At 41.2% G+C, this 144,179-nt stretch overlaps 5 protein-coding genes and 1 long non-coding RNA gene across 6 annotated transcripts in view; 2 read left to right on the top strand and 4 right to left on the bottom strand.

The window, feature by feature from the left end:
* The window catches only part of LOC119793696 (immunoglobulin lambda-1 light chain-like), a 21,000-nt gene extending 16,266 nt beyond the window's left edge, over positions 1-4,734 (bottom strand). Inside the window, exons 1-2 of the mRNA XM_038300925.1 lie at positions 4,677-4,734; positions 4,276-4,584 (exon numbers count right to left, since the gene is read on the bottom strand). Coding sequence (XP_038156853.1) covers positions 4,276-4,584; positions 4,677-4,719 — 352 coding nt within the window. The 5' untranslated portion in view covers positions 4,720-4,734. The remainder of the gene's footprint in view (positions 1-4,275; positions 4,585-4,676) is intronic.
* A 23,349-nt stretch (positions 4,735-28,083) lies between these two features.
* LOC119793601 lies at positions 28,084-28,583 on the bottom strand. Its single transcript, XR_005282115.1, has 3 exons — positions 28,560-28,583; positions 28,216-28,468; positions 28,084-28,146 (listed from the first exon to the last, which is right to left on the bottom strand). It is a non-coding gene; the product is annotated as an uncharacterized LOC119793601 (long non-coding RNA).
* A 16,858-nt stretch (positions 28,584-45,441) lies between these two features.
* LOC119793605 (putative protein FAM47C) lies at positions 45,442-66,247 on the top strand. The gene is made up of 2 exons (XM_038300805.1): positions 45,442-45,676; positions 62,883-66,247. Exons 1-2 carry the CDS (start codon positions 45,517-45,519, stop codon positions 65,879-65,881), a joined length of 3,159 nt encoding a protein of 1,052 aa, XP_038156733.1. The 5' UTR covers positions 45,442-45,516; the 3' UTR covers positions 65,882-66,247.
* A 6,329-nt stretch (positions 66,248-72,576) lies between these two features.
* LOC119793690 (immunoglobulin lambda-1 light chain-like) lies at positions 72,577-79,948 on the top strand. The gene is made up of 5 exons (XM_038300910.1): positions 72,577-72,767; positions 72,860-73,171; positions 76,985-77,029; positions 79,232-79,540; positions 79,673-79,948. Exons 1-5 carry the CDS (start codon positions 72,725-72,727, stop codon positions 79,816-79,818), a joined length of 855 nt encoding a protein of 284 aa, XP_038156838.1. The 5' UTR covers positions 72,577-72,724; the 3' UTR covers positions 79,819-79,948.
* Positions 79,949-89,178: 9,230 nt separating this feature from the next.
* Positions 89,179-118,682, bottom strand: LOC119793552 (immunoglobulin lambda-1 light chain-like). The gene is made up of 5 exons (XM_038300759.1): positions 118,640-118,682; positions 110,948-111,265; positions 93,509-93,565; positions 89,993-90,304; positions 89,179-89,892 (listed from the first exon to the last, which is right to left on the bottom strand). The coding sequence occupies exons 1-5, from the start codon at positions 118,680-118,682 to the stop codon at positions 89,669-89,671; spliced, it is 954 nt and encodes a 317-aa protein (XP_038156687.1). The 3' UTR covers positions 89,179-89,668.
* A 19,262-nt stretch (positions 118,683-137,944) lies between these two features.
* LOC119793604 (zinc finger protein 501-like) lies at positions 137,945-140,098 on the bottom strand. The gene is made up of 2 exons (XM_038300790.1): positions 140,044-140,098; positions 137,945-139,457 (listed from the first exon to the last, which is right to left on the bottom strand). Exons 1-2 carry the CDS (start codon positions 140,096-140,098, stop codon positions 138,421-138,423), a joined length of 1,092 nt encoding a protein of 363 aa, XP_038156718.1. The 3' UTR covers positions 137,945-138,420.
* Between the last annotated feature and the right edge of the window lie 4,081 nt (positions 140,099-144,179).

The following is a 144,179-nucleotide window of genomic DNA, read 5'->3' as shown; positions in this document are numbered from 1 at the left end:
CTGCTGCGTCCGGTGTGAACGTCGTATAAAACTGCTGCTGCAGAAGAAGAACGCTGCTCCTTTCTGGTTTTGTAGCTCTATGATATCAGCAGAGCTGTCAAGTAACAAAGTACAAATACTTTGTTACTGTACTTAAGTACACTTTTTAGGTATCTATATGTAACCCACCAGTTAGGGTTCAAGTACTATTTTTGTTGTTTTCTACATACTTTTATTGATACTGGGTTTTATTTTGAAAACCGGAAGTTTTATTTTGATAATACAGGAAGTGCGATGCTTAGAAAAGTGCAACTAGCTTAACTTCGTTAATTGACTCACGGAGCCCTGCTCTTTCATTCACTCATTTTCGGTGCTCAAACTTTTGGTTGTGTCAGTTAATGGTGTTAACTTTGTAAAAATCCTGTCTAGAGCGTGGATGAGCACAGAGGGAGCGAAGTTAGTGGGTAAACACAACACCATCCCTTGGTAAGCTAGCTCTCACTTGTGTTAATTACTGTATGATCACATGTCATGTTGTTTCGATGATAGTGATTGAAAAACGTTATTTTGCACACTTTAAGTTAATTTACAGAGGATTTTGTTACAGTGGACATTTTATTTAATTATTGAACCAAATATCTGCAGTAAACCAGGTTTACTACAGTAAATTCATAGAAATTATAGATTTCATAGAAATTCATAATTATAGATTACATGAAAGGTATTTGATTGTAAATTGTTAATTTCATTGGTTAAAGACAGTAAAAATGTAATTTATCTTAATTCATGGAGCTGAAAGCAATGTATTTTGGTTTAAATATAAAAATATTTTTAAAAAGAGAGTTAAATAGAGATGTTGCATAAATGTTAAACAAAGTTTATGCATTTTACTTGAAGCATAATGTGCATTTCATTAATAAGGTAATTTATTGGTAAAAGTGTGACCAAATAATCACATTTCAATTTATGTTTTGTCTCTAATGGGTTAGAATGGAATTATTCTGACACGGTAATAATAAGCGAAAGTCACCAAAGTAATTGTTATCTGCTTGTTATAACTTTATACAGTTTAATATTCGGAAAATGTATTTATAGTTGTACAACACTTTGATTATAATGAACGAGATGGTCTTTTTGAGCTCAGGTCTTTTTTGATGAGTCCAAGAAAATTGAAGATTCCAGCCCTCATGTCCAGGAAGGCTGATTCTACGACCCATTGATGGCGAGCCTCCCCGCTTGAATCCAGTCTCCACACCACCATACGGCGGACCACCAATCTGTCTCTGGTATGATCGTGCCAGTCAACTGCCATTGATTGAACTAAGAGCAACCGCTCTCAGGAAGGAACAAAGGAAAATCATACTCTCTAAGAGACACTTTACTTTCTTAGTTAAAGGGCCCAAAGGTTACGTTATTATTATTGTGTGTTGTATTTTATGTTGCAGTGTTCTTTTTGGCAACTAAAATCTACAATAACTGCAACCACCTGTGTGTTTGGTTATTGCATCTCTCAGCTCCTCGTCTGTGACATGTACCAGGGTTCCCGGGGTCCTTAAAAAGTCTTAAAAGGCATTGAATTCTTCAAAATAAAACTAAGGCCTTAATTGGTATTAAAATGTCTTAAACCTTTCTCGGGTCTTAATTTTTAAAACATCATAAATAGGATTATTTTTATTACGATTTATTTTTGTAATCTAAATAAAACGTTAAAATTGACAATTTAAAAAAAAATAACGGCTCGCCATTATTGGTTCCTACCCGATAGCGGAACCAATAAAGCGTTGTTGCGGCCGGGACGTTTGGGAGATGTACCATTAACTTTTTGTCTGGAAAATATGAGCAAGTGTAAATGTAACGATAATTGTCTCCAGCCAAGAGTTTTCTCCATGGCTAAAACCAGGGAACAGACATGAGGCTCAGTGGATTTAGTGCAAGAAGTCATTCAAGCTCAGAACGATGGGAATTAAGGCAGTGGAGTCGCACATGCGAAGCACGAAACACAAAGCGTCAAAATGGAGTTACCGAGAAACAGCCGGTATTTCTCAGTTTAGTTCCACCCTTGTCTCTGCAACGCCTCCACTTATCACCAAAAAAAACATACTAAGAAAACCATACAAAGAAAAATAGCTGCAAAAAAGACTTAGCACTGGTTATGATGTGGCTTTAAAACTGATTTGTTTTGTTCCCTGCTAAAACAAAGTTTGAATTCAGTAAAATAATTGTTCAAATATATCTGTCATTTGTGTGTTTTTAGCTTTCTTCCTGTATGGGAAGCTTTTCAACATTTGAACCATTAGTGCAGTGGTTTATGTTAAAATAAACCTTTAGGGTTAAGTTGCCGCAAGCAGGTTTTTCTTGTTTCTTGTGAATTTGGTCTTAAATTTTTATTTCAAGTGGCATTAAAGTCTTGAATTTAACTTGCCTTATGCTGTAGGAACCCTGGTGTACATACCTTGAAGTGGGTTACATATACTTTACTCCATTACTTATTGTTCTTCCTACTTCTGACTTGTACTCATTACATTTTCACACCAGTATCTGTACTTTCTATTCCTTACATTTTTAAAACAAACGTTACTCGTTACTCTTGGCTTCGGTTTAATGCAGAGGTCACGGATTAGCGGACCGCGGTCCGGTGTTATGCTGAAAGAGTGCATGCCTGCTGAGATATGCATGCCGACGTTAGTTTTGAAACTGCAAAGCTTTGTCTTAAGCAGAAAATCAAACGTGCATCTACACAGCACAGCGTTCACAGACCAGTGTGATGCTTTCATTAGATTCACTAGTTTTCACTAGATGTGGATGGAGCCAATGATCTGCATAGGTTGGCGCACATGATGTGAAATAAATATTTATAACAATCAGCGGGGGCTGAATAAAGAAAATCATCAACCAGTAAAGGTCCAGAGACATTTTAATGATCTGTTACTTTAAGCAGAATTTAACACTGAAATAAAATGAGGTGTTTATGCATTAATGTTATACAATGATTTTTTAAATTTAAAAATAAAAAAATAGAAATTGCCAAACATAGCATGCCGTGCTATCTCAGAGGAGTTGAACCTTGTATGACTGTATTCCTGTATATCCATCAGTAGTTAAAGGTCAAAGGTCAGCAAATGCTCATTCTGCCTGTAAAACAATGACAGCGTAATTGTTGCTGTATGATCTGAAGCCTCATTTGGAGCTTTTAAACAGGCTTTGAAAAACTTTGATCATTTGATTCTGTAATATTATGGATTTTTTAGAATAAAAAGCTAGCAGATGTGCATAATAAAAAATAACAGAAATACAATTATAGAGCATTTAGTATTGTAAGAAAGACCACACTGTTTCTGAATAAATACATTATTGTCTGAGTTAAGTTCTGTTCAAATTATGTCTCTTTCCTTGTAAGTGTGAAATGTCCCATGCTCCTGAATGCACCATGGCTATCTGACGCTCATGAATGCATCACACTGGTCTGTGAACGCTGTGCTGTGTAGATGCACGTTTGATTTTCCGCTGCAGACAAAGCTTTGCAGTTTCCAAACTCCCGTCAGCATCACTGTTTATTGTTGTGTGTGAATAACAAGAGACTACAACAAATAAATCAGCCGTACCTCGGACAAAATCTTTGGATTTAATGTTGTTCATAACACCCGTACTTTTCTAAATGAATCTGCCAAATAAACACAAATTTCCCCCACGAGAGGAATATTTAAACGTTTTTATATCACTAATATAACAAGTAGCTCCATTGGTCATATTTTAATCCTCAGCGAAGCGCGCTCCCGTGATTGAGGATGCATATCTCAGCAGGCATGCACTTTTCAGCATAACACCGGACCGCGGTCCGCTAATCTGTGACCTCTGCATTAAACCGAAGCCAAGAGTAACGAGTAACGTTTGTTTTAAAAATGTAAGGAATAGAAAGTACAGATACTGGTGTGAAAATGTAATGAGTAGAAGTCAGAAGTAGGAAGAACAATAAGTAATGGAGTAAAGTATAGATACCTAAAAAGTTTACTTAAGTACAGTAACAAAGTATTTGTACTTCGTTACTTGACACCTCTGCTTATCCTGTAACTGTTACAATACAAATAAAATCATTAATTATGAAATAAATACAATAAAATAATGAAAGATTAGAAGACTAAAGGATTTCCCTGATCTCAGTGAGTCTCTGAGATGGAGGTGAAACCAGTGAACCTGGGCTGTGGTTTACTGCTCTCTTCTCGTCACAAACACTGTTTGACATCTGTTCATCTGGAGGTTTTTGTTCAGGCTGCAGGGATCATTTCTCACTGTGGGAACCAGACTTCCAACAGCCGCAGTAGTAGGAGGCTATATGTTCGATTTTAACAGGATTTAACTTCAGTGTACAGCTTTTCTGATTTCTCTCAGCTGAGAAATCATTTTGCTGAGGATGATTGAAAGGTTTATCTGTGCTACCATCACTGTAGATATAAAGAATTGGTCTGAATGTTTCATTTTCTTTCCTCTGGTACCAGTATATATAATCATCACACTGATCAGTTCCTCCACAGCTGAGGGAGACTCTGTCACCGACTCTCCTGGTCAGAGTTAAATCCTGACTCAGCTGTGTTGCCATGGCAGCCAGCGCTGTAGAGACACAGACAGACAGATGAAGGTTAGTGGGACAGTGTTTGTTCCAGGTGGACTTTGTTGGCTCCTGATTGGCTGGAAACACTCACCTGAACACAGACAGCACAGAGCAGCAGCTGGGAGGAAAAGCATTTTGTGCAGTGGTGTTTCCTCTGGTGAACCTGGGGAGAAGTGGTGCTCTGATGCAGCTGAGGCCAAACAAGGACGAGCTGCTAGATCAGACGAGGGCCACGTGGTTTCTAACAGCTCCTCAAAGCTCCCATCAGCCCCTGCAGCCCACAGATCAGACTGCTGCTGCTGATTGACAGCTCAGCTCCAGCTGCTGGATGGTTTCATCGTCTGGATTTGAATCTGACAGCAGATGGAAAAAATCTGCCTCACATGATGCAGAAACACTAAAAAACATTCATGTTCCCACAAACACATTCAGCTTGGAGCTGAATTTAGGAACACAGACTGTTATCTGTTATTGGACTGGAAATGATGGAAACAACCTGAAGATGGCGCTGCTGTGCTGCTTTAGAGACACAATAAAGAAGCTGAAATGGACTCAGACATGTTTCCTCCTGTGGTCCAGATCTCCTGGAAAAGACAGGAGAAGAACAGCCAACAGGAGCAGCGGCCCCCTGCTGAGGAGAGACAGGTGGAGGTCAGCGGGTCACAAAGTTCTGCCATGGTCCGGATGGTTAATGATGAGACTCTCTACAATTATGAAGACATCTGTGAAGTTAAGCATGAGGGCGGCAACGTGAGGAACCAAACATGGATCCAAGGTATGAAAAGCAGAAGATAAGTTGAGCAGAGATTCAGCTTCAGATGAAGACTGGAACATTTCACACTATGATTGAGCTGTTGGACTTCTTTGTCTTCCAGATCCTTCCACTCCTCCACCAGCAGAGAAACTCAGGAGTCAAGAGAAAAAGTTCACTTTTATTTCACAGATCACTGAATTGTTGAGCTCAGGTCCAGGAGGTGAGGTCTGAGAACAGGAGGTCAGGAACAAAACTGAAGAGAGGAAGATGATGGTGAGTCAAAGGAAGGATTGATGTGGAGTTAATCTTGTCAGAGGAAGTGAGCTTAGTGGAGAAAATGGCACCAAGGAAGAATGGTTGGATCCAGGGGGTTTGTCCTCTGATGGCTTCTTTCTTTGGATCTAATGGTTGAGGAGCAGTTGGGGCAGATGTCTGAGGGCAGACAGGTTCAGGTGAGCAACAGAAGCAGGAAGAGCTAAAGGTCCTGCCAGTCATGGTACCTTGTGGGGAACAAAGAGAAGGAAGTTAAGCTTTAGCTTAGAGCAACATGAAATGCAAAGAACAGAAACACAGAGAGCCAGAGGAACCACAGAGGATAACACTGCAGCATCTAATGATTGGCAGGCTGCTCTTCTTCCAAAGCTCCTGATGAGACTAACAAGGAGCAGGTGTGTGCAGAGGCAGCAGAGCTCAATCCAATAGCGCCCTCTAGTGGCCACCAACTGCTAGAAGAAAGAAAAAACAACCAAACACAAACTAACCTGGATCTTAACAAGGAGGTTCTGTTTTTGTCAGCGTTTGTTTGTCCGTCTGTCTGTTAGCAATAGAACTCAGATAGTTCTGGATGGATTTGGATCAAATGTTCAGACCAGGTGTGAATTAGGACAAAGAACAGAAGATTAGATTCTGGTGCTGATGTGAACCATCCTCTGGATTTGGTGGAGGTCTGAGCTCTCTGTCTGCTTTTATAGCTGCAATTCATTTCTTCTTGTTTTTCTATAGTTAATAAACTTTAAATAATGAGTGTTGCAGGTTTTCATTATTCACTCAGTAATATTTCACTCAACAATATCCTTCTTGTGTAAATATAAATAATGTAAATATAATGAAATAGAAATAAACATATTCTCCAACATCCAGATGTTTCTTATTAATAGAAAGTAAAAAGCCTCAGTCCCCCTGTGAACATCCAGGGGCAGGACATAGAGACTGTGGAGAGTTTCAGACACCTGGGTGTTCACCTCAACAATAAACTGAACTGGACCCATAACACCGACGCCCTGCAGAAGAAGGGCCAGAGCCGCCTCCACCTCCTGAGGAGACTGAGGTCCTTTGGAGTGAGCCAGCCTCTGCTTCAGACTTCCTATGACTCTGTGGTAGCCTCAGCTCTCCTCTACACTGTCGTCTGCTGGGCCCCTGGCAGCACAGAGCGGGACGGGAAGAAACTGAACAAGCTGGTCAGGAGGGCCACTTCTGTCCTGGGCTGCGCTCTGGACTCTGTGGAGGAGGTGGCTGAGAGGAGGGTGCTGGTGAAGCTCCCATCCATCATGGACACCACCTTCCACCCTCTGCAGCAGACTGTACCTCAATGTACATAAAATCACTTTGTTGTAAATAGGACGCCTTAAATCTCTCTTTTTAATTTTTACCTATTCATTGTTTATATTTGCTTAGTTTGTTTAGCCTGACTTTGTATAATTACTTCGTTGATTCACCTTTTCCTTCTTTTTCACCTCCTGTTGTTTATTAGAGCTGATTTAACAAGTGAATTTCTCCTTTGTGAGATCAATAAAGTCCTATCTTATCTCTCTTCCCTTCAAATGTATTTAAACCAGCTGAACATGGCTTCCTGCTATGCCTTCTATGGCCACCAGGTGGCAGGAGATCATTGAAAATGTAGCTCTTCATATGGATAAAAAAAAAAACATTTAATTTAAGTCCTGTTTGGTTCATGTTTTTTGTGGGAAGTAAAGAAGACAAGTTAGTTCTCTCTGTTAATCATTTTATTTATATACATATTAGACAAAATCTGCTGAGTCACACTTCAAATCATTGATTAATAGTAATTAATTGAATAAAGGTTATTAAATATGAGACATGTGGCCTAAGTTATAGTAAGTACGCTTTATTTCTATAGCACCTTTCAAAGACCAAAGCCACAAAGTGCTTCACTGCACAGTTTAAAGACATCAGAAAATAAACAATATAAAAGGCCAAGACAATAGGAAATCATAGGAGCCCAAAAGGTAGTTAATTAAAAGCCTGTACAAATAAATGGGTCTTAATTAAGCTCCTGAAGGTGACAAAGAGTCAATAGAGCTCAATGTGGGCAGAAGATCATTCCAAAGCCTGGGAGCAACAGCCTGAAAGGACCGGTCACCTCTGGTATGAAAACGAGTGAGTGGAACCTTCAACAGATACTTTTTACAGTGTCCTGTCTCACAACTGGAGCAGTTCGGCTATCGCCATATTGTTCTGCTTGATTTATGCATATACATTGCTTTATTATAATTATGCAGGGAGTTTTACAGATTATATGGACACTGCAATGTAAATAGGACAGAGAGAAAAAAAAACAACTCAGTCTCAGACCCAACTCAGAGCCCTCCCACCCCCTCTAATTCACCTAGCCACTACATACTCCTCCCTCCATCCTCCTTTGGGGAGAGCAGAAGTGACAGCCCCGCCACTGGCAGGCCACCCTGGCCCCGCAGCCGCCCCCCGCCAAGACCACAGACCAGGCGGCTCGCTCTTCCTCCAGGCCCCAGACTAGAGGCGGCAGCCGAAGAACACACTGTTAAAAAAGTAAATGGCAATTGTTGTTCTAACACACAATTGTATTGTAATTCGACTCAGAAATATAAATTTGACATCTAACAAATAAATACATGTTTGCCCGACTCAAATTCCCAGAAGTTGGTTTAACAAGGAGTTTTAAATCGCCTATACAAGATTTTTTAAGTTCCCTCAACTGTGAACTCATGGCCATGCGCACTGCTCATGTTCATGGACACGCCTACTACGGTACGGGGTTTCCTATCCCTTTCTTCAAGTGCACAGCCTTTTTCCCTCCATTTGAGAAGATTGGCGAACTTGAGATTTTCAGGTAGGCTAAGTTATTCATAGAACTTTTTTGTTCAAAGAAAGGAAGATTTGGTCGGTGAATTAACCAGAGTCGTATATTTAGTGTATTCCCGCGGGATGGGAGTCAACATAAATATCATGTGATTGGGACGGTACAGGACTAAATATCAACGGGAGCAGATGGGAGCGGGAGTAAACCAATAGCAGGTACAATAAACTAGGATCGATGCTTAAAAATAAAATAAAATAGAGAAAAAGAAATTGTAGGGTCGCCGCCGCTATTAAATCACAGAGCTGACTGGAAAGTTGCAAATATTAACAAACTTGGCGAGAGTTGAATGTAACGGTGTTAACATTCAGTACCTGCTTGTAAAACGTGTTTCCTGGAATCATTATCCAATGTGCAACAGTGTAATAATACGCCCAATAACTTAAAACTACTTTATTATTTTATTCAGTATTATTTGAACAGTTGTGTTATTTTTTCTGTTTTAACTCACTAACTGAACAACATCTTAACACTTCTCTTTCACTTTTTCGGATAAATATGAGACAGAGCTGACTGGACCAGCTCTTTCCAGTTTCCGAAATTAACATAATCTCACTCAGAATTTTAGATAAAAGCTGAGAGGTCTGTCCAAGAATGTGTTTAATGTTTGATGGAAGTATATTGGTTCTGAGAGTAAACCCTAATTAGTTTGTGGATATTTCTTGCAAAAGTACAAATACTAATATGCTTGTACAATATTGAACGTTTTCTTTTACAAAACTGGGTTTTTGAACTAATGAAGTGCATTATCTAAATTGTGAAAGTATTGCCTTTATGCACTTTATTAATTAAGTAGTTTCAAAAATTTGAAACATAAAAGTAACTTTATTGTTCATGTGAAACAATGACTTAATAAATTAGTAAAAGGCAACATTGTACATTTTGTTTATTATTCGACTAAGCTAGGCATGGTCTGTTTCCTTGTTTTTTTTACTTTTATTATTATTTATCATTATTCCACTTACTTTAACTGGCCTTTACTACAGCCAAAAAACAGGAACTTAAATAAGAAAATCCGGTTCAGTGTATTGCTAGAAATCTTAATAAAGGAATGGGAGTGGTGCAGGAGCGGGAGTCATTGTGAATGGGAGCGGGATGGGAGTGGAAGTAATTATACCAGGAGTGGGAAGGGACAGGACTTTATTTTCTACTCTGGCCCGGGATTGGGACAGCACACATTTTTTTTCTGTGGGAGTGGGACGGGACAGGAGTGAAAATCCACTCCAGTGTCAGTCTCTAGTCTGAACTGATGTGGAGGGAGTGGTAGGTCTAGATTTAGACTACACTTTAGGTTGTTGATACATGCTGGCCATTCAGTATTTAATTTCTTGCTTCACTTAATTTGATTGTTTTGTCATTTGTGAAATACATATCTAAATATAACCTGCACTTAAATAATTACTGCAGTTATACAAAGTCCTTAAAGACGGTGATCTTCATGCAAAAAGCTCATTCATTTACTTGGGTGTAGGCCTATGTCGTTGCTACGGAAGAGGATTAGGGCCACTGAAAAAAAAATAAGTTAACTGATTTTTTAATTTTATTTCAGTTTAGTATGGGAAAAAAGTCAGAATTCTGACTTTTTTCTCAGAATTCTGACTTTAATCTCTGACTGAATTCTGACAATAGAAAAAGTCAGAATTCTGATATTAAAGTCAGAATTCTGAGAAAAAAAGTCAGAATTCTGACTTTTTTCCCATGTTAAACTGAAATAAAATTTAAAAATCCCTTAACTTTTTTTTTTCAGTGGCCCTAATCCTCTTCCGTACGTTGCTCAATTCTGGCTGGAGAATGTTTAATTACTTCAAAACCTTGTCACTCACTAACAAGAAATTGACCTAGGAAATGAAGGAATATTAATGGAAACATTGCCTAAGCTTTAGGCAAGATGTATTCTAATGATTTGTGTGTGATTCTGTTTCAGGAAGGGACTTCATGCAGTGCAAGTCCAGCAAGTTTTCAAGCTCCTCCCAGGACGTTCTTCTTAAGCATTGTAGGCTTCACCACGGTCACGGTACACATTGGCCTTGCATTTACACAGATTGTATATGTGTATTTAAAACATCTGGTGCATTGCGGTCACACCTCTCAAGATCATACACATCCACTGTAAATTCACCCAAATCAACATTTCAATGTGAATTGTGCGACTTTAAAGAGATTTGCAGCGAACAGACTTTTTGGAACCATCTAGCAAACCATTTAAGGAATCGAGAGACCGTACAATGCCCCATTCTAAGATACAATTTCAAAACCAACATTCGCCCAACCTTTACTTCTCATAGAAGCCGTATTCACAGACATTGTACTCTTAAAGATTTTCGAACTGTATGGAGAGGCAACACTGAAATTGAAGCAAGTGATGGGGAACTGGATGATTGTGAAGCAGGGGTGTCATTGGAGAGTGGTGTAGATGGGGTTGATGAGATTGTGGATGGTGAAACACTTGAGCACAAATTAGCTAGTCTCTTTTTGTGTATGATAACAGAGCTGCATATTAGTAGGCACGCTACACAAAAAGTTGTAGAGGAATTGCATAACATTCTGTCTTTTGCTAGCAATCAGACTTTGAGAAGTGTGAAAGAGATACCTTTGAGGCATACAATTGAAGTAGATGATTCAGTTCTGCATGAAATATCTGATGCCATTGTCAAGACTAATCCACTCTTATTAACAACAGCTGCAAAAGGCTGCCTCTCTACAGATTATCGCAGGACTTTATATTTGCAGGAGAAATTTTCTGTAATAGAACCAACAGAGTATCTTTTTAACCCAGTTCTCAAGAATTCATTTGTGTATATATCAGTCCCAAAGGTACTTAGAAGTCTACTTAATAGAGAAGATTTTTCAGAACAGGTTGTATTTGGTCAAGTTTCTTTCCCTGGATCCTACAAGTCTTTCCAAGATGGAAATCACTTTAATGACAATAAGCTTTTGGGACAGCAGAACAAATGCATCAGTCTGGCATTATACACAGGTGATTTTGAAATCTGTAATCCTTTGGGCACCTCTAACAAGATTTATAAGATAACTGCAGTCTATTGGGTTCTTCTAAATTTACCTGCCAATTTCCGATCTAGCCTTACATCAATTCAGCTTGCTCTTCTTGGTAGAAGTGATGATGTTAAGGCGTATGTTTATGAAAAGTTTCTTGAACCCTTGATTAAAGATATACGGCGTATAGAGGAAGAGCTTGATCAGAAGTGCTTGATCAGTTTGTCAAAGGTACTGTGTTTTGTGTGTGCGCAGATAACCTTGCAGCACATAGTCTTGCGGGCTTTTCTGAAAGTTTTATTGTTGAGAAGTTCTGTCGGTTTTGTTTGATAAGCAAGCACCAAATTGCTACGACTCATGTTGAGGATTTCCAGTTAAGGGCTGTTGATGGACACAGTGCAGTTTTGGAAGAGCTCGGGCAGAACGAAGCACTCAAAAGCATTGATGGTGTCAAAAATAACTGCGTTCTTAAGAAGCACTTACAATTCTTTCATACAGTGAATGGCTTTCCTCCAGATATACTGCATGATTTTTTCGAAGCGGTCATCCCTTATGAATTGTGTTTGTGTTTGAAAAATTTGATTGCTAAAGGTTTTTTTTTACGTTGGATGTGCTTAATAAGAGCATAAAGTCATTTCCATACAAAAACACAGACAAAGTAAACAAACCAAAACACATTTCGAAAGGAAGCTTCAAGAAGGGTACAGTTGCAGGCAATGGACATGAGAATTGGGCTTTGTTGCGCTTACTTCCTTTTTTAATTGGATGCAAGATACCCCAACATGAACCTGCTTGGATGATTTTAATGGACCTCAAGGACATTGTTGAAATAGTTGTATCACACAAGCTCTCAGAGGCAGCTCTGTGCCGTCTGTCTTCCAAACTGCAGGACCACCGTCAATTGCTTACTGATACATTTCCAGAGTACAAACTTAAACCAGAGAACCATTTCATTGAGCATTACCCACATCTAATGCGTTGTTATGGCCCTTTGGTGGAATTATGGACAATGCGATATGAGGCAAAGCACAGCTTTTTTTTAAAAGAGGTTCACGACACCAACAACTGGAAAAATGTGCTGCTTACTCTCTCCATGAAACACCAGCAATTGTTGGCCTACCACCTGGATAGCCCTACTTTTCAAGGAAAAGCTCATTGTTGAAAGAGTGAAAGTGGTCACGGTCTCAGAATTGGATACCACACTGAGGTGTGTAATTGAGAGGAAGTCTCCACATCTTGATAGTATGAGTCTTTCTAAATCTGTTCAGCTACATGGCACACAGTATGCAGAGGGCATGGTTTTATCTTCCGGCCAGTGCAATGACCTTCCAAAATTTCACAAGATTGCAATCATTCTGATAAATGCACAGGAAGTGACGTTTATTTGCTGAACACTTGTTTCAAGGTACATTGAACATTTACGATCTTATGTTGAAAGCCACCTCTCTGAAACTGTTGCCTTGGATCCAGAGCTGTTGATAAACTATCACCCTCTAGAACAATACAAAGTTGGTGGGAAACTGATGGTGACCACAAGGACATTCATCCTCAACTAAGCCATCAAAAATGGTATGTTGATGAGTCACTATTATTTCAATTTAAATGTGTTTCTGTGTTTAAATTTAACATTACCATTGCAGTTGTGTTATTAACTTCAACATTTACCCCCCCCCCCCCCCCCCTTTACAGACTTTGTTACTTCGAGTAGTTATCACTCCAAAAGAAGTCCGTCGAATCCTGCTGACACAGCCAGCTTACACTCTGAGGACTGTAATGAGGCGCAGAGGAGCCCTACTCGTTCCTTCCAGGGGAGCTTGTTCGAGTCCCTCCCTTCTACCTCCTCAAGTTCTGTCCAGGGGAGCTTGTTCGAGTCCCTCCCTTCTCCCTCCTCAAGTTCTGTCCAGAGCAATACAGATTCTCCCCAGACCCCTTTAAGGCGTACAACTCGGTGGCCAAATCCATTCACAATCCCTAAATTTGCATATGATGTTGAGCTGAGATTGCGAAAGGGAAATGAGCTATATGAAAGAAAACAAAAGTGCCTCATTCTTACAGGAGATATGAGATCTGACATTGTGAATAAACTTTGGCAGAGTATTTTTGATATCAGAGGCGCAGTAAGGATGAATTAGTGTCTGTTGCGTCTGGTCTTCTGGTTAAGTATCCTTGTCTAAAGGAGACAGATAGTGTAACTGGCTATGATGGATGGCTGAAGAGTCTTCATTATAAGATGGACAACTTCAGGGCAAAGTTGCGTCGTGCAGGCTGCAATGAGGTGATGGTGAATACAAAAAGAAAGGGAGAGGATGGAGTGGCTGCTCCGTTCATACTGAAAAGGGCCAAACGTGGAGAGGTCAACTATGTTCCAGAATATCCAGACAACCATGATGGTACCACTCTTGAGGAGGAAAGGCTTGCACTGATTGAAGAAATGAAGAAAAGGAAAAGGAACATGGGTCTGATTAGGCAGAAGATGGAACTGACTTTCTCCCATCGTCGGATAGAAATCATAGAAGTGCAGCCTATGGTGTCAGAAGTCCAAGAACGATGGCCTGCACTGTTTTCTCATGAGGAGGTAAGGATTTCCTTGTGTATTTGTGTACTAACACTCATTCCTGTTGCTTTAGGCTGGCATGACTACCACATTAAGCCCTGAAATGGATATTATAATTAAAGACTGTTTTGTTGCTTGTGTCCAGATATCTGAAGAATTTTATCAAATCACCAGCAGAGACCTCTGGGCAACTTGGAATGCATCCCTCAACAACTATGTACCTCGCCGGATAAAACTGTACCGAGCCAGAAAAGCAGCTTTTGGTCCAGATATGGAGATGTCGCTGAATAAACTTGATGAAGAGGTGGGTAAATTGCCCCAAACTAAACTACATGCAAATACAAAAATTACTTTAAATCATCAAAATCAAACATTGACATTTGCTCTTTACAGATATTCTTGATTTGAGTCATCTTGCTGCGTTACCATTTGTTTGTTTGTGTGTGTCAATGTTTGTTTGCACATGTTCACAGACAACAGACATTGTGCATCATCGAAGGACAGCAGCACTGAAAGGCCTTCCCATTTTTGTTCGTGACACAGGCTTGATGATTTTCCAACCATACCAGACACGTCCTCAGGCTCTGAATCTGTGGTGCTCAGCACAGAAATAGGCTTGGGCTCAGAGAGGACATCTTTTCTGTCAAAATATGGCTTCAGAAGGTTGACATGGCACAAACGTGTTTTCCTTTTCCTGTCTGGGGTCTTAACCAAATAGTCAGTCTCACTGACCTGACTTTCGTCCACAAAAGGCCCACTATACTGAGCCTGCAAAGTAGACCCAGGAAGCGGCAGGAGAACATGCACCCTCTCCCCCGGAGAAAACACTCTATGCTTAGCTTTTCTGTCAAACGTTTGTTTCATTTTGTCTTGGACTTTGCATAAGTTTGACTTAGCAAGTTCACAAGCCCTCTGGAGTTTGGACCTGAAACTACACACAACCTGCAAGATTGACAAGGTGACTCTTCTAACCATCTCTCCTTGAGAAGTTTCAGTGGTCCCCTTACCATATGGCCTAACTCAGCTGGACTGAACCCTAGTGACTCCTGAGTCACTTCTCTGACTGCAAAGAGTAACAGGGGAACTCCCTCATCCCACTCTTTTTCCAACTCTTTACAGTAGACTCTCAACATGTTTTTAATGTCTGATGAAACCTCTCCAGGGCTCCCTGTGACTCTGGATGATAAGCAGAGGAAGTACAGTGTTTTATAGACAACTGCTGAAGCACCTGAGAGAACACCTTATACATGAAGTTTGTTCCTTGGTCAGTCTGAACAACCTTTGGAAGACCAAACAGTGTGAAAAACTTAATAATGGCCTTAGAAACAGTGGTTAGAGTGATTTTTCTGAGGGGAACAGCCTCTGGGAAACGTGTTGCCATACACATAATTGTCAGTAGATACTGATTTCCAGACTTGGTCCGTGGGAGTGGACCCACACAATCAACCACAATGTGCTCAAATGGCTCCCCAATGACAGGAATGGGATGTAAAGGGGCCTTGGGAATGTCTGATTAGGTTTACCCACAATTTGACAGACATGACAAGTTTTACAGTACTGGGCAACATCAGATGTTAAACCAGGCCAATAGAAGTGTCTCCTTACTCTATCTACAGTCTTCTTTACACCCATATGTCCTGCTAGGCTATGGTCATGAGCAAGGCCAAGTATTTCAGAGCGATAAACCTCTGGGACAACAATTTGATAAACACTACTCCAGTCATCCTTACAGGTTAACTCTTGGGGAGTCCATTTTCTCATAAGAACACCATTGCTAACGAAATAAGCACATGAGAGATCTTCAACTTCACTTTGAGACACAGCATCCTCAAACATAGCAGACAAACTATCATCCTGTCTCTGGGCAGCTTTAGGCTCTTCGTGAGAGGGAAAATAGTCACCAAAACCAAAAGTTTCACACTTGGAAAGAAATGTATCTGAAAGATTAACCTCGGTGTCATTATGCTTAAGGGCAGATGCTTTGACCATGGACCGAGTGACCGCACACACTGGAAATGTGTCTGGGTACTCCTGCTCTAGCTCATCCGGATGCTCTGATGCAACAGGAGAGGAGACAAGTACAGGAGCAGCTAGAACTTTGTCACCAAATCATTTCCCAAAATGAGAGACACACCTTGAATGGGAATAGAGGGACACACAGCTACAGGGACATGTCCAGACACTAAAGCAGTCTGTAGGTTAACCGTGTGCAAAGGCAGAGTTAAATAACCACCAAAACCCTGTACAACAGCACTACACTTTAACGCAGACTGATCACAAAAGGGCGACAGTGGCGTTGGATGTAGGAGTTTGCCCTGAAATCGAAGGGTTGACGGTTCAAGCCCCGACTCCGACTTTCAGTGTCGTTGTGTCCTTGGGCAAGACACTTCACCTGCATTGTCTACTGATGGTGGTTAGAGGGCCCGGTGGCGCCAGTGTACGGCAGCCTCGCTTCTGTCAGTGAGCCCCAGGGCAGCTGTGGCTACAATGTGGCTTGCCACTATCAGTGTGTGAGTGAGTGTGTGTGTGAATGGGTGAATGAATGTAGTGTAAAGCGCCTTGGTCAAGTCTCCTAACTTGAATAAAGGCGCTATATAAGTACATGCCATTTACCATTTACAAAACGGGAGAACATTCTGTAAAATGACAGACTGAAATGCTCCACTGTCTCTCCAGATTTTAATATGACATTTAGTAGTTGGGTCTGAACCAAGTGAAACAAATCCATCCATTATATATATATATATATATATATATATATATATATATATATATATATATATATATTGTTTGTAAGGTTTCACTTTTGTCTCACCCTGCCCTCTGTAAAAGCTGGATTTGTGTGTTAACAGAAATTCATCTGCAAGGACAGCAGCTTTATCAAGAGTGGTAACTTTTTGTTCGTTTAGATAAGTACAAATGGCATCCGGCAGACAATTTTTAAACTCTTCAATGAGCATTAACTGTTTAAGATCATCTACTGTCTCCACTGCCTGAGATAAGCAACATCGATTGAACAGAGTTTCTTTTTGTTTAGCAAACTCAACATAGGACTGATGATCAGGTTTAGATAAGCCTCTAAAGCATGGGTGGGCAATTCCAGTTCCTGAGGGCCTGTATCCTGCAACTTTTATATGTGCCTTTGGTTGGACACACCTGAATAAAGTAATTAGATGATTGAGAGGACTCTGGAGGAACTAACTGCATGCTGAGGAGGTAACGCAGCCATTTTATTCAGGTGTGTTGGACCAGTGATGGATTTAAAAGTTGCAGGATACCGGCCCTCAGGAACTGGAATTGCCCACCCCTGATCTACAGCAACGACATTGGAATGGCATTCGGAATGGACAAGTGCGGTCGCATGGTCTCAAAGAGAGGGAAGATGATCAGAACCGAGCACTGCATGAAAAGTGAGATTTTTGTCCCCGTAAACTCACGCAGATCTCCCTGATTTTCGTCAGTTTCTGACAATTTGCAACCCGCGCTTGTCGCAGTTTGTCAGTGCCACAAATTGTCGGAAACTGACTCTGACGTATGTGGAGAGCGATCAGCTGTACTAATGGCTCTAATTAGCATATAAATGCAGTGAACCCGGCCAGACCTGGCCAGGTCTGGCTTGAATAACCTACTCAGTATTGGCTGAAACCACTATTCTCAAACAAGTAAAATCACTCATGATTGGCAGCAAAACCACACGTGGCCAGGCCAGGCTTGAATTTTCTTACTGAGTATTGGACGGAACCACTTCTTTTTAAACAAGTAAAATCGCTCGTGATTGGTTGGCATATATATATATATATTTACATATATATTTACATAAATATATATGTAAATATATATGTAAATATATTATTTATTCATATATTTATTCATTCATATATTTATTTATTCATATGCTGTGTATTTATGTTATTCTACACTACTACACAATTATTAGGCTACCATCAAGGACATGAATGAATTTATACAGGAAATGAACATTTGCCAGGAAGCTGTTTATGCAAAGAAAGAGCTTTATTAAAACAAACACAACTATATACAACACGAGGATCTGCCCCCACATGCGTATCCAAAAATTACAACTCCGTGAACTGTCCGTTTGCCTCCTCGGGGTTGGAGGTAACTGGGAGCATTCCCTCCGAGGCAGGTCCGATGTGCAGACGCCTACTGTGCGTGGCCCTGTACTTCGGCGTCGCCTCTAACCGGGACTGCAGCTTAACACAGAGTTCAGAGAGATCCGGTGTTGTGCGAAAAAGTGAATGTCTGCGAGAATCTGATTGCGCTCGCCGGAGCGCGCACCGCAGCGCGCTGAGCGATAGCGTAAACCTGCTTTTCTCTGGATTAAACAGTCATGACATGCAGATACACACAGTTGCAATATAATATAGGCCTAATTAAATTATAATATAGGCCTAATTAAAGATTCGAAAGCTTAACGTTTGTCACATAACGGCAGTTACGTGATAGACATGTTTCTATACTCGGTCTGATGACTTTGTGTAGCCCTGACATTGGAGACTACACTACAATAAATATGATTTACTGGAGGGTTTTCAATAAAGATATGATACCTTTTGCAACGATCCTCGTGACTCTGCATTGTTTTTATCTGATCTGGCCGTATATAGCACGAGTTTCCCATGTTTCTATGTGTTTTGCAGTTTTCAATCGGTTTTCACCTGTCAAAAATTGATTGAAGGCACAGTATAGTCACTCAAAGGTTATTTCTACCTAAATATGACTAGATTTCCTTCAGGAGATGCATGATTTAAAGATCTGAGCTCAAAAAACAGCTTGAAACTCTTTTAAAGGACCATTACAACACAAAATAGCCATTTTGACTTGCAAAAAATGTATTAAAGCCCAAATACTGTCATTCAAAGGGGATATCTGCCCAAATATGACTTGATTTCATTCAGAAGCATCTTATTTTAAATAGAACAAGTCCTTTTTAGGCAAAAATCACCTTTCTTCAACCACATTTGGCCTTTAATCAATTTCTAGCAGGGCGTTTTGACCTCAGCCGACTTGCTAGAAACTGATTAAAGCCCAAATACTCTCAAAGGGGATATCTGCCCAAATATGTCTTGATTTCATTCAGAAGCATCTTATTTTAAATAGAACAAGTTCTTTTTAGGCAAAAATCACCTTTCTTCAACCACATTTGGCCTTTAATCAATTTCTAGCAGGGCGTTTTGAGCAGCCAACTTGCTAGAAACTGATTAAAGCCCAAATACTCTCATTCAAAGGGGATATCTGCAGAGTCGCCATCGCGTCCAAGAGGAGTTGAAGGCGAGTTGAACGCGAGTCCAGCCATTGATCACGTACCAGCAAAATCCAAACAAAGGAACTGGAGATAAAGTTCTTCTGAGTATAGCTCCTCCAATCACATACGAGGTCATTGTTATATGGAAGGACTCGCGAGAACAGCTGCGTCTATCATGTTTTTTTTGTTTAGTTTTTTTTTGCTTTATTGGCAATTCTGTGTAACAATACAGAGTAATTCAAACATCAAACACAGATACACAGCAGTTGGTGACATAACTTAAAAAAAATGAGACATAGAATGTAAAAAAATAAAAATAAAACAAGGGAAACAAACATATAAATAAATAAACAAATAAATAAAATAAGCATAAAATAATAGCTAGGGGTTTACATTGAGTTTATGGCTTTTTAAATTTTTATAGCTTCCTGTCCTAAACAGTCTTTAAGGAAACATATTAGAAGATGCAATATTGTATATGTGAGAGAGGAGTTGCTGTAAAACAATGGTTTACCACAGATTTAAAACTAGTAATAGCATAAAGAAATATTGAAATTCTAAAACAGTCTTTAGACTTTTTATCAGCAATTACTGTGGGTAGCACAACTTGTGTTACAGAAAATAGCAGGCTTTGTAGATATGTTCTGGAGAATCTTGATTTATACCATACTACAGAACATTTCAAAAGGCTGCTGACTTTTTCTATGTTTATAGGTGAAAATAATAAAAACTACAAAAGAGCAACTTTGCTGTTCTCCATAAATGTTGGGAAAATTGTTTAAAAGTTTGTTGCATAAGGGCGTGCTTTGGTTGCCCAGTGTTTAGCGCACAAAACCCATGTACAGAAAGATTCCTTAGTCCTTGACATGGATGACCCGGGTTCGAATCCTTGGCCGCATGTCTCTCCCTCTCTCTTACCCCCTTTCCTGCCAGCCTACTGCCAAAAAAACGAGACACTAGTGCCGTAAAAACTCCAAAATGTGCTGTAAAAACTCCCAAAAAAAAGGCTCTTGCATAAAAGCTTCTACAACACAATGCTGTTGATGGTAGATTGTTTTGAAGGGTCAGACAGGAAAGCTTGGTAAACAAATCTAACATATCTGAGATGCCGATACCATTTACTGTGAAAGAAAGGACAACGGAGAGAAAATGTAGAGAATAATGCAGGAGTGCTGCTAGAATTCCAGTTCCCAGATCTGTGTTTTCTATTACTTCTACAACCACTAAAACTTATGTTATAAATGTACGTTATTGGCAAGTGAAACCCTGTCAGAGCTATCCTTAGATATCAGCCCAGTTACAGTTTGCCCTGCAAAAATAATCTGCTCTCTTGAAAATCTCAAACTCTTGCCACATTTCAGGCATCGAAAATAAAAATTTTTTAGTGAAGAATCAACAACTAGTTTTACCCAATCATGAAGTGTAATTAAATGTATTGGATATTTTTAACTTTTTTAACAAATAAAAAACTGAAGAGTGGGGTGTGCAAAATGAATTGGCCCCTTTTAATTTCAGTGCAGCAAACTCTCCCCAGAAGTTCAGTGAGGATCTCTGAATGATCCAATGTCGACCTAAATGATACTAAATAGAATCCACCTGTGTGTAATCAAGTCTCCCGATAAATGCACCTGCTCTGTGATCGCCTCAGAGGTCTGTTTAAAGTGCAGAGAGCATCATGAAGAACAAGGAACACATCAGACAGGTCCGAGACACTGTTGTGGAGAAGTTTAAAGCTGGATTTGGAAACAAAAAGATTTTCCAAGCTTTAAAAATCCCAAGGAGCACTGTGCAAGGAATGCACATTTTACCTTGCTGATTCTGATTCACATTTTACCAACTGATTCTGATTAAAACTAATTTTTGAAATAAATTATTTTGTGTATTTTTTTACATAACATTTGCCATTGCTAATGGCATACACAGTAATCTAGCGTACTTTAATTAAATAAATCAATTCAAGCTAAAATGTAAGAGTCTATAATTAGGTCATACTGAGCCTGATCTATTTGTACCATCTATTTGGGGGATATTTATTGCCACACTTTGGGTCACTTAATACCAATTTAGCATCAAATAAATGAGGCAGCCTACCTCAGCATTGTTGCTGACCTTATGTCCTTATGACCACAGTGTACCAATCTTCTGATGGCTACTTCCAGCAGGATAATGCGCCATGTTATAAAGTGAATCATCTCAGACTCATTTCTTGAACTTTTCCACTTAAAGCTACAGTGTGTAATTTTCAGCGACATCTAACGTCCAGACTGCAGACCGCAGCAACATGAACATCTCCCCCCCACCGCCTCTCCCCCCCCAACAGTACGGCGAGCGTTACGGGACAAAATGTCTTCCACGACGTCCGCATCACCTACCTTCTCAAGTGATTAGGTTTGTTTACATAGATAATTTTACAGATAGTATTTCATTAGTCTGTGTAGGGTATAGATTTCATGTAGACTTAAGATAATAAATATACCCGTTATTTTTTTTACATCGTTGTGACGTTTTGGCAATCTCGCAATCGCTAGTTTGTTGGCTCTGCGCTGCTGTAGCACAAAGATGTCTGCCTCCATGGCTGCGAGACCCGCTCCTATGTAATTATAAATAACGAATTCTAAGGCAACGCAAATATTAAGGTTAAGAGGCTGAGCTCGTAGATGATGATAAATAACATAGTTATGTATAATATATTACATTTCTGACTGTATATCCCTGTAATTATTACACACTGTAGCTTTAAGTAATTGTGAATTGAGCATATTGACAGACAACATTTTATTTTTTATCTTAAATGCAATTTTTTTAAAATAATTACTGCTCTAAATGTATTGCTCTGTCAGCTAAAGATCTGTTTTGGTCTCTATACTTTAATGAAATAAATCAATTCAAGCTAAAATGTAAGAGTCTATACTGAGCCTGATCTCTTTGTATCAGAGATTTTCTTACCTTTTAGAAAAATGTCACTTGGGGTAAAACTCCCCCTGCAACCCTGATTTGCATTTGTATAGCTAACAGCATTTTCATTTACATGTTAAAGCCTCCCCTAGAATTCCATGGGGGGGGAGGCATGGGGGGAACACTGCCTAAGAAAGCCCACGTCAATTTCTAACAATTTATGGGAGTTTTCGCCGATGCCTGCAAATTACCATAAACTGCCGTTAACCTGAACTTCCATGACAATCTACAGTGCCCCATATTGACGCAAATCCCACTTTTCATGCAGTGCGATTAGCCTGTTGATGACGCAGCACTAAGAGACTAGTGTTGATTGTTAAATTATAAACAATAAAATACTGTAAAGTGTTTTAACAATAAAAAACTTAGCACCTTTGGAGAATAAATAACCAATATACAGCTATGGACATTTTCACAGTAATCGATATTTGAAAATAGCAGCAACATCAGAGATGTGGAAAATGACAGCAGCATGCTATTTAACTGACTAAGGATTTCTATCACTACATTTACTTTTATTTGTTCATGCTCCCGGTGGTTGGAACCTTTATTCCACTCTGGATTCTAATGAGTGTAGTCTTTGTTCACTTTGCAATAAAAAAAAGAAAAGAAAAATGAAAAAGATTCAGTTTTGAGAAGTTCTTTACTCATTTTTTTCCTGCTTTGGGTGTCAACTGTCACAGCTGTTAAGCGAAAGAGCATAAGGCGTTAATAGCCCTCTAAGTGTAGACCTGTTTGAATCCACAGCCAAAACTCTTCCGATCTCCTTAATTTCACTGACTTTGAAGGATCCAGTCTAGGTAGACCGGGTCCTTGGAAGATGCAGCCCATGAATTCAAACAGAGCCATTGTTTCTAGGCAGGTTTAGAACGGTAATCTGTGGCCGGTCCTAAGTTCAAGGTTGGAGGGTCGGCCCTCCTTAAATCATACCGGCCCCAACAGCTGAAGCCCCTACCTGTGACAGTAAATAACTCAATGAGCTCAAGAAGTAATAGAATGTTAACTACCTGTCATGATCGGTTTAATGGACTAAACCCACAGACAGAGGAAAGTTTAACAATGTTTATTTATGAATACACAGAATGATTCAAGATCTGGTTCTGGTACAGGTCCAGACTTCAGTCGGGTTTCTGTGAGCAAAGAAGACAAAGGCAAGTTAGAAGGCTAGTTTCTCTCTAGAGGCAACTAGTATTCTCTAGGATTTCAGAGGCTCAGGTTCGCTATCCAAACTAGGTCAACACTCCGACGTCGAAGGAAGGTCTGACTGCTGCTTATGTAGGGAGGTCTTCTGATGAGCTGATGATCCCCAGGTGTGCTGAGGACTCCAGCCCAGGAAGCCCACAGCGCTCTCTGCTGGAGACAGGCGGCAGATCTCCAGATCCCAACAGTACCCCCCTCTCAACGACCGCCTCTTGGCGGTCCAGAAGACGTGGACGGGAGGGACCTCTCGTAGTCCTCGATGAGGGATGGATCGAGAATGTAGGAACCAGGGACCCAGGTGCGGTCCTCCGGACCGTAGCCCTCCCAGTCGACGAGGTACTGCCAACCGCGACCTCGCCGATGGGAGTCCACGATCCGGCGGACTGTGTAGGCCGGATGGCCGTCAATGTCCAGGGTGGGTGGAGGGGAGTCGGATGTTGGGCAAAGTGGACTGGTGATGACTGGTTTGATCTGTGAGACGTGGAAAGTGGGGTGTATACGCAGGGTAGATGGTAGTTGCAGGCGGACAGCGGAGGGGTTGATGATCCTGGTGATCTTGAATGGGCCTATGAATTTAGGAGACAGTTTGCGAGACATGGATTTCAGAGGTATATCCCTGGTCGACAGCCATACCTCTTGCCCATGGGCATACTCGGGAGCAGGACGTCTTCTGTTGTCCGCGAATCTTTTATTCATGGCAGAGGTGCGGTTAAGGGCGGCGATGGTATCATTCCAAGTGCGGTGACAGCGGCGGATGTGGTGGTTGACAGACCTGACTGCTATCTCTCTCTCGTCTGCTGGGAAAAGTGGAGGCTGGTACCCTAGAGACACCTGAAAGGGAGATAGACCGGTTGCAGCAGATTTGTGGGAGTTGAGCGCGTATTCTGTCCAGGAAAGGTACCTACACCAGTCAGTCGGGTTATTAGAGGAGAGGCAGCGGAGAGTGGATTCAAGCTGTTGGTTCATTCTCTCCGTCTGCCCATTGGTCTGCGGATGGTAACCAGAGGTGAGAGAAATCTTACAGTTGAGTGCGGAACAAAAGGCTTTCCAGACCTGTGAGATAAACTGAGGACCACGATCCGAGAGAATTTCTTGGGGTATACCGTGGAGACGGAAGACATGTTTCACCAGGAGCTGGGCTGTCTGGAATGCAGTGGGTAACTTCCTAAGGGGAATCAGATGGCAGGCCTTGGAAAAACGGTCAACAATGGTGAGAATGGTGGACATACCTCTGGAAATCGGAAGGCCGGTGACAAAATCCACAGCTATGTGGGACCATGGACGGGTTGGAACAGGTAGAGGACGTAGCAGTCCAGAGGGTGGTTGATGGGTGGATTTGTTTCTGGCACAGATGGGACAGGCCAACACGTACTCCTTCACGTCCTTGTGAAGGGACGGCCACAAAAAACGACGTGTGACGAGAGCAATCATTCTACTCACACCAGGATGAGCAGAGAATTTTGACGTGTGCATCCACTGGATGAGGCGGGATCTGACTGAGGAAGGAACATATGTTTTGTTTGGAGGACCGTTACCTGGGTCAGGTTCAGAGGCCATGGCTAAATTGATGAGATCGGTGATCTCCCAGGAAACGGCTCCAACCGTACACGAGGAAGGAAGAACAGGCTCGGGTGTTTCAGGTCGATCAGGGGAGTACAGACGAGAGAGAGAATCAGGTTTGACATTCTTGGAACCGGGTCTGTAAGAGATGATGAGATTGAATCTGGAGAAAAACAGAGACCATCTGGAGTGGCGTGGATTGGATCTCTTTGCTGATTGGAGGTATGCCAGGTTCTTATGATCAGTCCAAACTAATACTGGATGCTCGGCACCTTCGAGCCAATGTCTCCATTCTTCTAATGCGAGTTTAATGGCAAGTAGTTCTCTGTCTCCGACATCATAGTTTTGCTCTGCAGGTGAGAGTCTGCATGAAAAAAAAGCACAGGGGTGAGTTTTCTGGTCAGAATCAGACTGTTGTGACAAAACCGCTCCTACACCGGAGTCAGATGCATCCACCTCTAATATAAACTGCTTTGAGGGATCAGGCTGCACCAGGATGGGTGCACTGGAAAAAAGAGTCTTAAGTCTTTTAAATGCTGTTTCAGCCTCAGGTGTCCACTGGAAAGTTTTCTTCACTGAAGTCAGGGCTGTGAGAGGTAGAGCAGTTTGGCTATAATTTCTAATGAATCGTCGGTAGAAATTAGCAAATCCCAGGAACCTTTGAAGCTGCTTATGGTTTTCAGGAGTTGGCCAATCCAGAACTGCCTTTATTTTCTCTTCTGATGGCTTCACCTGCCCGCCTTCGAGCACAAACCCAAGAAATGTAACAGATGGTTGGTGAAATTCACATTTCTCAGCCTTAACGAAGAGCTTGTTTTCGAGCAGCCTATGAAGGACCAGACGAACGTGTCTTTTGTGATCAGAGAGGTTCCTAGAATAGATCAGAATGTCATCGATGTACACGAAAACAAATACATTAAGAAAATCTCTGAGGACGTCATTGACAAGGGCTTGGAAAAAAGCAGGAGCGTTAGTAAGACCGAAAGGCATGACCAAATACTCAAATTGGCCGATGGGGGTCTTAAAGGCTGTTTTCCATTCATCCCCTTCTCTTATCCTAAGGAGATTGATCGGCGTTTCTTAAATCGAGCTTGGTGAACACAGTAGCTCCTTGAACTGGTTCTAAAGCTGATGCCCTGGATACTTATTTTTAATGGTTATCTGATTCAATCCTCTGTAGTCAATACAGGGTCAAAGGGAACCATCCTTTTTTCCCACGAAAAAAAAACCTGCACCAAGAGGAGATGAAGATGGTCTGATAATACCAGCAGCTAGAGACTCATTTATGTATTTCTCCATCGATTCACGTTCAGGTTTGGAGATATTAAATAATCTAGTGCTGGGAAGAGGAGCTCCTGGTAGTAAGTCTATGGCACAGTCATATGGTCTGTGGGGTGGAAGAGACGTCGCACTGACCTTACTGAAGACTGGTGCCAGGTCATGATACTCGGAAGGAACAGAAGAAAGGTCAGGAGAGTCCATCTCCCCCCCCCACCTCTAGGGGACTGAGTAACAGGAGCTGTGGAATGAAGACATGACTCGTGACAGGAAGTAGACCAAGACTCAATATGGCGTTCAACCCAGTTGATATGGGGGTTTGTGATGTTCCAACCACTCAAATCCAAGCACCAGGGGAGAACATGCAGAGGGAAAAACAAAAAAAGTTAGTGTCTCACTATGGTTTCCAGAGATGAGAAGCTCTAATGGTTGTGTCTGATGAGTGACTTGGTGTAGTCTCTTTCCATCAATAGCAGCAACTCTGAGGGGCCTTTGTAAAGGAACTATCTCAATCCTCAGTTGCTGAACCAGATCAGAATCTATGAGGTTCTTCTCGCACCCAGAATCAATGAAGGCTGATAACGTTAGAGTCTGGTTAGAAACAAACAGGGTTGCAGGTAACAGTAAGTGAGGAGATTTATCAGATCTTGTCAGACTCCTCACATCCTTTGACGGACGCCGGCTTTTGACTTGACATGAAGCAATTAAGTGTCCAGGCTCACCACAATACAGACAAAGATTCCCCTTGAATGTCCGTTGTCTTTCTTCAGGTGACAGCCTTGTATGCCCAATCTGCATGGGTTCACACCCCGCTCCTTCTGTGGATGAGGAGGAAAAATTAGTGAATTGAGCAGGAGCTGGAGGTGATTGATTCTTAATCCTTGGTTTGGTACTGGACTCTGGGGATCTAACAAAAACAGAAGAGTGGTTAGCTGCAGGAGTGGAAGCAGACATTCCTGGGCTTGTTTGTCTAGATTTATTTCTAATCCGAAGTCTGTTATCCAATCTTATGGTTAATCGGATTAAATCCTCCAAACTAGCTGGCTCATCAATTGTAACAAGTTCGTCCTTGATGTTATCGTTTAAAGCCAGGAAATAAGCACTTTTAAGTGTGCACTCGTTCCAGCCTGAAGCAGCGGCTTTGACCCGGAAGTCAATGGAGAACTCTGCCATCGTCAGGTTCCCTTGCTTCAAACTAAGCAAGGCCCGGGAATCAATTGTTTGATCTAAATCCTGGTTAAATACTTGAGAAAATTCATTCAAAAATTCAGAATAAGTGCATGAAAAACTGGTTTCAGATGAAAACCTGGCCTCCGCCCATTCTAGAGCTCGACCAGAGAGTTGAGAAAGAATGAATGAAATTTTCTTTTTGTCATTAGAAAAACTGGCAGGAGAATTTTCAAAAAGTAAACGACACTGGAATAAAAATCCTTTACATTTTGACTGAATACCTGAAAATCTTTCAGGTAGACTCGGACGTAGTTCAGGAAATGACGTCACTACCTCTGACCTTTGAGGCGGACGTGGTTCAGGAACAGGAAGTACAACTGGTGCGGTGTTAGCAGTTCTCACGTAGCCAGCGTATCTCTGTAAAATCTGGTTCTGATGTTCAACATAAGCATTTAACTCACGAAGGGTTTGAGCCTGTCCTTGGATTTGGGCTTCTTGTTCCTCAAGCCTCCTCCGGAGGTGCTCCGCTGGGTCTTGGGATTGGCCGGAGTGTTCTGTCATGATCGGTTTAATTGACTAAACCCATATGCAGAACACTAATGGAGACAGAGGAAAGTTTAACAATGTTTATTTATGAATACACAGAATGATTCAAGATCTGGTTCTGGTACAGGTCCGGGACTGGTTTCAATATTATCTGGAGAGATGAGAGTTTAATTAGCCAGGCAGATGATGGTTTGACGAGTGAGTAGAATCTTGATAATACCTTGAGGAGGTTTTAACAGATCCGTGAGAGGAGGAACCGGTTGGGTCCAGAGTCTGTGGAGGTAGCAGAGAGCTCAGCAGCAACAGCGTCTAGCTTAGAGCTAGAGAGTTTCAGACTTGGGATCTTGTTTCCTAGCTCTTTCCCAAGAGCTGATGGAGGAATCCAGACTGAGATCTTCAGGTTTGGCTTACGTGGGCAGGCAGGCAGATTTCCAGGTTATGCTCATCCAGAGCTTCAGACTTCAGTCGGGTTTCTGTGAGCAAAGAAGACAAAGGCAAGTTAGAGGGCTAGTTTCTCTCTAGAGGCAACTCTCTCTAGGATTTCAGAGGCTCAGGTTCGCTAACCAAACTAGGTCAACACTCCGGCGTCAAAGGAAGGTCTGACTACTGCTTATGTAGGGAGGTCTTCTGATGAGCCGATGATCCCCAGGTGTGCTGAGGACTCCAGCCCAGGAAGCCCACAGCGCTCTCTGCTGGAGACAGGCGGCAGATCTCCAGATCCCAACACTACCTAAATGATGCATGCTGTATATACAGGCCTTCATTGTCATGCACATCCTTGTGACGGTTGGCATATGTTTCAATTTTCCATTTCTTCAAACTGTAAAATCCTTGCAACAAACTAAATTATAATAAAACTAAAATGCAGCTGATGGCCTCGTGCAAGTGTGGACGTTACACAGCAGCAGTCACTGTCTTGTCTGTTTTAATAACCAAAGCCAGTAAAACAGCAATATATCAAGGTGATGGTTGTGCTGTGATGCCACAATGTGTATTGGTATTGTGTGTCACATTTGGGGTGCGTTTGACTGTGCCCCCTTTTTTGTTTTGGGGGTGGGGGGGTCCAAACCTATCTCCAGGAATGATCTGGAACTTTATGATAAAGAACTTTAATTAACTCATGCTTCTGTGTCTTTACGTTTAGACTATTGTAATAGTTTGTTTTCACGTCTGAACAAGAAGAAAGTTTCTCAACTGCAATTAGTGCAAAACTCTGCAGCGAGAATTCTGACCCAACGAATAGGAGGACTCTCATATTCCTGATTCTAAAAGAAATTTTTGAATTGAGAAAGCCTCTTGGATGGGAAGTGAAACATCTTCAAACTGGGAAACAGTCCAGTAGATTGTTTTTAGTTTTATTTTTTTGGAATGGCTATGACCTGGACGAATGAGAATCTGCACCAGCGATTCTAAAAGAACTTAATTGGCTGCCAGTGTTTTATAGGATCGTATTTAAAATTCTAGTTTTGTCTTTCAGAGCCTTCCATGGTCAGGCTCTTTCTTCCATCAGTGATCTGTTCCAGCTTACAGCCCTGCACGGGCTCTGAGGTCTGTGGATCAGAATCCGTTAAAGGTTCTACTGACTCGTTTTCATACCATTTAAGTACACTCCACATCTCGCCCGCCCTGTTGGGGAGGTGGAGCATGAGCGTGTGTGATAGGACCCGAAAGATGGTTAACTATGTCTGGACAGGGCGAAGCCAGGGTAAAACTCTGGTTGAGGCCCGTAGCGGTCCTGACGTGCAAAACGGTCATCCGACCTGGGTATAGGGGCGAAAGACTAAAAGAACTATCTAGTAGCTGGTTAAGTCCGAAGTTTCCCTTAGGATAGCTGCCGCTGTGACTCGCAGTTTTATCTGGTAAAGCAAATGATTAGAGGTCTTCGGGCTGAAACGATCTCAACCTATTCTCAAACTTTAAATGGGTAAGAAGCTGGCTTGGAGCCGTGCGTGGAATGTGAGCCGCCCAGTGGGATTACTTTTGGTAAGCAGAACTGGCGCTGCAGGATGAACCAAACGCTGGGTTAAGGCGCCCGATGCCGACGCTCCTCAGACCCCAGAAAAAGGTGTTGGTTGATATAGAAAGCAGGATGGTGGCCATGGAAGTCGGAATCCGCTAACAAGTGTGTAACAACTCACCTGCCGAATCAACTAGCCCTGAAAATGGATGGTGCTGGAGTGTCGGGCCCATACCCGGCCGCCACCGGCAAAAAGAGCCACGAAGGCTAGGCCATGGTGAGTAGGACTGGCGCTGCGGTAAGCACGGAAGCCCAGGGCGTGTGCTTTGGTGGAACCACCACGGATGCAGATCTTGGTGGTAGTAGCAAATATTCAAATGAGAACTTTGAAGGACGAAGTGGAGAAGTGTTCCATGTGAACAGCAGTTGAACATGGGTCAGTCCTAAGCGTGGGGCGAAGGGCTACGTCACCCCTGGCTTATCAAAAGGGGGTCGATAAGCGCCGCGAGGCATCCAGTGCGGTAACGCAAATGGACCCGGAGAAGCTCGCAGGAGCGTTCTCTTTTCTTTGTGAAGGGCAGGGCGCCCTGGTATGGGTTCGCCCCGAGAGAGGGGCCCGTGCCCTGGAAAGAATTGTGTTTCCGGCAGCGCCTGGTGAAAATCAGAGGGAGAAGGTGTAAATATCGCGCCAGGCTGTATCCATATCCGCAGCAGGTCTCCAAGGTGACAGCCTTTGTCATGTTGGAACAAGGGGGATAAGAGAAGTCAGCAAGTCAGATCTGCGTAGGGCTGGGCGATAATTCAATAACGATATATCGATCGATAGACGTGTGGCGCAATAGAAAAAAAGAGGGTCGATAAAAGTTCGATAAAGAAGCGCAGTTTTCCTTCCTTCTCATTGTAGCCTATTATGTAGGTTGATGCCAGTCACTACTTCCTCCCAACCAATCGCAATCGCGGACCCAGGCACGCCATAGCAAAGCGCGGCCCTCTCAAACCACAACACAGAGCACATGAAGATGTCACAGCAAGGAGAGGCTGAGGAAATTGTTCCATAGAAGGGTTTTTGTAGTTCAGTTTGGCAGTATTGGCAGTAATGCGGTTATGGCAAGTCGGACAAAAAACAAAACCACAGTCATCTGTTAAATTTGTAGGGAACCAGTGAAAACGAAATCTGGTAACACAACCAACTCAGTGGGGCTCGTAATTATTACAATAACTCATACGTATCATTCCGATGGCCATGTGACGTACACTATGATACGGAAAGCGGGTCTTGACCTGCCTAAGTAGCCAATTGCCTCGTCATCTAATTAGTGAGGCTCATGAATGGAAGAACAAGATTCCCACTATCCCTAACCCCCATCCAGTGAAAACATAGCCAAGGGAATTGGCTTGGCAGAATCAGCGGGGAAAGCAGACCCTGTTAAGCTTGACTCTAGTCTGGCACCGTGAAGAGACATGAGAGGTGTAGAATAAGCAGGAGGCTCCGGCCGCCGGTGAAATACCACTATTCCTATCATGTTTTCACTTACCCGATGAGGCAGGAAGGCAAAACCCGAGCGGGCTCTTGGTTCTAGTGTCAAGCACCCCTCGCCTGAGGTCCACTGTCTGTTCCGGGGACAATGGCAGATGGGGAGTTTGACTGGCTCGGTACACCTATCAAACGGTAACTCAGGTATCCTAAGGCGAGCTCAGGGAGGACAGAAACCTCCCATAGAGCAGAAGGGCAAAAGCTCGCCTGATCTTGATTTTCAGTATGAATACAGACCGTGAAAGCGGGGCCTCACAATCCTTCTGACTTTTTTGGGTTTTAAGCAGGAGGTGTCAGAAAAGTTACCACAGGGATAACTGGCTTGTGGCAGCCAAGTGTTCATTGCAACGTCGTATTTGATCCTTCGATGTCGGCTCTTCCTGTCATTGTGAAGCAGAATTCACCAAATGTTGGATTGTTCTTCCACTAATAGGGAACGTGAGCTGGGTTTAGACCGTCGTGAGACAGGTTACTTTTACCCTACTGATAATGTGTTGTTGCAATAGTAATCCTGCTCAGTACGAGAGGACCTGCAGGTTCAGACATTTGGTGTATGTGCATGGCTGAGGAGCCAATGGGGCGAAGCTACCATCTGTGGGATTATCACAGAACGCCTGTAAGTCAGAATCACACCTAGACGTAATGATACACCGGCGCTGCATCGCTTTGGTTGGTCTCTGATATCCGGCCCTCGCGCCGGTGAGGAGAGCCGTTCGTGATTGGGCTGGGGTGTAGCCGGACGATGGTCACCCGTCCCCGATGTTGCATGGCTAATTTGTGGAGAACGTATTGCTAAATGAATTGCAGGCCACTTGATTCTGCGTCAGGGTTTCGTATGTAGCAGAGCAGCTCCAACCCTGCGATCTATTGAAAGTCAGCCAAGTTTTTGTCGGCCGACCTCCGGGGCCTCCCTCCCTCCCTGGTGGAAGTCTGCCATACCAGGGGTCCAAAAAGCCAGAAAAATTAAAAGGTCCAGAGCTCCGGGCCAACAGGGGGGTGGGACACAAAACACTGTGGAGTGTTTTAAGTCTCGTCTTAAGACCCACTTTTACTCTTTGGCTTTTAACAACGTGTAGTTTGTGTGCTACTCTGTGTCCTTTTTAGTTTATTTATTGTTGTATTGTGTTTATGTATTGTTCTGTTGTTGTTTATTATTTGTTATGTACAGCACATTGGACATTTTTTCTGTTGTTAAATGTGCTGTATAAATAAAATGGATTGGATTGGATACCAGAGGTGACTGGTCCTTTCTGTTGATCCCAGGCTTTGGAATGATCTTCTGCCCACATTGAGCTCTATTGACTCTAATGTCACCTTCAGGAGCTTAATTAAGACCCATTTATTTGTACAGGCTTTTAATTAACCTTTTGGGCTGCTATGATTTTTGTATTGTCTTGGCCTTTTATATTGTTTATTGTATGTTTTTTAACTGTACTGTGAAGCACTTTGTGGCTTTGGTCAGTGAAAGGTGCTATAGAAATAAAGCTTACCTACTTACTTGCTATAACCTAGGCCACATGTCCCACAATTAATAATCTTTATTCAAATAATTACTGTTAATAAATGATTTGCAGTGTTATTCAGTTAATTTGGCCTAATACGTTTCAATAAAATGATTAACAAAGAGAATGAACTTTTCTTCTCTATTTCCAACAATGAAAATATAAACCAAACATGACTTGAATGAAATGTTTTTTTTTTTCTAATATCCATTTGAAGTGCTATATTTTCAATGATCTCCTGCCACCTGGTGGCCATAGAAGGCATAGCAGGTAGGCATGTTCAGCCAGCTTAAATACATTTGAAGGTAAGATAGATAAGATAGGACTTTACTGATCTCACAAAGGAGAAATTCACTTGTTAAATCAGCTCTAATAAACAACAGGAGGTGCAAAAGAAGGAAAAGGTGAATCAAACAAGTAATTATACAAAGTCAGGCTAAAACAAACAAAACAAAAATGAACAATGAATAGGTAAAGAGAGAGATTAAAGGGCTTCTATTTACAATTAAGTGATTTTAGATATATTCAATTCAATTCAGTTTATTTATATAGCACCAATTCACAACACATGTCATCTCAAGGCACCTGGCAGTTAAACCAGATCCTACAATCAAATCGATTCAAAGTCCTCTACCTAAGGAAAACCAGTTGATTGCATCGACTCATTGACTCAAATACAATCCCTCACGCTAAGCATGCTTGTAGCGACGGTGGAGAGGAAAAACTCCCTTTCAACAGGAAGAAACCTCCAGCAGAACCAGGCTCAGTGTGAGCAGCCATCTGCTGAGGCCGACTGGGGTTCAAGGAGACAAGCAGAGATACAAAAAGCAGCTGTAAAAGGCGGCCCAGTCCAAGAAACACACAGCCAGGCAGACGAGCTCTGAGCCAGCTCCCATGTCAAAGGATGAAGAGAGCACATCCAGTTAGTCACAGTCAGAGAAACAGGACTAAACTGGAAAACAGGCCAATCTCGAACATCTATAAACAAGGGTGTTGATGGCAGCAGGATGGAGTCACAGCCAAACAGGAACAGACCAGATGAAGCTACTATGAGAAAAAGCAGAGAGAGCAGAACGTTAGAGATTGAACTAACAGATTCTGCAGAATAGGAGAATAGAGAGAGAATGAACCAGAATGATGAAATGGGGGTCCCTACGTCCTCCAGAAGTCCAAGCCTGTAGCAGCATAACTAGAGAGATAGCTCAGGATAACCTGAGCCACTCTAACTATAAGCTTTATCAAAAAGGAAAGTTTTCAGCCTAGCCTTAAAAGTAGACAGGCGGTCTGCCTCACGGACTAAAACTGGTAGTTGGTTCCACAGGAGAGGAGCCTGATAACTAAAAGATCTGCCTCCCATTCTGCTTTTAGAAATTCTAGGACCCACTAGTAAACCTGCAGATTGAGAGCGAAGTGCTCTGTTAGGAACATAAGGAACAATCAGATCTCTGATATCAGATGGAGCTTGGCCATTTAAGGCTTTATATGTGAGAAGGAGGATTTTAAATTCTATTCTGGATTTAACAGGAAGCCAATGAAGAGAAGCTAGAATAGGAGAGATGTGATCTCTCTTTTTGATTTTCATCAGAACTCTGGCTGCAGCATTTTGGATCAGCTGAAGGCTTTTAACTACAGTTTGTGGACTTCCTGATAGTAAAGAATTACAACAGTCCAGCCTTGAAGTAACAAATGCATGGACTAGTTTCTCAGCATCACCCCTGGACAGGAGATTTCTAATTTTTGCAATATTCCTCAGATGAAAGAAGGAAATTCTTGAAACCTCTTTGATATGGGATTTAAAAGACAGGTCCTGATCAAAAGCAACACCAATATTTTTTACTTTATTGTCTGAAATCAGTTTAATCCCATCCAAATGAAGTGACTGACTAATCAGCTTATTTTTCAAAGACTCTGGTCCAAAGACTATAACTTCTGTTTTGTCTGCATTCAGAAGGAGAAAGTTAAGAGTCATCCAGGTTTTTATGTCTTCAAGACATGCCTGTAATCTATGTAATGGGTTAGCTTCATCTGGATTTATAGACAGATATAGCTGGGTATCATCAGCATAACAGTGAAAATTAATCCCATGCTGTCTAATAACTCTATCGATTGGGAGCATATATAAAGTAAAGAGAATTGGTCCTAGCACTGATCCCTGTGGTACTCCACAGATAACCTTTGAGCATGAGGAAGATCTGTCATTAACGTGAACAAACTGAATTCGATCAGATAGATAAGATTTAAACCAGTCTAGTGCTGTTCCTTTAATTCCAACAAAATATTCAAGTCTTTCTAAAAGAATATTATGGTCAAGTGTATCAAATGCAGCACTGAGATCCAACAGGACGAGCACAGATACAAGTCCATTATCTGAGGCCATGAGAATATCATTAGTGACTTTCACCAGAGCTGTTTCAGTGCTATGATGAGCTCTAAATCCCCACCCTCCAGAGACAAAGCAATCGTGGATTGAGGGGTGCTAATGATCTTATTCTTAATAAGATCAATGTTATTTATAAAATCATCCACCAGTAAAGGTCCAGAGATATTTTTAGTTATCTGTTACTTTAAACAGAATTTAACACTGAAATAAAATATGGTATTTATGCATTCATGTTATACATTGATTAAAAAATATATAGAAATAGAAATTGCCAAAAAATTGCATCCCTTGCTATGTCAGAGGAGTTGAACCTTGTATGACTGTATTCCTGTATATCCATCAGTAGTTAAAGGTCAAGGGTCAGCAAATGCAAATTTTGCCTGTAAAACAATGAAACTTTAATTGTCGCTGTAAGACCTGAAGCCTCATTTGGAGCTTTTAAACAGGCTTTGAAAAACTTTGATAATTAGCACTGAGAGTTGATATGCAAGGAAGAAAAGGTTTTATTTTACTCTTTAGAGGAGAACAACATAAAACAACTGAATACAGCTCCCACTGTGGTTCTGGGGTGGTGGCAGCCCACCGCTGCATATAAAGAGACTCCACACACACGAACATTGTTTCTTCAGTTCATCAATGACATAAATTTAGTCAGATAAACACTTCAGACAGCTGTTTCCCATCCATACCAGAAACAGGATGTGAGAACCTTGAACACAGTGAAAACTTCTCCTTCTTATCTAAACTTGAGAGGAAACTTCTCAGGCTTCTAAATAATCACACCTATTCAGGCATAGAAAAAGCACACTTTCATTTAGTATTGTAGGAAAGACCACACTGTTTCTGAATAAATAAATTATTGTATGAGTTAAGTTCTGTTCCGTTTATGTCTCTTTCCTTGAAAATGTTAAATATCCCATGCTCCTAAATGCACCATAGCTATCTGACGCTCGTGAATGCGTCACACTGGTCTGTGAACGCTGCGCTGTGTAGATGCGTGTTTGATTTTCTGCTTTAGACAAAGCTTAGCAGTTTCCAAACTCCCGTCGGCATCACTGTTTATTGTTGTGTGTGAATAACAAGAGACTACAACAAATAAATCAGCCGTACCTCGGACAAAATCTTTGGGTTTAATGTTGTTCATAACACCCGTACTTTTGTAAATGAATCTGCCAAATACACACAATTTTTCCCACGAGAGGAATATTTAAACATTTTTATATCACTAATATAACAAGTAGCTCCATTGGTCATATTTTAATCCTCAGCGAGGCGCGCTCCCGTGACTGGGGATGCATATTTCAGCAGGCATGCACTTTTCAGCATAACACCGGACCGCAGTCCGCTAATCCGTGACCTCTGCATTAAACCAAAGCCAAGAGTAACAAGTAACGTTTGTTTTAAAAATGTAAGGAATAGAAAGTACAGATACTGGTGTGAAAATGTAATGAGTTGAAGTATAGATACCTAAAAAGTGTACTTAAGTACAGGCACGTGCAGAGGGGGGTGCTGAGGGGGCTTGAGCACCTGCCCCTTTTGCTCCATGATCCCAATGTGCCCTTTTGGTCCTTTTTTTTTTTTTTTTTTTTTTTTTTTTTTTTGACACATGTACTGAAATTATTACCGTATTTTCACGACTATAAGGCGCATATAAACGTCTTTTTTTCCCCCTCAAAATGTGCAGCGCGCCCTTTGGTGAGGTGCGCCCTATGTGTGTTGTTACTGCGGACTTTTGAGACCACCTCATGGAGGAGATGATGAAAGAGTGGCTGAATGTAAGGAGACCAGGTGGTTTTTTTTCCACTCATCACCATCGCTGTTAATCTGTGACTCCATGCGTGCCCATCTCACAGCTGATGTGAAAAACAGGGTGAAACAAATGAATGCTGTGCTCGCTGTTATTCAACCGCTGTACTCGCTGTTATTCAACCGCTTGACGTCGGTGTGAACCGGACGCAGCAGGCGCAGCAGAAGCAGCGAGTTTACATGCAAAGGCAATGGTTGACGCGCGTATAGGCGCAGCAAAAGGTCCCGCAGCGCGTTTTGAGCAGCAGGCGCAGCGCGTCGGGAGCGTTTAAGCATCTAACGCGCCGCCAACACGCTGCTGCTGCTCGAGATGGAAAAATGGAAGTTTTGATGCTGGAAGCGCCGCATCAACCAATCAGAGAAGCTGATCTGGGAGCTGACAGCGAGACAGACACATCGCTCTGATGACATATGATATTAAGGCAAATGAAAAGGGCTGGATGGATGAGGAGATGATGAAAGCGTGGCTGAGGCAGGTGTATGTGAGGAGACCAGGTGGTTTTTTCCACGCATCACCATCTCTTAATCTGTGACTCCATGCGTGCCCATCTCACAGCTGATGTGAAAAAAAAAAAGGTGAATCAAATGAACGATGTGCTCGCCGTTATCCCGGGGGGTCTGACAAAGGAACTTCAACCGCTCGACATCGGTGTGAACAGGTGTCGAGGAGCCGCCCGGCACGGAAAGTGACTGACAGCGGAGAACAGGGGAAGAAAGGAAAGAAGAGGGACAAGAGTCAGAAATAAAAGACACAGAAATGCAGTCAACTTCTCAAAACTGAAGCTGGTGAAAACAAAACTGCGCAGCTTATGCAAGGAGGATCGGATGTCAGACCTTCTTTTGTTGGCAATCGAGAAGGATGTGCCAATCATTCACAGTGAGGTTATTAACATTTTTAAAGACATGGCTAACAGAAAACTGCTGCTGTGAACAAAAGAGAACAAAAATAGCAAAAATGCTTAGAAGTTGGAAATTTGTTTTTAAATAGTTAAATCACCATGACGGAAAATAAGTTTTTGGATCATAATCTTGGATTTAGTTTGGGGGAAAAAGAAAGGCAAGAGACTGAAATAAATAAAACATTGACCTTCACTCAACACAGAAAAGATGAGACAATGAGGAAAAAAAGAAAAGAGAAACTGACAAGAAAAAACAAAGAGGAAAGATTGAAGAAAATGTATATAGGTACTTACAAAATACACTAAGACACAAACAGAGTAGGCTTTTCTCATGGTGACATCATGCATTAATAAAATGTTTGCTTTTGTTCTTTTTTTTCTGCAGTTCCAGGTTAAAGTTTGATGCAGCAGCTCTGCTTTTCTGAATCGACCGTCTCCATCTCCACTGTCAGTACAGCAAACCAGGCAGACATTCTTTTTTATAGATTACAGTACACTAAAAGGTTGCATTGTGCCCTTGTATGCATTTTTAACAGTTTAATTCTGTAAAGACAAAATATGTCTGGTGGTCCAGCTCTGATTTACATATTTGGCTAAATTGCAGGTTTGAATATTGTAATATTTTCCTATAACAAAATAGACCTGCAGAAAGAAATTACTAATACAATATTTTACATATGCATAGTTCTATGTTCTATGTAGAGATTTCCCTTAGCTTTGATTGTATGTCTCACAATTTTGTAAATTATCATTGTTCATTAAACTCTGAAAGCTATGTGACTTTGTTAATATTCTGTCCTAAAATGTGATAAGATGTGCCCTTTTTTTTTTTGAGCACCTGCCCCTTTAGTGGTCTCTGCACGGCCCTGCTTAAGTACAGTAACAAAGTATTTGTATTTGTTACTTGACACCTCTGTTGTCCGGTAACCAAAGACAGGAAAAATGTGCTGGCTGAAGTTCAGGATGAAGTGTAGTAAGGCATAAAGCCCATTAATTACTGAAACAATGTTGTTTTTTTCGGTTTGCCTAAAAGGTGCATCAGGCAGCTGCAGATGATCCAAAATGCTGCTGCCTGTAGTCTCACTACAATTAAGAAAGTAGAGCACATCAGCCTAGTTCTGAAATACTTAAACTGGCTCCCTGTAGCTCAGAGAATAGACTTTACATCCCTATGTTAGTCTTTAATCACTGAATGGATCAGCACCTGAATCCATAACAGATTTGCTGTCAGCAGTGTTGAGGACGTTACTTTGAAAAAGTAATTAGTTATAGTTACTAGTTACTTCTCCCAAAAAGTAACTGACTTACTAACTGAGTTACTCCACAATAAAAGTAACTAGTTACTAGTAAAAGTAACTATTGCGTTACTTTTGCGTTTCTCGCCCCCGTAACCCTCACCACCCAGCCCCCACCTTCTCGCGGTGTGTTTCCAAAGCCAGCTGAATAGAGTGGATGACAAAGACAAGAAACTGCAGAGAGTTTAGCATTTATTGCAACTCAACGTAAATTACATCAGGGGGAACGCGATGTGAAGTTTTTTAACAGGGCATTCAGATCTGGTGAAATTAATAACTGGGGATGTCTAATTCTGAAATCCTGTGTGTTTGGGTTGTTATAGATACTGCAACATCTATCTATCTATCTATCTATCTATCTATCTATCTATCTATCTATCTATCTATCTATCTATCTATCTATCTATCTATCTATCTATCTATCTATCTATCTATCTATCTATCTATCTATCTATCTATCTATCTATCTATCTATCTATCTATCTATCCATCTATCTCTCTAGATGTATACTCTGTGTGTGACATAAAATATGGATCTCCATCCCTGCCACAAAGGCCATCAAATAATGTTTAAAATAAAAAATACAGTAGGTTGAAAAGTCAGAGTATCCATCCATCCATCCATCCATCCATCCATCCATCCATCCATCCATCCATCCATCCATCCATCCATCCATCCATCCATCCATCCATCCATCCATCCATCCATCCATCCATCCATCCATCCATCCATCCATCCAGATTTCTCCCTTTCATTTGATCGTTCACGCTCTCCATAGTTCTCCTGTGGCGCGAGCACAGGGCGACTGTTGCGCGCCTTTAGCGAGCATGCGCGTTTCCTGTAGCTTGCGTGGTGAATCGTGCCGCCTGCGCTGTGCGGAGATGCAGAGGAAACCGTATGTGATGGGGAAACGCAGCTCGACGTAACACCGGTATTTCCATCAGGAAAACGCCGTTTTGCTGCTGGAGTCCTCCTCACTCTCCATCTCTCTGTGTGTGCTGTACGTTAACACCCGCCAGCGGAAACACCCAACTGACAGACGGAATCTCACTATACATCAGCCATTCTCTTCCTCCCCTCTCTCATGACAAGGCGCGCACCTCTGGATGACCTAAAAAATAATCTTTAATATCTCTTAAACAAAAGTAGCACAAACAATATTTTTTTCTGCACAAATCTGCACTAACGTTGCACTAACCATTCAGTCTATTTGCAGAGTTTTTTGACGTGGGTGGGGTGTCAGCTCCACGCAGCTGCGCACGAGTCCTACCATGAAAAAAGGTTCATTGTGCGACCTGAGTAACGCGCAGTAACGGGGTGTCTGCAATGGTAACTGCGTTATAGTTACAGTCAAAGTAATTAGTTAGATTACTCGTTACTAAAACAAGGTAACGGCGTTAGTAACGCCGTTACTTTCAACGGCGTTAGTCCCATCACTGGCTGTCAGTGTATCAACCTTCCAGACACCTCAGGTTTTCTTGTTCCTGTCTACTATCTCCACCCAGAACTAGAACCAAACATGGAGAAGCAGCATTTAAGTCAAAGTTAAAAACCCAGTTGTTTAGAGCTGCCTTTAACTGCTAAAGTTACACTGCTAAATGAAGTACTTGAAGTTTGTCATCCAGCTGTTTTATTGCTTTTACTGCCTGCTCTTATTATGTTCTTATCTTTACTTGCTTTGATATATTGCTTCTATTTTATTGTTTAATTCATATGAAGCACTTTGAGTTGTCTTTGTACTGAATTAATCTATATTAATGTGGCAAACTATGCAACAGAGGGCCTGGGCAGGATTGAATGTAAAAGTCATGCAAAGTCAGCCAAGGGGCCAAGAAGCCAGGGTGCATGATCAATAGAAGCGTAGTGACAGCGCCATACTTTCACATAAATAAACTTTTATGGGCATGCCTTGCATCTCAGGAGACCCAACAGCTGTTTTTCTGATAACACAGTGGATATTGGCCTCATCTGGAGTATTGATGGGTCAGCCTGCGGACTTTAGGTTGATCAGTTGAGTTTCTGGTGTGGAAAGAACAGCCAGAGGCTTAAAATGCTCAAAATCAGAGATGATTATGGACTTTAAGAGGACCACCTTCCCCACTGCTGCCCGTCACCATGCTCAACACTTTTGGGTTTGCAGAGGAAATCAGGTTTCTGGGATTCACTATATCCTAGGGATGCAAGAAAAAGAAAATTCTCTCATCCATCACAATATTTAATTAGATAAAATACAAGCATTTTGATGTTTGAATTAATAATATTAGTATTGATTCAAATTATAAAGCAGAATCAGATCTTAAATGTAAAAAGCACGTATATGCAAACATCCATGCATCTTACTGAATTGCTTTTATATAATTCTTCCTTTTTTATAGCTCTTAAACACCCAGGTGCTAGTTGGCAGCACACCATCCAAGGGCCTAATATTCAGCTGCTCTGTAGCAGCCACAGCAGAGGAACAAGAAAATCTCTTATGGTTCCGTAGAGTTAAATTATTACTAATGTTGCAATATATGGTCTTTATTAATGTATCGTATTCTTTTTTATTACTGTATCATTGCCCTATTTCATATGTAAGCACATTGTGAGCATCATACAATCCAAAGTCGTCTGCAGGTTTTTGTTCAGGCTGCAGGGATCATTTCTCACTGTGGAAACCAGACTTATAAGAGCCGCAGTAGTAGGAGGCTGAATGATCCAGTTTAAGTCTATTTATTCCTCAACTCACAGCTAACTCGGTTACAGAGGATTAAAAATCTTTTATCTGAGGATGGTCAGAACTTTTTCTAATTTCTCCAATGTTAACAAAAACCCAAATAATCACTCTAAATGTTTCTGCTTCTTTTTCTGTGGTACCATGACCTCACATTATCACCACATTGTTTAGTATCTCCACAGCTGAAGGAGACGCTTCAGCTGAGTCAGGAGTTAAATCCTCCTGACTCAGCTGTGTTGCCATGGCAGCCAGCGCTGTAGAGACACAGACAGACAGATGAAGGTTAGTGGGACAGTGTTTGTTCCAGGTGGACTTTGTTGGCTCCTGATTGGCTGGAAACACTCACCTGAACACAGACAGCACAGAGCAGCAGCTGGGAGGAAAAGCATTTTGTGCAGTGGTGTTTCCTCTGGTGAACCTGGGGAGAAGTGGCGCTCTGATGCAGCTGAGGCCAAACAAGGACGAGCTGCTAGATCAGACGAGGGCCACGTGGTTTCTAACAGCTCCTCAAAGCTCCCATCAGCCCCTGCAGCCCACAGATCAGACTGCTGCTGCTGATTGGACTGAAAATGATGGTAAATTATGGTGCTGTTATGCTTCAGAGACACAATAGAGAAACCTAGAAACAAATTATTAGCAAGCAGCAATGAAAGGAAGCATTCGATCAGTAAAGTTTCCGAATAGCCTTTCATTCTGCATTCAGGTACAGCTGGGACATGTGGTCTAAATATCAGAAGAACTCCAAAGAGATTTAAACCTGTTTTATTCTCAAATATGAGAATAATTATTGAAACATTTCTAAACATCATTGACCATTTTTAAGTGGTTCTATCACACTGTATCTATAAAGGCACTGGCCAGTTCGGAGATTTTTTATTTATTGAAGAAACTCCTTCAAACCTCAGGCATTGAGGAGGGGGGCATTCTATCCAGTTGAGCTGAATTTAAGAACACATTGGACTGGAAATGATAGAAACTACCTTAAGATGGCGCTGCTGTACTGCTTTAGTGACACAATGAAGAAGCTGGAATGTTTTGGTTTTCAGATGTTTTATTGACAGTCTCCAGTCTGACCATTAACACCATCAAACATACTGGGACACGTCAGCTAAGAAGTTGGTTTTGGAATGGTAATGAGACCAGCATCGCCCAAAGGAGAATCAGACCTCCTTCCTTACTGCCAGCACTTTAATGACAGCATTTATGTATTGCGTTGGTAAATGGTCAGAGCCCCATTTCACACAGCTGGTTTTCCTTAATAAAGCTAATCATTCATTTATATCTCTTGATTTAATTAGGAGAGTTCTGTCATCGATTTTTGTGAACAACAAGCAAATCATTCACAAGGTCCTTTAGAGACATAAGGTGCTATAAACAAATAGCACGGCCTTTTAAAGAGGATCTAGTTAAAGAATGAGCAGCAATAATTCACAGAGAATTAAATATTTAGAAGGGGAAGCTTTTCAGAATGTGTATAGATTTCTTTTCATAGTCAGTTATCCTTATGAGCGTTACAGTTTCACTCCACAATACATCACATACATCAACAAATGTATCCGTCCTCACATTAGCAGCCTTACACAGACTTCTTAATCAGGTATTTATAAGTAATTAATATCAATGAGAGACATTGATGTGTGATAACAGCATATTAAAAAAACCACATCACACTCATACAAAAACTTATTTATTAAGTAATGAGAGACAGAAATATAATGAGGAAGAACCCCATGGGATAATGCACAGGTCCTACCTGTCAGGGCTCTGCCCTCTGTTTGGGTAGCCTGATAAACCAGATTAAATGTGAGATTAAATGTGTAATATAGTCTGGCCGCGATGAATGAGACATCAGAAGATTGTGGATGAGAACAACCTGTTGTTTTTCAAACCATGTCTGTGCCTATTGGCCAACGCTCTGACCAATGAACGCAACTGACTATGACGACAGAAAGCTGGTGGGGGAGTGTAAACAAACAGCGTGGCTGTAAAACGGCGAATACCTCCTTCTTGAAAATGCTAGGGGAACATTACAATGTTTTCCTCGTTTGAAAAGACTAAAGTAGATATTAGTTTTTCTGAATAGGTATTTTTGATGTCTGAAATACATTTTTTCCTTGTCAAAAGCAACTTTTTAAACAAAATGAGATTATTCAGTTTTAAAATATGTTGGGCCTGCAGGATGTGCTATGTTTTTGGTTATGTTTTCTTTTCCTAGATTGAAAAAAAAAAAAAAAAAAAAAAAAAAAAAGGCTGGTAAACAAGGTGAAATGATGAATATATTAAATCCTGAATTGACTTCATATCCAGTTGTTCTATAAGCTTAGCTAAACATATTCTATAGGGCAGCCAGGATGACGTATACCTAACTTCACTAACATCTCCTTAGCCTTTTCTTTTCTCTTTAGCAGCGGCCCCAAAGTAGAAAACACCAACTTATTAAATATTAAAATAATAAAATATCAAGTTTAATTTAAGGCATGGGAATTTATCATATCATATAAATAGATTTGTGGTTGAATTTCAGAAACAAATGCATCTATAAACTGTGTCCTGTAAATATTTTCCTATTCATTTTATAGGATTCTGAATTCATATTTATTATAGAGACATTATCAATGTGTGAAAATATACTTGATTTATACCAGTTTAAATCCAAGCCTTTGCTTGTAATTAACTAGTCATTCATTTTAAACCACTAATGCTGCATCAAACAAACCTATACCAGCTTTTGACTCACAGGTTCCAAATATAAAGTATAAAACAAACAAAAAACACCCTGTTTTTGTTGTTCTGACTTTGCTGAATTTTTTATTAGCTTAAAGTCAGAGTATGCTGGTGAATATTCAGGTCATTCCAGAAAAAAAGTTAAAAATGACTTTAAACTTGGAAAACACAGTAAACTGGTTTGTTTTAAACTTTTTTTGGAAAGTCAGAGTAGCTTATACGCAAAACTTACAATTAGAAGCTATCTTACAGAGAAACCTGAGGGAAGCATTACAGTATATTTCTACTCTTCATTGTTTAAGTGAAATTAACCCAATGCTTGTTTGGGCATAAAATAAATTCATTCCCAAAATGTGTGCAGAAATAATCATTTCCCCCCCATTCCTGCATAGATACACACACAGGACCATCAGCCCATTTCATGGACTGGAATCTCACTGTCTGCACTTTATATACACACTACATTTATAAATCTGCTTCATTTTTTTCTTTTTAAATATTGCCTACATTTCCCCGCATGTATGTGAGCCTCCAAGCTGTTTAATAGTTTTAGATGTTTGTCCTTTTTCTCCAGCAGGGGGCGGTAAATCTACCAATCACCGTGGTTTTTTCAGACTCGCGCGAGGAGCAGCAGAGGTGAAATTAACAGCGCCAGCAGCAGCTTGTTTGGACTTAAAACTTATTATACTTTAGTAGTTTCTGTAAAAATGTCTTCAGTTCAGCGTCTCAGGGAGTTTATCCGAGAGCGACTAACTGCTGCTGCTGAAGAAATCTTCACAGAGGTTGAAAAAAACATCATCCGCCACGAGGAAGACATCAGACTGATGGAAACCTGCTGGAACCCGCAGATAAAACTCCACAGAATCGGTAGGTTAATGCGGCTAGTATTCATCTAAGTATTACTTTCTGAACTAATTCACACTCAGAAAGTAAAGCAATGACAGAAAATCCAGGTTTTTCTTCTTCTATTAATAGCAGCTGAGTTGTTAGCTCCAGCAGCTAACAGGTTAAAGGGCTATTCCGCTGATTTCATGGCTGGACTGCTTTGGGGCCAGAAACTGTTTCACTAATTCATCTACAAACAGTAAATGTCAACATTTTCTAAAAGAAAAGCTTTAAAGCTCAATAAGAGGCAATGTTTGGAGCCGCCATTATTTAAACAGTTTCTACAAGATGGAGAAAAGATGAATTAAAGTAAAGGGAACTTTGATTTAGTTTCAATCAAATATATTCCTAATTTATTCAGTAATGAAGATGAGATATTAATATGTTAGAGGAGAAAGTTTTACCATTAATCCATTAAGCTCTGCTTTCTAAAGCCATTTCAGCCTTTATATTATTTATGGTTTTATTCTTATAATATTGTTTGGTTTTGAAGTTTATCAGCTTAATCAATGATTGAAATCCTTTAATGCAGCTAATTATCACTTAATGAAGTCATTAAATAGTCATTAACTGGAGTAAACAAACTAAGGTGGTTTTTACTCCTGATAGTCCGCTGGACTCGAATCAATTGAACCAAAACTTCAACATTTTCACAAAGCACTTTGTCAAAGTGAAACAAACCTTTTCACCCACCTGTTCACCCCTTACCTGCGGTGGCGTTGCACCGACAACCGCTGTAGAAAGACGGTTGGTGCTTCTCCACCAAAATGTAACAACCATTAATCTGTCCATTCTTTGATTCAATTAATCAGTTCATTTTTGGTTCGCCACAGGCTCCTTAAAGACGACTTTTAACTAAATGAAACCAAACGAAACTAAAAATGTTCACTTAAAGAGTTCTGGATAGAGAACATTGACAGATCTTAAATGCAAAATGTTTAGATTATTTTTTCAGCTAAAGGCATGTTTTATTTATTTATTTATTTATTTCAGATTCTGCTTTCACATGTGGAGCAGTACGGCTATCGCCATAGTGTTCCGCTTGATTTATGCATATAAATAACTTTATTATAATTCATGCAGGGAGTATTACAGATTATATTGACACTGTAATGTAAGTAGAACAGGAAAGGAAAACAGGAAAAAGGAGAAAAGATGAAAGAAAGAGGAGATAAAAGGGAGATAACAGTAAAACATCTTCAGTGTGCTTCATCACCTGCAAAGAGATGGAAAAAGAAGAACAGAACAACCAACGGATATAGAATAAGAGATACAATAAAGTAGCACCTTGATACCATCACTGAAGTATAAGTATTATTTAATCTGACATGTAATCTGTGGAAGCTGAAGATAAGAATAGAGCAAATCGACAGATAAGGAATAGTTTATTTTTCATCTTAAATACAAAATATTTAGATCATTTTTTTACAATTTTGATATAATTCCTGGGTCGCTCTGTCAGTGAAAGGCATGTTTCAGAGTCTCTATACCCCAGTTAACAATCGATGACTAAATTAGTAGGCAGTTATTATTTTAATAATAGTATAGTGTTATTGCTCTGGTGTCTGTTGGCCAGTTAGCCAGATGCGTGTATTTCAGCAACGGCCTCAGAATGAAAGACAAACAAGGCAGACCACCATGGAGACTGTCTTTGTATACAAGGCATCAAAGGAGGCGAAGACATGCGAGAAGCACGGAGACATGACGTAATTGAACTGATGTCTGGAGTGCACTAATGTCCAGCAAGTATCCAGCAAGATACCAATGACTTCATTTGGATTATTAGGCAATTCCAGTACAATGGGCTCTATGCTCAACTGCACCAATTCCTGAACTTAAGGCAGCTCTTTTGTTTCCTTTCTTTTTCTACTGGATTAACTGATGAATTCCAGGTGTGTCTGACCTCAGTAACCACGGACAGACACACCTGGATTCATCAGCTGATCCAGTGATGAAAGACAGGAAACAAAAGAGCTGCCTTCAGTTTGGGATGTAGTGGAGTTGTGCATAGAGCCCATTCAAGCTTTTGGAGCCGCCTGGCATCCAGGGGCGGAGCTAAATGGGGGGCCAGGGGTGGGCGTGGCCACACTTAGCCAATCATTGGCCACCCTTCCTCCCCTACCAGCTGATCCCATGTGGACATATTTCACAGCTTCTTCCCCTCTAAACAGAGGGTGGCTGCAGTCATACTCTCAACTGGAAAGTTGAAACTAATTTTTATTCTTGTTTATTTATTAACAATAAAGTGACAACAAAGTTAATCACTCAAATCAAATAATGCTAACATTAGAGATGATAAATACAGAATTCATGATCTTTTGCCAACATTTTGTGGGAGAAAACAGAAAGTTATGTGTATCTGCAGTCATCTAAGATTCTTCATGTCATTTTAGATAAATAACAACTGAATCCATGTAATGTAGGTATTAGTTTATATAAATGGCCTTCATATTCAGAACAATTCATGATAAAAGTATAGTCTGTAATGACCTTGGAGCCAATATTCAGGCAGACAGATCAGGAAGGTTTTCAAACAAACTCTAATTTAAAGTGAAGCGAGCGGCTAGACGTCAGCTGTGCGGATAACTGGATTCTCTGGTTAAGAGTTCAGTCCCATCCCCGAGGGAGAGGAGGAATCTTGGGGTTGTCCACCGCTTGCGCTTCAGAGCTCAGGGCGATGATGAGTTGGCGCCAGCCGGAAACAAGGATGCAACAATATCCGTGAGGGAATTTCCAGAGCCGAAGTACAATCGGAACCAGGATGACAGACCAGAAGATCAGAGAGCCAAAAACCCAACTGACAGAGCAGACATGGACAAGGCAAAAACAGCAATATCCAGAGGCAGAAAACAGGTCAGAATCAGAATTAAAAACACTTGAAGACTAAAGTTACTCTCACAAAAACAGCTTGAATAATCTGGCACTGATGGTAGGCAGCCAAACAACATAGATAGCTGATGGAAACAGGTGGAAACGATCAGCGTTGATCAGCCGCCGGGCCAATTAAACTAATGAGCAGAAGCAGATGAAAAAGCCAACCATCAGTGCCAAGACATGCCATGACATAGTCTGAATTATTTTCCACAAATTCCACAAAGAATTCAAAGCTGATAGAATCTGAAAGATCGTCCTCTACAGCTTTAGTTCAGACAGCATGGATATCTAAATATATCTACATTTATTTACTGGCAAAGGCTTTTACTAAAATCTACTTCATTTTTATTGGGAAATGAGGGATTGGAGCACTGCAGATTGACCCTGAGGGTCTGGCACCTTTTGGACCCCCCTCTGTACATTGGTCCCTGCCTGGCCATCCCTATGAAAATGTTCTGGTTATGCCACTGTTGGCATCACGTCTTTGTTGGCATCGCCCAGAGTTCACTTCAGCCCAGACCTCAGCGTTGAGGCGGACCTGAGTTACCTATTCTGGTCACTATCACAGTTGGATTGCAGATTCATACCTCCCTAAACTAACTGCATTTAATAGGAAAAACTTTTAGATTTGTAAATATGATCCAGAACCCCTCCAGTGGCATTTCTGGGTTGTTGTTTTGAAAGAATTGTAAATGCCTAAAACATAAAATAAGTCTTTTTAGTTTTTGGGGTTTGTTATTACGTATCTCTTTTCAGCTTTATCTAAAAAAAAAAAGACCAGTCAATTAGTGAAATAATCAATAGCTGCAGAATTTCCATCTTAGGAACTAAAGCTCCTGTCACACCGTGATGGTTCAGACCAGCATCTGCCTGACGTACGAAAAATCAGGCTAAAACGCTGGCATAGGGTGGAGGAGTTATTGGTACGTTTTGTATAAGTTATGAGCACGCTGAAGCTCGCTGGCACGTCAACAAACATCCAGAAATACATTTGGAGCATGCTCAAAATGTCCGACGTATGTCAGCATATGCCATACGTGGGCCATTGGTTCCAGGTCAGTTATCTGATCGTTGTCGTACATTGAGTGCAAGTTGCTCATCAGTCGTGGCGTCTAGCTTATCCAAACCTCTGAGTAACTTGTGCGTAACTTATCAGGAACTGATCTACACATATCAACGTATCTGACGTGTTCCAGACAGGCGCTGAATGTGTTTCTAGCTTCCAGCTACTGTATAATGGCGTATTGGCAGCGTTTTGGTATAAAGGGGGTTCACAGGAGGAAACCGTTGGTTCTCCTCCAGACTTCATCCCCATCATAGGGTGAGCCAGAAGGTGAGTGTGATGGATCCTCCCTGTGTTCACCATCACCACCAACAAACTTCCTAGCATGACGCTGAAACTGCTGCCACTGCAAACCTTCTTTCTTTTGTTTTTGGGCGGGCGGTAAACCGCAGCTAGTTTAATACCGCGATCAAAGACATCTTATTATGCAGGCTGGGCGCCTCCTGAGGGGAGCAGCTTTAACTGATGCTTCATAATGCATAATTTCATGGGCGTTACGCTGCCGTGTGTTATGCGCTCGTTGGACATTAGTTCTGGACTCGTTATGAATACTCTATGCATACGCCCAAAATTGAAAAGAATACATAGAAAGTTCAGCGTATGCCAGCGTTTTAGGAGATTCTGGGACGTCAGGCATACGCTGGATAAATCAGCAAGGTGTGACAATCTATGTAGTTTCCAGCAGTATTTTGATAACTATTGAAGCCATAAGTTACAGGAAAAAATGCACTTTTTATTTCTTTTCCCAAGATTCACTTTGTACCAACATAAATTAGCTCTGGATCAAAATTTAGAATCAAACTTAAACTGGATTATTAAATACTAAGAAATGATTCCATCTCTGAAAACTCAAATGTTTTTTATAGCGTTTATTTGTGCATCAAAAACCTTTCTAGATATTGTTTACCATGGTTTGTAAGATTTCTATTGCTCTAAGGTTTCTAACCAGAGCAAATAGAGCCTAACGGAGCAGAAAGCCCTTTGGTCAAACACAGGATCAGATGCTAACTTTGACATCTTTGCTCTAAACCAGAAGTGGCCGACCAGTTCAGCATCAGAAGCAACATCAAAAATCCAGCTGCTTCACCAAAAGTTGCACAACCAGATGATAACATATCCGTATTAAGTTTAATGTTTTACAACAAGTTACAATAAGTTCTCAGTCTGCTTAGCTTTAATTACTTAATTGAATGATGAACAAAGTTGTTATAACCAAAAAGCTTTAGACACATGCAGACTTAATGCTCAGATTCTCTCAGAGCTCCTCAGTTTTAGGGTGAAATCACTCCTGCAGCGTTTGGTCCACCAGAGTTCGTCTCCCACTTTGGTCCAGACCAGCATGCCAAAAAAACAAAACATTTAAAACAATCCACTGGACTTTGTTTTTAAAGTTTGAAGACGTTTCTCTTCCCATCCAGGAAGCTTTTTAAATTTAAAATGTCAGAAATAGCGTTTAGTTGGAGGTTTTATACAGTAGCCCAACAAAACCTTGTTTTTGTTTTGAAAACATGCAGATTGAAACGGACAAACGGGTCCACCCTTTGGAATGGGGGTTGTTCTCTCGTTATCCTGCAATCCCCCATACCTGTCTAAGTGTCTTAAAGGGAATTGCTGGCCTGGCTGACCAGCAATCTCTAAACAACCTGACTGAGAACCACTTTTTGAGGCGGTCCTGGTCCGTTTCCAAACGGACTCTAGTGCCATTCCTTTCAGGTCTGAATACAAAGCGGCCTCGGTCCGACCGGGTTACAGAAAGCATCTTTGGACTCAGCTAGCCACCGTAGGAATAAGCGTACTATTAAAACAATATATTGCTGTTGCCTAGCAACGATGCTGCCAGCAAGGTGGATCAGCCTTAGCTTGTTGGACACATTCTCTGACACAGTCCTAAAATGAAAGATAGAAAGTCTCAGAATCTACATTGACGTAGCTCTCTCCACAACACCACAGACAGGTCGATTCTTTGAAACGGGTGTTTATTCATTGAAGCCCATGCAGAGACAGCCTCCTCATACCATAACATCATGGGACATCGTGCCTCATGACGCCGTAACAACATTAAGTAAACACACAGGACATGAAAATACATTTTACCAAAATGTAAAGGAAAATATGAGGACTACAGGTCCAACCAGCTTTAGTTCTGATAAGCCAAACTAAACGTACCTCATTGGCTGCTTGTCATGAAAAGAAGTCAAGTTCTTTAAGATCACTCTGGTTCAGTTTCCTCAGCACCCTTCAGGTTCACCTTTACAGTAATAATCCCACTGCATATTTCCTTAGTAACAGTCAGTTATTTTTTCCTGCCCTTTTGTGATCTTGCGAGATTAACAAAAAAACGCAGGATTTCAGTGTCAGTTTTACACAAGAATTCAGCAGCAGCCGGTTAAATGGCTTTTTAAACAAAGAAAACTTGCATTAACACCATTTGAAATACAATAACTTGTATATTTATTCACAAATTGTCTTAAATCAACTGATGAACAGTAAACACATGAACAGCAACATGTACAGTAGCTATTGAACCTCTGGATGTTTGTTCATCTGTAATAACAGCAGAAATATCCAGAACAGCAGGACTGAATGATTTTAGTAAAAAATAAATTTTTATTTTCCAATCAATATTAGAATTTTATTTAGATTTTGCTTTGCACTAACATTACTAGCTTGTTTCACTCCTCCAGCGATCATGCTTTTTTTTAGCTTTAAAGTTTGCTAGTCCAGAATCCATTGTGGCCCAACTTTCATGCATGGATCTGGAAACGAGCTGCGACTTCTCTTCCCCTCTGTCTGCTGGCAAACCCACTTTACATTCATTTCATTTGAATTATTATTGCAGTTTAGTAAAATGAAAATATCGAGTCACTAAATTTTAGTCACATCACATTTAACAAGTTTAAGACACTAAATTCCCCGAGCTCAGGGGTCGGCAACCCGAGGCTCCAGAGCTGCATGCGGCTCTTTAATGCCGTCCTTCTGGCTCCCTGGAGCTTTTTTAAAATGTATGAAAATGGAAAAAGACAGATTTTTTGCTTTGTTTGTTTTAATATGGTGTGCAGAAGGTCAAAGAAGCATTCATTATGCTTCCAATGCTGTAAAAATGTGAACAATAAATAAATGTAAACATTTGTGTCAAGGAAGATTTGTGTCATAGCCTGCAACATGTTTCGCGTGGCGCGGAGCTGGGCAGGCAGCGGATGTTTAAAAACCTGCGGGTGTTACTGGGCCATGGATCCCTAAGGGAAAAAAGACAGCAAAACATAAAACATTAATATAGAAATGGAATTTAAACTTAAAGCAGCAAATATATCATACAGCAGAATAGTCACATGATGTGACGTTTGCTCCAGGATAAACATTTAATCATGACTGCTTATTTAAGCCCAATTAGTCCTTTTTTATAATGGGCTGATACACTTAGAGCCCGTGGTGCCATACGATTCTTATATCAGACTTTAGTGACATTATTGAGGCTCCAGAAAGATTGGTTTTTGTTATTTTAGTCCAGTATGGCTCTTTGAGCAGTTTGGGCTGCCGACCCCTGCTTTAGCCCTTTAGGTGGTGCTGATAATATCAAACTGAGTTTGCCACAGTATACAGAAGAGAAGAGACAGTTGTAGCTAGTGCGGAGAGCCATGCCTGATTGGATATACTTCATTAATACAAAGATAAAAATAAAAATTGCAATAGAAGCAGGAAAATCTTCTTATTATCTGAAAGTATTAAAATAGCGCTAATGAGGACCATCCATAATATCTAGTAGTACAAACACAAGTTGGTGCAGTAAACTTACAGTGCAAAGTGTGCAATGAACAAGTGTCCTCAAACAGAGCCCTCATAATAGAAATAAGAACATTTTCTTGCAAAGGTTACGGAAACGTTCTGCCGCTATGGACTCTGGACAAGCAAGCTTTAAAGGGAATCAGAAAACTGAATCCCTGGAGTGAAACATGTTAAAGGCACCGCTGACTTTGTGACCTAAAGGGTTGACGCCTATGAGTCTTTTTAAATGATTCCTCACACCAATATACAGAGCCTGACACCATCAATGTTATGAGCGGGGCTCCCCTCTTGAAATTCCCACTTTGTAAGCTGGGAGAAGACTTTTGCCTGGTCATGTGACCTGGAAGAACATTTGTTTCACAGCCACAGGTTCTTATATAGTCATGGAGCTAAAGGCTTTTGCTTTGTTATTTTTCCGCCTGCTCGACTACTGGTCATGGCTGAGGCAAGGAAAAACTTTAAACCTTCTGCTGAGACTAAAAAGAGAAAACATGAAAGTGATCATGAGTGAGGAAAAACAAGAGTCCATCTTAGAAAGGAGTTTGTTTATTGGAGCAGACTGAAAGTCTATATTATTAGACTGGTAAGTTCACACTTTGCTCCTAGCATGCAGTCATAGATCTTTACTATTTTCTATGTTTAGTTGAAGCAAAATACGGGCAGAGAAAGCTAGCACGCTACAAACAAATGCTAACCAAGATGCCCAAGCTCCACTGCTGGTCCTCGGCGCCGCGGTCCGGCCTGCCCCGGAGGTGGTCTCTAGGGAGCAGCAGCGTTTCTCACACCCTCCAACTGATCCTAGATGCCTCGCACGCTCCCCAATCAAAAGACATGGGAGGCTAGCCGGCTGACTGTTGACTTCTGCCACACCGCTGTGGTGCTTGTGGCTGCAAGGAAGTAAAAGTCACAGATCTAGCGCCTCTTGTGACCAAAAGTTACATGGTGTGCAATTATTGCAAGCGGTAATGGAAATAAGAATCCCAAAATTAGTCGAAAATGATTGTGATTTATATTTTCGGCAAAATGAATGATCCCTATCAAAGTTTGATTTAAAGTGGAACGCTGTTTTGTTTTACATTGCGCCCTTGATTTTACGTTATTACATCATGTTCTACTCACCCATATGAGTATTGTGTCATTTGGAGCTGTTCTGAAGCTATTCGGTTAGGTTATATCCAAGTAACGTCTTCCTATGGGCACAAACTAATCTGTTCATAATTTATTCTTTACGAAAGCCTCCTACTTCATAGAGTTTGCAGATCATTGGTTTCACCTCACCATGGTGGACATGAATTTACAAAGCGACTCGCAGTGTTTTTTTACTTAAAAAAAACAGAAAAAACGCTGTTGGCGTTCCTAGGTTCACCAGATTCCCACGGAACTGGTATGGGGAATATCACAACCAGGGGTTAGGTCTGCATGAAAGTGGCTTTTAGTGATACTTCAGCCTATCTGTGACCCAGTGTGGGCCTATGCTCTCAGTCATTGAGGGATGAATCACCCAGACAACAGAGGGTCAGCTGGCTGGTGCTAGCCATAGAAGCTAACTGCAGACGAACAGAGGAGCACAGTGACAGATGGGATAACTCCCACAGGATGACAGAAGACTGAAGATGGGGTAGAGAATAAAGCTGTCCGGTAGCAGGTGTCATGATGGGTGTCACAGAGAGTAAGCCCAAGATGCAGAACACACACGGAGGCACTGGTAAAAGTCCAAAGAGCTTATTTAAGGCACAAGCACAATGAAATGAACAGGTACAGTTCAGTCCGGGGGGGGCTGGTTCACTGGGGTCCGAGCAGGGAAATGGAGATGGTTGGTTTCAGAGTTCATGAGGGGCTAAGCCTCTAGCTGTTAGCTTAGCAAAGCTAACTAAGATCTGAGCTTCCAGCTCAACTCAGAGAACAACAGGGAAGACACGGGAAATCCACATAGGAACCTCTAGGGAAACTCCACATAGGGGTCGTCAGGTTTCAACCACGTAGGAATCTTTGGGAGGATCTGAGCTTCCAGCTCAACTCAGAGAACAACAGGGAAGACACGGGAAATCCACATGGGAACCTATAGGGAAACTCCACATAGGGGTCGTCAGGTTTCAACCATGTGGGAATCTTCGGGTTGGCTCAGGGCAGCTTAGCAGGTTAGGTTTTCCAAGAACTTCAGGCTTGAGACTGGTTTCCTGTGATACAGCTCTCCCAGAGCTGCAGACCGGAGACAGGTTGCCAGGGAGACAGCTCTACCAGAGCTTCACGAAGGGACAGGAGGTTAAGCTCTTCCAGAGCTTTACGAGGAGACAGGAGGTTAAGCTCATCCAGAGCTTTCACGAAGAGGCAGGAGGTTAAGCTCATCCAGAGCTTTCACGAAGAGACAGGATCCCTGTGAGGCAGAGATAAGAGATGTTAGAATCTGGTCTCGACCTAGGAACAACCAAGACTCAGTCAATAGCAGAAGGTTCAGGAAGCTAACCAACTAAGATCAACACTGTGGCGTGGAATCCAGGTCTGAAGGCAGCTTAAATACTGTGGTCCTCCTGATTAGTAGATCAGCCACAGGTGTGTGAGAGGCTCAGCTCAGGAGGACCCACGGCGCACTCTGCTGGAGGCAGAGGGTAATCTCCAGAACCTGACAGTGACTCCAGCCCTAAGGAAAAGACAAAGAGAGCTGAAGAGGATCCTCGGCGCCCTCTGGTGGGCAAGCCTGAGGATCCCAACAGAGCCCCCCCCTCAAGGGCGGATTCCAGACGCCCCCTGAAAAAAAAAAAGTCCAAAAAACAAAACACAACACACCCAGGGCGGGCGGAGGGGGCACTAGGGTGAGGAGGGCCAGAAACAACAAAAAACAGAGTCCAGAAAACAAAAACAACCCACCCAGGGCGGGCAGTGGGGGCACTAGGGCGAGGAGGGCCAGAACCAACAGAAAAAAAGGTCCAACAAACAAAAAACAACCCACCCAGGGTGGGCGAAGGGGGAAACAGGCCAGGAGGGCAGAAAACAAAAACAGAGTCCAGAACGAAAAACGATCCACTTATGGTGGACGACAGCAAAAGAAAACCCAAAAACTTTCTTGGGCAAAGTCTCTGGTGGCCGGCCGAGGGACCGGCAGCGGGACAGAGTCTCAGGTGGCCGGCCGAGGGACACAGTCTCAGGTGGCCTGCCGTGGGGCCGGCTGCAGGACACAGTCTCAGGTGGCCTGCCGTGGGGCCGGCTGCAGGACACAGTCTCAGGTGGCCTGCCGTGGGGCCGGCTGCAGGACACAGTCTCAGGTGGCCTGCCGTGGGGCCGGCTGCAGGACACAGTTTCAGGTGGCCTGCCGTGGGGCCGGCTGCAGGACACAGTCTCAGGTGGCCTGCCGTGGGGCCGGCTGCAGGACACAGTCTCGAGTGGCCTGCCGTGGGGCTGACGGCGGAGGCGTAGTTGCTGCTCAGGGGGTCGACCGTTGAGATGAAGGTGGAGCAGCGTCTTAGGGGGACCACCGCTGGGCCGGAGACACGGTTGAGGTTCAGGAGACCGGCCTACGATCCGGCAACGGAGCAGAGTCTTAGGTGGCCGGCAGCGGGGTCGAAGGCGACGCTGACACTCTGGGGGTCTGCCACGGGGTCGACGGTGAAGATGATGCTCCGGGGGTCTGCCGCGGGACCGGAGGCGAAGCTGACGCTCTGGGGGTCCGCCACGGGGCCGGAGGTGAAGCTGACGCTCTGGAGGTCTGCCGCGGGGCCAGAGGCGAAGCTGACGCTCAGGAGGTCTGCCGCGGGGCCGGAGGCGAAGCAGCTTATCAGGAGGATGACGCCCAAGCTTCAGCAGGTACCCCCACGGGGTACCCCGTCCCCTCCTCGGCAGCTCAGGAATAGTCTCAGAAACAGCCGCCGACTGCGGCTCAGGAGGAGGCTCTGAGGAGACCGCCGGCTGCGGCTCTGGAGGAGGCTCTGAGGAAGCCGCCAGCTGTGGCTCTGGAGGAGGCTCTGAGGAAGCCGCCGATTGCGGCTCCCGGTCAGGAACAGGGGAGCCCGCCGATTGCGGCTCCCGGTCAGGAACAGGGGAGCCCGCCGATTGCGGCTCCCGGTCAGGAACAGGGGAGCCCGCCGATTGCGGCTCCCTGTCAGGAACAGGGGAGCCCGCCGATTGCGGCTCCCGGTCAGGAACAAGGGAGACCAACGACAGTGGCTCCAACTCAGGAACATGTGAACCCACCGACCGTGGATCCGTCTCAGGAGCAGGTGACACCACCGACTGTGGTTCAACCTCAGGAGCAGGAGGGACCACAGATTGCGGTACAGCCTCAGGAGCAGGTGGGACCACCGACTGGGGTTCCACCTCAGGAAACGAAGGGATCACCCATGGAGGCTCAAGTTCAGTCTCTGAGGTGGCTTGGGGCGTCGGCGGAGGGTCCCTGGTGAAAAGAGGCCTTCGCTGAGGGACTCTTGGAGGCACACTTTCACCAACAAAATGTTCTGAAGTTCTCTTAAATGCATGCTCAAGGGTCTCTGGACGGCACAGTGTAGGCTCAGGGGTCTCTGGACGGCACAGGGCCAACTCTGGAGTCACTGGACGGCACAGGGCTAACTCTGGAGTCACTGGACGGCACAGGGCCAACTCTGGAGTCACTGGACGGCACAGGGCTAACTCTGGAGTCACTGGACGGCACAGGGCTAACTCAGGGGTCTCTAGCCGGCTCGGAGCATGCTTACGGCGACGGCGTCTCTTACATCGGTGGGTCTTAGAAGTTAAACTGACGGGTTCACTGATTGGATCTTGCGATAAATGAACCGGTTGAAACGTGAGGGTACCTGAATGAATAACATGATCGGAAGCTAAGGGATCAGGCACGGGGTCAGGTTTGAAACTATCCGGGTTAACTACTAGTTCAGGATCAGAATTTGGCTGGCGTGGAACACTGACTGATGGACGAAAAACTGGTGGACTAATTTTGAGGTTCTTAACGGATGGACTTAAATGGTGATCAAGAACATGCGAACTAAGGCTAAACCGGTGCGGAGAGGAGTTGAAACTGGTTTGAGATGCTAGATCTAATCCTATGGCTAGTTCAATGAGGTCTTCGAGGCTAGGTGGCTCGACGTAAAAGGAAAGCTCGGTTCTGACAGATTCATTTAAAGCTACGAGGAAAGCTGACTTGAGTGCAGACTCGTTCCACCCGGAAACGGCTGCTCTACTCAGAAACTCAGAAGAAAATTCAGCTATGGACCTATTACCCTGTTTAGAATTCAGAAGGCAACTAGAAACGGAGAAACTAGAGGACTGAGTAAAGGTTTTTTCTAACTCTCGGATGAATCTTTCATATGTGCAGTTTGTTCTGGTTTTAAGCTGAAATTTGGTCACCGCCCATTCGAGGGCTTCACCAGACAGAAAGGAAATAATAAAGGCTAACCTATCCTTATCAGAACGAAAATTAGAAGCGTGAAAACCAAAAATAACCGACACTGAAATAAAAATCCCTTGAACTTACTTGGGTCGCCAGAAAATCTCTCAGGTAGAGGAGGACCGGGTGACGAAAACGATGGGATTAGTTCAGACCAGAAAGGAGGGTTATCATCTTGACTCGGAGGTGACGGACGGAATTCCGGAAGTGACGAATCCGGAACCGGAAGTTGAACTGGCGCCATCTTGTGATTCCCACGAAGCTTGTGGGATCTTGAAACAAGTGTTTTTTTTTGAGTCAAACGGGGATTTTAACTCACGGAGGGACAGAGTGTGATCAGGAGTAGGAGCGTCCTGTTTCTCAGAGCTACGACGGAGGTGATCTGCTGGGCTTTGTGTTTGGCCGCAGTGTTCTGTCATGATGGGTGTCACAGAGAGTAAGCCCAAGATACAGAACACACACGGAGGCACTGGTAAAAGTCCAAAGAGTTTATTTAAGGCACAAGCACAATGAAATGAACAGGTACAGTTCAGTCCGGGGGGGGGCTGGTTCACTGGGGTCCGAGCAGGGAAATGGAGATGGTTGGTTTCAGAGTTCATGAGGGGCTAAGCCTCTAGCTGTTAGCTTAGCAAAGCTAACTAAGATCTGAGCTTCCAGCTCAACTCAGAGAACAACAGGGAAGACACGGGAAATCCACATGGGAACCTCTAGGGAAACTCCACATAGGGGTCGTCAGGTTTCAACCACGTAGGAATCTTTGGGAGGATCTGAGCTTCCAGCTCAACTCAGAGAACAACAGGGAAGACACGGGAAATCCACATGGGAACCTCTAGGGAAACTCCACATAGGGGTCGTCAGGTTTCAACCATGTGGGAATCTTCGGGTTGGCTCACCAGGGCAGCTTAGCAGGTTAGGTTTTCCAAGAGCTTCAGGCTTGAGACTGGTTTCCTGTGATACAGCTCTCCCAGAGCTGCAGACCGGAGACAGGTTGCCAGGGAGACAGCTCTACCAGAGCTTCACGAAGGGACAGGAGGTTAAGCTCTTCCAGAGCTTCACGAGGAGACAGGAGGTTAAGCTCATCCAGAGCTTCACGAAGGGACAGGAGGTTAAGCTCTTCCAGAGCTTCACGAGGAGACAGGAGGTTAAGCTCATCCAGAGCTTTCACGAAGAGGCAGGATCCCTGTGAGGCAGAGATAAGAGATGTTAGAATCTGGTCTCGACCTAGGAACAACCAAGACTCAGTCAATAGCAGAAGGTTCAGGAAGCTAACCAACTAAGATCAACACTGCGGCGTGGAATCCAGGTCTGAAGGCAGCTTAAATACTGTGGTCCTCCTGATTAGTAGATCAGCCACAGGTGTGTGAGAGGCTCAGCTCAGGAGGACCCACGGCGCACTCTGCTGGAGGCAGAGGGTAATCTCCAGAACCTGACAGTGACTCCAGCCCTAAGGAAAAGACAAAGAGAGCAGAAGAGGATCCTCGGCGCCCTCTGGTGGGCAAGCCTGAGGATCCCAACAGCAGGATAGTGGTACATCGGAGAAGCCAGCCAGGGAGACAGCTAGGAGAGCTAGTGTCTAGAGGCGAAAGCAGAGATGAAAGCATTACCAGGGAGGATCGATGAAACTTGCCCACGCAGACAGTGCTGGAGCTGGGAAGAGAAGCCATCTATCTGTGCTGGAGGTAAAGCCCCTGTCACACCTTGATGCTTTAGCCAGTGTATGACTGATGTACCAAAAATCTGGCAAAAACCCTGGTATACGTTCGATAAGTTATGGGTCAGTTTGTAAAAGTTATGAGTGTGCTGAAGCACTCTGAAGCATGCTTTCACCCATCGACATGTTGACATGGTGCTAGACCAGACTCTAAGCAAGTGACTACTGCAGACACAGAGGCAGATTTAACAGTTTATTTCCTGGTTAAACGGAGAAGAGCTCAGTCAACTTAGACAGAAACAGGGAGAGAGAGAGTCTGAGTTTGGATCCTTTTCCAGAGGATGGTCTTGTGTTGGATTGAGAGTGGACAGGCAGGCTGATTGTTCCTGTAAGGAGTCACTGGATAGGAGACAGTTCCAGAGCATCAAGGAGATTGAGGAAACGGACCTGATCCTGGTGAGCGTCCGATCTGGTTCTATGAAGGACGAGAGCAAGGAGTGGTTAGAGGAGAATCTGGGAGCTTAGTTCACTAACAGAGCTTGACCTGTTTTACCACTGAGAGAGCGGTGAGTTGTGAGTTTTTAAAGAATATTTTAAAATACAATGAATTGGAGCGCATCTAGCCATCTTTCCCAACCTTAAAAACACATCTTTTCAAGATGGTTGAACATAAATGCTAATCTCTGCATTAACCGCCATGTTTGTAGTTTTTCTTACCGCTTCTGCATAGCAAGACGCAGAATATTGACCTTTGTCCGGTATTAATGGCGTACAGGTCGGATGAAAGTGACCTGGCAGACTCGGGGTCGTATTTCAAAAGATCTGATCGTATCGCATTCCTGACCACTTAGCCAAGTGGCCTGGGTCACATTGGAAAAAAATCTGATTGTTGTTCAGACTGCTATGAAAAGATCAGATAGAGGTCGCATATGTGCAAAACAAATGGAATTTGGGTCACTTCAGGTTGCAATGCTATGTTCACACTAGAGGCCTTAATGCTCAATTAACATTTTTTTGTGAAATTCAATTTTTTTTAGTTGCTGTTGACATTTCCAAATATATGCGACTTGTATGTGATCTCCTGTGTGAAATTAATCTATACAACGTAAGTTTCCCGCAGGTGCAGTAGGTGGACATAATGATGTCACAAGCGCGCGTCTGGCAGGTAGACAGACGCAGCACTGCTGATGCAGAGCGCTATGATCACTCCTCTGAAACAGTTTATTAACGCCTAAATTAACTTAAAATGTAGAAACCTGCTGGCAAAATATGTTCTATTTTATTATCCTGGTGCCTGCAGTTTGGATTATGTACATGAAAAACGCCTTTCAGCTGCCACGGACGGTAGCGGAACACAGCGAAGAGCCGACTGGCCCAGAGGCCTCTAGAACGGGATTTTCAGGGACAGAACGCCGCCGGTGTACGGGGGTCTGAGCGGCTCTGACAGCGAAACCATATATTAAGTCAGGATGGTAATCTGGATGAACTGACTGCACAGAAGATGTTTTCAGGTGAACTTTATCACTTAAAAACATATTAAAACTACTTTTTACCAACTTATAATAAAATAAATATATAAAAATAGCAAATATATGGAAGTAGCAAAAATCTATTTTAGCTGCTTCCAGTGCTTGCAGCCTGATTGTAGCATTATTCATTCAAATATGCCAAGCGACTCTCAATTTCATCCACCATTGTTACAGGTAGAGAAAGGATAGGGTCGCTCCGCCCAACGCGCATCAGACCAACTTTTTCCACCCCAGCAAAGATACTTTAGCCGCGCGTCAGAACTAAACTTGTACAAGCATCAAAAATGAAGCAGCACGTGCATTTTGGCTTTTTTTATTTTACATCAAATGATATCCAGTAGGAGAAAACCCTTTCTTTATCTTTATGAAAATCTTCATGTTTTTCCTCATCTTAAAAACTCAAAATCAGAAACAAACTTTATATTGTTTGAAATTGCAACAGATTTGCTGTAGAAGATCTGTTGAAATACTAAGTTGTTTTTGATTTAAAGGTCAAGTTATATATGTGGCTCTAAATCATTTGAACTTAGCTGGACTCGGGGAAAAATGGGCCTTTGGATTTTTCAAAGTTGCAGACCCTGCGTTGAGAGAGTCACTGAGAGCAAAGAGGCCACAGAAATTCCTACCTGATTGTAATGGTGTTGTTGACCCCATTGGTAGGTGTCAGTTTGTATTCTAAGAGCTGTGATTGGTTCATACAAGAAACTAAAAATATTCTTACCTAGCAAGGGAGATAAATGAACTGATTCTAAAATTAGAAATTGTCTGATGATGAGGAACCTTAGATAAATCAGTTTATTGTCCTTCAGCAAAATGCTGGAACCTTAGTAGCATAGAGGAGGGATGAAGGGTAATGAAGAGAATAGTTGAACTAAAAAGCTAATGAGCTCTAGTGATTCTGTCCTTTATCCTTCCAGAACTCTCAAAGCAACATAGCTGTAAGGAGCAGGAGATCCAGAAGAACCGACCAGAACCAGAACCTCCACAGATTAAAGACGAACATCAGGAACCAGAACCACATCAGGTTAGAGATGAACAGATGGAATCAGAACCTCCACATATTAAAGATGAACATCAGGAACCAGAACCTCATCAGATTAGAGACGAACAGCAGGAACTAGAACCTCCACAGATTAGAGATGAAAAGCAGGAACCAGAACCTCCACAGATTAAAGACGAACAGATGGAATCAGAACCTCCACAGATTAAAGACGAACATCAGGAACCAGAACCTCATCAGATCAGAGACGAACAGCAGGAACTAGAACCTCCACAGATTAGAGATGAACAGATGGAATCAGAACCTCCACAGATTAAAGACGAACATCAGGAACCAGAACCTCATCAGATTAGAGATGAAGAGCAGGAACTAGAACCTCCACAGATTAGAGATGAACAGCAGGAACCAGAACCTCCACAGATTAGAGATGAACAGCAGGAACCAGAACCTCCACAGATTAGAGATGAACAGCAGGAACCAGAACCTCCACAGATTAGAGATGAACAGCAGGAACCAGAACCTTTACAGATTAGAGATGAACAGCAGGAACCAGAACTTCCACAGATTAGAGATGAACAGCAGGAACCAGAACCTCCACAGATTAGAGATGAACAGCAGGAACTAGAACCTCCACAGATTAGAGATGGACAGCAGGAACCAGAACCTCTACAGATTAGAGATGAACAGCAGGAACCAGAACTTCCACAGATTAGAGATGAACAGCAGGAACCAGAACCTCCACAGATTAGAGATGAACAGCAGGAACCAGAACCTCCACAGATTAGAGATGAACAGCAGGAACCAGAACCTCCACAGATTAGAGATGAACAGCAGGAACCAGAACCTCCACAGATTAGAGATGAACAGCAGGAACTAGAACCTCCACAGATTAGAGATGAACAGCAGGAACCAGAACCTCCACAGATTAGAGATGAACAGCAGGAACCAGAACCTCCACAGATTAGAGATGAACAGCAGGAACCAGAACCTCCACAGATTAGAGATGAACAGCAGGAACCAGAACCTCCACAGATTAGAGATGAACAGCAGGAACCAGAACCTCCACAGATTAGAGATGAACAGCAGGAACCAGAACCTCCACAGATTAGAGATGAACAGCAGGAACCAGAACCTCCACAGATTAGAGATGAACAGCAGGAACTAGAACCTCCACAGATTAGAGATGAACAGCAGGAACTAGAACCTCCACAGATTAGAGATGAACAGCAGGAACCAGAACCTCTACAGATTAGAGATGAACAGCAGGAACCAGAACCTCTACAGATTAGAGATGAACAGCAGGAACCAGAACCTCCACAGATTAGAGATGAACAGCAGGAACCAGAACCTCCACAGATTAGAGATGAACAGCAGGAACCAGAACCTCCAAAGGTTGGATCTGAGGAGCCACAGCTGCTGACCTTCCTCACCCAAAGCGGTCAGCAGCTACATCAGTTGTTATCGACCTGTAAGACCGACACCTTTATGGACCCGCTGACTTACTGTCAAAATATCTTCAGTCCATCAGAACCAACAAGTTCATCAGAACCAATCAGTCCATCAGAACCAATCGGCCCATCGGAACCAGACCCTAAGAAGCTCCACTTCCAGAACTCTTCTGAACCTCAGCACAGTTCTATTGAGCTTCTGACTCCAGATCCTGGACAGATTACCATGGAACCAAAACATCCTCCTGTTGGTCAGGACCAGAAGGAACTCCACAGAAGTTGGGCAGGAGAAGAACTTTGGACCAGAACCTCTCAGAAATATGACGGGCTAACAGCAGAACCAGACTCTAAGCAGCTGAACCTTCAGAACCTGCCTGAGGAGCAGAAGAGTTTCATTGAGCTGAAAAGTTTTTACTCATGTGTGAGTCCAGATTCTGAAATGATCCAAGAGGAACCAGAACCTGCACTTATTGGACAGGAGCTGAGGAAGTTCTGCTGCAGTTGGGAGGAAGAACTATTGATCAGAACTTGTCAGGAACATGACTGGTCCAAAGCAGAACCTGAACTGCTTTACTACCAGAACTCTCCTGAGGATTCTCACAGTTATATTGAACTGCAGGGGTTCTACCCGGGTTTGAACCCAGGTTCTGATTGGAGGAACCAGGAAATCTATGGACAAGAACCTTTTCAACGTTGGGAGGTAGAAAACCTTGAAGGCTTCACCTTTCCGGAACATTTCTGGTTTAATGCAGAACCAAACACTGAGCAGGAAGATCCATCTCACACTCAGGACTTTATTAAGTGTTCTGTGTGTGGCGTGGTGGGGAATTCTCCAGATTTGAATCAGCATCCAGGCGTGAAGCCATACGTCTGCAGACACTGCATAGAACTTTCAGTGGAATGTTCCCGTCTGATGAGAGACCACTCGGATGCTCACCAGACTAAGCATCCGGAAGCTCGGTACAGTACCACACTCAAAAGCAGAAAGAAGAAGTTCTTCTGTAACGCATGCAGACGAGGCTTCGCTCAGCTTGCTTCTTTAAAATCCCATAATAAGCGACTCCACCAGGAGCAGCCCGTCTGTGAAACTTGTTGGAAACATTTCAGCAGCCCTCCTTCACTCAAACGTCACATGAAAATCCACCAGAGAAGACGCGTGAAACCGTTCTGCTGTCGGCTCTGTAAGAAAAGGTTTTGTTTTCGCTCAGGCAAGAAAGCCAATATGAAAAGGCACAAAGGAAAGAAACTCATCTCCTGTAAAAGGTGTGGGGAAAAGTTTATTCAGAGAAACGAGCTTCTAAACCAAGTAACTCACTCAGGTTCCCATGATAAAGGAGGAGCCGCCGCCCACCTGAGAACAGCTGGGAAGCTCCACCCATGTCAGACATGTGAGAAAAGCTTTCCCACAGGGAGGGGGGTGAAAGCTCATGAGAAACGGAGATGCTGTCGGGGAAAAGTTCAGCCTTAGATGGAGGTTTTTCTGCTCTGTTCCATCCTGAGTGAAACCACATTCCTGTCACATGTTAAGAATAGTTTTCTCATGTTTCTGTATTAACAAAAGGCTTTTGTTTAATGTTTTGTTTGTTAGTTTCCATCCAGGGACTCCATCAGCTCCGTTCAGAGCTCTGATTGGTTGTTAAAGTTCTGACCTCAAGTTTTCTGTTGGGACGTCATCTTCTGGACTGGAGGGTTTTTATCATGTTGGTTTTGTTGTTATACAATGCTGTATTTTTATAGTTTGATTCAGTGGCTGATCTTCACAGGATCAGAGTTTATAATAAGTCATTTAGATCATTCAATCTAATCTGTTGTTGAGTTCAAAATAAAAATGATAAAAGACAACTATGTGTGTCTTTCTTCACTCCTCTTCTATCCAAAGTAGGATCATTTTGGTCCTTAGAAAAGTTGAGGAAGCTTTTAGAATGAAGGGTGAAACAACCTGCACTACAACGACTGGAGTCTAGTTTTAGGTTTGAATCTTTTTAGAATCCATCTACCTCTACATAGAAGTTTTGAACTGGACTTCACTCAATTAGATGCTATATTTACTTTGATTTAGTCGTCTTGGATGTTGAATTAATAGGCGGTTAGAAAATAGGTAAAACAACCTCAAAACAAAGGCAGTTGTTACTTAAAATGAACTTATGAAAACATTATAGATGTCAAGAGAACACTTTGCTTCCCCTTTCAACTGAAATAACGCAGAAATCATTTCTATTATGTCAAGTTTCAAGTTTTAATCAAGTTTTAAGTACTGGTGTTTTTAAATGTATTCGTATAAATTCCTCACAAAGTAACAAATGACCACAAAGTAACCCACTCAGGTTCTCTGAAGCTGACTTGTTTTAACCTTATTTTCACAATAAATGAGTGGATTTCAAACAGAAATATGAGCTGCGTACAAAACACCTTAAATGAGGAAAGGATAGAAAAATACACTTAGATAACTTTTATTGTCATTTTGTGTTTACATAATGAAATCTCTCTTTGTACAGTTTTTTTATGGGACTAGTGGCTTGTTTTTCTGACAGTAGGCTGACAGGAAAGGGGATATGAGAGAGGGGGAGAGATATGCGGCAAAGGACCACAGGTAGGATTCGAACCGCACAACCCTGACATGTTCTGTGCTCACCTACCACTGCCCCACCTGCACGCTCCTTTGTTCAGCTTTATGACATTTCCATTTGTTAAAGTGCGGCAGTGATCAAATGTAAACAGTGTGGGAGAAAAAAGTTGCTGATAAAAACAACATTGATCTCGAAGTTTAGAGCATTAAATATGTAGTGTTTTGGTTTGGTGTTGTTGGTGTGACATGATTTAGAGTTTTCTCAACAGTTCAGCTACCTGATGGCGGTGGGGAAGAAGCTGTTTGGGAATCTGCTTGTCCTGCATTGAATGCTGCAAAGCCTCTTCCCAGAGGGCAGCAGAGAGAACAGTCCATGGTGGGGGGGTGAGGGGTCATAGATAAAGTTACGGGCTCGGGACACACAGCACTGGGATGAAATGTCTAATGAATTATGAATTATTGAGGATAACTTACTAAATGTGGTATTTTTCTATATAAGGTCCTTATTCCTAATAATTGAATGTAAGAGGTTTTTCTGACAGATTAATGATCAAACTGTACATTTATTATGTTTGTCATAAATATTTCTATTTCCGTTGGAAAGGTAAGGGGATTGTGATGAATTTAAGCATCTGATCTTGATTAACTGAATTTATGGGCTGAGGGACTCTTTGCATATTTTATTTGATCTCAGATGATGTTTATTAATCTAAGAAATTTCCATTAAGGGTTCTTTAACCAACCAATCTGAAATGAAAATGTACTTTTTGTTGCAAAATATCCTGTGGATGATCAATAAAACAGGAGCTTGTGGAGGAGAACTACTGATTGAACATTAGTGGAGAAAAGAAAAAAAAATACAGGGAAATGTATGTTCCTTTAAATCAAACAGCAAGCACAGGGGCGGAATATTGCAAAAAATTAGAAATCTCCTGTCCAGGATTGATGCTGAGAAACTAGTCCATGCATTTGTAACTTCAAGGCTGGACTATTGTAATTCTTTACTATCAGGAAGTCCACAAACTGTAGTTAAAAGCCTTCAGCTGATCCAAAATGCTGCAGCCAGAGTTCTGATGAAAATGAAAAAGAGAGATCATATCTCTCCTATCCTGGCTTCTCTTCATTGGCTTCCTGTTAAATCCAGAATAGAATTTAAAATCCTCCTTCTCACATATAAAGCCTTAAATGGCCAAGCTCCATCTGATATCAGAGATCTGATTGTTCCTTATGTTCCTAACAGAGCACTTCGCTCTCAATCTGCAGGTTTACTAGTGGTTCCTAGAATTTCTAAAAGTAGAATGGGAGGCAGATGTTTTAGTTATCAGGCTCCTCTCCTGTGGAACCAACTACCAGTTTTAGTCTGTGAGGCAGACACCCTGTCTACTTTTAAGGCTAGGCTTAAAACTTTCCTTTTTGATAAAGCTTGTAGTTAGAGTGGCTCAGGTTATCCTGAGCTATCTCTATAGTTATGCTGCTATAGTCTTAGACCTCTGGAGGACATAGGGACCCCTATTTCATCATTCTGTTTCATTCTATCTCTGTTCTCCCACTCTGCAGAATCTGTTAGTTCAATCTCTAACGTTCTGCTCTCTCTGCTTTTTCTCATAGTAGCTTCATCTGGTCTGTTCCTGTTTGGCTGTGACTCCATCCTGGAGAGAAATATCAGCTGTGCTGCTTCCATCAACACCTTTGTTTATAGATGCTGTAGATCCTTTTTCTCCTTTTTCTCTGACTGTGACTGGCTGGATGTGCTCTCTTCATCCTCTGAGATGGGAGCTGACTCGGAGCTCGTCTGCCTGGCTGTGTGTTTCCTGGACGGGGCCGCCTTTTACAGCTGCTTTTTCTATCTCTGCTTCTGTCTCCTTGAACCCCAGTCGGCCTCGGCAGATGGCTGCTCACACTGAGCCTGGTTCTGCTGGAGGTTCCTTCCTGTTAAAAGGAAGTTTTTCCTCTCCACTGTCGCTACAAGCATGCTTAGTGTGAGGGATTGCCTTTGAGTCAGTGAGTCCATTCAATCAACTGGTTATCCTTAGATATAAAACTTTGAATCAATTTGAATGGATGACGTGGTGAATTGGCACTATATAAATAAATTGAAGGTGAATTGAATAACTTAGGCCACATGTCTCACATTTAAAAAACCTCTATTCAATTAATTACTATTAATCAATGATTTGAAGTGTTACTCAGCAGGTTTTGTCTAATATGTATATAAATAAAATGATTAACAGAGAGAACTAACTTATCTTCTTTACTTCACCCAAAAAACATAAACCAAACAGGACTTGAATGATATTTGTTTTTCTAATATCCTAATGAAGACCTACATTTTCAATGATCTCCTGCCACCTGGTGGCCATAGAAGGCATAGCAGGAAGGAATGTTCAGCTGGTTTAAATACATTTGAAGGGAAGAGAGATAAGATAGGACTTTATTGATCTCACAAAGGAGAAAATCACTTTTTAAAGCAGCTCTAATAAACAACAGGAGGTGCAAAAGAAGGAAAAGGTGAATCAAAGATGTAATTGTACAAAGTCAGGCTAAAACAAACAAAAATATATAAACAATGAATAGGTAATAAATAAAGATTTGGATTTGAGGCGTTCTATTTGCAATAAAATGATTTTATAAACATTGAGGTATGATCTGTTGCAGTATAAATACAGTATATTGGTATTAATTGTTTTTAGTATTGTGATAAAGTGTAAACAGTGCAAAGTGACTCTAGTTGCAGGTTTTAGTAAATAAATTCAGGCTCTTATTGTACAGAGTTATTTCACAGTAGTTATTATAGAAGCTTATTTCTCAGTGGTATTGTAGAGTCTGATGGCAGCAGGGATGAACGACCTGCTGTGATGCTCCTTCTTCCACGGGGTGTCTAAGTCTGCCACTAAAGGAGCTGCTCAGCTCCTCTACAGTCTGCTGCAGAGGGTGGAAGGTGGTGTCCATGATGGATGGGAGCTTCACCAGCACCCTCCTCTCAGCCACCTCCTCCACAGAGTCCAGAGCGCAGCCCAGGACAGAAGTGGCCCTCCTGACCAGCTTGTTCAGTTTCTTCCTGTCCCGCTCTGTGCTGCCAGGGGCCCAGCAGACGACAGTGTAGAGGAGAGCTGAGGCTACCACAGAGTCATAGGAGGTCTGAAGCAGAGGCTGGCTCACTCCAAAGGACCTCAGTCTCCTCAGGAGGTGGAGGCGGCTCTGGCCCTTCTTCTGCAGGGCGTCGGTGTTATGGGTCCAGTTCAGTTTATTGTTGAGGTGAACACCCAGGTGTCTGAAACTCTCCACAGTCACTATGTCCTGCCCCTGGATGTTCACAGGGGGACTGAGGCTTTTTACTTTCTATTAATAAGAAACATCTTGATGTTGGAGAATATGTTTATTTCTATTTAATTATATTTACATTATTTATATTTACACAAGAAGGATATTGTTGAGTGAAATATTACTGAGTGAATAATGAAAACCTGCAGCACTCATTATTTAAAGTTTATTAACTATAGAAAAACAAGAAGAAATTAACTGCAACTATAAAAGCAGACAGAGAGCTCAGACCTCCACCAAATCCAGAGGATGGTTCACATCAGCACCAGAATCTAATCTTCTGTTCTTTGTCCTAATTCACACCTGGTCTGAACATTTGATCCAAATCCATCCAGAACTATCTGAGTTCTATTGCTAACAGACAGACGGACAAACAAACGCTGACAAAAACAGAACCTCCTTGTTAAGATCCAGGTTAGTTTGTGTTTGGTTGTTTTTTCTTTCTTCTAGCAGTTGGTGGCCACTAGAGGGCGCTATTGGATTGAGACTCTGCTGCCTCTGCACACACCTGATCATTTGGATCCAACCATTCTTCCTTGGTGCCATTTTCTCCACTAAGCTCACTTCCTCTGACAAGATTAACTCCACATCAATCCTTCCTTTGACTCACCATCATCTTCCTCTCTTCAGTTTTGTTCCTGACCTCCTGTTCTCAGACCTCACCTCCTGGACCTGAGCTCAACAATTCAGTGATCTGTGAAATAAAAGTGAACTTTTTCTCTTGACTCCTGAGTTTCTCTGCTGGTGGAGGAGTGGAAGGATCTGGAAGACAAAGAAGTCCAACAACTCAATCATAGTGTGAAATGTTCCAGTCTTCATCTGAAGCTGAATCTCTGCTCAACTTATCTTCTGCTTTTCATACCTTGGATCCATGTTTGGTTCCTCACGTTGCCGCCCTCATGCTTAACTTCACAGATGTCTTCATAATTGTAGAGAGTCTCATCATTAACCATCCGGACCATGGCAGAGCTTTGTGACCCGCTGACCTCCACCTGTCTCTCCTCAGCAGGGGGCCGCTGCTCCTGTTGGCTGTTCTTCTCCTGTCTTTTCCAGGAGATCTGGACCACAGGAGGAAACATGTCTGAGGCCAGACACATCAGAGCGGTCTTTCCCTCCTCACTGGGTTCTGTTTTCACCGGGCACACGGTCACCTCAGGCTTCTTCAGCTCTTTTTACCTGAAGACAGCAGCAACAAGCAGCACAGACACACAGTCAGCAGCAGCTTCCAGCTCTGCTCTGGATTCACTCTGATCCTGGAAGCTACAGAGCTGGGAAAAGTATTCACCCCCTTACAGACTGGTTCTGCTTTTTGTTACACAGAAATAGTTCAGATCATCAAACACATTTTAATAAACAGAATAAAGATAAAAATCAGCTTTAAGGTGATGATTTCAGTTCTTCTTATTAACCAATCAGAGAGGACTGCCAGCGATCACTAAGTTCTGCTATTTGGGAACATTAAGGTTTCTAATGCAGCTACAGTGGAGAAGGAAGGTGGACCGAACCAGAACTTTCTATCAGTGTTTAACAAGGAGATCAGGCTTTGTTGGAGCCTGCTGTGCTGCCTGCTAGTGATTTGAAAGCTTCTCACAGTTCAATTCATTTCCTTTGAAATCATCTCAGTGTTCAGAGAAATATTGCTAAACATCAATTTATTCAGTCTAGATAGAAATAGTATTAATTAATAACTGCAGTCTGTTTAAAGATGGAAAAGAATTCAGCCTCTAAAACGCTTTGATTGCTGTTCTGCCACTAAAGGCTTTTCCTCTGATTATTCAGAGGCTGTGAATCATTTTAACAGAACATTTTTAGTCAGAATGGGAATAAAAACTGAGATTATTCTTCATGTCTATAATAATAATCCCAGTTAAACATGGTCTGATTCTCCTTTGGGTGATGCTGCTCTCATTTCCAATCACAAACCAACTTCTTAGCTGATGTGTCCCAGTATGTTTGATGGTGTTGATGGTCAGACTGGAGACTGTCAATAAAACATCTGGAAACCAAAACATTTCAGCTTCTTTATTGTGTCTCTAAAGCAGCACAGCAGCGCCATCTTCAGGTTGTTTCCATCATTTCCAGTCCAATAACAGATAACAGTCTGTGTTCCTAAATTCAGCTCCAAGCTGAATGTGTTTGTGGGAAGATGAATGTTTTTTAGTGTTTCTGCATCATGTGAGGCAGATTTTTTCCATCTGCTGTCAGATTCAAATCCAGACGATGAAACCATCCAGCAGCTGGAGCTGAGCTGTCAATCAGCAGCAGCAGTCTGATCTGTGGGCTGCAGGGGCTGATGGGAGCTTTGAGGAGCTGTTAGAAACCACGTGGCCCTCGTCTGATCTAGCAGCTCGTCCTTGTTTGGCCTCAGCTGCATCAGAGCGCCACTTCTCCCCAGGTTCACCAGAGGAAACACCACTGCACAAAATGCTTTTCCTCCCAGCTGCTGCTCTGTGCTGTCTGTGTTCAGGTGAGTGTTTCCAGCCAATCAGGAGCCAACAAAGTCCACCTGGAACAAACACTGTCCCACTAACCTTCATCTGTCTGTCTGTGTCTCTACAGCGCTGGCTGCCATGACAACACAGCTGAGTCAGGAGGATTTAACTCTGACCAGGAGAGTCGGTGACAGCGTCTCCTTCAGCTGTGGGACTGATCAGTGTGGTGGTTATGTTGTAACCTGGTACCAGAAGAACGAATCAGAAACATTCAGACCAATTCTTTTTATAACCAGTAGTGGTAGCACACAGAAACATTTCAATCATCCTCAGCAAAATGATTTCTCAGCTGAGAGAAATCAGAAAAGCTGTACACTAAAGTTAAATCATGTTAAAGTCGATCATTCAGCCTCCTACTACTGCGGCTGCTGGAAGTCTGGTTCCCACAGTGAGAAATGATCCCTGCAGCCTGAACAAAAACCTCCAGATGAACAGATGTCAAACATTGTTTGTGACAAGAAGAGAGCAGTAAACCACAGCCCAGGTTCACTGGTTTCACCTCCATCTCAGAGACTCACTGAGATCAGGGAAATCCTTTAGTCTTCTAATCTTTTATTATTTATTTATTTTATTGTATTTATTTCACAATTAATGATTTTATTTGTATTGTAACAGTTACAGGATAAGCAGAGGTGTCAAGTAATGAAGTACAAATACTTTGTTACTGTACTTAAGTACACTTTTTAGGTATCTATACTTTACTCCATTACTTATTTTTCTTCCTACTTCTGACTTCTACTCATTACATTTTCACACCAGTATCTGTACTTTCTATTCCTTACATTTTTAAAACAAACGTTACTCGTTACTCTTGGCTTCGGTTTAATGCAGAGGCCACAGATTAGCGGACCGCGGTCCAGTGTTATGCTGAAAAGTGCATGTCTGCTGATTTGGAGCTGATATTTCTCTCCAGGATGGAGTCACAGCCAAACAGGAACAGACGAGGCAAAGCTACTCTAAGGAAAAGCAGAGAGAGCAGAAGGTTAGAGATTGAACTAACAGATTCTGCAGAATAGGAGAATAGAGATAGAATCAAGCAGAATGATGAAATAGGGGTCCCTATGTCCTCCAGCAGTCTAAGCCTATAGCAGCATAACTATAGAGATAGCTCAGGATAACCTGAGCCAGTCTAACTATAAGCTTTATCAAAAAGGAAAGTTTTAAGCCTAGCCTTAAAAGTAGACAGGGTGTCTGCCTCACGGACTAAAACTGGTAGTTGGTTCCACAGGAGAGGAGCCTGATAACTAAAAGATCTGCCTCCCATTCTACTTTTAGAAATTCTAGGAACCACTAGTAAACCTGCAGATTGAGAGCGAAGTGCTCTGATAGGAACATAAGGAACAATCAGATCTCTGATATAAGATGGAGCTTGGCCATTTAAGGCTTTATATGTGAGAAGGAGGATTTTAAATTCTATTCTGGATTTAACAGGAAGCCAATGAAGAGAAGCCAGGATAGGAGAGATATGATCTCTCTTTTTCATTTTCATCAGAACTCTGGCTGCAGCATTTTGGATCAGCTGAAGGCTTTTAACTACAGTTTGTGGACTTCCTGATAGTAAAGAATTAGAACCAGTCCATCTCTGCTGTTGTCTTTGGTCCAACATTAGTGATGCTCTTCAACTCATTTCACACCTTCCTGATGTTATTTTGGACCCTTTTCTTCTTCAGCGTTGTCCTGTACTGATCACCTCAACCCCCCCTAATTATATCCATGAAAGCTGGTTAGTCTCCTGGTAGAGTCCAGAATGGGGCGGAGCCACGTCTCTGTAAACCAATCATTGAAGCCTCCTGAAACACACAGTGACTCTCTATGAGAGGCTAATACTAGTTATTCTCATTAAGCAGAGATCAAACATTCTCCATAATAATAAAGTTATGGTCTATACCTCCTCCTCACCAGCCGCCACCTTCTTCCTGCTCTGATCCTCAACTTTTCCTTCTGAGCTCCTGTTGGATTTCATTCCTCTTTCCAAACACACCACAGTGTTGGAGGCCGATCAGCTGATCCCTCTAACACACAAACAAGGCCAGAGCTTGTTGGCCAAGACAGGGAATCAACATGAGGAAAATACTCTAAACATGATTTAAAATCAGGTTAAAATACAAATAAATTTCATCCTTTCAGTCTCGAAACATTTCTCTCTAACAGAAACTGTGTCCAGCAGCTGCTGGTAGCGGAGCTGGAAGTCACCATGACTCTGATCAGCTGTGCTGTGTTGGCCTTTGGAAACCGTCACTCTGATTCACACACTAATATTATTATCAGTGGGACCTAGAGGGGCTTCTAGCTAATGCTGCAGACAATGTTTGTTGGTAACTGAGTCACCAGATCCAGATGTGACATCACCACGCCTGCCATCCTCTATCTTGGTAGACCCTAGCTGCCCTCGGCCGTCACCCTGATGGCTGGTTACCATAGCAACAAGACAAGGAAACACCACAGCACTAAATATACAACATTTAAACTGATTTTATTCTGTTTCATTAGTTTGATGTTTATTGCAGAGCTAAAAACTGCAGGAAGAGTTTTGGTATCTATTAGTTTACTAATCCACTCTGTGATGTCACCAAGAAGGCAGATTGTTCCTGTATATTCTAGGCATGTTGATCAGTCTTCACATAGTTTTAGCCAGAAGTCAAAGACAGCTGGACAGAACCAGAGAACATAGATATTCATCAGCTAGATCTCCATGCTGTTTGGACATGTGATGCTAAGTCAGAAACCCATCTGGAACATCCTTTGTCCTGATTAGTTTTCTATGAAGGATTTTGTTTTCTATCAGCTGAAAGTTGGTGTTTTTGGTCATTCTAGAAGCTTTTATGCTGATTTTACTCCAATAGTTAAAATCTGTACTGGTAGATAAATCAGAATCACATTTACTGATAGGAAGTCAGATTGTTAATGAATCTCTAATCAGTGTTTATTTCTACATGAACAGTGAAGTGTTTTTGTAAACTAGTCTAAATCCCACATCTGGCAGACCTGACCTGCATTGTTAGTTGATGATCATTCATTGGTAGTTTGATCAAAGAACTCAGGATGGTTCCCAACTCAGACTCAGCTCTCACTCTGCTTCATGACACCATCAGCATCCAGGAAACCACAGACCACCATGCAGCGTTCATGATCACAGGAGATTTCAGCAGCTGCAGCTCAGACTGAACACACTGAAGACTTTCAGCAAGACGACGTCCCAACAGACAAGGAAACACACTGGGATAGATGAGAGCTTTCATACATGATGTCTGCAGAGCTTCCTTCAGACCTACTTTGGATCTTCAGAGATTCACATTTCTGATGGTTCTGCCAAGGATCCAGACAGGAGCTCAGAGCAGCTTCTCCAAGACAGTTCAGCTATGATCTGCTGAACATCAGCTCAGATTACAGGACTGTTCTGTTCTCATTCAGACACTTTTGAAATCTGCATCCAATCATGAAGAAGCAGCAAACTTGATTCCAGTTGATCCTGAGGACAACATGAAGATCTGAACTAACTCCCAGATCCAGTCCATGTGGACTAAAGTATTGGAGCGACCCACTGACTGACACCAACACCAGAACCATGCTGCTAGTGCGGCTAAAAGAAAAGAGAAGAAGAGACAGTCATGTTGATGTGAACATTAGAGAAACACATCATGGAGCTGAAACCTGATCCTACTTCATCATTTGGACCGCTTCACCTCAGCTGACCCATTCAGCAGCAGACAGCTTTTCTAGCAGTCTTTCTCACTGTGTGGAGGATACTGGAACCACATCTTTGGTTCTGGAACCAAACTGGATGGAACAGGTAAGAACCAACATTTATTGTTTGATTGTAGAAGTTAAATGTGTTTAAAGTCACTTTCTGCTGCTTCAAGATTTACATGTTAGTTTTTATCATTAGGAGAGAATTCATCATGAAAATATCAATAATTGATGGAAAACATGTTAAAAAGTCTCTGAACAACTTTAGAAAATAAATGTTGATATTTTTACAGATATTGGAGAATAATATCTGAAACCTTTCAGTAACTCTAACCCTGTAATATCTGCTAATAGTGTTGATAAAAGTCTAATTACTGTAAAATATTCTTTATAGATTCACTAACTGCTAAACCTCAGTGTTACATGTAGCTGAGAGAGAAAAACTGAAAATAATCAGAGCAGAAAACAGCAGACAGGTTTTTGTAGCAGTCTTTCTCACTGTGAGGGTGGAATGGATTTTTTGGTTCAGGAACCAAACTGTATGTAACAGGTAAGAACCAACATTTATTGTCTGATTGTTGAAGTTAAAATGTGTTTAAAGTCACTTTCTGCTGCTTCAGGATTTTAAACTAATTATTTGATCATTTTAATAATCCTGTTTAATCTGCTGAAAATGCATCAAATAAAATATAATTTATTTAGAAAAGGATTAAAAATCTATGTGAATAAATCCAACATTTAACTTCCAAAGGTTGTAAAGTAAACCTGGTAATAAACCCTCAATGTTTTCTGATCAGCAGAGATGTAAATATGTTTCAATGAGTTCAAAGCTCCAAAGTTTCTGAGCCTGGTTTTAAGTTCAGAGTGGAGCAACAGAAACATTTTCCTGCCATGAATCCAATGATTTTCCCTCCTAGTTTTAACCAGTGTTCAGTGTGGCTGCAGGGTGGATCAGTGGGTAGAGCAGCTGCTCCATGTTCTCACACTGTTGCTCCTTGATGCAGCTGTTCTGGGTCAGAACTCGGAGCCTGGCCCGTTTACTGCAGAGCTTCCTTTGCTCTGTCTGCTTTCTGTCTGATAGAGAAAAAATGTTCCACAGAAATATTACAGTTAAGATATTTGATACATGAAAAACTGCTAAATGATTAAGATGGTGTTTTCATTTATAATCTACTTTTATAAAAAACAGAAAAGTTTGGTAACTATTAGAAAATAAAACATATGAAAATATAAATTTTGAAATCAACAAAATGTTTAAAGTGACATAAATATCAGATAGCTGCAGCGTTTTAGCAGAATTAATGCGAAACATCAATTCTACAGTTTTTGTGGTTTGAGCATGAAAAGTTTTATCTATTAATCTATTTATTGGTAAATTTCACTATGAAAATGAAATAAAGAAAATTGGTTAAAGATGTCATTTTCCATTTTCTGCTGATTTATTGATGATGTTAGTGAAGCTCAGAGGAGGGTAGAGTCACAAAGAAATGAACCTCTGAATTCATTTTGTTGAGATTATAGAATCAGACAGAAATTTTAAATGATCTGAAATTCTCGTAATTTGAATAAAATTATAAAAATTATCTTAACAATAAAAATATGTTAATAGAGAAATGTGGGCTTAATAAAGCGTCTGTTTAATTCCTGCTTAAAGGCTGTTATTGTCTAAAGCAGCGGCCTCCAAAGTTCTTCCCAAACCTCTGATTTAATTTGTGAAACGATGAAATCAGAAAGATAGAAATATAAAATTGGCGTGATTCGGTGGCACAGTGGTTAGCACGCACGACCCATGTACGGAGGCCTTAGTCCTGGACGTGGCCGACCCGACCTTTGCTGCATGTCTCTCCTCCTCTCTCGTACCCCCTTTCCTGTCAGCCCACTGTACAAAGAAAATGAGCCACCAGTGCTGGAAAAACCTTAAAAAAGAAATATAAAATTATCTGAGCATTCAGGTATTTTAAAGAATTAATAAAAAAAACATTCTTACCAGTTAAAACATTTTAATAAAGAAGTGTGGGCTTAATAAAGCGTCAGTTTTATACCTTTTTAAAGGCTTTTATTGTCTAAAGCAGCCGTTTTAAACTTCCTGCCATTGGGGCCAAGAATCTCAATTTTAAAATACTGAGGGGCCACAAAAGTTTTATTGAATCTTTATAAAGTTTGAAGAACAATATTTTTTCAGGTTTTTCACCCATTAAACAGTTAACTTCCTTTGAAATATTTGAAACAAGCAGAACTAAACCAGGCTCCCCACTGGAGCCCAGTTCAGGCCAGAACAGTCCAAAGTCCTTCCAGTGAGGATATCTACTGGTTCCTGTCTATTCAGCTGAGCTCCATGAGGCCCAGCAGGCTCAGCAGATAGAAAATAACATCAGAACCATGAAGATTGTGGAGAAGAAGTCTGACTTTAACATCAGCTGTAGGTGTGTCTCTGTGTCTGGAGCATTTCTGCTTCCAACATGTTTTCTTCATCCAGTGAAGTAACTGGAGGTGGGAGAGGAGCCAGAAATGTCCTCCAGTTAGAGCAGAGCTCCTTCCAAAGAATCAGCTCTGCTGAAGCTGCCATGAGTTGGTGTTTGATGTGAAGGTGGATCCAGTGTCTGCAGGGAACTTTGTGCTGCATTGATGAGTAGTTTAGTGATCAGAGTCCATGTAGTTTCCAGGATCAGACTGAATGCAGTGCAGTGCTGGAAGCTGCTGCTGACTGTGTGAATGTGTGTCTGTGCTGCTTGTTGCTGCTGTCAAGCTTCAGAGGAGCAGCTGAAGGAGCCCGTGGTGACCGTGTACCCAGCAGCATCCAGAGCCCACCTGGAGGGGAAGAGCTCCCTGCTGTGTCTGGCCTCAGGCATGTTTCCTCCTGAGGTCAAGATCTCCTGGAAAAGACAGAAGAAGGACGGTGATCTGGAGGATCTGCTCCCTGCTGAGGGAGAGCAGCTGGAGCTCAGAGAGCCGGGACGCACCACCTCCATCTTACTGGTGGATGGGGACCCTGTCATCCCCTATAAATACCACTGCTCTGTCCAGCATGAGGGGGGAAGAGTGGAGGCCCAAACACAACAAGGTAATGAAGGCTTGGTGACTGTGTTCAGCAGAGATTCAGCTTCATGTGGAGACGCTGTCAAAGAGAGCAGAGGAGCAGAGGACGGACATTTCTCTCTGCAACTCCAAACATTTGACTCCTTTTCTGTTTCAGAGGTTGGGCCCTGGATTCTGATGTTCAAGAATCAAGTGAAGCTGCTCCTCCTGCTCTACACAGTGCTGATAGTGAAGAGTCTGGTGTACTGCTGTGGACTCTCTCTGCTGATGAGCCTCAGAACCAAGGGACCGTCCACCAACTGAACACATGCGACTCACTGCTTTCTCACCAACTTTCAGCACATCTCAGCAATTTATCATTTTTATCTCTATAAACACAAGTCATCAGGGTCAAACTGTAGAAATTAAAATTGATTTAATGTTGCTTGATTGTAATATTTCTGCCTTCTTTGATTATTCTATAATTCTCACCTGTGCTCTTTAGTACGCTTAAAGAATTTGTGTTTTTTGCACAAAGATGTGTTGATATGTTTCTGCCAAGCAGTATAATTTGTATTATATTCATTGCTTCATTATTTTTTGTTTTTATCCTTTTTAGACTTCTTTGTTGCTTCTCAAACAGAAGCAGAACAGTCATGTTTTAACTGTAACTCAGCTATGTTGGGAATCATTCATATTTTTATTAAAACAATAAAAAATTACATAAATTAAATTGATGGTTTTTGAAGCAGCCAATAAAATGATTTACTCACATGTTGCTCATTATATTTTTGCAAATGCTGGACTTATGACCGATATCATGAAAAATCTGATTTTAAATATTAATCATAATCTTCTGTAGCATCCATCCATCCATCCATCCATCCATCCATCCATCCATCCATCCATCCATCCATCCATCCATCCATCCATCCATCCATCCATCCATCCATCCATCCATCCATCCATCCATCCTTCCATCCATCCATCCATCCATCCATCCATCCATCCATCCATCCATCCATCCATCCATCCATCCATCCATCCATCCATCCATCATGTTCCTCTAGATCTCTCAGGGTCACAGTGGAGCTGCTTCCTGTCTCCAGCAGTCTATAGGCTGTAGGTTAGCCATAAGGCAGGGTACACCCTGAACTGGTGGCTAATCCATTGCAGGTCTTCTGTAAAATATGTAGAAAAAATAGTTTAAACCACAGGAATAAATAAGAACTTTAATGTTTTGGTTAAAGTTCTGCTACGGATCAGAACAATCTGCAAATTTTCCTTTTGATCTGTTTGCTGCCTTTTTGTGGTGTAGATCTGACTGATTCTATTACCATTCTAACTTTGTTTATCAATTAAAGAAACACAGCTGAAAAAATACTGCAGCACGTATATTAAGACATACAAACAATACAAGATTAAACAATAAAAACTGTTATGACAAACACAGTCAATTGATGTTGCAAAGAATAAAAGTTGGTTTTAAGCAAGTTTTAAAAGTATTCAATAATGGTGCCCTTAATGTGCAGGAGGAGGTTATTCCACATCAGAGGAGCAGCAACAGAGAAGGTTGGGCCTCCTCTGAGTTTTCTGGATAATCTCTGAGGTAGAGATGAAAATATGTAGAAAGCTATGCCAGGAAAGGTTATTGTCGTGGGGAAAAAAAATATTCAACTAACTAATCCAGTCAACTAAACAGAGATCGATGGATTTCCCTCAGTCTGAATTTTGTTCTACAGTACTTTGAAAAGTAGAAACTAAACATGACAATCATTACTACCCTCACAGCATGATGTTCTCCCCTGTTCTGATCTAGACAGTGTTTGTTCTACAAATAGTTAACCAAACAGACCAAAGCTGGTGTCAGCTATCATCAGGTGGGTGTCTTCATCTTTCTGCTGATGTTGGTCCCTTATACAGGCGACATTTTAAGCGCTGTCTGCGGAACAGCTGCACCAACTCGGCCCAAGCAACGAGTGAGATGCAAGACATGTGTTGTTAATTGGCGCTATATAAATACACTGAATTGAAATGAATTGAACTGAAAACCAATGAAGAGGGATGTCCTGGATATTCCACTAAATAAATGAGACCTGATTTAAAATATCATGGTGCGCAGCGTCAGGAGGTGCTCTTAGGTCAAGCAGAAAAAAACAGTAAGGTCACCAGAATCACAAGCCAAAAAGATATAAACTCCTAAAAATGCTGATTTGGTACTATAATGAGGTTTAACAGCAGACTGAGAGCTTTCTAGAATGTCATTTTCATCCAAGAAAGTTTGCAGTGGACAGCCAACTCCTTTTAAAAACTCTTAACAAAAGATGCCAGTTTATAAATAGTTCTTTAATCAGCCAGTACTGAAAGAGACCAGGTTTCTTAAAAAGAGGTTGCACTACTGCATGTTTAAGCACACATTGTGAAAGACTGCAATATTCTTTAACAAGTGGCGGAGGGTTAAAATGATGACTTAAAGGAATAGTACACCCAAAACATGATTAGCCTTCATTTTCTACTCACCTCCATGCTGAACAACACTCTGGAGTACTTTTTTGATATCTCAAATGCATCTGGAGATCTGGGAGGCTTCTTGCTGTCTGCTGACATTCAAATAATGGAGGTCCATGGCGCCCGAGACAGAAAGGTCCATAAAAGTCCACAAAAACGTGTCAATATTCCTCCATACTGCTCGTCCAATGTAATCCAAGTGTCCTGAGTGGGTAGCATCCAGAATTTACTCGAAACGAAGTAATTTAGAATGTTTTTAGAGCATAAACAGTAGTGTATAGGATTTCCTAATAGCGCCCCCATGCGCGCTCACGATTCTACGGAAGCCGGCAGACCAAACCGGAAGGAAGTGCGCATTCAGCGTCTGGTCTGCCGATAATGCAAGCGTAGAAGAAGAAATGTGCTGTTTACCTGTGCAAAGACTGAAACAACGAAAGAAAAATGTCTGAGGACTTCAGTGTTGAGGAAGAGCATGAGTTCTTTGCCGAGCTGAATGCGCTGGTTTGGTCTGCCGGCTTCCGTAGAATCGTGAGCGCGCATGGGGGCGCTATTAGGAAATCCTATACACTACTGTTTAGGCTCTAAAACGTTCTAAATGACTTCGTTTCGAGTAAATTCTGGATGCTACCCACTCAGGACACTTGGATTACATTGGACGAGCAGTATGGAGGAATATTGACAAGTTTTTGTGGACTTTTGTGGACCTTTCTGTCTCGGGCGCCATAGACCTCCATTATTTGAATGTCAGCAGACAGCAAGAAGTCTCCCAGATCTCCAGATGCATTTGAGATATCAAAAAAGTACTCCAGAGTGTTGTTCAGCATGGAGGTGAGTAGAAAATGAAGGCTAATCATGTTTTGGGTGTACTATTCCTTTAAGAAGCCTCACCACATCTTCTAAGAAGGTTAAAGGCTAAAACTGCAGCAGAGCAAATGGCTGAGACAAAAGGGTTAGAGTCAGGGGTTATAATACAGGCTACTGTGGCTGAAACCTTTCAATAAAAAAGTCCAAAAGCTGTTAGAAAATTCAGCTGAAGCTTCAAATCAAGGGTTCTGAGGAGGGCTTAGAAGAGTACGTTGTTTTCTGAATAATACACGGGGCCATTTCAGCTGAATGACACAACATTTTTAGTATGTTCTCCTTTCCTCTTTCAAACAGGAATCCTTCATGATTTGATCCAACGTCTCTTCTTGGTCTTTTTTTCACCTCTGCAACATTTTCTCCTGAGAGCACAAGTCAGAAGAAGAACAATCACGTCCAAAGGAAGAGACTTCAGTCTGATCTGAGTTTAGTTTATGGAATCAGGGAAGTGACCATGTTGTTAATGGGAGGAAGGCAGAGGTGAAGAAAACCAAAAAGGTTCTGATGTTAAGATTTAATGATTCATAGAACTGAGTCATTATTGGAACAATGTGAAAACACAGAGATAAAATGACAGATAACAGGATCAAGAACTGAGCTCTGTGGGACTCCATTTAACATGAGACAATCTGAACAACTAACAATACTGGAAACCAGTGGAAAGCAGTTCCACAGAGACAGAATCAGTTTGAACTGAACTAAATTAAAGTCGGTTTCTGGTTTCTGATTGTCTAGACTCCTCTAAAGGTTCTGCATGAGGTTTTTATCAGCCAATGAAATAATGAGATGCTAAAGCAGCATGGACATCTGGTCCTGTTCACGTCTTCAGAGGAACTAAACTACCTGCCTTGTTTGTTTCTGTGGTTTGTGCTTCTGACTCAGTGTGGTTTGTGTTTCTGTGATCAGTGAGAACAGAAGGAGAATCGACTGCTTTGTTTGTTCCTGTAAACTGATGTCTCTGCTTATGTAGTTGTCGAGAAATACAGAAAAGGCTGGTCAAAATATAGGAGCTAGTTTAGTTTTTTTAATAATTAAGAAAGTTTTAATGCTGATTGTTAGAATGAATTAGCATCATTAAACAGACTGAGCTGTTTTCAGTCTGATCAGAGGTGATTGATCAGCTCTGAGTTCAGGGTTTGAGCTGTTTCTCTCTCAGATGAAGAACACAGCTGCTTCCTGTGATCATTCTTTCAGCTCAGTCCATGCTTGTAACTGTCATTGTGTTATTAAAGTGAAAAGCCACAGCTAACGGTGTGGAGGCTGCAGAGCACAAACCCACACAGCAGCAGGAAAGGAGCTTTGATTGGCTGTCAGCAGTTTGTTCTGTTCTAATAACCACTGAGAACAGATTCATATCTGCTGCTCTACAAACTCATCATCTGCCTCCATCTCTGTGGTTTGTTTCTGCTTCCTGGAAACATTTTATTTGTTTTTATTCAAATCAACATGAAAGGTGATTGTACAGTTAGGTCCATATATATTTGGACACAAACACAATTATGTCTTTTTTAACCTGTTTAAAGAAACATTTTCAATTAATAGTTGCATAATGGGCATGGGTTAAAGTCCCGGCTTCCAGTTTTCATTGGAAGCCATCCTAATTAAAATTTTATTAAAGTTATAGGAATTTCAGCTCCTTAAAATGTGGAGAGTATTTGGCCAGTTGACTTAAAGGTTACTGATGATGGGAAACAGCACAGAAGCAGCCAGATTAAATCTGAGGTATTCAGACATACTGTGTGCTCAAATCAAGCCAAAGAAAGCCTAACTCATTAGTTGGTGTTTAATTATACAAATGAACAAAGACTCAAAACACAGGTTCAAAGCAACCAAGGAGTTTAACGAGACAAAGAAGTAGGATATTCTGGAAGGACCAAGTCATTTGTAACCCTAATGAGCATCAATTTCACTTGTTAAAGACAAAACATCAGATGGGAAGACTACATTAAACAGCAACTGAAAACTGCTGCATTAAACACCCCTGAGCTCAAAACTTTGGTAATTCATTAAAAACAAAGGATTTATTACAGGGCATAAAAATTTGACTTTTCTGTTTGCATAATTTTACTTTTTGAATTACTTCTAATCCCCTGGAATAAAATATGTGTTTAAATTCAGTTTCACATTAATGAATTTCATATTAATTAATTCAGTTTCACATTTTTATGCAATGATTTTGTTTGACCTACTGGATAAAGGCTGAAGGTCAGAACTTCAACTGCTTCTGAATGTTGTCGTTCAATATTTTTTTCTGTTAATGTACAGAAAACTTATTAGGAAAATGTTGTTTCTCTCCAAATATGAATGGACCTAAATGTACATAAGTGAATCTGCTCAGGAATCCAATCAGACGACCGTCATCATTGATTTTCAGTGTTCTCCTGGTCAATCCCACCGACTCACTGAGCTCCAGCTCATCGAACTACTTCAGTTCTCCTGATGAACTCAGCCATCATGGAGCCAACATTCAGACATTAGTCTGACTGTTCAAACCTCTGGATGTTTGGTTTTAGCAGCTGGAGCTTTGAAGCAGTTGTTTGTTCATGTGTGGAAACTCTCCTGTGGAACCAACTACCAGTTTTAGTCCGTGAGGCAGACACCCTGTCTACTTTTAAGGCTAGGCTTAAAACTTTTTGATAAAGCTTATAGTTATAGTGGCTCAGGTTATCCTGAGCTACTTCTATAGCACATATATCAAAGTCAAAGCCCAGATCCGGCCCACGAATTGTTTATCCACGGCCCCCTGGATGATATCCAATTACCATTAGAACCGGCCCACAGGCCACAGCCGCTTGTGCGCGCTGCTGTGACTTCGTAGGCTACTGTTGCAGTGTGGGGAAACATGATTGTGTTTTTCTTTTCTTTTTTTTTTTGTTGCGCTTTGAATGTTTGGATTGTTGTGGTTTTTTTCTTTTCCTCCTTTAACAATCCAAGCACACTTGGCTAAAAAGTGCACTAACTGCTACTTGAAAGTAACGTTACTAGCGCCTTTACCTTTTTTTAGTAATGAGTAATCTAACTAATTACTTTGACTGTTACTATAACACAGTTACCATTGCCGACACCCCTTTATTGCACGTTACACAGGTTGCACAATGAACCTTTTTTTCATGATAGGACTCGTGTGCGCCTTGTCATGAGAGAGGGGAGGATGAGATTAGCTGATGTATAGTGAGATTCCATCTGTCAGTTGGGTAGGTGGGTGTTTCTGCTGGTGGGTGTTAACGTTCAGCACACACAGAGAAGATGGAGAGCAGACATGGGCAATGTGGAGTCAACAAGTCATCTCCATGTCATGTATTTAATCTACCCAGGTGAGTCCAATCTACACAGGTTAATTCACGGTGAAGATTGGACTCACCTGCTTCAGTAGTTGGGTAGAACCAATACATGACATGGAGATGACTTGTTGACTCCACATTGCCCATGTCTGATGGAGAGTGAGGAGGACTCCAGCAGCAAAACAGCGTTTTCCAGAAATACCGGTTTTATGTCGAGCTGCGTTTCCCCATCAGATACGGTTTCCCCTGCATCTCCGCACAGCGCAGGCGGCACAATTCACCATGCAAATGACAGGAAACGCGCATGCTTGCTAAAGGCGCGTAAAAGCCGCCCTGTGCTCGCGCCACGGGGGAACTACGTAGAGCGTGAACGAATAAAAGTTTAGCCTATATGGAGAAAGGGGGAAATCGGGATGGATCTGAACACACTGTTAAAAAACTTCACACCCATGAGTAGAGGTAATTCAGCCTGATGATATTTACCCATGTTAAGCAGGGGTAACGCTATCTGACGGGGTTTATAGGCCCGCCAGATAGCGTTCCCCCCTGATGTCATTTACGTTGAGTTGCAATAAATCCAAAACTCTCTGCAGGTTCTTGTCTTTGTCGTCCGCTCTATTCAGCTGGCTTTTGAAACGCACGGCGAGAAGGTGGGGGCTGGGTGGTGAGGGTTACGGGGGCGAGAAACGCAAAAGTAACGTAATAGTTACTTTTACTAGTAACTAGTTACTTTTATTGTGGAGTAACTCAGTTAGTAACTCAGTTACTTTTTGTGAGAAGTTACTAGTAACTATAACTAATTACTTTTTTTAAAGTAACGTGCCCAACACTGCTGCCGAGTGAGGGGCAGGTGGGATCCACACGATACTCTGATGGAGACGGAGCGCTACTTACAGGCGATGACCTCTTCCCTGACTGTGCATCTGTTCACTTCCTGGTATTCTGTGCCTGGTGTTCGGATCCCACCTGCAGGATCAGCTCCCCTCTTCTTCCATCCAGGCTCCTTTTATTTTGGCTTCAATCAGCCTCTGCTGACACCTGTAGTCTTTCTTGATCCTTCGGTCCTTTTTGGTATTGCTCTGCTTTTTGTATAATCATCTCCTTTTTTAAAGAACCTCTGGCTGAATTCTGGGTCTGCTGCTGTGATTCATCACAAATTCTTTACATTTCTTGGTAGAAGATGTGATTTTTTTTTTTTTTTGAAGGAAGTGTTGTTTTGTCTAGGTGCAATAGATTTTGTATTTTATTTTATCTATTCATATTTTTTTGTGTAATGCAGATAATGCAGAAAAATGCAGATAAGAGCCATGAGAGAGAATACAACTGATTTTTTTTTTTTTTTTTTTTTCTTACTATTTGAAAGCAGTGTTCGGTAGGATCATAAAGCAGCACACTAATGCATTTTCAGTTTATAATGCATGCACTTTCAGTTATGTATTTATCTTAATACGTTTTTTAATATATTAAAAGTTTAATAATAATATTGATATTTGAATCAATTTGACTGTATGATCTAGTTGAACTGTAAAGTGCCTTGAGATGACTTGCATTGTGAATTGACGCTATATAAATAAACTGAATTGAAATTGAAATATTATTTTAGTTTCTTTTTTTAAAACAATGTATTAGGTCTTGGTTCAGTAGGCTATGTTCGTTTCAATTTGTTTTAATAAACATTTACCCGTCTGGCCCTCGACTTGTAGCAAACTTGTTTTCTTGGCCTTCTGTTTATTTAACTTTGACATCCCTGCTCTATAGTTATGCTGCTATAGGATTAGACTGCTGGAGGACATAGGGACCCCTTTTTCATCATTCTGCTTCATTCTATCTCTATTCTCCCACTCTGCAGAATCTGTTAGTTCAATCTCTAACGTTCTACTCTCTCTGCTTTTTCTAATAGTAGCTTCATCTGGTCTGTTCCTGTTTGGCTGTGACTCCATCCTGGAGAGAAATATCAGCTGTGCTGCTGCCATCAACAGCCGTGTTTATAGATGTTCAAGATCAGCCTGTTTTTCAGAGTAGTCCTGTTTCTCTGACTGTGACTGGCTGGATGTGCTCTCTTCATCCCCTAACATGTGAGCTTGCTCGAAGCTCGTCTGCCAGGCTGCCTGGACGGGGCCACCTGTGGAGCTGGTTTACAGTTGGCTTTTGTGTCTCTGCCTCTTTCTGTATCTCTGCTTCTGTCTCCTTGAACCCCAGTCAGCCGAGGCAGATGGCCGCTCACACTGAGTCTGGTTCTGCTGGAGGTTTCTCCCTGTTAAAAGGGAGTTTTTCCTCTCCACTGTCGCTACAAGCATGCTTAGTGGGATTGCCTTCGAGTCAATGAGTCGATGCTATCAACTGATTTTCCTTAGATAGAAATCTATTTTTAAGATAGAAAAGAATCGATTTGACTGGATGATCTGGTTTAATTGTAAAGTGCCTTGAGATGACGTATTTTGAATTGGCGCTATAGAAATTATCTAAATTGAAATGAAATTGAAACAACAGAGTCAGCAGCGTAGAGTTTGACTTTCTGACTGTGAGACGATTCAGAGCCAAACTAAATGATCAATTCAATTCAATTCAATTCAGTTTATTTATATAGCGCCAAATTCACAACACATGTCATCTCAAGGCACTTTACAGTTCAACCAGATCATACAGTCAAATTGATACAAAGTTTTCTATCTAAGGAAAACCAGTTGATTGCATTGACTCAAATACAATCCCCCACACTAAGCATGCTTGTAGCGACAGTGGAGAGGAAAAACTCCCTTTTAACAGGAAGAAACCTCCAGCAGAACCAGGCTCAGTGTGAGCGGCCATCTGCCGAGGCTGACTGGGGTTCAAGGAGACAGAAGCAGAGACACAAAAAGCAGCTGTAAAAGGCGGCCCCGTCCAGGAAACACACAGCCAGGCAGACGAGCTCCAAGGCAGCTCCCATGCCAGAGGACGAATCAGAGGACAAACAGCTGGACCTGCTGGATCACCAACACTGTTTACTGATACTTTACATTTACTCTCTATTAATGAGAGACATGTTGATGCTGGAAATATTTTATTCTTTTCTTCATTTAAATAAATTTACATGAATTAAATTTTGCTGATATAAAAATTAGACATTTTCACAAGATGGATATTTTGTTTAATAAACTGCAGAATAAAAAGAACGTACAAAACAGTGTGTTTGCATAGTATTAAAAATAAAATGCAAAAATAAATCAGCTGAAATTACAAAAAGCAGACAGAGAGCTGAGACCTCAATGAAATCCAGAAGATGGTTCACATTAGCACCAGAATCTAATCATCTGGTCTTTGTCCCAATTCAGATGGTCTGGTATTTTTATCCTAATCCACTCAGAACTATTTAGGTTATACTATCAAATACAGAAATTACTTGGCAGAAATATTAAAATCAAGCAACATTAAATCAATTTTAACTTTTACACTTTGACCCTGATGACTTGTATTGATGGGGATAAAAATGATAAGTTGCCAAGATTTGCTGAAAGTTGGTGAGAAAGCAGTGAGTCAGCATGTGTTCAGTTGGTGGACGGTCCCTTGGTTCTGAGGCTCATCAGCAGAGAGAGTCCACAGCAGTACACCAGACTCTTCACTATCAGCACTGTGTAGAGCAGGAGGAGCAGCTTCACCCTGCACTGAGACTGGAAGGACACTGATGGCTTCACTGGGAGCTGAGGGCGATTAGAAGCTGCTGGTGGATGAGTGGGAGCTGCTGCTGTTGAAGGTGGAAGATCTTTAGGTTCTGGAAGACAAAGAAGTCCAACAACTCAACCATAGTGTGAAATGTTCCAGTCTTCATCTGAAGCTGAATCTCTGCTGAACTTATCTTCTGCTTTTCATACCTTGGATCCATGTTTGGTTCCTCACGTTGCCGCCCTCATGCTTAACTTCGCAGATGTATTTATAATTGTAGAGATTCTCATCATTAACCATCCGGACCATGGCAGAGCGTTGAGACCCGCTGACCTCCACCTGTCTCTCCTCAGCAGGGGGCTGCTGCTCCTGTTGGCTGTTCTTCTCCTGTCTTTTCCAGGAGATCTGCACCACAGGAGGAAACATGTCTGAGGCCAGACACATCAGAGCGGTCTTTCCCTCCTCACTGGGTTCTGTTTTCACCGGGCACACGGTCACCTCAGGCGGCTTCACCTTTTTAGCTGAAGACAGCAGCAACAAGGAGCACAGACACACAGTCAGCAGCATTCACCTTAATCAGAGTAAATACTAAAGTTTTTTTTTTTTGAAAGAGATGATTTCAGGTCTTATTATTTCATAAAAGATCTCAAACAGCAACACATCAAGTTTTGACTCTTCCAGGAGTTCCAGAAGAACCCAGAACATCTAAAGATCTGCAGGCCTCAATGTCTCAGCTAAGGTCAGAGGTCACAATTCAACCAGAAGGAAAAGAGAGAAAGGACAAAAATTACTTCCCTAGGATGGTTCCAAGACCAGAGGCTTTATATGCAAAAGACTGCGTTGAATTCATAGTACAAGATTGGAATCTGGAGAAAATCTGCATATTTATCAGAGTCATTGCACACTTTACCGTTATACATCCCAGTTTGCATTGAACTGACCACAAACTCCAACACTCTCTCTGCTAGTCAGTATAAACACCCAAAGGTTTCCACAACAAGTCCAAACTGTTCTGTCTGCTGCATTTAGCTCAGTTATTGTAATGTTTAAAAATCATTATAATTCATGAAAACATGATTCAAAGTTCCTATGGGAATCAAGTCACTACACAAACTATGCAAAGTACAACTAATGTTTAAAGCCATTCAGGACGTCACAAAGAATAAATAAATGATTAAAAATAACAACTGATTTCAGCCACCAAGCAGAGAGTCTGATTAAAGTCTTTTTCGCATCTGAAATAGGTTCACAGATATCCATTTAACATGTGCTCTGGTTACAAAAGCAGAATTATAAAAGCAGGGCCCTTTTAACATAAACGCTAAATTATACATTTAACACAAATATATATGAAATATTACACATTGTTTTAATGTGTTTTTTTTTTACTTGATTGTCTAATATAAAGTTATATTTATTTATTTATAGAAGTGCGAGGACAGTCATAGCTCTGATTACATTTTGAAATCAGCTTGCTGCCTCAATTTGCAGTTTTGTGTATTCAAGTTCAAAATATAATCTGTTTAATAGCTGAGAAAGAAACAGATGAGGTCACCTCTTATGGCGGCCATGGAACAGCTCAGCGATGATTGTAAAATACCGAACCTGTCAACCAGCTTCAAAAACTCCCGTTGCAGCGTTTTCTGGTAGTGACCCTCTGTGACGCTGCTCAGTCCAATAAGTCATGCATTATAATGTATCAGCGGGTCAGTAGGATCTCTGAACAAACACACTGCTTCTGCATTCTCCCATTAGCAATGTCCTCCAGCAGTGCCAAAGCTGCCATCCCTCCATAATCATTTACGCAGCTGTTTATGGAAACATGTGATTGTCCATCTGATAAACTGTCACGCTTCACTTATTTGAATTTAATCTGCTGACCCACCATCAGTTAGAATGAAAATCTTTCTTTGAGAATATTCATGGATTTCTGTGCATTTACAGACCAAGATGTTCATGATTTACATCCAACTGATACTAAATAATGAAACCCTGAATAATAAGTTTGATTGTTAAATTAAACTGAATGGAGTCACATTTCAGTGTATTTAGGAGGTTTTGATGCTTTAAAGTTTATTCTTTGATTGAAAGGATTTCAGTTTCTGACACATATTTTTAATACTAAACACTTTACATGAACTATCGCACAATTTAAGACAGCTTTCATTTTTTCATATTCCGGCTTTGTATTTGAAATATAATGCCACAATATTTGTGCTTTTGTGTCTTTGTACACAAAGCACCAGAACCTCTGCTGACCCAGAAGATGATCTTCATGTCTTTTAAGTCTCATCAGCTGGAAAGGATGTCCATCCTAGTCTGCTGTTTATCTTAGATTAATAATCGCTTTCCAGCAATTATCATGTTTTAAACACCAACCAGATATAGATAGTGATCAAATCTCCTTTTGAAGTAAATACCAATATCAGTCCAGCTTTTGGTTCTGTTCGTCCAACTTCTCAGTCCAGCGTAACTTTTCAGGATCCTTTCTAGACTGTGATATCGGGTCTCCGCTGAACTGGAGACAATAATCAATACATTTTCTCATATTCAGATTAATGAAATGTTTACTGCTTTGGAAAAATAAAATCTTTGGAGGTTTTGTCATAAATAATAATGCAGCCAGACTACTGACAGGTTTCAGCAAAAAAGCCCCTAAGGTTTTATTCTTTCTACTGAATACGGATATATTTTTTGAGTTTTGTTTTCATGTGAATAAACAAAGCACTAAACAGCCAGGCTCCAGATGATTCATCTCATCTTCTTACTACTAAAGCTGCTGGTTTCTATAGGTTGACCAGAATAATGACAGAGGAGCAGAACCTTCCTCATGGCACCAAGGCTGTTGGACATCTTGTTTATTGGTGCCTAACTTTAATAGATGTTTTTCTTTGCAGCCCTTCAATGTTTGTGGATTAAATAAAGTCTGAGAAACACAGTGGATCAAAATCTTCCTCTGCGATGTCAAACACTCAAAACCAGAAATTAGGTTTAGGGTGTAATTAGTTTTTGGATTGCTTTGAATCCAGCTGTTACATTACAAATAAAATAAATAAAATAATTATGTGTACCTTTTTTTTGTTTGTTTGTTTTTTTTTTTTGTCAGATTGAAATGTAGTTGGCAGTCTAAGAGTGAAAACAATTTTATAGAAAAGAATCCTGTCAGGCTATATTTCTATCAGTACCAATGTTTTGTGATCACTAATCTCTTCATCAGTCAAAAACCAAATTTACTGCAGAACCTGAGCTGAACTCCAAAGGACCTCAGTGTTTCATTATTTGATCCCATCAATCATAACAGTTTATACCGGCACAGCGGCGGCGGCTCTGAAGCGCATCAAAGTCGATCATCATTAGATAAATATACAGCTATACTAGATAAAAGACAAGCTGTTCTTTTCCTGATTATAGTTTAATACCTAGACATCCAAATTACACTTTTTTATATGGTAAACATTACTTTGATTTCAATTAAAATTAAAACTTATATACTCAATTTTGTGCAGTATTTATATTCACTTTATTTTTTTCCATGAGCTAACATATCTAATCAATTGATATAATAAAACACTGAAACATTTTTTGCATCTGGATCGTTAGCTAAAAACTCATGTTTTTCAGAGAAATTTAGAATTAAAGAAAACATTTTTAACTGAATCCTGAAGCAGAACTGACTTTAAACACATTTTAATTTCAATAATAAAGCAATAAATGTTGGTTCTTACGTGTTACATCCAGCTTGGTTCCAGATCCAAAGAGGTATTCATTCACAGTGAGAAAGACTGCTACAAAAACCTGTCTGCTGTTTTCTGCTCTGGTTATTTTCAGTTTTTCTCTCTCAGCTACATGTAACACTGAGGTTTAGCAGTTAGTGAATCTATAAAGAATATTTTACAGTAATTAGACTTTTATCAACAATATTAGCAGATATTACAGGGTTAGAGTTACTGAAAGGTTTCAGATATTATTCTCCAATATCTGTAAAAATATCAACATTTATTTTCTAAAGTTGTTCAGAGACTTTTTAACATGTTTTCCATCAATTATTGATATTTTCATGATGAATTCTCTCCTAATGATAAAAACTAACATGTAAATCCTGAAGCAGCAGAAAGTGACTTTAAACACATTTTAACTTCTACAATCAAACAATAAATGTTGGTTCTTACCTGTTCCGTCCAGTTTGGTTCCAGAACCAAAGATGTGGTTCCAGTATCCTCCACACAGTGAGAAAGACTGCTAGAAAAGCTGTCTGCTGCTGAATGGGTCAGCTGAGGTGAAGCGGTCCAAATGATGAAGCAGGATCAGATTTCAGCTCCATGATGTGTTTCTCTAATGTTCACATCAACATGACTGTCTCTTCTTCTCTTTTCTTTTAGCCGCACTAGCAGCATGGTTCTGGTGTTGGTGTCAGTCAGTGGGTCGCTCCAATACTTTAGTCCACATGGACTGGATCTGGGAGTTAGTTCAGATCTTCATGTTGTCCTCAGGATCAACTGGAATCAAGTTTGCTGCTTCTTCATGATTGGATGCAGATTTCAAAAGTGTCTGAATGAGAACAGAACAGTCCTGTAATCTGAGCTGATGTTCAGCAGATCATAGCTGAACTGTCTTGGAGAAGCTGCTCTGAGCTCCTGTCTGGATCCTTGGCAGAACCATCAGAAATGTGAATCTCTGAAGATCCAAAGTCGGTCTGAAGGAAGCTCTGCAGACATCATGTATGAAAGCTCTCATCTATCCCAGTGTGTTTCCTTGTCTGTTGGGACGTCGTCTTGCTGAAAGTCTTCAGTGTGTTCAGTCTGAGCTGCAGCTGCTGAAATCTCCTTTGATCATGAATGCTGCATGGTGGTCTGTGGTTTCCTGGATGCTGATGGTGTCATGAAGCAGAGTGAGAGCTGAGTCTGATTTCAGAATAGAAATACATCACAGAAGCAGAGCAGGACTCAGATGATGAAAAAAGACCAACTGATCAATAATCAATAATTCAATTTGAAAATGTAAATATTTGATGTAGATTAAATGGGTTTGCAGCTGGGACAGGGATATTGACAAATTAAAGGACTCAGCTGATGATGTTGGAGGAAGACAGATGTTGAAATATTGGGGGACAAAAACAATTCAGTAAATAAAGCACAGTTGTGACTATTGTTGGGATCAAATGTCAGCGATGTAACCAGAGCTGCTCCCCTCTGAAGGCACAGCCCTCTGGCTGAGTTTTAAAACAAACTACTGCCCTTTCAACTTCCTTTTGCTGATGGCCTTTAGACAGGCCATCAGCTAGGCTAGTCTAAGGCTAGTCTAAGTGCTTCCTAGCTGAAAGCTATGCTTAGTGGCGTCCAAATCCCTACGGAGAGGCCTGTGCTTGCTGGACCTAGTCAGACAAACTCTACTGTGTTCAGAAGGAGCTGATTATACTGTATTGGCTATGTTACAATATCCTGCATTTCAAACCAAATTGAATGCAGTGTTTGCTGAAACTGCCTGCTGAAGCTGAGAGAGAGCTAATCCAGCTCTGGTAACCTAAGTCTAATAACCCAAGGAATATAGTGGGGCCCAATTGCTGTTTGCCGAGGACAATAGGGTTCTACAGATTCAGTTGAAACCACGAAGCTTAGAAATGAAGGAACAAGTTCCTCCTTCCAAAATTAGATATAAAAACGTGTCACAAAGACAACATGATCCAGGTCCACAAAAAAAGAGATGCTTCCAGGGTAGGAGTTCACAGAGTAGGGAAGAGAGTGGTTTCCAAACAAGGTACAGATCAATTCAGTTTATTTATATAGCGCCAAATTCACAACACAAGCCATCTCAAGGCACTGTACAGTTCAACCAGATCATACAGTCAAATTGATACAAAGTTTTCTATCTAAGGGAAACCAGTTGATTGCATTGACTCCTTGACTCAAATACAATCCCTCACACTAAGCATGCTTGTAGCGATAGTGGAGAGGAAAAACTCCCTTTTAACAGGAAGAAACCTCCTGCAGAACCAGGCTCAGTGTGAGCGGCCATCTGCCGAGGCCGACTGGGGTTCAAGGAGACAGAAGCAGAGACACAAAAGCAGCTGTAAAAGGCGGCCCCGTCCAGGAAACACACAGCCAGGCAGACTTGCTCCCCAGCCAGCTCCCATGCCAGAGGATGAAGAGAGCACATCCAGCCAGTCACGGTCAGAGAAACAGGACCACACTGCAAAAAATGGAAATCTAAATCAGTCATTTTTTCTTAAACTAAGTGCAATTGTTCTTGAATTGAGGAGGTAAGTGAGATGCTTTGCCAATGGAACAAGACAATTTATATTTAAAATAAGAAAAAGCAACCTCATTGTCTTATTTCAAGTAAATATTATCTAATAATCTTATTTTAAGAGTAAAAATACTCATTCCATTGGCAAATTATCGCATTTACCTACTAAAATGAAGGGTAAATACACTTGAATTAAGACATTTTTACTTCTTTCTAGACCATTTTTGCAGTGCACACTGGAACACAGGCCGATCTCCAGCATCTATAAACAAGGGTGTTGATGGAAGCAGCACAGCTGATATTTCTTTCCAGGATGACGTCACAGCCAAACAGGAACAGACGAGGCAAAGCTACTCTGAGGAAAAGCAGAGAGAGCAGAACATTAGAGATTGAACTAACAGATTCTGCAGAATAGGAGAACAGAGAGAGAATGAAGCAGAATGATGAAATGGGGGTCCCTATGTCCTCCAGCAGTCTAAGCCTATAGCAGCATAACTATAGAGATAGCTCAGGATAACCTGAGCCACTCTAACTATAAGCTTTATCAAAAAGGAAAGTTTTAAGCCTAGCCTTAAAAGTAGACAGGGTGTCTGCCTCACAGACTAAAACTGGTAGTTGGTTCCACAGGAGAGGAGCCTGATAACTAAAAGATCTGCCTCCCATTCTATTTTTAGAAATTCTAGGAACCACTAGTAAACCTGCAGATTGAGAGCAAAGTGCTCTGTTAGGAACATAAGGAACAATCAGATCTCTGATATCAGATGGAGCTTGGCCATTTAAGGCTTTATATGTGAGAAGGAGGATTTTAAATTCTATTCTGGATTTAACAGGAAGCCAATGAAGAGAAGCCAGGATAGGAGAGATATGATCTCTTTTTTTAATTTCAGAAATGAGCAGCCCCCCCGTCCCCACCCCGGTTCATCAGATCATCTCTCGGTCATGCTTATCCCTGCATATAAGCCCAATCTGATCAGCCCCCCCCCCTTTCTTTGTTCCTCTCACCACATGAAAAATGGGGGTCCCTCATTTATTTACATGCCTTTCTCACACACAGGTACACTGTTTGTTAATGTGTTTTGCTAAACGACTTCTACATTTTTTATCATTTACCAATTTTTAAGCTGGATGTATTAATTTTATATGATTAATTGCACTGTTATCATCATACCTGCTGCTAACGGAATTAGTGAATGTATTAATATCTGGCATATTTTGGACAATCTCAGAAGTCAGTAGACGGACTCTTATGGTTTTATTCCTTTGTTTTCTATTTTGTTTTATTCTTTATTTTTGATTTCTTTAAACTAGTCATTTAATCTACCACGTGTTTATTACAGACCAAACCAGATGAAAGTGCGCATTCAGCGTCTGCTCTGCCAATAATGCAAGCGTAGAAGAAGAAATGTGCTGTTTACCTGTGCAAAGAAAGAAACAACGAAAGAAAAATGTCTGAGGACTTCAGTGTTGAGGAAGAGCATGAGTTCTTTACCGAGCTGAATGCGCTGGTTTGGTCTGCCGGCTTCCGTAGCGTCGTGAACGCGCATGTGCGCGCTTTCAGGAAATCCTATACACTACTGTTTATGCTCTAAAAACATTTTTAAATGACTTCGTTTCGAGTAAATTCTGGATGCTACCCACTCAGGACACTTGGAATACATTGGACGAGCAGTATGGAGGAATATTGACACGTTTTTTGTGGACTTTTATGGACCTTTCTGCCTCGGGCACCAAAGACCTCCATTGTTTGAATGTCAGCAGACAGCAAGAAGCCTCCCAGATCTCCAGATGCATTTGAGATATCAAAAAAGTACTCCAGAGTGTTGTTCAGCATGGGGGTGAGTAGAAAATGAAGGCTAATCATGTTTTGGGTGTACTATTCCTTTAAAAACTTACAAATCAGTTATAGAAATGATCCTTTCTAGATATCACCGCACCCCCCTCCCCATCACAGAGGAACAAAGTACCTCCTGACAGGTAAACAAAACCTCCTTTAATGAGCGACCCTTAACAATCATAGACAGCTTTCAGATATTACAGGCTAACAATGGAATCAAACGACCTGCTCGTCGGTTTCAATTTGCATGTTTCCAAGCAATACAAGGCCTTGTCCATATAAAGACTCAAACTCACTGTGGATCCAGACATTTGTATTGAGAAAGCTTCCTGGAGGGGAAGCCAAACGTCTTCAAACCTTGGAAACCAAGTCCAGTGGATTGTTTTTTCTTTTAAAAACTTTTACAGAATATCTCTATTATCCCATTCTGCTATATTAATTAGTTCAACCTCTGACTTTATGCTATCTGCTTTTTCTCATCATAGCTTCATCGGGTGTGTCCCTGGTTTGCTGTGACATCATCCTGTATAGAAATATCAGCTGTGCTGCTGCACAACACATTTGCTTATAGATGTTGGAGCTTGGCCTGTTTTTCTGTGTAGTTTGTCTTACTGTGATGTGTATGTGCTTTCTTATCCTCTGACATGGGTCCTGTCTGGTAGCTCCTCTGCCCAGGTGTGTTTTTCCTGGATGGAGTGGCATGTGGAGCTGATTAACAGTTATCCTTTGTATCTCGGCTTCTTTCTGTATGTCTGCTTCTGTGTCCTTGAACCCCAGTCGCCCTTAGCAGATGGCTGCTCCAACTGAGCCTGGTTTTGCTGGAGGTTCCTTCATGTTAATAGGAAGTTTTTCCTCTCCACTGTCCCTACATGCATGCTTGGTGTGAGAGATTGCAAAAGAGTAAATAAATGATGCACTTAGCTGATTTTTCTTAATAGAGAACTTTGAAGCAGTCTGACTGTATAAATGTGGTTGCATTATCTCTGTAAAGTGCCTTGAGAGGATATGTTGTGAATTGGTGCTTTATAAATAAACTCAATTGAACATGATGATGGATGGAATACCTGCTTATCCAGCATCAAAGATACTGTTCGATGCAAACAAAGTTTGTTTTGTTTTGTTTTTAAAGAACTGTTGAATATTAACAATCAACCTGAGCTATCCTATGCCTTTCATATGGGACAGCCTCATTTGTATGTTGCCCAGATGTAAAATGTTCTAAATCTGCTTGATTGGATTTAAGTAGAAGTTACAATTTGAATCAAAGAGTTGATTTCTGAATGAAATCGTGGCTATGACAGCATTCATATTGCTATTGGCAGCACCTGTAGCAGTGGCGGCTTCTGCTCTCTGCAACAGAGGAGGCTCAACCGTTTTTATTAAATCCAAATGCACAGAAAAAACATGACTATTCTAACTGAATGATCACTTTTCCCTTTGGACTGATGAGGAAAACCTCCTTGTTGTTTGGCCACTGTCAGTCAAAACTCCTCAAGTATGTTTGCCAATCATCATCAAACAGCCAGCGTGATAACCGGCCCCTGCTCCATAGACCCTCTGAGAGGTTTAGTCCCACTGGAAGAGATGTATTTTGGTGTGTTACCAAATCAGGGCTCTACTTTCTTGCTGCTTACCTCAGAAGACCAAGGCTCAGACGTGAACTGGGATTTCCCATAGAGGTATCGTCCTGCTGCTCCAGAGCGGGGGAGAGATTGCGTCTAAGAGTGGCAAAAACAGCTGATTAGTGCGCAACATACTCATAAAATCAGGTGCATTGTACCATTTATTTAATGCAGTTTATTAACTACATTTATGAATTCCAACAATGCACATTTTACCAAGAATTTTACCAAATTTACAGGGAGGTTTAGTCTATAATAACCCATATATAGCCTTGATCCCTATGAATGTAAAGCATTTTCATTACTTAATTGTGAACCTGTTGTGATCCATATATGTGTCTTAAAAATGTAGTACCATGTTGCTTGAATCAAGCCAGGATTCCTTTTTACTACAATCCGAATTAACTATTTGAAATTATAATGCTAGTGGGAACAGACTTCAAGAGGACTAGCATTTCTTTAATTATTTATGCGTTTATTTCATGGTTTTTTGCAACATCCTAGATTATTTTATAAATATTTTATATTTTAGGACTTTACATTGTGCGGTGAATGTGTTCCGAATAGAAATATTGGGGCATTAGCACTGACCTCAATGCAGCATCTACACAGCACCATGAGCACAAGGCCAGCAGACTTTTCATTTTCAGACAATTGATTTAGTCTAATGTCATTCAGTTGCTTGGCTTTAGCAAATGTCCATGGGGGTCTGTTTAAAAAGTTGTTACCTGATAGGCCTACCTACGACTGTGGTCAGATCATTGTAAATTAATATGTAAAAAGGTTCTGTGTGTGTTGACATATGTACACGAGTGCTATAATTTCACACTTAGTCTCTGAGATGGAGGTGAAACCAGTGAACCTGGGCTGTGGTTTACTGCTCTCTTCTCGTCACAAACACTGTTTGACATCTGTTCATCTGGAGGTTTTTGTTCAGGCTGCAGGGATCATTTCTCACTGTGGGAACCAGACTTCCAACAGCCGCAGTAGTAGGAGGCTATATGTTCGATTTTAACTGTATCGATCTTCAGTTTACAGACGTTCTTGTTTCTCTCAGCTGAGAAATCTTTTTCTAGAGGATGATTGAAAGGTTTTTGCGTGCTACCACTACTGGTGATATAAAGAATTGCTTTATATGTTTCGCTTCCTTTCTTCTGATACCAGGTTACAGCACCACATTGATCAACTCCTTCACAAATGAAAAATGTGGAGGAATCACTCTGGCCACGTTTTCTGGTCAGAGTTAAATCCTGATTCAGCTGTGTTGCCATGGCAGCCAGCGCTGTAGAGACACCGACAGACAGATGAAGGTTAGTGGGACAGTGTTTGTTCCAGGTGGACTTTGTTGGCTCCTGATTGGCTGGAAACACTCACCTGAACACAGACAGCACAGAGCAGCAGCTGGGAGGAAAAGCATTTTGTGCAGTGGTGTTTCCTCTGGTGAACCTGGGGAGAAGTGGCGCTCTGATGCAGCTGAGGCCAAACAAGGACGAGCTGCTAGATCAGACGAGGGCCACGTGGTTTCTAACAGCTCCTCAAAGCTCCCATCAGCCCCTGCAGCCCACAGATCAGACTGCTGCTGCTGATTGACAGCTCAGCTCCAGCTGCTGGATGGTTTCATCATCTTGATTTTATTAAATTAAAATTTATTTTCACAAATGACAGTCTCACCCAATACCATGTAATACCCACATTGGTCCACATAAAAAAATGTGAATCTGTGACAACTTGGCCCCTAAATATGTTTTATTCCTATGTTTCTGGGGGCCTATTCATTTACCCTAGGTTGCTACCAAGTCACAAGACTTCACCGAGCAAAATAAATTGCAAGGCAAATTTGTCCATATAGCGCGTTTATGTAGCAGCGGGAATAATATGTTTTCTGGTAGTTCACTCCAGACTAATAAAGCATAGCATCTAAACACTGCTTATCCTTTTTTCGTCCATTTTCCAATGAAGTCTGGGACGTTGATACACTGACAGGAAGTCTTTAATGCCACTCAGAGATTTATTCTCAGAGAGATGGAGAGCCAGTTTAGCAATTGTAACACTGTGATGTGCTTCAGTTTCTTAGCCTTGGTAAGAGCAGCAGTTCTAATAAAGATAAACGCATTAATCAGTTCTTCATGGAGATGTACTCTAGGTAATTGAAGGCTGACTTTTTTACTGTCTTTGTGAGCGTCTGAAGGTTCAGGTCAGAGTGCATCACCACATTCAGATTTAGAGTGTGATTGCTGGTTTATACCTAGATTAACTTAGGCTGAGTGCTGACTTTTGAATGCTGTTACAAAACAAAACACTCATATTTTGTTTTGACTGAGCTGAAGAAAATTTTGGAACATCCATGTGTTGATTTCTTCTACAGATTTACCCAGAGCTCAATCTGGTGACATCTTATTGTAAAGTTGTGTGTTGTCTACAAAGTTATGGTAGCTCATGTTCTTTATTTTGATCTGAGTAAGCAGGCATTTAGACATATAATAAAAGGGGACTTAAGATTGAGCCTATTTTGTAATTTGCATTAAGGGTACTGGATCTTATTTTGTCTGCACTTCATAAATTTCATGAAAAATAATGCATTATTTTATACAAAGCATTTTATACACAGTTATCTTCATTTAAGATGTCAGAACGAATTTTCAATTATTGGCACCCCTGTTTAAGATGTGGTCGAGGACTTCAAAAAATCCTCCTTTTCTTTTAAACAACAAAGAACCTAAATGCAAAAAATGTTAGGACTTCTCTCTGTGTGGTTTGTGTTTTGTGTGTTTGTCTTTCTTCCTCCACTAGGTGGCACCTGGTCCTGATTCACCTCCTCACACACCTGCAAATGGTTACCTCATTAACAGAGTTCTCTTAAGCTGCTGACTGCCACTACCTTGACGCCGGAGTGTTTTCCAGTTTTTGTTACTCTAGCCAAGCTGAGTTTTGCTGAGTCAACCTGAGTTTTAATCTTGCTATTTTTGTCTTTGCCTCTCGGCAGGAAGTCATCCTGCAAACTGGACGTTTCGGACCTTCTCTCCCTGGAAGGATCAACTGAGCCACAAACTGAGCTGGGGAATAAAACTGGAGGTTTGGATCCACTTTGCTCCAAGGGATCGTTTGAGTTTCACACTGAGGATGGGATTCATCTGCACCACAGTCCGTTCAAGTACCGCAGGAAATCTAAGTGGCAGTCAGTTTCTCCGTTCACCTACAAACAACTGCATTCTGGGTAAACCCTGTCCGCCCTTAATCGAAAGAGACAAACACTGGAACACCCCCACACAGACTGGAGTCAAAGAGTCAACCACTTTTCTGAAAACGTGAGTCAGCAATCTAATTTTCCTCTTCAAGTGTTGGGATCTGGAGATCTGCCACCTGTCTCCAGCAGAGAGCGCTGTGGGTCTCCTGGGCTGGAGCCTCCAGCACACCTGATCATCAGCCCATCAGGAGACCTCCTACATAAGCAGCAGCCAGACCTGTCTTCGGCGCCGGAGTGTTGACCAGTTTTGGTTAGCGGAACCTGAGCCTCTGTTCACTTTGAGAATCTGTCTGCTCTTGAGAGTAACTAGATTCTAACCAGCCTCTGTCTTCTCTGCTCACAGGAAAGCCCGACTGAAGTCTGAAGCTCTGGAGGAGCTTAGCTTGGAAACCTGCCTGCCTGCCCTAGGAAGCCAAACCTGAAGACAATCCGTCTGGATTCCCCAGCCAGCTCTCAAGGGAGAGCTAGGACATCTACTCAAGGTCTGAATCTCACTAGCCTGAAGCTAGACGCTGCTGCTGCTGAGCTCTCTGCTGAACCCACTGTCTCTGGACCCAATTGGTTCCCCCTCTCCAGTGATCTGTCTGAACCTCATGAAGGTGCAAATCAGAATCAAACATCTAACAAGTCTTCACAGCTGCCTGGCTAACCGAACAATCCATCTCTGCAGATTCTCAGTGACTGCTGTCCTGGACCTGTACCAGAACCAGCTCTTTATTATTCTGTATGCTCATCATTCAATAAACTGTTAAACTTTTACCCTGTTTCTTGTGGTGTTCTGCATGTGGGTTTATACACTAGAGACCCATCATGACATCAAGTTCGAGAATCAATTTTCCCACTGAGCCTGAACTAACCGCAGTGTCTTCCCCTCACCTTTCAGTTCTGGTTGAGCAGTGTTCAGAGCAACACTGCATTCTTCACAATCTCCTAAATAAACCTGATAAACTTTTTCCCTGGTCTCTCTGTATTGGTTTACTACTTTTGGGTAGTATTAATTAGTTCAACCTCTAACTTTATGCTCTCTGCTTTTTCTCATCATAGCTTCATCGGGTGTGTCCCTGTTTTGCTGTGACATCATCCTGTATAGAAATATCAGCTGTGCTGCTGCACAACACATTTGCTTATAGATGTTGGAGCTTGGCCTGTTTTTCAGTGTAGTCCTGTTTGTCTTACTGTGATGTGTATGTGCTTTCTTATCCTCTGACATGGGTCCTGTCTGGTAGCTCCTCTGCCCAGGTGTGTTTTTCCTGGAGTGGCATGTGGAGCTGATTAACAGTTATCCTTTGTATCTCGGCTTCTTTCTGTATGTCTGCTTCTGTGTCCTTGAACCCCAGTCGCCCTTAGCAGATGGCTGCTCCAACTGAGCCTGGTTTTGCTGGAGGTTCCTTCATGTTAATAGGAAGTTTTTCCTCTCCACTATCCCTACATTCATGCTTGGTGTGAGAGATTGCAGTAGAGTAAATGAATGATGCACTGAGCTGATTTTTCTTAACAGAGAACTTTGAAGCAGTCTGACTGTATAAATGTGGTTGCATTATCTCTGTAAAGTGCCTTGAGAGGATATGTTGTGAATTGGTGCTTTATAAATAAACTCAATTGAACACGATGATGGATGGAATACCTGCTTGTCCAGCATCAAAGATACTCGATGCAACCTAAGTTTTTTTTTTTTCAAAGAACTGTTGAATATTAACAATCAACCTGAGCTATCCTATGCCAGTCATATGGGACAGCTTCGTTTGTATGTTGCTCAGATGTGAAATATTTTAAACTTTTTAATTGGATTTAAATAGAAGTTACAATTTTAATCAAAGAGTTGATTTCCGAATGAAATCGTGGCTATGACAGCATTCATATTGCTATTGGCAGCACCTGTAGCAGTGGCGGCTTCTGCTCTCTGCAACAGAGGAGGCTCAACCGTTTTTATCAAATCCAAACGCGCAAAAAAATAAACTCCAGAAACCATGGCAAGAGTTTATCACAAGATGACTATTCTAACTGAATGATCACTTTTCCCTTTGGACTAATGAGGAAAACCTCCTTGTTTTTTGGCCACTGTCAGTCAAAACTCCTCAAGTATGTTTGCCAATCATCATCAAGCATCCAGTGCATCCATAGACCCTCTGAGAGGTTTAGTCCCACTGGAAGAGACGTATTTTGGTGTGTTACCAAATCAGGACTCTGCTTTCTTGCTGCTTACCTCAAAAGACCAAGGCTCAAACGTCAATAGGGATTTCTCATAGAGGCATCGTCCTGCTGCTCCAGAGCGGAGGGGAGATTGCGTCTAAGAGTGGCATAAACAGCTGATTAGTGCGCAACATACTCATGAAATCAGGTCCATTGTACCATTTATTTAATGCAGTCTAATAACTACATTTATGAATTCTGACAATGCATATTTTACCAAGAATTTTACCAATTTACAGGGAGGTTTAGTCTATAATAACCCATATATTGTCATGATCTGGCCTGTTTGCTCTCCCTTAATTAGTCATTCCTTTCACCTGTCGTTTTCCCTCCCTGCCTCAATTATAATTTATTCCTCACACCTGTTTCCTCTTGGTTATATTCAGCCTGAGCATTCAGTGCCAGATCATTAACTGTTTTTCTGTTAGCCTGTCTGTTCAGTTTATTTTCTTGGTTCATGTCCTGGATCCTGGCAGCCAGTGGAAAGAGGGTTTTGTGTCTGTCTTGTCTCCTGATCGTCCACTGTTCCTCCCCCGCGGAGTCATCTGGGTTTTTGGCTCAATATGTGGGGAGGTTCAGTTTTTATTCAGTAAGCCTGGCTCCAAGGTGGAGACCAGTTTAAAGGTCCTGCATCAAGTTCTGGTTCCATGTCCTGTCTCGGCTACCGTCTTCCACTGAGTCTGCTCATATGCACCTGATCCTGTCTGCTCCTGTGCGTGACCAGGTGGTCACGCTTTCGGACCCTGTCAGACTCTGAACCCTCCTAGGAACCTGTGGATGCCTGGAAGTCTGGATCCTGCCTCCTGTTTCTGTTCCTGCCTGATCTGGATTCTGTCCCCGTCTGTTCCTGTCTGTTCTGGATCCCTGACCAGGATCGGCTTCCAGCATGTCCTCTGGGACTGCAGCACTTGGGGGACATTCTAGGACTGGACTGTTAAACCAGAGTTTTGTGATTGGGCGGTGCCCCGCTCCCCATCCTGCAGTGTTCGCGAGCCACAGCTCCACCTTAGTTTTTGTTAATTTAATAAACCTTTTTGAACTTTCCTACTGACTGTCTCTCCTTGAATATTGGGTCCATCTGTCCTCATTTCATGACATGTATAGCCTTGATCCCTATCAATCTAAAGCATTTTCATTACTCAACTGTGAACCTGTTGTGATCCATATATGTGTCTTAAAAATGTAGTACCATGTTGCTTGAATCAAGTCAGGATTCCTTTATACTACAATCCGAATTAACTATTTGAAATTATAATGCTAGTGGGAACAGACTTCAAGATGACTAGTATTAGCATTTCTTTAATTATTTATGCATTTATTTCATTGTTTTTTGCAACATCCTAGATTATTTTATAAATGAATTGAACTTTAGATAGCTAGATGTGCGGTGAATGTGTTCCTAATAGAAATATTGGGGCATTAGCACTGACCTCAATGCAGCATCTACACAGCACCATGAGCACAAGGCCAGCAGACTTTTCATTTTCAGACAATTGATTTAGTCTAATGTCATTCAGTTGCTGGGCTTTAGCAAATGTCCATGGGGTCTGTATAAAAAGTTGTTACCTGATCCATAAGACTTTGGTCGGATCATTGTAAATTAATATGTAAAAAGATACTGTGTGTCAGTGGCAGCTGGTGAAAAATATTTTTGGTGGGGCTGATATAGCCTAGTGTATGTCTCCAACTAATCCGGAATAAGAATTCAAATAAACAATTGGACAATAAATACAATTTAACAGTAATGATTTAATTTACTATATAATAACAGTAACAGTGATGATTTTGGTCACTGTTACGGGGTTCTTTGGCCTCCAAGAATCCAGGCTCAGTCGGGTTACCGGTGTTGGTGATTTATTGTGCTCAAAAACTCAAAACAGGGTGCAAAAGAAACTAAACATGTACAAGATACTCTGGGCCTCAGCCTCCCTCCAATTACCAGCAATGTAACAAAGAAACAGAAAACAGAACTGGCCGCTATTCTTCCCACAGCCCTCATTAAATGGTTTAAGCCCCTCACCTCAAAACTAAATCAGTTTTGTCCATATATTACCTCCACAAACAATTGATATACAAAAACAAATAATTTTTACAACTTAATTCCTTTACACAGATTCATTGACTAATTCAATTACACCAAACTGGGTTTGAACCCAGCAAAGACTGAAGATGACAAGTCCCAGTCGCATAAACACGTACACACACACACACGGCTAACCCCACTGAAATATTAAGTGTGCACACTCAATACGCCAGCAGGGAGGGCGGTACCCCAGCGCTCCCTATGGGCCGGCCGCCACTGCTGTGTGTGTTGACATATGTACACGTGAGCTATAATTTCACACTAATGGCAACTTTCATTGTAAAAGAGAAATCAGATCATGACATGCACATTATTCCCATCCATGTGAAATTTATTAGATTTTAATCTCCATGTTGATTGTGTTGCAAGTTTGTTAAAGGAATAGTACACCCAAAACATGATTAGCCTTCATTTTCTACTCACCCCCATGCTGAACAACACTCTGGAGTACTTTTTTGATATCTCAAATGCATCTGGAGATCTGGGAGGCTTCTTGCTGTCTGCTGACATTCAAATAATGGAGGTCTATTGTGCCCGAGACAGAAATGTCCATAAAAGTCCACAAAAACGTGTCAATATTCCTCCATACTGCTCGTCCAATGTATTCCAAGTGTCCTGAGTTGGTAGCATCCAGAATTTACTCGAAACTAAGTCATTTAGAATGTTTTTAGAGCATAAACAGTAGTGTATAGGATTTCCTGAAAGCGCGTTCATGCGCGTTCACGAGCCTACAGAAGCCGGCAGACCAAACCAAATGAAAGTGCGCATTCAGCTCGGCAAAGAACTCATGCTCTTCCTCAACACTGAAGTCCTCAGACATTTTTCTTTCGTTGTTTCTTTCTTTGCACAGGTAAACAGCACATTTCTTCTGCTACGCTTGCATTATCAGCAGAGCAGACGCGAATGCGCACTTTCATCTGGTTTGGTCTGCCGGCTTCCGTAGCGTCATGAACGCGCTGGCGCGCGCTTTCAGGAAATCCTATACACTACTGTTTATGCTCTAAAAACATTCTAAATGACTTCGTTTCGAGTAAATTCTGGATGCTACCCACTCAGGACACTTGGAATACATTGGACGAGCAGTATGGAGGAATATTGACACGTTTTTGTGGACTTTTATGGACCTTTCTGTCTCGGGCACCGTAGACCTCCATTATTTGAATGTTAGCAGACAGCAAGAAGCCTCCCAGATCTCCAGATGCATTTGAGATATCAAAAAAGTACTCCAGAGTGTTGTTCAGCATGGGGGTGAGTAGAAAATGAAGGCTAATCATGTTTTGGGTGTACTGTTCCTTTAATATTCATGTTACTTGCAGTACCAGATCTCTAAAAGTATTAATCTTTATTATCCTGTCTGAAATTTAATTTAGAACAAAACTACAGAGGCACAGTAATCTGTATCTTTTTACCAACATAAAAATACATAAAAAGATTTTATGGCATAGACCTGTTTTTTATGAATAGATGTTAAAACCTACTTTGTATCATTCAGGCCAAAAACTTTGTTTTACTTTTGTACTAAAGTACATTGTCAATATAAAATTAACATTTTATATTGATGTATATATTCTTTACTTAAATGAAGAAGGTGAGTAACTTTGACACCTCTGCCTGTAAATAATCATAGAAACAAGAAACCTCCCTAAAATCAGTGAGTCTCTGAGATGGAGGTGAAACCAGTGAACCTGGGCTGTGGTTTACTGCTCTCTTCTCGTCACAAACACTGTTTGACATCTGTTCATCTGGAGGTTTTTGTTCAGGCTGCAGGGATCATTTCTCACTGTGGGAACCAGACTTCCAACAGCCGCAGTAGTAGGAGGCTTTATGATCGAATTTTACTTTATCGATCTTCAGTTTACAGACGTTCTTGTTTCTCTCAGCTGAGAAATCTTTTTCTAGAGGATGATTGAAAGGTTTTTGTGTGCTACCACTACTAGTGATATAAAGAATTGCTGTATATGTTTCGGTATCTTTCTTCTGGTACCAGGTTACAGCATTACTACCACATTGATCAACTCCTTCACAAATGAAAAATGTGGAGGAATCACTCTGGCCACGTTGTCTGGTCAGAGTTAAATCCTTCTGACTCAGCTGTGTTGCCATGGCAGCCAGCGCTGTAGAGACACAGACAGACAGATGAAGGTTAGTGGGACAGTGTTTGTTCCAGGTGGACTTTGTTGGCTCCTGATTGGCTGGAAACACTCACCTGAACACAGACAGCACAGAGCAGCAGCTGGGAGGAAAAGCATTTTGTGCAGTGGTGTTTCCTCTGGTGAACCTGGGGAGAAGTGGCGCTCTGATGCAGCTGAGGCCAAACAAGGACGAGCTGCTAGATCAGACGAGGGCCACGTGGTTTCTAACAGCTCCTCAAAGCTCCCATCAGCCCCTGCAGCCCACAGATCAGACTGCTGCTGCTGATTGACAGCTCAGCTCCAGCTGCTGGATGGTTTCAACATCTTGATTTTATTAAATTAAAATTTTCAAAAGTGGCACAGTCTCACCCAATATCATGTAATACCCACATTGGTCCACATAAAAAAATGTGAATCTGTGACAACTTGGCTCCTAAATGTATTCCTATGTTTCTGGGGGCCTATTCATTTACCCTAGGTTGCTACCAAGTCACAAGACTTCACCGAGCAAAATAAATTGCAGGACAAATTTGTCCATATAGCGCGTTTATGTGGCAGTGGGGAAAAAAAAGTTTTCTGGTAGTTCACTCCAGACTAATAAAGCATAGCATCTAAACACTGCTTATCCTTTTTTCGTCCATTTTCCAGTGAAGTCTGGGACGTTGATACACTGACAGGAAGTCTTTAATGCCACTCAGAGATTTATTCTCAGAGAGATGGAGAGCCAGTTTAGCAATTTTAACACTGTGATGTGCTTCAGTTTCTTAGCCTTGGTAAGAGCAGCAGTTCTAATAAAGATAAATGCATTAATCAGTTCTTCATGGAGATGTACTCTAGGTAATTGAAGGCTGACTTTTTTACTGTCTTTGTGAGCGTCTGAAGGTTCAGGTCAGAGTGCATCACCACATTCAGATTTAGAGTGTGATTGCTGGTTTATACCTAGATTAACTTAGGCTGAGTGCTGACTTTTGAATGCTGTTACAAAACAAAACACTCATATTTTGTTTTGACTGAGCTGAAGAAAATTTTGGAACATCCATGTGTTGATTTCTTCTAACACCCCTGTTTAATATGTGGTCGAGGACTTCAAAAAATCCTTCTTTTCTTTTAAACAACAAAGAACCTAAATGCAAAAAAGAGAAAATCCAACCTTTTAGTTAAGTACATTACTTTGGTGGTAAACATAAAATCACACATTTAGAAAATAAAAAACATGAAATCATGTGTCCCACAGTTATTGGCACCCCTAACAATTCTGCTAAAAATGTAATTAATTTCCTTTAAATTAATTTTTCTGTAGTTGCTAAAGTTGGTCAGGGTATCTAGGAACTTTTAATTAGTAATTCATGACTTCCTGTTTTCCTGGGGTATAAATATGAAATGACGCAGAGGCCTAATTATCTTACCAATTAGCCAGCATGGCAAAGACAAGAGAACACACAATTCAAGTAAGGCAGATTTCCGTAAAAATTCAAAAAATATCCACTGGACATGGTTTCCAAGATTTGAAGACATTTCGCCACCTCTCCAGGAAGCTTTCTCAATTTGAATTGAGAAGGATGAACAAATTCACTTATGAATAGGCTGATTGTGTGATATTTTTAAAACTTTAAGTAGAAATTATTTTTTTAGATTAGATTGGTTAAAGTGAATCAATAAGGAATAAAGGATTTCCCTGATCTCTGTGAGTCTCTGAGATGGAGATGAAACCAGTGAACCTGGGTTGTGGTTTATTGCTCTCTTCTCATCATAAACACTGTTTGTTCATCTGGAGGTTTTTGTTCAGGCTGCAGGGATCATTTCTCACTGTGGGAACCAGACTTCCAACAGCCGCAGTAGTAGGAGGCTATATGATCGATTTTAACTGTATCGATCTTCAGTTTACAGATGTTCTTGTTTCTCTCAGCTGTGAAATCTTTTTCTAGAGGATGATTGAAAGGTTTCTCTGTGCTACCATCACTTTTGATATTAAGAATTGCTTTGAATGTTTCTGTTTTTTTCTTCTCGTACCAGGTTACAGGCCAACCACTACGACACTGATCAGTTCCTCCACAGCTGAAGGACACGCTCTCACCGACTCTCCTGGTCAGAGTTAAATCCTCCTGACTCAGCTGTGTTGCCATGGCAGCCAGCGCTGTAGAGGCACAGACAGACAGATGAAGGTTAGTGGGACAGTGTTTGTTCCAGGTGGACTTTGTTGGCTCCTGATTGGCTGGAAACACTCACCTGAACACAGCCAGCACAGAGCAGCAGCTGGGAGGAAAAGCATTTTGTGCAGTGGTGTTTCCTCTGGTGAACCTGGGGAGAAGTGGCGCTCTGATGCAGCTGAGGCCAAACAAGGACGAGCTGCTAGATCAGACGAGGGCCACGTGGTTTCTAACAGCTCCTCAAAGCTCCCATCAGCCCCTGCAGCCCACAGATCAGACTGCTGCTGCTGAAAAAATGACAAGATGTAGAAACAGAAATGATGGAAAAATGCAGCTTTTGAATTACAACCTGAATTTATTGCCATTGTGTTGCGTCTGATTTATAGTTAATGCAAAAAAAAAAAAAAAAAAAAAAAAAAAAATATATATATATATATATATATATATATATATATATATATATATATATATATATATATATATATATGACTGTTTTACTTAGTGACATAGCTTAAAACTCATGAGGTAAATCTTGTATTATCAATATAAACTCGATGAATAAATGTCATTCATATTCAGCAGAGGTGTAATAAAAAGGGAAAGGGTACCTGAGTGCAGAGTTCAATAGAAACATAAATAAATATGGATAACCAGCACTCTGGTTAAATCTGAGTGTATAAATATTAAACATACATTAAATATGGATGAAAAAAAATCATGGCCTGATGCTGCAGTCATGAGGCCCCTCCCATTTTTACCAGCAGTATAACTGTATTTGTCTTCTTACAATAATGAATGTGTCTGTATTACACTTATTTTTTGTGTTTTTATATGAATAAATTTAAATAGGGAAATAAAACCATAACTTCCACCGTTTCCTTATTTCATCTTGATAAATTGTCATTATTTATACTACAGACTACTGCCATCTACTGGCCGTGAATCACCAACATAGGGTTTTAAAAGTGTGTTCAGATAAAACATTTTTTATTTCCCCCACTTCAAGTTTCTCAACCTTTATTGGTTGTTTTCAGGGCATCCACTGCTTATATAAAAATATAACAGTAATAGCACCAGTGTACATAGAAGACAATAGTATATAAATAGTCACACCAAAACTAAAACATTAGATTTTTTCCACATCTTTCTAAGAGATAAAACTTTTATCTTCTCCGGAAAAGAAAAGTCAAAATTATTCAAATATTTAAAAAAAGATAATTGAAAGAATTAAAAAAAAAAAATTCATATCTCCAACATTGTAAAGTGAAATGTATCCAGGAATCCATTAAAAATATTGAGCTTTCTATTTCACACCTTCTGTGACAGAAAAATAACTTTAATGCTGAAAGCTGAATGGACACTGGACACATGATTGAACGGAGATTTGAGTTTGGCAAATCAGAGACTGTAATCCCTGTGATCCACAGTCTCTCAGAGCTCCTAATTTAGCCCAAAATCCCCACCAAATAGTTTTACCTTCACAGGGATTAAGATTAGGTGACTGTTAGTAGGTTTCAATGGATAAGACAGAGGAGCAGTACTGCAGTTCACACAGCTCTGGAAGGAGAGTAAAGGAGAGCTGAGAACTAAATTGGTCTTATGATCACACGCCGCAATCAAAGCCAGAGAAAAGAGAGCACCACAGAAGAAGAAGAGAATTTTGGAGATGTACATTTAGGCTGTAAATAATAACATAAACAATAGAGAACATATTTTTTTCCCTCATTCACATATTTTTTTAAATAACCATTAATCATCATGGATGATGTGTGTGAGAATGTACTATTCTTATTAGTGTTTTTATCAGCTATTGTTATTTATTTCTTATATTATGTGTAAATGGTGGTGACAGTGATTTTTAGTTTTTGTTTTTAAGCATATGCACTGATCGATCGATGGCACTTTTTTTTTTTTTTTCGTTGTTCTTTGTGACAATGACAACTGTAAAGATAAAGATTTTTTCTATTCAGCTGGAGTTTATATTATTATATTTTTTCATATCTGAGTGTGTATTTTTGGTCACATTTTTCCGCAACTTTTAGGTTCTTTTTAGCTCTTTATTATTGTGAGGATTTCACAGTTTGTGAATGATATTAAAATTACTCTGTACTCTACAGCTAGTATAATTTCCCACTCTTAGATCTAGGTATTTAATGTTATCTTATATTTGTATTCTCAATAAAACTACTTTTTTATTAAAGCCACATCTCTGGCTGCTGAAACCACAATATTTCCCTTTCACCCAAGTAAGTCAGATTTCATTATATTTGGTTCCAAGGATGTCCCTCAGATTCAGTCCAGGGTTGGGGTTCAGTCAGCAATGCCGTCAGGAACCTGGGAGTTGTCTTTGACCGTGAACTGAACTTCAAAAAAACAAATAAATGCTCTTGTCAAAGCTAGCTGCGCCTTTTGACCCAGGTGAAACCCTTTCTCTCACGCCAAGACCCAGAGAAGACGACTCACACATTTATAAGTTCTCGGCTGGACTATTGCAACGCTCTCTACTCGGCCTCCCACAGTCATCACTACAACGCTTACAGTTAGTACAGAATGCAGCAGCTCATCTCCTCTCTGGTTCATCCAGACACAGCCACATCACTCCCGTTCTCTCCTCCTTGCACTGGCTCCCGTTTTCGGATTGATTTTAATATTTTAATACTTGTTTTTAAGCACTTCATGGTTATAATTAACTGAGATGTTGACTCAGTTAAGTTGAGTTCTCTGGTCTGCAAAACACTGTTGGATTATGGACAAAGTAAGTTTAACATGATGCATTTTATAATCACTGCAAGTAATTATCTGTAAATTCATTGGGTGAGATAGTATTACATTTAAATGAAAGGGTGATACGGTGACTAATGCTCACAACTCAATATGGGATTATAGGCAGGGGTGCACATAACTGGTAAGCAGGTACGCATGCGTGTCACAAATCATGAAAGCGTAACGTCAATTATATTACTACGTGCATTTGCGTACTGCTTGACCGTCAGCTTATCAACACCTGTTTTGAAATACTTTCGAAGATGTCCAAAAATCAACAAAAGAACAGTTTTGGAAACACAACAGTTGGCAGCATTCTCCAGAAATATGAGACCGCCTTGCAGCTTGATAAAGACACCACTGTGACAGAATGGATGCGCTTAAAGCAGGCAGGAAAACGCCTGGGGGTGTCATGATTGGGGACGTGTTTCTTGTGATCAGAGAGGTTCTTGGAAAAGATCAGGATGTCGTCAATATAGACAAAAACAAATATGTTGAGAAAGTCTCTCAACACGTCATTAACCAGGGCTTGAAAACAGGCAGGAGCATTGGTCAGACCAAAAGGCATAACTAGGTATTCGAATTGACCTAGAGGGGTTTTGAAGGCCGTCTTCCACTCATCTCCCTCTCTTATGTGGAGAAGGTGGTAGGCATTTCTCAGATCCAGTTTAGTAAAAACAGTAGCCCCTTGAACAGGTTCAAATGCAGATGCAAGCAGAGGCAGGGGATACTTGTTTTTAATTGTTATTTGGTTGAGGCCTCTGTAATCTATGCAGGGTCAGAGAGAACCATCCTTCTTACCAACAAAAAAAAACCCTGCACCCAGAGGGGATGAAGATGGCCGAATTATTCCAGCAGCAAAGGATTCGTTAATGTATTTCTCCATAGTTTCTCTCTCGGGTTTGAAGATATTGAAAAGTCGGCTGCTAGGCAGGGGAGCCCCAGGCAATAGATCTATAGCACAGTCATATGGTCTGTGAGGAGGAAGAGACAATGCACTGACCTTGCTGAAGACTGGCGCTAGATCGTGATACTCAGATGGCACTGAGGACAAATCAGGCGGATCTAGCTCCCCTTGATTACTAGGAGACTGAATAACAGGGGCTGCGGAACGAAGACAGGAGACATGGCAGGAGGCAGACCACGATTCAATGTGTCTTTTAGCCCAATTGATATGAGGGTTGTGTTGCTCTAACAACTCATATCCAAGAACCAGGGAAGAACAGGCTGATGGAAAAACAAAAAAGGTTGTTGACTCTCTGTGATTACCAGAAATCAGGAGTTGAAGAGGTTGAGTCTGGTGGGTAACTTGGTGTAATCTTTTACCATCTATGGCAGAGACTCTAAGTGGCTTTTTCAAAGGAATAGTTTCAATGTTAAGTTGTTGGACAAGGTTGGAGTCAATTAAGTTCTTTTCACAGCCAGAATCAACTAATATAGATAACGTGAGAGTCTGATCAGCAACAAACAGTAGCAGGTAATAATAGGTGAGGAGATTTTTCAGATTGCAGATGGTCCACCAGACTCCTCATTTCCTCTGGCGGACCCCGGCTTTTACCTTAGCTGGGCAGGAGGAGACAAAATGACCGGGCTCTCCACAGTACATGCATAGGTTCCCCTTATATCTCCTTTGCATTTCCTCTGTAGTGAGTCTGGTATGACCAATCTGCATAGGCTCGGCATCTGAGGTTTCTGTAGGAGAAGAGAACCCATGGGTTAAAGATGGATGAACAGGAGCTGACGGGGTACGAATCCGTGGTCTAGAATCAGTCTCATGAGAGGCAGAAAAAACAGAAGAGCAGTTAGTCTTGGGGGAAGCTGCAGAAAAAACATGGCTTCTTGATTTGGATCTGGTTCTGGCTCGAAGTCGATTATCCAAACGAATGGTTAGACTGATTAATTCTTCCAGAGACGCTGGTTCGTCGATTGTGGCGAGTTCATCCTTAATTTCTTCATCTAGAGCCTTAAAATAGGCACTTTTAAGCGCGCACTCATTCCACCCGGAAGCTGCGGCTTTGACCCGGAAGTCGATCGAGAAATCTGCTACAGATCGATTACCTTGTTTTATACTTAGCAGAGCTCGAGAATCAATAGATTTATCAGAGTCTTGGTTAAAGACTTGTGAGAATTCTCTGATAAATTGCTCAAAAGTACATCTGAAACTGGATTCAGAGGGGAATCGGGCCTTAGCCCATTCTAGAGCCCTTCCAGTCAATTGAGAGAGAATAAAGCTAATTTTTCTCTTATCGTTAGAGAAACTGGCAGGAGAATGTTTGAAAATCAGTCTACATTGGAAAAGAAATCCTTTGCATTTACTTGTAATGCCCGAAAATTTATCGGGAAGTGACGGACGGAATTCAGGAAATGACGGAACTGGGTCTGACCTTTGAGGCGGGTTTGGCTCCGGAACTGGAAGTTGAGCTGGCTCCGTTCTGGGGTTAGCTTGGTTGAAGTTGCCAGCTAAATCCTGTAAAATCGGACCTTGCTGGTCCAAACGTGTGTTAAACTCACGGAGGGTGGAGTCGTGGCCTTGTATTAAAACTCTTTGTTCCTCAATCATCCTCCGGAGGTGGACTGCTGGGTTAGGTTGTTGGCCAGAGTGTTCTGTCATGATTGGGTTCGGGGATCTAACCCAAATGCAGAACACAACGGAGGCAGATGAAAAGTTAAACTGTTTATTAAAGATAAACACAAGTTTTATGAGTGAAACAGAGAAACAGGTTTGGGACTGGTCACACAGGGTTCTCTCTAGAAAAGGACAGTTTGGTTAGCCAGGATGCTGAAGATCTTTGCCAGAGGAATTGTGCTGGTTTGTACCTGAGACGTGATTGAGATTAAGAACAGAGGGAGGGAACCGAGTTGGGTCCAGATGCTTGAAGTTGGCAGAGGGCTAAGCAGCGGCAGGGCTTGACTTCAGACTTGACAGCGTTCAGATCCAGAGTCTTTCTTCCGATCCTCTTCTTGAGGGCGGGCAGGCAGGTTCAGACAGTAAGATTCTGCTGGTGAGCTCCTGAGAGCCGGCTGGCGGATGGATTTCAGCAGATGAAACTCCTCCAGAGTTTCCAGGGTTCAGTCAGGTTTCTTCCTAGGAGGCAGAGAAGACAAAAACGGATCAGATTCAAGTTCAAAGTTCAGGGAGTCAGAGAATCAGACAGGCTGGTTGGCTCAGCCTTGCTAACCATAACTGGCTTAACACTCTGGCGCTGGAGTGTAGTCCCGCTGCTGCTTATATGTTGGTCTCCTGATGACTGATGGATCGCAGGTGTGGTCGTCAGCTCAGCACCAGGAGACCTAGAGGCGCCCTCTGCTGGAGGAAGGTGGACAGACCTCCAGATCCCAACACGGGGCCTCATCTGTGTATGACTTGGTCCAAATTGTAAAAACAAGTAACCCAGTTACTTACTCCAACATCAACAGGGTGGTTAAGCTATCTCTTACACTGCCTCAAGGCAGACCACAGAGACATTTGACCCAAAACCAGCTATAGACCTGTGGATGGAGATAGCTAATCGGAGGCTAAACCAAGGACATGGAAGTACATCTGCAGCATCATTTACCACACAGGAGTCTGAAGCAGAGGACAGTGGGAGCAACACTGAGGAGGACAGTGAGGAAGACTGAGCTTAATTACCACGCTACATATGGGGTGAGTAACAAACACCATCTTCTGACTGGTACTCATCTGAGTAACTCATCCAAAATGTTATGTGCACCCCTGATTATAGGACAGATGGGAATGGACTAGTTATTGAGGAGGATCTTTTTTTGTTTGTTTTTTTTTGCTTGTTAGTCTTGGTCCAAACCCCTTACTGGTTGGTGTTGACACTGGTTGCTTGCCAATCTGCATTAAAAATCAATAAGTACATTTTTCTTCCCAGTTGTCTTTGAACACTGAGCATATAGTGAGATTATTATTTTTTTTGTTTCACTTCCAGACCTTTTATTTCACTGGTTGCTAAGCGGCTGTGGGTAGATCTTTAAGCCACATGGTAAAAAATGCGTCAGAAAAGATCTCCTACTGCACTTTTAAGGAATAAAGGATTTCCCTGATCTCAGTGAGTCTCTGAGATGGAGGTGAAACCAGTGAACCTGGGCTGTGGTTTACTGCTCTCTTCTTGTCACAAACACTGTTTGACATCTGTTCATCTGGAGGTTTTTGTTCAGGCTGCAGGGATCATTTCTCACTGTGGGAACCAGACTTCAAACAGCTGCAGTAGTAGGAGGCTGAATGACTAACTTTAACAGGATTTAACTTCAGTGTACAGCTTTTCTGATTTCTCTCAGCTGAGAAATCATTTTGCTGAGGATGATTGAAAGGTTTCTGTGTTCTACCATCACTGGTGATATAAAGAATTGGTCTGAATGTTTCTTTTCCTTTCTTCTGGTACCAGGTTACAAAATAACCACCACACTGATCAGTTCCTCCACAGCTGAGGGAGACGCTGTCACCGACTCTCCTGGTCAGAGTTAAATCCTGACTCAGCTGTGTTGCCATGGCAGCCAGCGCTGTAGAGACACAGACACACAGATGAAGGTTAGTGGGACAGTGTTTGTTCCAGGTGGACTTTGTTGGCTCCTGATTGGCTGGAAACACTCACCTGAACACAGACAGCACAGAGCAGCAGCTGGGAGGAAAAGCATTTTGTGCAGTGGTGTTTCCTCTGGTGAACCTGGGGAGAAGTGGTGCTCTGATGCAGCTGAGGCCAAACAAGGACGAGCTGCTAGATCAGACGAGGGCCACGTGGTTTCTAACAGCTCCTCAAAGCTCCCATCAGCCCCTGCAGCCCACAGATCAGACTGCTGCTGCTGATTGACAGCTCAGCTCCAGCCCCTGGATGGTTTCATCGTCTGGATTTGAATCTGACAGCAGATGGAAAAAATCTGCCTCACATGATGCAGAAACACTAAAAAACATTCATGTTCCCACAAACACATTCAGCTTGGAGCTGAATTTAGGAACACAGACTGTTATCTGTTATTGGACTGGAAATGATGGAATATATATATGACTGTCTGTTTTACTTAGTGACATAGCTTAAAACTCATGAGGTAAATCTTGTATTATCGATATAAACTCGATGAATAAATGTCATTCATATTCAGCAGAGGTGTAATAAAAAGGGAAAGGGTACCTGAGTGCAGAGTTCAATAGAAACATAAATAAATATGGATAACCAGCACTCTGGTTAAATCTGAGTGTATAAATATAAAACATACATTAAATATGGATGAAAAAAGATCATGGCCTGATGCTGCAGTAATGAGGCCCCTCCCATTTTTACCAGCAGTATAACTGTATTAGTCTTCTTACAATAATGAATGTGTTTTTATTACACTTATTTTTAGTGATTTTATATGAATAAATATAAATAGTGAAATAAACCATAACTTCCACAGTTTCCTTATTTCATCTTGATAAATTGTCATTATTTATACTGCAGACTATACTACACTGAACCATTGCAATTTGCACACTGTCTTTATTCACTGCACTGTTTACACTTTGACCACTGCTGCACTTTTTGTATAACTCGTGTGTAACAATCCGGAAAGGTATTCCATTTCATTTGAAATATCAATGCAATGTTCATAAGCTGTATGTAACGCAATTTCGTTCTGTATGCACTCTGTGCATACAAAATGACAAATAAAGGGGTCTAAGTCTAAGACTACTGCCATCTACTGGCACTACTGCCATCTACTGGCACTACTGCCATCTACTGGCCGTGAATCACCAACATAGGGTTTTAAAAGTGTGTTCAGATAAAACATTTTTTATTTCCCCCACTTCAAGTTTCTCAACCTTTATATGTTGTTTTCAGGGCATCCACTGCTTATATAAAAATATAACAGTAATAGCACCAGTGTACATAGAAGACAATAGTATATAAATAGTCACACCAAAACTAAAACATTAGATTTTTTCCACATCTTTCTAAGAGATAAAACTTTTATCTTCTCCGGAAAAGAAAAGTCAAAATTATTCAAATATTTAAAAAAAGATAATTGAAAGAATTAAAAAAAAAAAAAAAATAGTTATATACAAAAATTCATATCTCCAACATTGTAAAGTGAAATGTATCCAGGAATCCATTAAAAATATTGAGCTTTCTATTTCACACCTTCTGTGACAGAAAAATAACTTTAATGCTGAAAGCTGAATGGACACTTGACACATGATTGAACGGAGATTTGAGTTTGGCAAATCAGAGACTGTAATCCCTGTGATCCACAGTCTCTCAGAGCTCCTAATTTAGCCCAAAATCCCCACCAAATAGTTTTACCTTCACAGGGATTAAGATTAGGTGACTGTTAGTAGGTTTCAATGGATAAGACAGAGGAGCAGTACTGCAGTTCACACAGCTCTGGAAGGAGAGTAAAGGAGAGCTGAGAACTAAATTGGTCTTATGATCACACGCCGCAATCAAAGCCAGAGAAAAGAGAGCACCACAGAAGAAGAAGAGAATTTTGGAGATGTACATTTAGGCTGTAAATAATAACATAAACAATAGAGAACATATTTTTTTCCCTCATTCACATATTTTTTTAAATAACCATTAATCATCATGGATGATGTGTGTGAGAATGTACTATTCTTATTAGTGTTTTTATCAGCTATTGTTATTTATTTCTTATATTATGTGTAAATGGTGGTGACAGTGATTTTTAGTTTTTGTTTTTAAGCATATGCACTGATCGATCGATGACACTTTTTTTTTTTTTTTTTCGTTGTTCTTTTTGACAATGACAACTGTAAAGATAAAGATTTTTTCTATTCAGCTGGAGTTTATATTATTATATTTTTTCATATCTGAGTGTGTATTTTTGGTCACATTTTTCTGCAACTTTTAGGTTCTTTTTAGCTCTTTATTATTGTGAGGATTTCACAGTTTGTGAATGATATTAAAATTACTCTGTACTCTACAGCTAGTATAATTTCCCACTCTTAGATCTAGGTATTTAATGTTATCTTATATTTGTATTCTCAATAAAACTACTTTTTTATTAAAGCCACATCTCTGGCTGCTGAAACCACAATATTTCCCTTTCACCCAAGTAAGTCAGATTTCATTATATTTGGTTCCAAGGATGTCCCTCAGATTCAGTCCAGGGTTGGGGTTCAGTCAGCAATGCCGTCAGGAACCTGGGAGTTGTCTTTGACCGTGAACTGAACTTCAAAAAACAAATAAATGCTCTTGTCAAAGCTAGCTGCGCCTTTTGACCCAGGTGAAACCCTTTCTCTCACGCCAAGACCCAGAGAAGACGACTCACACATTTATAAGTTCTCGGCTGGACTATTGCAACGCTCTCTACTCGGCCTCCCACAGTCATCACTACAACGCTTACAGTTAGTACAGAATGCAGCAGCTCATCTCCTCTCTGGTTCATCCAGACACAGCCACATCACTCCCGTTCTCTCCTCCTTGCACTGGCTCCCGTTTTCGGATTGATTTTAATATTTTAATACTTGTTTTTAAGCACTTCATGGTTATAATTAACTGAGATGTTGACTCAGTTAAGTTGAGTTCTCTGGTCTGCAAAACACTGTTGGATTATGGACAAAGTAAGTTTAACATGATGCATTTTATAATCACTGCAAGTAATTATCTGTAAATTCATTGGGTGAGATAGTATTACATTTAAATGAAAGGGTGATACGGTGACTAATGCTCACAACTCAATATGGGATTATAGGCAGGGGTGCACATAACTGGTAAGCAGGTACGCATGCGTGTCACAAATCATGAAAGCGTAACGTCAATTATATTACTACGTGCATTTGCGTACTGCTTGACCGTCAGCTTATCAACACCTGTTTTGAAATACTTTCGAAGATGTCCAAAAATCAACAAAAGAACAGTTTTGGAAACACAACAGTTGGCAGCATTCTCCAGAAATATGAGACCGCCTTGCAGCTTGATAAAGACACCACTGTGACAGAATGGATGCGCTTAAAGCAGGCAGGAAAACGCCTGGGGGTGTCATGATTGGGTTCGGGGATCTAACCCAAATGCAGAACACAACGGAGGCAGATGAAAAGTTAAACTGTTTATTAAAGATAAACACAAGTTTTATGAGTGAAACAGACAAACAGGTTCGGGACTGGTCACACAGGGTTCTCTGTTGCACTGGCTCCCATTTTCGGATTGATTTTAATATTTTAATACTTGTTTTTAAGGCCTTCATGGTTATAATTAACTGAGATGTTGACTCAGTTAAGTTGAGTTCTCCGGTTTGCCAATCAAATGGTTCTGGATATAGCAAGGTGCCGGTATTAACAGTGTGGAAGTAGCCTAGTAGCCTGCTCCTCGGTCTGCGTGTTCTCACAGATCCGCCCCTTTTTAAGTCCAGATTAAATAGACTAATTTTTTTCAAACTGGCTTTTACAATGTTTTTAATTTTTTGTGAGGCACTTCCTAGTGTTGTTGTAAAGCATATTTAAATAAATAAACTAAACAATAAATAAACTTCATGCAGATGATAGACAAGCTACAGATGATAGACTTCAACTTATCTCCATATCAACAATTGCATGATTGTTATAGAAGTTTATGTTCTAATTTCTTGTCATTTTTTGGTGGTGGATCAGCAAATCAGCTCTTTTTCTTCCATCTGTGCTTCTGATTCTCCTTTGCTCACGGAAACTCCTCCCTACAAACATTTCTTCACTTAAGTAGCTCTGAAGGCAAGACTTTGAGAGGAACTTGTCTCATGGAGGTAAAATTGAAAGATTATACGATCCCATACTGATGTATTAAAATAGTCTGAAATCAGTGAAATAAATATCAGAATATATCAGCCTGCATCTATAATCCCTGATATAAGCAAGCTGAATGAAATACTCGGCTTCTATTCACTGATGTTTAGTTTATTAATTGGTCAGATGTTCTCATACTGAACCTTTTTGGCAAAATGCATCGATCCCCACAGTTCATGAAGCTTCATGTGAACATGTCACCACCTACTGATAATGTGCAGAACTGAAGTTTGTAATATAATCTGTGATTTTTTGCAATTGATTTTCCTGTTTAATCCAATTTTAAGTTCCTTTGAAATTGTTACTAATTGGTATATATAATAAAACTTTTTGTAAGTTTTTTGTGTGTAAAATGTCTTAGAAATGAACAATCATTTAGGCTAAACTGTTTTCTGACTTTTTAATGAAATAAGCTCAAGCAGACAGTGAAATTGCTCGTGCAAATTGGGCAATGATGAGCAAAATGAAAGGCATTACTTTTTTTATTGAAAAATAATAGTTTTTCCACAGTCTGGGGTTTTAATTGGGTTGGAAGTTATGTGTTCAACCAATCTTTTGGTTAAACCAACATATCTAATTTGTCAGTGTTTTTACCCAATCTATATTTGTACTAGGGAAAATTAGTCACATTTGCCAAAATACTTGGTAATGATTTTCACAACTTTCAAAAGTGGGTCTCAAACCAACAACCTCAAGAGTGGAAGTCAATGTCATAGAGCTCAGGCCTCTAGCAATGGTAACTGCTCACTACAAAGCTATACTACTTAGCACAAATGTTACAACTGTAACCACTGACTTGCTCAGATTTTGATCATTACATTGTTTCATCCAAAGCAAATAGTTTTAACCAACTAAATGTGTTGTAAAAACAACCAATCTATGCTTAGAATATATCCAAACTATCCAACTGACTGCAACTCTCCTACCAACTCCCACATCTGGACTGAATACTGAGGCTGTTTAAATAACTGTCAAAGCTGCGGGCAAGCTGAACCACTTCCCCAAGTGATCACCTGGTATCACGGGGTAGCGAGGCTTCAGACGTAATTGATTTTGGCCCCTCCCCCGAATAAAGCCTATATGCACCTCACTGAAGCGCCCCCTCCACTCCTCCACACACGCCTCGTCTCATCTCCTAACATCACTAGTGTTTCCATTGGAGGCAATCGTGGATTGAATTAAAGTGAGCTTGTGATTGTCACTACCATGAACTTCATAGCATTAGTGGCTAATTATAGCTGGTACTCACAGTTAATATTTGACTTAATATTTTGACTTACTTTTTCCCCTTTAGAACAGATCCCAAATAAAGGATCCTTTGGACCGGTAAAGGACTGAAAGTATCAAATCTTTAAATTAATTAAAGTCATTGCTCATTGTTTATTTTATGTTGTCTTCCTCTGAAAGTTAACATTATTTGAATCTTTTGAATATTAATATATTTTCAATTTAAACCTTTATATTTGGTGTTGGTCTTAGTTCACCTCTCACACTCCATTACGACCCAATCTTCTGGTGCTACTAACCGTTTATAACATTGTGAAGCTTAACCCATAGTGCTACATAATGCTTTATTCTGCTTTCCCTGCCGCCACTGGTTAAAAGACAACATACATCACGGAGCAAGTGCTGTGTTGTTGACCAATCCATAGCCTCTCTTTTGTCTTGGATTTTTTAAAACAAAATGTGGTGAAAATATGGGCGGTTGTGACTGGTTAAGAGGGCAACTCAGGCTGTAGATGATGATGATGATGATAGCTGGAACACTGTCGCTAGCGGAAGATGGATGGATGGATGGATGGATGGATGGATGGATGGATGGATGGATGGATGGATGGATGGATGGATGGATGGATGGATGGATGGGTGGATGGATGGATGGATGGATGGATGGATGGATGGATGGATGGATGGATGGATGGATGGATGGATGGATGGATGGATGGATGGATGGATGGAAGGTTGAAATAGTAACAACATTAAGAGATGCAATTTGATAATTGTTTACAAATCAGAGTATCAAAAAGGCAAAGTTAGATTCATTGAAACTATTTGTAAGAAAAAAGTGTAAACTACAAACGTTGTAGGAGAATATAGAGGTGGAATCCCACAAATAAAGGAGTTTTCATGGCATTCCACTACATTAAGACTTTAAAAAAAATAAAATGTAATATTTAAAATGTGGAAGTTAGTAGCATCAAGAGTTACAGAAAATGATAAAAAAATGAGAGTTGACAGAAATTTATACATATTCAAATTTATATGTATAGAATATATGAGCTGTATGGAAACATTGCTGCAGTATGTAGGGGAAAAATGGAAATGTGTGACATGTAGATGGGAGCACAAAATACAGGAATATACTGAAGGAGCTCAGGAAAAATGCTGCAACACATGGCATGGAGGCTGTGAATTCAGGAAGAGAGCAGTGGAGGTTGAAAAGGTGAAAAGAACAAACAACCTAAGCTACGGTGAGGCAGCAAAGAAGGTTTAAGAACAACATAAGAAAACTAATGGAGACATTTAAATATTAATACACAAGAACCTGAGCAGCAGGGTAAGAAAAAATAATCCAGTAAACTCATTTTGTTCATTGCCTATGTTACTAATTGCCCGGGCCAAGTCAAACATAAAACTGATAAAATCAAGATCATTTAAAAGAAAATTTAAATTTCTAGGGATGAGGAATATTTCTTGAGAAAAGATCAAAGCAGAAATTGAAGCAGATGGCAAACGTTCAGGGTCAGGTGACTAGGCAGGATGTTACTGATGCATTGGAACACTAGAGGTATTGTAGGAAATGGTCAAGAGTTAAAATGATTCATACAAAAGTTTATGATAAAACCTGAAATGACATTCAGGAAACATGGTTAACACCTACATTAAACTTTGTTATTAATGGCCATCAAAGGGATAGAAAGGAGGGTAATAGAGGTGGATGTTTTTAAAGACAGGGTTGCAATATAGACTTCTAGCAAAACACTGTTGAATTATGGACAAAGTAAGTTTAACATGATGCATTTTATAATCCCTGCAAGTAATTATCTGTAAATTCATTGGGTGAGATAGTATTACATTTAAATGAAAGGGTGATATGGTGACTCTAATGCTCACAACTCAATATAGGATTATAGGACAGATGGAAATGGACTGGTTATTGAGGAGGATCTTTTTTTCTTTTCTTAGTTTTTTAGCTTGTTAGTCCTGGTCCAAACCCCTTACTGGTTGGTGGTGAAACTGGTTGCTTGCCAATCTGCATTAAAAATCAATTAGTAAATTTTTTCTTCCCAGTTGTCTTTGAACAGTGAGCATATGCACACTAAGGCAGAAGAAAAAGCCACAGGGGGTGTTGACTAAATAAATGAGACCATCAGTGAGATTATTGGCGGTTTGTACTTCTTGTCACACCAGGTCAGATACAGTTGTCATTTATGATCTAGTCATAAATGAGACTAAGTTGGTTAATGACCAGATAGCACTTTAATGTTCATTCTGTACAGTTTTAAGAACCATCTTAAAGCCTCTACTGAGATGTTGACCTTTGTTTTAGCTGTTAATAAACATCTGTAGCTGGTGGATTTCACAATTTACCTGGCAAAAGTTAACTTCAGGCCCTGGCCACCATATTTAAAATAGCTAAAATCCATCTTGCAAGATTCATGAGAAATATGGAACAGGATGGTTTTATCCTAAAGAGCCAGGAAGGAGATGCTGAGTGGAGTCTTATTTTTGTGTTAGACTAACACAAGACTGTTTTATAACTAAGGTAAGCTCTTTGCACACTGCCCTTGAACTAAAATGTTCTTGTGCGTGTGTTGCACATGCACCAAGACAGACCCAAATAGAGGATCCTAAAGATGCCCCCTGAGCAAATACCATAGAATGTGGACATGCCACAAAACGGAAGTTAGCTATTGAAAATTGTTCAAAGAAGAGATTTGTTTAAAATGTTTTCATCTAAACGACCATTCAACTTTTATATGAAAGCTTCAGGATGGACCAATGGTTTATCAGATTAATGTCTTAGACACTTATGAAAAGGCTGTTTCTGTGATATTTAGAAACTTTTAGCTGAATTCCTATTCTTTTCTGTTTATGAATTAGACTGGTAAATATTAATCATTAAAGGTGTTGTAGGAGATGTTGGAGAAACGGTTCCAGCAAACTATATTTTTGAACATCCAAAACCATCCTCTCCCTTCAGACCATCCCTCGAAACCACGCCTTCAAAACACATGAACACGCATGCTGTCTGCAGCGCGTCTAGAGCAGCAGGAGCGTCTGAGCAGTGATGATGCAGAGCACTATGATCACTCCTCTGAAACAGTTTATTAACGCCTAAATTAACATGTCAGGAACCAATTGTGTACAACAGACCATCTTTTGTGATTGGTTGGGGTTTTTCATTGATTTCTCACTTTAGCAGGGACTATTTTTTTGTTTCACTTAAAGACCTTCTATTTCACTGCTTGCTAAGTGGCTGTGGGTAGATCTTTAAGCCACATGGTAAAAAATGTGTCAGAAAAGATCTCCTACTGGACTTTTAAGGAATAAAGTATTTCCCTGATCTCAGTGAGTCTCTGAGATGGAGGTGAAACCAGTGAACCTGGGCTGTGGTTTACTGCTCTCTTCTTGTCACAAACACTGTTTGACATCTGTTCATCTGGAGGTTTTTGTTCAGGCTGCAGGGATCATTTCTCACTGTGGGAACCAGACTTCCTACAGCCGCAGTAGTAGGAGGCTGAATGACTAACTTTAACAGGATTTAACTTCAATGTACAGCTTTTCTGATTTCTCTCAGCTGAGAAATCATTTTGCTGAGGATGACTGAAAGGTTTCTGTGTGCTACCATCACTGGTGATATAAAGAATTGGTCTGAATGTTTCTTTTCCTTTCTTCTGGTACCAGGTTACAACATTATCACCACACTGATCAGTTCCTCCACAGCTGAGGGAGACGCTGTCACTGACTCTCCTGGTCAGAGTTAAATCCTACTGGCTAAGCTGCGTTGCCATGGCAGCCAGCGCTGTAGAGACACAGACAGACAGATGAAGGTTAGTGGGACAGTGTTTGTTCCAGGTGGACTTTGTTGGCTCCTGATTGGCTGGAAACACTCACCTGAACACAGACAGCACAGAGCAGCAGCTGGGAGGAAAAGCATTTTGTGCAGTGGTGTTTCCTCTGGTGAACCTGGGGAGAAGTGGCGCTCTGATGCAGCTGAGGCCAAACAAGGACGAGCTGCTAGATCAGACGAGGGCCACGTGGTTTCTAACAGCTCCTCAAAGCTCCCATCAGCCCCTGCAGCCCACAGATCAGACTGCTGCTGCTGATTGACAGCTCAGCTCCAGCTGCTGGATGGTTTCATCGTCTGGATTTGAATCTGACAGCAGATGGAAAAAATCTGCCTCACATGATGCAGAAACACTAAAAAACATTCATGTTCCCACAAACACATTCAGCTTGGAGCTGAATTTAGGAACACAGACTGTTATCTGTTATTGGACTGGAAATGACGGAAAAATGCAGCTTTTGAATTACAACCTGAATTTTGTGCCATTGTGTTGCATCTGACCTATAGTTGATGCAAAAAAAAAAAAAAAAAAAAAAAAAAAAAAAATATATATATATATATATATATATATATATACACTATATTGCCAAAAGTATTTGCTCACCTGCCTTGACTCACATATGAGCTTAAGTGACATCCCGTTCCTAATCCATAGGGTTCAATATGACGTCGGTCCACCCTTTGCAGCTAGAACAGCTTCAACTCTTCTGGGAAGGCTGTCCACAAGGTTTAGGAGTGTGTTTATGGGAATTTTTGACCATTCTTCCAGAAGCGCATTTGTGAGGTCGCACACTGATGTTGGACGAGAAGGCCTGGCTCTCAGTCTCCGCTCTAATTCATCCCAAAGGTGTTCTATCGGGTTGAGGTCAGGACTCTGTGCAGGCCAGTCAAGTTCATCCACACCAGACTCTGTCATCCATGTCTTTATGGACCTTGCTTTGTGCACTGGTGCACAGTCATGTTGGAAGAGGAAGGGGCCAGCTCCAAACTGTTCCCACAAAGTTGGGAGCATGGAATTGTCCAAAATGTCTTGGTATGCTGAAGCATTCAGAGTTCCTTTCACTGGAACTAAGGGGCCAAGCCCAGCTCCTGAAAAACAACCCCACACCATAATCCCCCCTCCACCAAACTTTACACTTGGCACAATGCAGTCAGACAAGTACCGTTCTCCTGGCAACCGCCAAACCCAGACCCGTCCATCAGATTGCCAGATGGAGAAGCGCGATTCGTCACTCCAGAGAACGCGTCTCCACTGCTCTAGAGTCCAGTGGCGGCGTGCTTTACACCACCGCATCCGACGCTTTGCATTGCACTTGGTGATGTATGGCTTGGATGCAGCTGCTCGACCATGGAAACCCATTCCATGAAGCTCTCTGCGCACTGTTCTTGAGCTAATCTGAAGGCCACATGAAGTTTGGAGGTCTGTAGTGATTGACTCTGCAGAAAGTTGGCGACCTCTTCGCACTATGCGCTTCAGCATCCGCTGACCCCGCTCCGTCAGTTTACGTGGCCTACCACTTCGTGGCTGAGTTGCTGTCGTTCCCAAACACTTCCATTTTCTTATAATACAGCTGACAGTTGACTGTGGAATATTTAGGAGCGAGGAAATTTCACGACTGGATTTGTTGCACAGGTGGCATCCTATCACAGTTCCACGCTGGAATTCACTGAGCTCCTGAGAGCGACCCATTCTTTCACAAATGTTTGTAAAAACAGTCTGCATGCCTAGGTGCTTGAATTTATACACCTGTGGCCATGGAAGTGATTGGAACACCTGATTCCAATAATTTGGATGGGTGAGCAAATACTTTTGGCAATATAGTGTATATAGATCAGCTATATATATTGTCATGGGACAGAGGACAGATGGACCCAGTATTCAAGGAGAGACAGTCAGTAGGAAAGTTCAAATGTTTATTAAATAAAACTAAACAAAAGCAGAGCTGTGGCTCGCGGACACTGCAGGCGGGGGGGCGGGGCACCGCCCAATCTCAGACACTCTGTAGTGGGAGAAACACAGGTAAGTGACCACGATCATCTGACAGAAGATTATCTGAGTTGGTCACTTACCTGGTTTAACAGCCCAGACCAAGAATGTCCCCAGTGCTGCAGTCCCAGAGGTCATGCTGTAAGCCGATCCTGGTCAGGGATCCAGAACAGACAGGAACAGACAGAACAGGCAGGATCAAGATCAGGCAGGAACAGAAACAGGATGGCAGGATCCAGACTTCCAGGCATCCACAGACTCCCAGGAGGGTTCAGAGTCTGACTGGGACCAGAAGTGTGACCAGGTGGTCACGCACAGGAGCAGACAGGATCAGGCAGTGTAGCTTTGTTTCCCCAGAGCTCGGTGCTGTCAAGAGCCTCACTTCAAATAATGTTTCTCATGGTTTCTGAACCCCTCAGCCCTTATCCCTCTGGATAGACAAGTGGGGGTATTTTGGACTGTATCCAAGGAGATGCAGGGATCAATGTGAACTGGATATAGAAGGTCGAGGTGAGTGGCGCTCAGTAATACTGTAGAAAATACACTATTAAACAATATTAATCTCTAAATCCACATTAGGTTTGAGAGAGAGGTATACAATCACGAGTCAGTGGATGGTAAGTTGGTGAGTTCAGAAACCTTATTGCTGGTCTTCATCACTATCATAATAACAGAGAAGAGAGTAATTCCACTGATAATGAAATCTGACTCCATATATTCACCTTCCCACTTGTCATGCTGCACCCATCCTGCTCAGCGTGTCACTTTTTGAAGTAAATTAATCATTCCAGCTGTTATTTACATTCCCTGTGTCCACTGTTGTATCAGCCAAATTATTGTCATAAATCTCACTCATTCTGGAGTCTCTTCAGTCGGAACAAGGAACGGACTCGCATGTGCTTCACCTCATCAAAACTTTTAGTCTAGAGATGCTTTGTCTTTGTCTTCTAGTTTGCACTAAAGCTGACAGCAGTGGAAGAGGGTAGCAGAGACAGGACGTGGAACCGGAACTTGAAGCAGGACTTTAAACTGGTCCCCTCCCTGGAGCCAGGCTTACTGGATAAAAACTGAACCTCCCCCATATTGAGCCAAAAACCCCGAGGACTCCACGGGGGAGGAACAGTGGACGATCAGGAGACGAGACAGACACAAAACCCCCTTTCCACTGGCCGCCAGGATCCAGGACATAAACCAAGAAAATAAACTGAACAGACAGACTAACAGAAAAACAGTTAATGATCTGGCACTGAATGCTCAGGCTGAACTGATAATAAACCAGAGGAAACAGGTGAGAGGAATAAATTAGAATTGAGGCAGGGAGGTAAAACGACAGGTGAAAGGAATTACCAATTAGGGAGGAGCAAACAGGCCAGATCATGACATATATATCTGTTTTACTTAGTGACATAGCTTAAAACTCATGAGGTAAATCTTGTATTATCGATATAAACTTGATGAATAAATGTCATTAATATTCAGCACAGGTGTAATAAAAAGGGAAAGGGTACCTGAGTGCAGAGTTCAATAGAAACATAAATAAATATGGATAACCAGCACTCGGGTTAAATCTGAGTGTATAAATATAAAACATACATTAAATATGGATGAAAAAAGATCATGGCCTGATGCTGCAGTAATGAGGCCAATCCCATTTTTACCAGCAGTATAACTGTATTAGTCTTCTTACAATAATTAATGTGTCTTTATTACACTTATTTTTAGTGTTTTTATATGAATAAATATAAATAGGGAAATAAAACCATAACTTCCACAGTTTCCTTATTTCATCTTGATAAATTGTCATTATTTATACTGGAGACTACTGCCATCTACTGGCACTACTGCCATCTACTGGCCGTGAATCACCAACATAGGGTTTTAAAGTGTGTTCAGATAAAACATTTTTTATTCCCCCTACTTCAAGTTTCTCAACCTTTATTGGTTGTTTTCAGAGCATCCACTGCTTATATAAAAATAAAACAGTAGTTATATATATATATATATATATATATATATATATATATATATATATATATATATATATATATATATATATATATATATATATATATATATATATATATATATATATATATATATATATATATATATATATATATATATATATATATATATATAAAAATATTAAGCTTTCTATTTTACACTTTCTGTGACTTTTATGCTCACAGCTGAATGGACACTGGAAACACCCAGACCCTGAGAGGACAAATGATTACAGGGAGATTTGAGTTTGACAAATTAGAAACTGTAATCCTCAATATCCACAGTCTCTCAGAGCTCCTAATTTCCAATCAAGCAGTTTTAGCTTGAAGTGATTAAGATTAATCGACTGTTAGGAGGTTTCATTGAATAAGACAACAAACAATAAAAGGTAGCAAAACTCCAAACTGGACAGAAGAGCAGTACTGCAGTCCACACAACTCTGGGAGGAGAGTACAGGAGAGCTGAGAACTACATCGGTTTTCTATAATCATGGTGCGAAGAGGAGGATGTGTTTAAATGTGTTTGTTCTGACTTTCAGAACCAACCTGGAATAAGCGCTGCAATCAAAGCCAGAGAAAACAGAGCATCACAGAAGAAGAAGAAGAAGAGAATTTTGGAGATGAACATTTAGGCTGTAAGTAATATCAAAATGAACAGTAGAACAAATATTTTCTCTCCTCATCTACATCTTTCTTATATGCAACAGGAGTTGAGATTATTATATTTGATATAATCTGAGTGTGTATTTATGGGCACATTTTTCTGCAACTTAAGATCTTTTGAAGTCTTTATTATTGTGAGGATTTCCCTTTTTGTGAATGATATTAAAATTACTCTGTGCTCTATAGCTTGTATATATTTCCAATTCTAAACTATAAGCAATGTTATCTTATATTTTGTATTCTCAATAAAACCATTTTTATTAGAGTCACACTTCTGGCTGCTGAAACCACATAATTTCGCTCCATGCAGATGGTAAAGTTTAACTTATCTTCATATTAAAAATTACATGATTGTTATAGAAATGTATGTTTTCATTTCTTGCTATGTTTCGGTGGTGGATCAGCCAATCAGTTCTCTCCTTTTCTTTCTTCTGTGCTTCTGACTCTCCTGGTCTCACTAAAATCCTCCCTACTAACATTTCTTACTTTAAGGAAGATCATCTTCTTTGCGGTGAGAGCTCTCCTCGTAAAGCATTCTGGGATGCATCTGCCTCTTCTGAGGCCTTTCTTTTCTTCTAATACATTTCGTAGACACTTTTCCAGATTATACGATCCCAAACTGATGTTGTAAAACAGTCAGAAATCAGTCAAATAAATATCAGAATACATCAGCCTGCATCTACAGTAAAATGTCTGATATAAGCAAGCTGAAAGAAATACTCGGCTTCTATTCACTTATGTTTAAAGTATATGTTACCCAATAGTTCATTATAAATTGCTCATTTGTTCTTATACTTATATGCTTTTCACCATTTGAGTAATATCACTTGATCAAGCCTTCTCTAACATTAAAAACTACAAAAAGGGTCATATAAGTATGTGATCCATGCTGTTATCATGTCATGACAATTCTCAAAGGTCCAATATCTTCTTATCTTATCTTAAATATCTTATCAGAAATAACGTTTTATCAGAAAAACATGGTCCAATATATCTTATAGAAAAAACTATAGGGAAAATCTCAAAATTTTTAGATTTTTTTATTCAGGATTTTCCCAGAATAAATCACTTAGAGCTCCTTTAAGTCTGAGGTTCTTTGGAGACATTAAACCAGGTCTATAGACAATGAAAAGTCAATCAAACAAAATAAAACCCACATTATAATATCTCTTAGATGAACTTGTGGGCCCTGTGGCTTCCAAAGAACTGAATTTTATGTGATGTAATCGGGCTGTAGTATGTTTTATTCTAAAGGAATACCTATATAGATATACTATATACACACACACACACACACACACACACGCAACTTCACACTTTTACTCAAGTCAAAGCTGATTTATTCTAAAAACGACCAAATTAGAACATTTGTTTCTCTATTTTTAGATTTAAAATTAAATATACAAACATGTGCCCAAATGAAAAATCAACAATTCATATAAAACCTAATATTGTATACCGTATATCATTGTATGCATTAAATAGGTTATCAATATTACTGCAGCTCTTATCAGTCTATCATTGAGCCTTCCACCCAGGAGGCTCAGAAACAAAAACATTCTTTATCACAAAGAAAACATTTTTAAATTTATTTTATTTTTTTGTTAAAGTTAAAAAATATTCTTACTAAAAACATTCATGTTCCAATATCACAATATTAATAATAACCTGCCTTTGGTTCATTGATCTAAACACTGAATCATTACTAAGTGTAAAGAGTTCATAATGAACAGACTAAGAGAAAAACATTCACAGTACTACAGATCCTCTACCTTACATAACAGAAGGTTTAAAGTGCTTCTCTGTATATCGGTCTTTGTCAGCCACGTGACTGACACGCCCCCTAGCGCCATTTTTGTGGTGAGCGGAAGAAAAACAAAACAGCAGAAAACAAGAGGAGAGCGCTGCAAGCCAGCAGCTAGGATTATCAGTTAAATGGAAAAGAACAAGAAAACTGAACGGATACCCTACCCAGTCAAACTTTCTAAAGCTGCTAGGGAACGATATTATATATTATTATTACAGTGACAAGGCAGATGTTGTGGGCAGTTGCACAGATCGCTGCAGTTATTAGAGTAGTTTGTGCTGCTCATCAGACTGAACGGAAAAACTTGTCAGAATTTTTGCACATTGATAAGTTGCACACTGTATTTGCTGTTCACTTTACCCAGGCCTGTTTTCACTGGGATCTGCAGTCTTCTTCACAGATATCACCTGTTAGGTCATATCTCTACGGAAGACCACAGTGAAAACAAGTCCAGGGAAAATGAAAATCGTCTAATTTAATCTAAAGAGCAATCTGCTATATACGAGGGAGGAAGACAAAGTAAAACATTTGAAGCTTTGCACTGTTCTGCATTATTTATGTATTTGAGATTTTGTATTGCATTTTCATAAATTCTCTGCTTGATTGAAAAGATAATAACAACGCTTGTTTCAAATTTCAAACTCCACTCTTTATTGTACACACATTTTTACAACTTCAGAAACATTGTTAATATTTGAAGTGACGGTGAAACTTATATTTGTTTTGCTGTTATTTTTCAAAAGTAACTTTAAAAAAAGCAAAATTCTATTTGTGTGAAAAGAAGAATAAAAAAGAAGAAGAAAGTTGAAACAGTACTTGATCTGGCATTCATTTATTAGCTGGTTTCTCTGTGAAAATTTCAAAACAGTCACTAATCACTGTGACTCTATGTCCAAAGGCCTCCACAAACGGATGAGGCATAATTTTGTGCAAGGTGTCTCTATCTGGCCACACAATTGCACGCTTTAGATTTGCATATAAAAATGACACCATTTCATTGAATGTTCTGTACACTGTCTTTGGTGAAACACAGAAGAGATAAGCAAGGTGTTGTGAGGGCAGATCCAATCTCAGACGCATGAAGGTTAACAGAAGCATTTGAAATGGACTGAGAATTTTATTTTGAGCAGACATGAGAGGCAGCAGAAAATTAAACAAAGCCATAAAGGTCACCAAGTTTGGTAGACCCGTATAGTACTGGACTTTTTCATTAGTGTCTCCAAAGGAGCCATCAGAGATCCGCAGCTCATCAAGTTCACGCCGCAGCTCTCTGTTTTCTTCCAAAAGATGGTTCATCTCTGCACACCTGAGCACACACAGGTTACATTCTGTCTGTCCTTCCTGACGACCACCTTCTGTGTCATCCTTGGTGTTTGGCCGGCCAACGTTTTCAGCAGCCTTCTGCGTGTCAGTCTGTTGCTGGTTAGGGTTCTCTGTCGCCTCATGTGTTACTTCATCCTGTTGCTCAAGGATTTCATCAGCCCAATGGAGCCCCGTTTCAGTTGCTTGCAGGGCATTCTTTTTCAGCTGTTCCCGATAACCACGTCTTAAAGAGCGGTCTGTGTCTGTTGGTTTGATGTCAGTGTGGCCCAGATGCAGGGATGGAGCCCAGTCTGGGTCAGTCTTCATCATCTCATATGCAGGTTGACCTGCAAAGTAGATGAAAGGTTTAGTGTTTTACACATCTATTCAAAACACTATATAAAGCACCTAAATAACAGAGCCCATTAGATTAGATGTGTAATAAATTAAGATAACCTTATGTGTCCCACAGTGGGGAAATTTGCTATACCGAAACAGCACAAGTACATCGGACTAGTAAGGCCAGAGGTAAATAAATAAACTGAAAAGCTTACAGACGAACAAAGGATTATAATATACTTAAGTAGATTGCACAGGATAAATAAATACAGTGAGTTGGCTGACGAGTGGGTATGTACAGTGTTTTTATATGTACAGTGTATTTACATATATTTATTCATTTAAAAAAAATTGTATTGCAGATTGTGTAAATGATTATATACAGAGAATGCATTATTTATTAAATTTTAGCGGTCTAAAAAAGAAATAAACAAAACAAACATCACTTTCCGCTTCTCTTCCACAGCATGTTTCAGTAGGTTTACATGAACTCCTGCAACTTTATAAGCAAACCATTTCAGCGTGTTGATTTCTATTAGTGTATATTTATAAGGACTTACCTTTTTGAAAATGCAGAGAGCAAACACGAGCATGAGGAGATATTTTATGAAACGTGATGTCTTTCCTTCTTACAGCAGCGACCCATGCAGCCCGACGCCTCTTTGTTAAGTCCTCTGTCTGCGGTCCGTATTTTTTTTTCCAAGTGTGGAATACGAAAAACCGTAAGGCCCCATCTGCTGTTTTCTGTTTAGAATTACTGTTGCATCCTTTGACGCAGCACCAGTGTCCCATTTTTTCCAACGGAAGCAACTAGAACACCTCTACTCTCTGTTAGTTTTCTGTTGTTAGTTGCTGCTGTCTCTTCACCACAGAAATGGCGCTAACTACCCTAAATGCATTGCGCTTTTGCGGAAGTGACGCACACTGTCAAAGACCGATTAATGATTGGTTCACAGCAGAACGTCCTGCTGTGGCATTAAATTACAGCAGTGAAGGGGGAGCATTTCAACCAGTTAAACATTTGAAGCGTAATTGGACATTTTCAATTGAAAGGAATAGTACACCCAAAACATGATTAGCCTTCATTTTCTACTCACCTCCATGCTGAACAACACCCTGGAGTACTTTTTTGATATCTCAAATGCATCTGGAGATCGGGGAGGCTTCTTGCTGTCTGCTGACATTCAAATAATGGAGGTCTATGGTGCCCAAGGCAGAAAGGTCCATAAAAGTCCACAAAAAACGTGTCAATATTCCTCCATACTGCTCGTCCAATGTATTCCAAGTGTCCTGAGTGGGTAGCGTCCAGAATTTACTCGAAATGAAGTCATTTAGAATGTTTTTAGAGCATAAACAGTAGTGTATAGGATTTCCTAAAAGCGCGTTCACGAGTCTACGGAAACTGCGGCAGACCAAACCAGACAAAAGTGCGCATTCAGCGTCTGCTCTGCCAATAATGCAAGCGTAGAAGAAGAAATGTGCTGTTTACCTGTGCAAAGAAAGAAACAACGAAAGAAAAATGTTTGAGGACTTCAGTGTTGAGGAAGAGCATGAGTTCTTTGCCGAGCTGAATGCGCACTTTCATCTGGTTTGGTCTGCCGCGGTTTCCGTAGACTCGTGAACGCGCTTTAAGGAAATCCTATACACTACTGTTTATGCTCTAAAAACATTCTAAATGACTTCGTTTCGAGTAAATTATGGACGCTACCCACTCAGGACACTTGGAATACATTGGACGAGCAGTATGGAGGAATATTGACACGTTTTTTGTGGACTTTTATGGACCTTTCTGCCTCGGGCACCATAGACCTCCATTATTTGAATGTCAGCAGACAGCAAGAAGCCTCCCAGATCTCCAGATGCATTTGAGATATCAAAAAAGTATTCCAGAGTGTTGTTCAGCATGGGGGTGAGTAGAAAATGAAGGCTAATCATGTTTTGGGTGTACTATTCCTTTAACAATGCATCCATTACACCTCATTTGCATAAGCAATAATTTATAAAACATTTTTATATAAGAAGTATAAGAATCTAAAAAAAACTACCGAAAGGAGGTTCCTCGCAGAGACCAGTCCTTCATTTAGGATACATGCTGGCTTCTTTCTATCCTGATTAGCTTTACAGTTGAGGACCTTTGAGCACACCATGTCAGCTGCTGACAGGCTGATGAACCCTGTGGGAACGCCATTGTTTCAAGCCATCGCCTAGTAATCATGAAGGATCCTTTAAAAAATCTTGGCTCCAAATGGTGCGCTGCATCAGCACCAAATCCAATCATCTGTTACACATCATGAAATATCATCCAATAATTTCATAACTTTAGAAGGCATTTTATTTATTTTTACTTTATTTTAGAGGGTCAGGCCGACCCTGAAGAAACCACATGCTCCTTTGGGGAGCTAATAAATAAAAATCTCATAAAAATGAGACCAAGTGTCACAGGTTTACTTTAACTGTTGCTCAGTAAGAGGGTTCTGTGTGCTCTGATGTGCCGGATCAGACCTGCCTTACGACAGAACCTCTCTCCACAGATGGAGCAGGAATACGGTTTCTCCCCTGTGTGGATTCTCATGTGAACATTCAGATTGCAGCTCTGAGTAAAACTTTTCCCACATGTTGGGCATGAAAAAGGCTTCTCCCCAGTGTGGGTTCTCATGTGTTTAAGCAGACTAGAATTGAGAATGAACCTTTTCCCACACGTCTCACAGGAATATGCCTTGTCACCACTGTGGCTCTTCATGTGGTACTGGAAGGAGCTCTCATGGGAAAACATTTTCCCACATGGTGAGCAGGCATAAGGTTTCTGCCTGGAGTGAGTGACCATGTGATCAGAAAGATGTCTGTTTGAACTTAGAGCTTTTCCACAGATCCCACAGACGTAGGGCTTCTCCCCAGTGTGGGTTCTCATGTGAACCTTTAGGTTGCTGCTTTTGGAGAAGCTCTTCCCACAGGTGTTACAGGAGTATGGCTTCTCACCAGTGTGAGTTCTGAGATGCTGAATCAAATTGTTTTTGAAGTTGAAGACTTTTTCACAAAAGTCACATTTCAGAGATGAATCGTTGTCCAACTGAGGCGGTGTTTTGGTTACCATGGAAACGTTGCCTTCTGGGCTTTTGGTCTGAGCATCAGAGCCAAGATAGGAGCAGAGCTGCTCAGTTTGTGATTCTGTTTTGGTTTGCTGATAAACCAGAGAGTCCATAAAAGTCTCTTCCTTAAGTGCCAGAACCTGAACCAGACTGTCAGAGTTTGGGGCGAAGAGCAGCTGTGATTCCTTAAGTTTGTCTGATATCTGTGCCAGTTCTGGTTGCTCCTGAGTTACACCAACCGGTTCTTTTTGGTTTTCATTAATCTGTAAAGGCTCTGGTTCCTGCAGATGTTTGATTTGCGGACATTCCAGTTGGTTCAGGGCATCTTCAGTCAGTGGAAGTTCTGGTTCTACCCATTCCTGTTTAATCTGTGGAGGTTCTAGATGGTTCTGGTCTTGATCTAAAGGAAGAATTAAAGAAGAAAAAACAAAGAGTTATTAACCAAAGTTGAAGCTGATGGGAAACCAAACCAAGTGATTGTAAAAGTTTTTTGTTTTTTTTTTATTCTACCACATAAAATGCAGCAGTGTTGACGTGCTTGGCCACCGGTAACATCTCATTACAAGCTGAGACTTGGTGATTCTGATAATTTATGTTAAGGCTGAAACAATCAATCTGATTAATCGTGATTAATCGATTATTAAAATTATCGTCAACTAATTGAGTAATCGATTAATCTGGAGTGTAGAGACTCCATAACATAACTTTAGCTGACAGAGTGACCTAATTAGAGCAGCGATTATACCAAAGTTTTAAAAAAATATGTATTTTGCATTTAACAAAGATAAAATAAATCCATCAATACACTTGATCAAGAACTCCTACAGTCTGTTCAAAAGTTGCAGTTCCCGTAGCTCATACGAGCTTAAAATGTCCGAACGTCCACCCTAACCGCTAAATCTCTCAATCGCTATATAGAGCGGGGACTGTATAGTGGACTTCAATGTGAACTCAGTTAACGGACCGTTTGGACAAATGATCACTACTCTTTGCTCCCCGATAGTCCCGAATTCCTCCTCCACCGCACGGTGCCTGCGCCATCTTTGTCAAGAGTCGACAGCGGGCCGCTGTGACAGCAAATCCCATAATGTTTTGCAACGAGAGCTCTCCGTGCAAAGCATTCTGGGATATATCTACCTCTGCTGAGGCCTTTCTTTTCTCATGCACTTCATAGGCATTTTTTCTCTTACAACCTCAGAAGAGGCCATTTTGAAAGAAACGCGGTGAGAAAGTTGAGCTTCAATGACTGTCTGAAACCGCTGCTCACCACAAATGTACGCCTGAACGTGTGCATGTGCAGAAAAGATAGCTAACTGGGGACGAGCACACAGCAATTACAGCATTGCAGACCTTTGGCATTCTAGTTGTTAATTTGTTGAGGTAATCTGGAGAAATTGCACCGCACGCTTCCAGAAGCAGCTCCCACAAGTTGGATTGGTTGCATGGGCCCTTCTTGCATACCATACGGTCAAGCTGCTCCCACAACAACTCAATGGGGTTCAGATCTGGTGACTGCGCTGGCCACTCCCTTACCGATAGAATACCAGCTGCCTGCTTCTGCTCTGAATAGTTCTTGCTCAATTTGGAGGTGTGTTTAGGGTCGTTGTCCTGCTGTAGGATGAAATTGGCTCCAATCAAGCGCTGTCCACTGGGTATGGCATGGCGTTGCAAAATGGAGTGATAGCCTTCTTATTCAGAATCCATTTTATACTGTACAAATCTCCCACCTTACTAGCACCAAAGCAACCCCAGACCATCACATTACATCCACCATGCTTAACAGAAGGCATCAGGCATTCCTCTAGCATCTTTTCATTTGTTCTGCGTCTCAAAAAGGTTCTTCTTTGTGATCCAAACACCTCAAACTGGTGGTTGCCTTTGGTCGCAATACCTCCACCTTCTGGTCTGGAGTGTAATCGCTTCGCCTCCTCAGATTTAGTCAACACTGACTCACTGCCATTGGGATTATTTCCAATTTCTTTGACCAACAACTATATATATATATATATATATATATATATATATATATATATATATATATATATATATATATATATATATATATATATATATAAGGGATGGGACGATTCATGAAAACCGTCCGAACCGTTCGGTTCGACTGTCTCTGTTCGGTTCGCATGTGTTTCGTTCGGTACATGCGCTGCTCCTTTTTCTCATAGGCGAAGCGTTTACACTCCAGAGCAGAAGGTGGCGGTACTGCGACCAAAGCCAGGAGTTGGAAGACCCGCCAGCAGCACTTTATAGGTCTGCTGTATGGGACCACTTTGCATTTAGAGTGACCTACGATGACGGCGGAAAGAAAGTTGTGGATAAAAGTGCAACTGCAAGCATTGTGCAACACGTTTTGCGCTCCGCCCCGCTGCGCTCCAGACCACTTGCACAAAGCAAAGCCTACAGTCCCCACTGTGGCCCCCGGCCGCTCCCCTTTGAGTCCCTTGGAGATGTTAGAGAGCATGCGCCAGATGATGAAAAAAGACAAATCTCCTGTGATATTTAATGTATGATCTCTTTTCTTTAAAAAGAGGTCATGTTCTTAGCTCTAAATTAGTTTTTTTGAAGTCAAAAATTGCTTTTTAGAGTTGAAGTTTTTTCTTTGCGGTCGTGTAAAAGTTGGCTTCACCTCTTTTTTAATCAAAGTTTGAAAAATGTTGTCTGTTGCTTAACTACTATTTAAATAGCAGGTTCAAATTGTTGTCCCAACATATTCAATGTTTCATCCATGCTCATGTTTATCTCAAGGCTGCATGGCACAAAACCATGAACTAAAATAATTAATGATATGAAGCTACATTTTAACAAAGGAGGTGTTTTCACACTTTAAATATTTCACACATAAATTCCCTGAAAAGTTTTCCCTCACATGTAAGACCTAGTTTTAGCCAGAACCGATAATGTAGCAGAAAAGCAAGTTATCCTGAATTAAAAACAATTATTCCGTCACATAGCATCTTTGTGTGATACAGACTGATTAATAGTCATTTTAGTGGTTAGCTGTTGTGGTTATCTCTTGCATAACCTTTAAAAGGAAAAGTCGGTACAACATTTTGGGTTTACTGTAACATATGCTACAACGACAACAAGCAGCACCCATTACTCAATTTCAAAACATTTAATGTTTATTTTCAGTAAATACATCATTAACAATTCCGACAATGTACTCTTCATATATAAACATCAACAGAGTAAAGTTACTAAGGAAAAATAGTTATAACTTATATCAAACATTAAAGCTACAGTGTGTAATAATTACAGGGATATACAGTCAGAAATGTAATATATTATACATGTTATTTATCATCATCTATGAGCTCAGCCTCTTAACGTTAATATTTGCGTTGCCTTAGAATTCGTTATTTATAATTACATAGGAGCGGGTCTCGCAGCCATGGAGGCAGACATCTTTGCGCTACGTCAGCGCAGAGCCAACCAGCTAGCGATTGCCAGATCGCCAAAACGTCACAACGATGTAGAAAAAATAACAGGTATATTATATATATATATATTTTTTTATCTTAAGTCTACATGAAATCTATACCCTACACAGACTAATGAAATACTATCTGTAAAATTATCTATGTAAACAAACCTCATCACTCGAGAAGGTAGGTGATGCGGACGTCGTGGAAGACATTTTGTCCCGTAACGCTCGCCGTACTGTTGGGGGGAAGAAGCGGTGGGGGGGAGATGTTCATGTCGCTGCAGTTTGCAGTCTGACCGCTAGATGTCGCTAAAAGTTACACACTGTAGCTTTAAGTTGAACATTCATTCATTCATTTCTACTTTTACCATAATTGGGTATAAATCCGCACCCTAGTGGATCAGACAGATTAGTGTTATTTAAACCAGGACTTCATCTGTTTTGAGTGATCTAACCCTTTTTGCATCAATCTAACCACAACGGCTCCCACATACAGTAGTAGCCAGTAAAAATCTCCCCACTTTCCTTGATTGGCCCTTAGCTGGTCCCCTACAATTCCTTTTTAAACATCAATCTTTGTACTAAAATATTCTTCCTGTCATGGTTTGTGGACGTTAAGATCTAAAGAGAAGCATTAGACCCTTTAATTCAGTGAAAGGGTGGAGTCAGAGTAACAACAATGCACGCCCAAGACAAGGCCGGTGGCTGGAAGTTGGAGGGGATATTGCTGGGACTTGCAGGGGAATAGGCAGCCATTCAGATGGCGTTTGACTGAGTAGGGCTATTTTAAATGGCTGCTACTGTACTAGCCTGGCCAGCCAGACTGATATGACCTGAACACGGCATAATATTCTGCTATAGAGCTGGCAGAGCTCTATTTCAAAGACAGGTAAACTGGGATCAGGTCATCAGGTTTGAACCAATCAGATAACTAAAAATGTGACGCAAAACCTCCAAGCAATGTGCTCCGTTTTTGTAATTTTGTATTGTGTAAAAAAACTCAAGCTGAGAATAGCAATAAAATTTTAATAAATAAACTAAAGCTATCTGTTGTGGTTTTTTGTGTACTTGGACTCCTCCTCTTCCAAAGGATCATGATCTGTATGCAATAAAGCAGTTGCCCTTAAAAGATTGGATTTAAACCCTTTCATCAAACCCGCCCTGATGGCCGCAGCTATGTACAGCTCCAATCTACGAGCATTTCTGCTAAAATATGTCGCCCAGCACTCTATAAACTATACATCGATCCAGTAGGTTAGTTGTGACCGCCAGTGTCTGCTGGGTTACGGATGAGGATAGCCCCCATGCCCCCGCCCATCCTCAAGACCTTCTACAAGCACCATAGAGGACATTCTTACTCTCGCATAGCCTCAGACTGGAAGAACGTGAGAAGAGTGGTGAGAACAGCAGATAGGATCATCTGGGCTCCTCTTCTCTCCTTTATGGACTTTTTGTCCCAGCGCTGTGTGACCCGAGCCCGTTACATTATCAGTGATCCCTCACACCCCCACCATGGACTGTTCTCCCTTTTAAATAGGACACAACTTAATGTTCTACTGCATTTCGCACCATATTTACTTTTTCATATTAATGCCCTTTTGCACCATTTTTTCAACTGGTTTCTTTTTCTCCTACATTGTTACATTTTGATCACGGCTGCATTTTATATTGGTAATATTTATC

The sequence above is a fragment of the Cyprinodon tularosa genome, unplaced genomic scaffold (assembly GCF_016077235.1).
Source record: "Cyprinodon tularosa strain WSP-4 unplaced genomic scaffold, ASM1607723v1 ctg1122, whole genome shotgun sequence".
Lineage (NCBI taxonomy): Eukaryota > Metazoa > Chordata > Actinopteri > Cyprinodontiformes > Cyprinodontidae > Cyprinodon > Cyprinodon tularosa.
Note: the sequence above shows the minus strand (reverse complement) of the source record. Positions and strands in the feature narration are given on the sequence as shown.

Bases quoted from the DNA above. Each gene is read 5' to 3' on its own strand.
- LOC119793552 (XM_038300759.1), bottom strand. From the start codon at position 118,682: ATGCTTTTCCTCCCAGCTGCTGCTCTGTGCTGTCTGTGTTCAG. The intron at 90,305-93,508 runs GTAAGAACCAAC...TGCTGTCTTCAG, and splicing joins AACCAAGCTGGATGTAACAC to CTAAAAAGGTGAAGCCGCCT. The intron at 89,893-89,992 runs GTATGAAAAGCA...TTTGTCTTCCAG, and splicing joins GAACCAAACATGGATCCAAG to AACCTAAAGATCTTCCACCT.
- LOC119793604 (XM_038300790.1), bottom strand. From the start codon at position 140,098: ATGGCGCAGGCACCGTGCGGTGGAGGAGGAATTCGGGACTATCGGGGA. The intron at 139,458-140,043 runs GTAGTGATCATT...TTCTTCCTTTAG, and splicing joins GGACTATCGGGGAGCAAAGA to ATCAAGACCAGAACCATCTA.
- LOC119793605 (XM_038300805.1), top strand. From the start codon at position 45,517: ATGTCTTCAGTTCAGCGTCTCAGGGAGTTTATCCGAGAGCGACTAACT. The intron at 45,677-62,882 runs GTAGGTTAATGC...TTATCCTTCCAG, and splicing joins GATAAAACTCCACAGAATCG to AACTCTCAAAGCAACATAGC.
- LOC119793690 (XM_038300910.1), top strand. From the start codon at position 72,725: ATGCTTTTCCTCCCAGCTGCTGCTCTGTGCTGTCTGTGTTCAG. The intron at 73,172-76,984 runs GTTCCCACAGTG...TCTCACTGTGAG, and splicing joins CTGCGGCTGCTGGAAGTCTG to GGTGGAATGGATTTTTTGGT. The intron at 79,541-79,672 runs GTAATGAAGGCT...TTTCTGTTTCAG, and splicing joins GGAGGCCCAAACACAACAAG to AGGTTGGGCCCTGGATTCTG.